Raw genomic sequence first — 144,179 nt, 5'->3', positions numbered from 1 at the left:
CACACCTGAGGATATCTCACGGCACACTAGTGTGCCACGACACACTGGTTGAAAAACACTGGGCTACACCACAACGTTGAATTGTGTCCAGCTTCACATTCACCTGTTACAATTAACATTGTACCAATCTCTCTTTTTTGAATGGACATCATTGGACAATGGCAACCAGTTCCTACTCTACATGGAATTATTTTTAATAGTTCGTCAAGACATCGATCAAACACTATGTACTTTTTTTCCATGACAAAATCTAAGTTGTTAGTTTCTTCAACCATTGAAAATTCATCCATAGTATCATCAGTAGTTTCTGGCAAATATGTTGGATCCTTCGAAAGTAGATCCATATCTTCGTTGTGTGACAAATCAACATTTTCAAGTATGGGTTCAATTAACGCCATGTCTACTACTTTATCAAGTGCTATTCTTGACGGTAGTGGTTGTACAATAGCTTGTTCAATAATTGGATTAATAACACTAATATTTTCAATTGTACTATGTGATGTAGGATTATCAACAGTATCGACTGTAACTGGTTCATTTAATGATGCAAGACTGCCTTGAAGAGTATTTTCAGCAGAGATGTCTCCCATAGTCCATGTATATTTATCAATAGTCTTGAAGTAATCACTTGTTGATGTTGTTTTTTTTTTTTTTTTATTAAATTACCAGTTTGTACACTTGAACTCACTGTTCCAAAGAATTAATCGAAAGAAGTGGATTGATTGTTTTTTGTATTTGCTCGGTATTTGTTGTTTTGTCATTTTTCGCTACATCTAGATTATGTCCACAAGCATGACATACATTTACACGAACTTGATTTTCCAGAATAAAAGCTGTCGAAGTTGATGGAGTTTGATCAGATATTGTTAATGGAGTTATTCTTGGATCTGGTCATGAAGTATCTGGATGAGTTTCCAAAAGTCTTATTCTTGAAGGAAAAATAGTTGGAGCGGCATCAGGCTTCAATTTTTTGTTAACTCCAATATTATTATAGCAATCGGTATGAAAATGTACTGAGCACATTCTGTATTTTTATATATAGTTTTGTTAGTTTCAAAAACCCTTTGAACCATTTGTTCAAGCTGATCTGGTGAGTATTGATTCGTTTGTTGAAGCCATATACGTATTCTATCCAGCATTTTTGGGAATTCATGGAAAGTCACATTTGGTTGAGCCCTTCCTCTACATGTAGAACTGCTACACCCAATAACGATGCAGTCCGGCATGTTTAATTTCGGTAATCTGTAATAAAATAAAATATTATAGAATTTATTTAAAATGTATTTTTTTTTTAATTAAATTAAAAATTAAAAAAATTAATATATGATTTGTAAAATAAAAAAAATACAAAGATATACTAAAATTGATTTATGTGGATACATCTTTTAAAATTAAATTTTTTTAAATTTAATATGCAAATTATATGTTAAAAACACTATTGATAAGGGAGTATTTAAGATACTATCCATCATCTACTAGATTAAATAACTAAAATTTAGAATCAATACAATATAACAAAATTAAAATTTGACATTACCAAGGTTAATAATGTTATGGACTCAGAAGAAAATAGTATCAAATAGTATATAATCAGCATACTTATGCTCTCAACGTACTTCTACATAGCTGTCAAATACCGATACGTAAAACACAAATATGTTTTTTTTCATGGCTTACTTTGCCATTTACTTTATTCAATTTCGAATTTCTAACATTAATTGTTGAGGGCCACTTAGTGAAGAATACTCATTTTATAATGCCAATTTATTTAAAAGTAAAATAACTATCTTTTGAAGTGCAGATAGTATTTTAAATTGACACTTTGTACATTTTTTAATTTTTAAAAATTTAAGGATGACACACAGATCGAGCAATAAAAAGTATGCTATCTCACTCTATTGATTTACAAAAGTTTAGAAATCATTATAATTTATTGATTCAGGTATAACATATTTCAAACTAAATAGTAAAATGTAGAATACTGTCATACAGCTTAGACCATCATAAAGATATACGTCATATTTTGAATTATATAAACACATTGGAAAGCATACACATTTATCGTTAACAAAAAAATAAGTGCAATCACTGTGACACTTGAACTTAAAAGCTTTATCAATATATAGTTTGACAGTTAATAAGAGGTTGAGATATAGATATAGAATGAGAGAGAGAATAAGAGAGAGATAAGAAGAGAGAGAGAGAGACAAATATGTTTTTATTTTTTTAAAGAAATGGATATATATATATATATATATATATATAGATAGAAAGATAGAATAAGAGAGGGAGTGAAAATAAGAAATAGAGAGAGACAGATAATAAGAGAGAGAGAGAATAAGAGAGAAGAGAGAGAGAATAAGAAAGAGAAAAATATGTTTATATTTTTTAAAAGAAATGGATATATATATATATAGATAGAGAGAGAGAATAAAAGAGAGGCAGAGAAAATAAGAAAGAGATAGACTGAGATTAAGAAAGAAAGAGAGAGAGAATAAGAGAGAAAGAGATATAGAGTATAAGATAGATATAATAAGAGAGAGAGAGATAGAAAATATTAGAGAGAGAGAGAGAAATAAAACGATAGCGAACTATATTTGTTTTATTGTTTTTAAAAATAGCAAATATATATATATGGAGAGATAGAGTGAAAAAGAAATAGAGAGAGAGAGAAAAATAGAATAAGAGAGAGAGAATAAGAGAGAGAGATAGAGAGACATATGTTTTTTTTGGAAAACGATAAGTAAATATGTATATATATTGACATAGAGAATAAGAGAGAGAGAGAGAGAATAATAGAGAAAGAGAGAGAGCAAGATCGAATAAGACAGAGAGTGAAAGAGAATTATAAAAACAGGGTGAAAAATATGTTTAAATTTTTGGAAATAAATGTAAATATCTATATAGAGAGTGATATAATAATAGAGAGCTACAGAATGCGAGAGAGAGACAAATAAAATTTAATTTTAAGAAAGAAATTGAAAAATGTATCAATATAGAGAGTGATAGAGAATAAGAGAGACAGACTAAGAGAGAGAGAGACAACTATCTTTTAATTTGTTGAAAGAAATTTAAATATTTATAAATATAGAGATTTAGAGTTATTTTTAGAGAGAGAGTGAGTGAATAATAGAGAAACAGCGAGATAGAGAATAAGAAACAGAGAGAGAGAGACAGAGATGAAAGCCAATACTTTATTTTTTTATTTTTTATAAAAAAATGGAAATATGTATATATAGACGGATAAATATAGAATATAACATAGTGAGAGAGAGAGAATAAGAGATATAAAGAGATAGAGTCAGAGAGAGAATAAGAGAGAGAGAGATAGAGAGAGAGAGAATAAGAGAGAGAGATCAAGATCGAATAAGAGACAGAGTGAAAGTGAATATAAGAGAGAGGGAGACAAATATGTTTAAATGTTTGTAGATAAATCTATATATATATATATATATATATATATATATATATATATATATATATATATATATATAGAGAGAGAGAGAGAGAGAGAGAGAGAGAGAGAGAGAGATAAAGAGAGAGCTACAGAATGCGAGAGAGAGACAAATATGATTTAACTATAAGAAAGAAATAGAAAAAATGTATCGATATAGAGAGTGAGAGAGAATAAGAGATAGAGAGAGAATAATAGAGAGAGACAAATATATTTTAATTTGATGATAGAAATAGAAATATTTAAAAATATAGAGATTGAGATTTTTTTTAGAGAGAGATTGAGTGAATAATAAATAAAGATAAAGATAGAGAATAAGAAACAGAGAGAGAGAGAGACAGAGAGAGAGATTCAATAATGCTTTTTTTCTTATAAAAAAAAATATGTATATATAAACAGAGAGATAGGGAATAAGACACATTGAGAGAGAGAGAATAAGAGAGAGAGATAGAGAGAGTAATAGAGAAAATAAGAGAGAGAGAGATAGAGAGAGAGAGAGAGAGAATAAGAGAGAGAGAGAGAAATATAGTGAGAGAGAGAATAAGAAAGAGAGTGATTGAGAGAGAAAGAGAGAGAGAGAGAAAATAATGAGAGAGAGAGAGGAAATCCTTTTATTAATTTTCATATAACAATGGAAAAACTTTTAGAACTATATATAGAGAGAGATAAAATAAGAGAGATATATATATATAGAGAGAGAAATAAAAATTATATTAATTCATTGAAATCAATGTCTATATATATATATATATATATATATATATATATATATATATATATATATATATATAGAGAGAGAGAGAGAATATCAGAGATATAATAAGAGAGAGAGAAGGAGAGAGATAATCTTATAGACATATAGAGTAGAGAGATAGAGATAAATAAAAAGATAGAGAACTACATTTTTTTATTGTTTTTAAAAATAGAATATATATATATATATATATATATATATATATATATATATATATATATATATATATATATATATATATATATATGGAGAGCTAAAGTGTATAAGAGAGAGAGAGAGAAAGAATAAGAGAGTGAGAGAAAGAATAAAAGAGAGAGAGAATAAGAGAGAAAGAAAGAGAGAGAAATATGTTTTTTTTTTTAAAACTTATGTAAATATGTATATATATGGACAGAGAGAATAAGAAAGAGAGAGAGAGAACAATAGAGAGAGAGCAAGATAGAATAAGAGCGACACTGAGAGAGAATAAGAGAGAGGGAGACAAATATGTTTAAATGTTTGGCGAAAAATCAAAATATATATATAGAGAGCGATATAATGAGAGAGAGCTACAGAATGAGAGAGAGACAAATAAGATTTAATTGTAATAAAGAAATAGAAATATTTATAAATATAGAGAGTGAGAGAAAATAAAAGAGAGAGAGAGTAATAGAGAGAGAGACAAATTCCTTTTATTCTGATGTAAGAAATTGAAATATTTATAAATATAGAGATTGAGAGTTAAAGGGACAATCAGGCTTTATTAAATGTTGATGATTCAGATAGAGCATGTAATTTTAAACAAATTTTAAATTTACTTCCATTAAAAAAAATGTGCACATTCTTTTATATTTACACTTTTTTTGAGTCAACAGCTCCTACTGATCATGTCCAAGAACTCAGACTATACGTATATGCATTTGGGATTGGCTGAATGCTATCACATGGTACAGGGGGAGTGGAAATATACATAACTTTAAAATGTGTTAGAAAATAATCTACTACTCATTTGAAATTCAGAGTAAATGTTATTGATTTGTCTCTTTATCTTGCATTTGTTGATTATGCAAATCTCCTGTGTTTACTGGTCCTTTAATAAGAGAGAGAGAGAGTGAGAGAATAATAGAGAAAGAGAGACATAGAGAATAAAAAACATAGAGATAGAAACTGAGATAGAGAGCCAAATCTTTGTTTTTTTTTAATATAAAAAAATATATATGTATATATATATAGAGAGAGATAGAGAATAAGACAGAGTGAGAGAGAGAGAATAAGAGAGAGAGAGAAAGAGTGAGAGATAGAGAATAAGAGAGAGCGAGATAGAGAGAGAATAAGAGACATAGAGAGAATAATAGAATAAGAGTGAGAGAGAATAAGAGAGAGAGATAGAGAGAGAGAATTTTTTTTTTTATTTTTGTTGGAAAGATATGTAAATATGTATATATATGGACAGAGAGAATAAGAAAGAGATAGAGAGAGAAATATAGAGAGAGAGCAAGATAGAATAAGAGCGACACTGAGAGAGAATAACAGAGAGGGAGACCAATATGTTTAAATGTTTGGAGATAATTCAAAATATATATATAGAGAGAGTGATATAATAAGAGAGAGCTACACAATGTGAGAGCGAGACAAATAAGATTTAATTTTAAAAAAAATATAGAAATATTTAAAAATATAGATAGTGAGAGAGAATAAGAGAGAGAGAGAGAGAGAATAAGAGAGAGAGAGAGAGAGAGAATATGAGAGAGTGAGACAAATCTGTTTTGATTTTTTGAAAGCAAATGAAATATTTATAAATATAGCTATTCAGAGATTGTAAGAGAGCGAGAGTGAGAGAATAATATAGAAAGAGAGAGAGATAGTGACAGAGAGAGAGAGCAAATTATGTTTTTTTTTCTTTGAAAGCAATCTAAATATGTATATATAGAGACAGAGAGATCGAAAATAAGACAGTGAGAGAGAGAGAATAAGAGAGAGAGAGAAAGAATAATAGATAGAGATAGAGAGATAGAGAGAGAGACAAAAATGATTTTATTGTTTGAAAGAAAAGGATATATATATACATAATAAGAGAGAGAGGCATAAAGATAGAGAGAGATTAAGAGAGAGAGAGAGAGAGAGAATAATAGAGAGATATATTGAGAGAGAGAGAGCGACAGAGACTAAAATGCTTTTATTTTCAAAAATATAGTTATATATATAGATAGATATATAGACAGAAAGAGAATGAGGCATAGAGAATAAGAGATATAGAGAGAAAGAAATTTTTATAGATTAATATAAATGGATATAGAGATATTCATAGATGAAAGCAGATTAAGAGTATGAGAGAGATAGAGAATTATAGAGACAGATACATACTGAGATTGGTGGCTAATTAGACTTATAATAAGATAAAGTTAATTTGATTATGAGAAAAAATATATTAAGTTTTAAAAAGATAATTTTAAAAGAGATTGAGAAATAGAAGAAAGAATGCATGAATCTCTAATAATATTTTTATTTCTTGCAAATATAATTTATTTCTTTTCAAAAAAATATAAAAAACTATGAAAATGATTAATGAAAAGAGCATAATGAAAACGAATTGAATGGTATTACACAAGTGGAGTAAGGAAATAATTGAATTTGTATTCATCTACCATTTCAATTGACAAGTTTTATGGCAGGAAGAATGAACCACTGCTTAGCAACCTTATTACTTGTTCTGGTTTGACCAGACAATGAACTGTAGATATTCTATGCAGTAAACAATAGCTGCATAAGATAGAATTTCTAAGAACTTTACATATATTATCAAAAAACTTTATTATTTGATTGAGATTTTATAATAAGGAATAACAATCAAATCAATATAACATTTTTTGATAATAAAAAAGCTTTTAAAAGAAACAGATTCAAATATTTTGAATATAAAGAAATATATTTTTTATACATTGGCAAACGAAGATTAAATCTAACAGTAACTTTACATATGAAATAAAAATTAATTATTGGTAATGATGAATAATCAATGGTCTATTTTAGATGTATCAATTAAATTTTAAACATTATTGACTTATTAACTAATCTTTTTAAACATTAATGTATTTATTAAATAAACATTATTTGTATATTAAACATCGTACTTGAAAAATATTTCTGATCATCTATTTGAGAGAATCGCATAACATTGCTTGATTTTAAATAACTCAAGAAAAACTAAACAATACCTTTGTGATGAAAATAAAGCATCTTTATACATAAGAATATATACTTACTATGGCCTAGATTTGGAGTTTGGCGGTAGATGGGCTGTTAACGCTACGCAGGCTTTTTTCTGGCCGCACCATAAAATTAACTCTGGTATCGAGAGTCCCAAAAAATGCTGCGTTAGGCTCCAAAAAAGGAGCGTAGAGCATTTTTACCGCAAATGCAACTCTCGATACCAGAGTTGCTTACGGACGCGGCCAGCCTCAAAAACGTGCTCGTGCACGATTCTCCCATAGGAAACAATGGGGCTGTTTGAGCTGAAAAAAAACCTAACACCTGCAAAAAAGCAGCGTTCAGCTCCTAACGCAGCCCCATTGTTTCCTATGGGGAAACACTTCCTACGTCTGCACCTAACACCCTAACATGTACCCCGAGTCTAAACACCCCTAGCCTTACACTTATTAACCCCTAATCTGCCGCCCCCGCTATCGCTGACCCCTGCATTATATTATTAACCCCTAATCTTCCGCTCCGTAAACCGCCGCAACTTACATTATCCCTATGTACCCCTAATCTGCTGCCCCTAACACCGCCGACCCCTGTATTATATTTATTAACCCCTAACCTGCCCCCCACAACGTCGCCGCCAGCTACCTACAATAATTAACCCCTAATCTGCCGACCGCAAAGCGCCGCCACCTACGTTATCCTTATGTACCCCTAATCTGCTGCCCCTAACACCGCCGACCCCTGTATTATATTTATTAACCCCTAATCTGCCCCCCTCAACATCGCCTCCACCTGCCTACACTTATTAACCCCTAATCTGCCGAGCGGACCTGAGCGCTACTATAATAAAGTTATTAACCCCTAATCCGCCTCACTAACCCTATCATAAATAGTATTAACCCCTAATCTGCCCTCCCTAACATCGCCGACACCTAACTTCAAATATTAACCCCTAATCTGCCGACCGGAGCTCACCACTACTATAATAAATGGATTAACCCCTAAAGCTAAGTCTAACCCTAACACTAACACCCCCCTAAATTAAATATAATTTAAATCTAACGAAATAAATTAACTCTTATTAAATAAATTATTCCTATTTAAAGATAAATACTTACCTGTAAAATACATCCTAATATAGCTACAATATAAATTATAATTACATTGTAGCTATTTTAGGATTAATATTTATTTTACAGGCAACTTTGTAATTATTTTAACCAGGTACAATAGCTATTAAATAGTTAAGAACTATTTAATAGTTACCTAGTTAAAATAATAACAAAATTACCTGTAAAATAAGTCCTAACCTAAGTTATAATTAAACCTAACACTACCCTATCAATAAATTAATTAAATAAAATACCTACAATTACCTACAATAAAACCTAACACTACACTATCAATAAATAAATTAAATACAATTTCTACAAATAACTACAATTACATAAACTAACTAAAGTACAAAAAATAAAAAAGAACTAAGTTACAAAAAATAAAAAAATATTTACAAACATAAGAAAAATATTACAACAATTTTAAACTAATTACACCTACTCTAATCCCCCTAATAAAATAACAAAGACCCCCAAAATAAAAAAATGCCCTACCCTATTCTAAATTAATAAATTTAAAAGCTCTTTTACCTTACCAGCCCTGAACAGGGCCCTTTGCGGGGCATGCCCCAAGAAAATCAGCTCTTTTGCCTGTAAAAAAAAACATACAATACCCCCCCCCAACATTACAACCCACCACCCACATACCCCTAATCTAACCCAAACCCCCCTTAAATAAACCTAACACTAAGCCCCTGAAGATCTTCCTACCTTGTCTTCACCTCACCGGGTATCACCGATCGGTCCTGGCTCCGATATCTTCATCCAACCCAAGCGGGGGCTAGACATCCACTGAAGAAGTCCAGAAGAGGGTCCAAAGTCTTCCTCCTATCCGGCAAGAAGAGGACATCCGGACCGGCAAACATCTTCATCCAAGCGGCATCTTCGATCTTCTTCCATCCGGTGCGGAGCGGGTCCATGTTGAAGCAGCCGACGCGGATCCATCCTCTTCTTCCGGCGTCTCCCGACGAATGACGGTTCCTTTAAGGGACGTCATCCAAGATGGCGTCCCTCGAATTCCGATTGGCTGATAGGATTCTATCAGCCAATCGGAATTAAGGTAGGAATATTCTGATTGGCTGATGGAATCAGCCAATCAGAATCAAATTCAATCCGATTGGCTGATTTGATCAGCCAATCAGATTGAGCTCGCATTCTATTGGCTGTTCCGATCGGGGCTTAGTGTTAGGTTTATTTAAGGGGGGTTTGGGTTAGATTAGGGGTATGTGGGTGGTGGGTTGTAATGTTGGGGGGGGGTATTGTATGTTTTTTTTTACAGGCAAAAGAGCTGATTTTCTTGGGGCATGCCCCGCAAAGGGCCCTGTTCAGGGCTGGTAAGGTAAAAGAGCTTTTAAATTTATTAATTTAGAATAGGGTAGGGCATTTTTTTTATTTTGGGGGTCTTTGTTATTTTATTAGGGGGCTTAGAGTAGGTTTAATTAGTTTAAAATTGTTGTAATATTTTTCTTATGTTTGTAAATATTTTTTTATTTTTTGTAACTTAGTTCTTTTTTATTTTTTGTACTTTAGTTAGTTTATGTAATTGTAGTTATTTGTAGAAATTGTATTTAATTTATTTATTGATAGTGTAGTGTTAGGTTTTATTGTAGGTAATTGTAGGTATTTTATTTAATTAATTTATTGATAGGGTAGTGTTAGGTTTAATTATAACTTAGGTTAGGACTTATTTTACAGGTAATTTTGTTATTATTTTAACTAGGTAACTATTAAATAGTTCTTAACTATTTAATAGCTATTGTACCTAGTTAAAATAATTACAAAGTTGCCTGTAAAATAAATATTAATCCTAAAATAGCTACAATGTAATTATAATTTATATTGTAGCTATATTAGGATTTTTTTTACAGGTAAGTATTTATCTTTAAATAGGAATAATTTATTTAATAAGAGTTAATTAATTTTGTTAGATTTAAATTATATTTAACTTAGGGGGGTGTTAGTGTTAGGGTTAGACTTAGCTTTAGGGGTTAATACATTTATTAGAATAGCGGTGAGCTCCGGTCGGCAGATTAGGGGTTAATAATTGAAGTTAGGTGTCGGCGATGTTAGGGAGGGCAGATTAGGGGTTAATACTATTTATGATAGGGTTAGTGAGGCGGATTAGGGGTTAATAACTTTATTATAGTAGCGCTCAGGTCTGCTCGGCAGATTAGGGGTTAATAAGTGTAGGCAGGTGTCGGCGACGTTGAGGGGGGCAGATTTGGGGTTAATAAATATAATATAGGGGTCGGCGGTGTTAGGGGCAGCAGATTAGGGGTACATAAGGATAACGTAGGTGGCGGTCGGCAGATTAGGGGTTAAAAAAATTTAATCGAGTTGCGGCGATGTGGGGGGACCTCAGTTTAGGGGTACATAGGTAGTTTATGGGTGTTAGTGTACTTTAGGGTACAGTAGTTAAGAGCTTTATGAACCGGCGTTAGCCCAGAAAGCTCTTAACTCCTGCTTTTTTTCGGCAGCTGGAGTTTTGTCGTTAGAGCTCTAACGCTCACTTCAGAAACGACTCTAAATACCGGCGTTAGGAAGATCCCATTGAAAAGATAGAATACGCAATTGACGTAAGGGGATCTGCGGTATGGAAAAGTCGCGGCTGAAAAGTGAGCGTTAGACCCTTTAATCACTGACTCCAAATACCGGCGGTAGCCTAAAACCAGCGTTAGGAGCCTCTAACGCTGGTTTTCACGGCTAACGCCAAACTCCAAATCTAGGCCTATGTGTTTAATGTCCTCAAATATATGCAATATTGCCAACAAATTGCGATATCTGCGCTGTGCTTTTTTCAATCACTAAACACTTATACTCCTTGCTCGCAAAGTACTCAATGAATAGAAACATTCATTGAATACTTTGTTTATATTATCAGAACGGAGGTTAAACGCATGCGCAATGCGAGCTGAGGAGCTGTTGTTTTCTGTAGTATTGGTCGCTATACGCATGCGCGATTTCTCCGCAATTGTTTAATCGCATGCGCAAATGTCGGCCCTGCTCGTGAACGAGCTTTCAACAAACATCACGGAATGGGCGTAAAATATTAAAATGAGGCATCGGATGTAGGGCTCCTAACCAGGAAGAAGACGGTTGGGAGGAGTCGAGTAGTTACAACGAAGATAAGTAAAAAATGAAATAAAAGTTTATTGATTTTTTTTTTTAAGTTTATATGAATGCGGTTTACATATTTATAACATTCTGAGCAAGTATGTTTGATTTCATCAAGTAAAATTTACAATCACTTTAAATGCAGACATTTCACATATGTTTGGTTCTTGTACAAAAATCTATCAATTTTGGAACAAGGTCACCTACTGGTTTAATAAAAACTATGGGACTGATGTCTCTATTGGGCTTGAAGAGATTATATTTCTTGAGGCTCAAACAGATAATCAAAATCCCTACAGAAACATACTAAATACAGTAAACTTGTTGTCCAGGCATCTAATACTGAAAGCCTGGAAGGGTAGAACAGCTCCTAGCTTCTCACTTTTATTAGAGAAATACAGAACCAAATCATTTTTTAATCATTTCATACACAGTTATTAGGGGAACAAAAAATTAAAAAATTCTTAGTAGGATGGCTCCCCATAATTAAAACCTACCCTCACCAAATCCAAAAACGTATATTGAACCCTTTTTTGAGTTCCAATAGTTTTGCTGAATTAGTGTTATTAGATGAATTCCAACCATGCATCTTGGATCTCACTATATAGAGAAATATACTAATGGTTATAAAACTAGTAAGTCAACCTTTCACCTGAGTAGTGTTATATAATTAGGGGCCAATATCAAGGGAGACAGGGGGTGGGGATTTTATATTGTGTTTTTTTTTTTTCTCTCCTCTTTGAGCTCTGTCTTCAAGAATGTGATATCGTGAATTAGAGTTGTAACTGTTTAATCTAGGTTTATTCTGATGTTTAGAATCATACTGTATAGAGAAATGACAAAAGCTAAGATAATGGCTATCCAGTAGGGTAGATTGTTCTGTTTTTTATTTTTCTTGTTGAGGTGGATCTGCGTCTCCATGGAAGTTACAATATGATTAGGAGCTGTGTCTCCACAATCTATTATTTTTTTGTTTCTTTTTCTTTGTATTGTGGATCGATTTGTTTTGCTTTTTATGTAATCTTGAAAAAACTGATAAATAAATATATAAAAAAATAAAATAAAAGAAAGGCGGTGGCGTCTGCTCTGGGTGTGTGTATGCAAGGGGGACAGGGTAGGATGATGGGGAGCCCCTCAGGGGTGCAATCAACCGTGCAGAGTACTCCCCAAACTCTTTTGTTTTCCCAGGGTTTAAACTTGGAGCAAGTCGCTACGGATATGGCATGTTCAGCAGGCCAAGTTGCAGGGACAACGGCTGTTCAGGATGCGGTGGCACCTTCTTCCTCATCTCGTCATCAGGCCGCAGGAGCTGTGCCGCCAGTGGCCCCTAGTGGTGAGTTTCTATTACACACTTCTGCACACGTAGACATAGGTACATCTTCCAGTGGGTCAGCCTCAGAAAGTGAAGGGGATTTGGGCCTAGTGGGGAAAGGGCAGAAGGAGATATTCAAAATGATCAAGAAGTTGGTCGCGGCGCAGGTAAAGGGTAAGAGCCCGGCGGCAGTAGTTAGCCAGGTGGTTCCTGTGGTGCAGTCTATCAGCGTAGAACAGCTAGGCGTAGGGTTGTTCAGTGTATCAAGGAAGGCGGCAGCACATGGGGATACCTACCCATGCCTGGTGCATTCCTTGTACGGCCATTTGAGATCAAAGGTGGTGAAAAAGATTCAGGATGGGCGGTACATCAACATCTTTGAACTCTCACCTGAGGCGTGCATGGCCAGGGAGAGGGCGGCCGACGGCACTGGACCTAAAAAGGTCCAGCAGCCAGAGACGTACGAGGAATGGCAGAGGTGCTTTAGAGTGTTAGCCACGGGCTATGTGGACAAATGGCAGACCCAAGCACATAACTTATTCAAGTACGAGGATACAATTAATGATATCCACACTAGGTTTCGGGAGGGGGCATGGCGTGAGTACGACATGGCCTTCCGTAGGAAAATGGTGGGGAACACTCTCCTGCATTTTGGTACCCAGGATCTAAACCTGTGGTCTAAGTTAGGGCTGGAAGGGGCGGCCGTGTCTGCCCCGGTACTTTGCCAGAGGGCGGCTCGTGCTTCCCAGCGACAGAAAAAACGTGGCAGAGAGTGCTGGAAATTCCAGGACAAGCAATGCGACAGAGGGGCAAGCTGATCCTTTCGTCACATTTGCAAATTCTGCAGTGGGCCACACCCAGGAGCGGATTGTAATAAGAGAAAGGAGTTGGGCGCGGATAAGTTGACAGCTAGGGGGGCCCCTGGACACAAGTGCCCCAACCCCGCTTAACCCGGCAGCCATGGCGCCATGGCTGGCAAACTACCCAGAGACAGTGGCGGCTCAGCTGCTTGGGTCTGGGTTGGTGGAGGGGTTTAGGATTCCAGTGGGGGGCCATGTGATGGGTTCCATGGTCCACCGAAACCTTAGGTCCGCGTATGAATTCCCTGAGATAGTCAAGGATAAGCTGGGTAAGGAAGTGGCCCTGGGCAGGGTTGTGGGTCCTTTCTGGGAGCAACCTTTGCCCAATCTAATGGTATCCCCACTGGGGGTAGTGCCGAAGAAGGATTCGGGCAAATTTAGGCTCATTCACCACCTATCATTTCCAAAGGGGGTATCTGTGAACGATGCCATCGACCCGGACATGAGCTTGGTTCACTACCAGTCCTTTGACGACGCGCTGATGATCATCAGGGGCAAGGGTAAGGGGGCATTGATGGCGAAACTGGATATAGAATCCGTGTTTTGCTTGTTGCCCCTGCACCCATCCGCATTCAGGCTCATGGGCATGAAGCTAGATGGGGCATTTTACGTGGACAAATGTCTCCCCATGGGATGCTCCTTATCATGCGCACTTTTCGAAACTTTCAGCTCCTTTCTGCACTGGGTAATACAAAAGGCGTCAGGGGATGGGGCCGTGGCCCACTACCTTGATGACTTTCTGCTGGTGGGGGAGGCTGATTCAGCCGAATGTGCGCGGCTGATGCCTAATTAAGAGGTTTATTTTAATAAACGTGACCGTGACCGGTCTTTAGCCCAAAACCTGTGTTGTGTGTTTATTCATTATAATTCTAGGAGACGTAAGATGAATAGGAAGTTTATCCCTTATGGAAGTGGAGGACCCTATAGTGGGCCTGTAACAAAATTAAGGGATACCTGAGTTGAAGTCTGGAGGGTACTAGGTGCTACAGTGTTGCAAATGTGGGGGCGGGTGCTTCTGCTTACCTTTATAGGTCCTGCTGCAGTGGATCCGGCCCTCTTTTGTTCCTGGTTCCAGACTTCAAAGGAGTTTTTTCCCCGCCCTCCCGTCCCTGGATGAAGAACTGGTGGCTCATAGCGGTACAGTTAGTGTTTACCCTGGCGTTGGTAGGTTTATGTGAACTAGCCTTTTAAGCCCTGGTTTTAATTGTAGCCTTCCACCTGTCCAAGCGTGTTTTACGACTCGCATGGGGGGGTTGCCTTCATGGGCTGGTTGTTTATGCCTTAGCTGGCGGTCGGTCAGGGCCCAGAGAGCGGGCAGGGAGAGTGAAGGGTGATGCCCTGGGATGGGGGAGGCGACGCCCACTAGGTGCCGACCTAGGGGTTACTCCCCCCTACGAATCCTACGACAAACAACTCTTTTAGCTTACAGCTCTCTCTCTCTGCCGATTGGGCACGGCAATCCGTGCCGCGCTGCAAACACCATGTAGGACCCTGGCCGTCTGTCAGTAGGGGTTAGAATAGCTAGTTCATTGCCACCATCAAATTATTGTTACGAACTTTATACAGTTCTTTAAGTTATTAGGAGTAAGTTGCCTAAGTTGGCATATTTAAATATGCCTAATTAAGAGGTTTATTTTAATAAACGTGACTGTGACCGGTCTTTAGCCCAAAACCTGTGTTGTGTGTTTATTCATTATAATTCTAGGAGACGTAAGATGAATAGGAAGTTTATCCCTTATGAAATATAAGTCACCTGTCTACTAGGTAACTTCTAATGTGCTCTGGGCTTTAAAAAGGGCTCTAACACCCCCCACAACTAACTTCTCTTTCAGGTGAGGCATCACATGCAATGTGGCACAAGCAATCACCTGACATAACCATAGGAATATGGAATTAAATCAGGGGGTGTCCTCTCCACAATACAGTGACAACCCTGAGCTGCTTTATTTCTAAGCAGCAGCGATTCTCATGTTTCTAGTGATTGGATCTAGGTCCATCCAGCTGCCGGCTGATTGTCATAACCAGTGAGTGTCCTCATAGGAGACAGGTGAGGCAGTGCTGCACCTGCAAATGTAAGAGGAAAAGTTTTAAAAATAAAAAAACTCATATTTTTTTACACACCATGTTGTGCAATGGAGAGGCTGTGAGCCATACAGCTACCCTCCATCGCGCAACATGGATTTGTGTATCAGCGAGCAGAGGGTGCTAGTGCCACCCAGTGGTGCTGCTTATAACTAGCTCCTTGCGCGGCCCATTATGCTCCCAGAGATTTTTTTTCCAAGCAGCTTCGGGACTCGGGAGCCAATCAGGTCCGGAGTGTCATCACATGAAGAGAGACATGATTGGTGCACTCTGGACTGACTGGAGGCGTGTTCTACTTCCTTCTTAGTACTGCGGCTGCCAGAGCCTCAGCCTGGCGGGAAGTTATTGTGTGACACTGTGATGAAATGGCAGAAAAAACGAAGCCCGAGCTGACTGGCCTGATGCCTGACCGATGAGGAGGCTTATAGCGACCCGACTGCCTTTACCAAGGTAACCCCACGGCAGCAACACTAACATACCGCGCTGCATGCTCCCGGCTTAATAGGCTTCACCTGTGAGGCTGCGAACCTCCCGTTGTCATGCCCTGGGCTGTAAGCGTGCAAGGTGTCCCTAGCAGTATTGTATAGATGCAAAATGCACGCCCCATATGGGGTAGCTTGAGTCGTCCGCGCTCCTCTTGTGTCCAGTAGTCAGTTTAGCGTGCACAAGCGGACCCAGAGCTTAGCTCCTGTGCCAGTTACACCCCTCTCACCACTCTCTGACCAGCTTGGGCACGCTCTGGGCACTGTGCCAGTGATTACTATTTATATTTTGTCACCAGGTGTTGCTGCTTGTTTGTATAGTGTCTAATACGGTATTATTATGCAGTACATTCTGTATATACCTGACTTTAGGTATGAACTTTAGGTATGAACTAGGTGCAACACAATGAATCACAGTCCTTTCTGGTAACCAGTGGGTTAAAACTTTATTTTATTTAAGTTATAGCTGCTTTGTAAAACCCCAGTGTCTTTTTTCTAATTTTATTTTTTTATCTGCTTTGTCTTTTTATTTAACTTTATTTACAATTATACCTTTTTGTTTTAAACATCTGTTCACCTCATTCTTGAGTTAGAAGAAAATGCAATGTGGCCCCCATTAGTGGCTGTCCTAGAACTTAAAGGGCCATAATACCCAAATGTTTAAACACTTGAAAGTGATGCAGCATAGCTGTAAAAAGCTGACTAGAAAATATCTCCTGAACATCTCTAGGTAAAAAAGAAAGATATTTTACCTCAAAAGTTCCTCAGTAGCCACATCCCATTGTAAAGGTTTTCTAAGCAGCATTTTAGTGTGTCTGTCCTGGGACAGCTGAAAGGATGAGCCTTGTGAACTCTCATATTATTTCACCAATCAGGTAAAGGAAGTTTACAATGAAATCTCATGAGAGTTAAGTCAAATCTCATGAGATCACAGTAAGAGTTCATGACATCAGCACTGCTGATGCTGATTGGCTGCTGTTCATTTCTTCATTTTTTTTTTATTTTTACCTGCAGCTGGGAGCAGGTGAAGTATAACTTTTTACACAGAACTTACTCTGCTGAGCTGAGGAGATTGTGAGGTAAAATATCTTCCTTTTTTACATAGAGATGCTCAGGTGATATTTTCCTGTCAGTTTTTTACAGTTATACTGCATCAGTTTCAAGTGATTTAAAGGGACATAAACCCAATTTTTGTTTTTCATGATTTAGATAGAGAATACTATTTTAAACTACTATCCCATTCACTTATATTATTAAGTTTGCTTCATTCTCTTGGTATCCTTTGTTGAAGAAGCAACAACTATTGGAAACTAGCTGAATGCATTGGGCGAGTCAATAACACACTTCCTACATGTGCAGCCTCCAATCAGCAGCAGATTATAAGCCTACCTAGGTATCCTTTTCAACAAAGGATACTAAGAGAACAAAACAAATTAGGTAATATAATTTGGAACATTGTTTAAAATCACATGCTCTATCGGAATAATGAAAGAAAAGAAAATGAGGTTTCATGCCCCTTTAATATTTGGGGGCCTACAAATGTGGTGAAAAAATTAGCACATGATATATGGAGCCCTTCACAGCTTATCATGGGTGCTACACGTGTGCTACACCCCAACCCCATAGAACTTCCACTGGCCCCCATTAAGGAAAGCTGAAGACCCATGATCTAGGCAGAAGAAGTTACTGGTCAGAAGCCCTATATTGACGCATGCACACATCTGGACATTTTCACTAGTCACTGCAAGTGCAAAATGTAAGCATTTATTTCCTATATTTAATGGACTAGTAGCGTGATCTTGTTCTAGCCAGTGCCATGTGTTTTATATACAGTATATATATATATATATATAAAATGTGTCTTTCTTGGGGGTATCACAGCCTCACCAGCATCTGAGCTCACTGCACATCACTCGTCATAACAACAATTTTACCTCACAGCTTTGTATGTATTTGTGAGTTCTGGTGATTTTTATTTCCCTCTCACCATAAACATATCATTATCATTATAATGGCGAGGTTTGGTGTCCCTTTGGCTAAGGATAAGACGCAGGGTACTTGCAAGTGTCTCACTTTCCTTGGTATTGAAATTGATTCAGTGGCAATGGAATGCAGACTACCTGCAGATAAGGTGAGTAAGATGGTGGAAGTGGTTTGGACGGCTGCCCTGTCATCTTCATGCTCTCTGGGGGACCTGCAATCACTTCTGGGTCTTTTAAATTTTGCAAGTAGGATCATTCCGTGGTGCAGCATCTTTCAGAAGAAATTAAAGTTGCAGCTTGGAGGTGGTAGGACTCTGGCCTCATGGATAAGGATCAAGAGCAAGATGGTGGCTGACCTTCAGGTATGGGAACGATTCAGTTAGGATTTCAATGGCCTCTGTGTGTGGAAAAGTGATCCAGTGTCCCACCTTCTAAGAAAGCTGAATGGAGGTTTATTATAAGTGAGCATGTTCGTTTAGCAGGAGACTCAGTGCTGCTGTTTATCTCTCTGTCCAAAACAGATAAGGATGGACGGGGGGCTTGGCTTTCCCTTCCCGGGCAAAAAGGGGCAGCTTGTTACCTTTGCAGTTGGTATCCTCTTATATGGAAGTGCGACCAGGAGGGTTTTCCAGGTTTTTGGTTCACACTAATGGGGGACCCTTGATGTGGTTTCAGTTCAGGATAATCTTAGGGAGTTTGGCCCAGGGAGCGGGTCTTGATTCCTCATGCATTGCACCCAACTGTTTTAGGGTAGGGGCAGCTACTACTGCAACTGAGTTGGGTTTTTCTTTGGATCGTATTCAATCTCTGGGGCGATGGAGATACCAATGGTTTAGACCATCAGACCGTTGCAGCTACAATGCTAGTAGTATTTGGCAATAACCTAGTATTTCTGGTGGTGTGTTTGGTGGATAAGGGTCTTAAACGTGTTCTATTGTCTTCTTTTTTTATGTCAGGACCGCTATGGCCAGACACTAACTGTTTTTTCTTTTTCAGTAACACGACCAGGTCCTGTTTGGGTGTTTATCGAAGGCCATTCGTACGTGCAGTGGGCTTCCATTCATGCTTTGGCTGTGACTGATGGACAACAACTGTGATTCCCCTCGGCTACAGGCGTAATACAATGGTTCGGGTGTAGGGGCTTGTGCTGATTTGAATAGCAAATATAATTTCTGTAGCTCTCATACTTTTGGCTGATTTGAATTTCATGAATCAAATCAGCCAATAGGAATGCAAGGGACGCCATTTTGAAAAGGCTCCCTTGCATTGAAGATCCAGTGTACGGCGATGACCGTATGAAGAGGATGCTCCATGCCGGATGTCTTTAAGGATGGATCCACTCAGCGCCCCTGGGATGAGGATAGAAGACACTGGCTGGGTGAAGACTTCTCGCCGCCTGGAGGAAGACTTCTCGCTGCCTGGATGAGGATGGATTTCTGGACTTCAGAAACTGTGAATGGATCGTTGGGGGTTAGTGTTAGGTTTTTTTAAAACTTTTTTGGGGTGTTTTTTTTTTTAATTAGGGTTTGGGCTTTCTTAAAATTCACTTTTCAGGGCAATGTAAAAGAGCTGAATGCCCTTTAATGGGCAATGCCCATACAAATGCCATTTTCAGGGCACTGGGTAGCTTAGGTTTTTGTTAGAGTTAGGTTTTTTATTTTGGGGGGTTGGTTGGGTGGTGGGTTTTACTGTTGGGGGGTCTTTGTATTTTTTTCAAAGTAAAAGAGCTGATTTCTTTAGGGCAATGCCCCACAAAAGGCCCTTTTAAGGGCTATTGGTAGTTTATTGTAGGCTGGGTGTTTATTTATTTTGGGAGGCTTTTTTATTTTGATAGGGCTATTAGATTAGGTGTAATTGTTTTTATTTTTGATAATTTAGTTTATTATTTTTTGTAAGCTTAGTGTTTTTCATTTTTCGTAATGTAGAGTTTTTTTATTTTTTTAAATTTTTTTTCGTAGTGTTAGGTTTTTTTAATGTGTAATTTAGTTATTTTAATTGATAAGTTTAAACTTATTTTTTTTTATATTTCACAGGTAAGTTTTTATTTATTTTAAGATAAGGATATTGTAATTTTAATTTAAAGTTAGGGGGTGATAGGTTTAGGGGTTAATAGTTTAATTAGTGGCGTAGTGGGGAGGCTGGCGGTTTTAGGGGTTAATAGGTTTAGTTAGTGGTGGCGATGTGGGGGAGCGGTGGAATAGGGGTTAATAATTTTATTATAGTTGTGGGGATGTGGCAGATTAGTCGTTAATAAGTTTTAAATATTGTTTGCGATGCAGGAGGGTGGCGGTTTAAGGGTTAATAGGTAGCTTATGGGTGTTAGTGTACTTTGTAACGCTTTAGTTATGAGTTTTGTGAAACATTTTTTGGGCGCAAAACTTATAACTACTGCTTTCAGATTGCAGAATGGATAGTGGCGGTATAGGCTGTAACGCAAGCATTTTAGCCTCACCGCACAACCTGTAATACCAGAGCTATGGAAATCCCACGCAAAAATGTCATTTTTTTTTTAGTGCGGGATTGACGTTGCATTACAGGCAAAAATGCTTGCGGTAAAGCTATACCGACATGACTTGTAATGGCTGCGTTACTTTTTTTACGCTGAAATTGCCATTTTTTCAGCGTTAAAACCCTAACGCAAAACTCGTAATCTAGGTGTATGTTAGCTGTTAAGCTAAGTTATAGGATATAATTATTTTTGATGCATAGTCAGCTACTCAGGAGAAGTGAGGCATTTAATACCTTTTGATAGTGCAGGACAACTAATCTGGAACGAAACTAAGGGTTAAGGCCTGGTTGAGTGAGTGCTGAGTTTGTATGTTGTATTAAAATGATGCATTGTGTAGGGGAGGGATTTACTCACCCTTTATATGTGTTGTGCAGGGAATCCACTTCCTCTTTGCTGCTGTGGATTCCTGGGTTTTTCCCCACCCTTTCTTCCCTGTTTTATTGTTATGTTGCAATGGTGGCAATTGTTTAGTTGAGTCTCCTTTTGAGGCCCATTAGGTGTCTGAGGCAGGAAGAGGGTTACTTAAACTACTTCCTTAAGTCCGAAGACTGTAACTTGAGCTCCCCAGTTTTTTTACATTCTGTACGCCTAGTTGATGTTGGACCTATGGGTTTGGAGTCTCCCTTGATTGCACCCTAGTCTGGTGGGTGGTCAGGATCACGGCTGCTGGTTGTAAGGAGGTTGAGTGATGGCCATTGCAATTAGGGTGGCATCCCCAGGCTTGGGGGTGCCCTGACTGGTTTACGGCGGGTCGAGAACTCCCTAAGCTAATCAGTTGCGTTGAGCTATCCCCGCATTTTATCTGCAGCAGTGGCCCCTGTCCACTTTCTTGAAGGGGTTATAAATTAGATACTAAGGCTCTGATTGCCACCACCTGTGTATTTATTTGGTATTGCAGTTCAGAGTGCTGGGTAATAAATATGACCCATAGGTCTTTCATCCACCTCCTGTGTTGTGTGCCTTATTTATGTCAGATTATTTATTATCGCCTAGATTTAGAGTTCTGCGGCCAAAGGGGTGCGTTAGCTACGCATGCTTTTTTCTGGCCGCACCTTTTAAATACCGCTGGTATTGAGAGTTCACAGAATTGCTGCGTTAGGCTCCAAAAAAGGAGCGTAGAGCATATTTAACGCAACTTCAACTCTCGATACCAGCGGTGCTTACGGACGCGGCCAGCTTCAAAAACTTGCTCGTGCACGATTTCCCCATAGAAAACAATGGGGCTGTTTGAGCTGAAAAAAAACCTAACACCTGCAAAAAAGCCACGTTCAGCTCCTAACGCAGCCCCATTGTTTGCTATGGGGAAACACTTCCTACGTCTGCACCTAACACTCTAACATGTACCCCGAGTCTAAACACCCCTAACCTTACACTTATTAACCCCTATTCTGCCGCCCCCGCTATCGCTGACCCCTGCATATTATTATTAACCCCTAATCTGCCGCTCCGTAAACCGCCGCTACTTACATTATCCCTATGTACCCCTAATCTGCTGCCCCTAACACCGCCGACCCCTATATTATATTTATTAACCCCTAATCTGCCCCCCACAACGTCGCCTCCACCTGCCTACACTTATTAACCCCTAATCTGCCGAGCGGACCGCACCGCTATTATAATAAAGTTATTAACCCCTAATCTGCCTCACTAACCCTATAATAAATAGTATTAACCCCTAATCTGCCCTCCCTAACATCGCCGACACCTAACTTCAAACATTAACCCCTAATCTGCCGACTGGAGCTCACCGCTATTCTAATAAATGTATTAACCCCTAAAGCTAAGTCTAACCCTAACACTAACACCCCCCTAAGTTAAATATAATTTAAATCTAACGAAATGAATTAACTCTTATTAAATAAATTATTCCTAGTGAAAGCTAAATACTTATCTGTAAAATAAATCCTAATATAGCTACAATATAAATTATAATTATATTATAGCTATTTTAGGATTTATATTTATTTTACAGGCAACTTTGTATTTATTTTAACCAGGTACAATAGCTATTAAATAGTTAAGAACTATTTAATAGCTAAAATAGTTAAAATAATTACAAAATTACCTGTAAAATAAATCCTAACCTAAGTTACAATTACAATAAACTACACTATAAATAAATTAATTAAATAAAATACCTACAATTACCTACAATTAAACCTAACACTACACTATCAATAAATTAATTAAATACAATATCTACAAATAAATACAATGAAATAAACTAACTAAAGTACAAAAAATAAAAAAGAACTAAGTTACAAAAAATAAAAAAATATTTACAAACATCAGAAAAATATTACAACAATTTTAAACTAATTACACCTACTCTAAGCCCCCTAATAAAATAACAAAGCCCCCCAAAATAAAAAATGTCCTACCCTATTCTAAATTAAAAAAGTTCAAAGCTCTTTTACCTTACCAGCCCTGAACAGGGCCCTTTGCGGGGCATGCCCCAAAGAATTCAGCTCTTTTGCCCGTAAAAAAAACACATACAATACCCCCCCCCAACATTACAACCCACCACCCACATACCCCTAATCTAACCCAAACCCCCCTTAAATAAACCTAACACTAAGCCCCTGAAGATCTTCCTACCGTATCTTCACCATACCAGGTTCACCGATCGGTCCTCGGAATTCTTGATCCAAGCCTCGGAAGTGTTGATCCAAGCCCAAGCGGGGGGCTGAAGAGTGACGTCCATCCTCGGGCTGAAGTCTGGATCCAAGCGGCGACTGAAGAACTCCATCATCGGGCTGAAGTCGGAAGTCCATCATCGGGATGATGTCTTCTATCAAGCAGCATCTTCAATCTTCTTTCTTCCGGAGCCATCATCTTCCAGCCGATGCGGAACATCCTCTTCTCCCGACGCCTACTCGCCCAATGACGGTTCCTTTAAATGACGTCATCCAAGATGGCGTCCGTCGAATTCCGATTGGCTGATAGGATTCTATCAGCCAATCGGAATTAAGGTAGGAAAATTCTGATTGGCTGATGGAATCAGCCAATCAGATTGAGCTCGCATTCTATTGGCTGATCGGAACAGCCAATAGAATGCGAGCTCAATCTGATTGGCTGATCGGATCAGCCAACCGGATTGAACTTCAATCTGATTGGCTGATTCCATCAGCCAATCAGAATTTTCCTACCTTAATTCCGATTGGCTGATAGAATCCTATCAGCCAATCGGAATTCGACGGACGCCATCTTGGATGACGTCATTTAAAGGAACCGTCATTTGGCGAGTAGGCGTCGGGAGAAGAGGATGTTCCGCGCTGGCTGGAAGATGATGGCTCCGGAAGAAAGAAGATTGAAGATGCTGCTTGATAGAAGACTTCATCCCGATGATGGACTTCCGACTTCAGCCCGATGATGGATTTCTTCAGTCGCCGCTTGGATCCAGACTTCAGCCCGAGGATGGACGTCACTCTTCAGCCCCCCGCTTGGGCTTGGATCAACACTTCCGAGGCTTGGATCAAGACTTCCGAGGACCGATCGGTGAACCTGGTTTGGTGAAGATAAGGTAGGAAGATCTTCAGGGGCTTAGTGTTAGGTTTATTTAAGCAGGGTTTGGGTTAGATTAGGGGTATGTGGGTGGTGGGTTGTAATGTTGGGGGGGGTATTGTATGTGTTTTTTTTACAGGCAAAAGAGCTGAATTTTTTGGGGCATGCCCCGCAAAGGGCCCTGTTTAGGGCTGGTAAGGTAAAAGAGCTTTGAACTTTTTTAATTTAGAATAGGGTAGGGCATTTTTTTTATTTTGGGGGGCTTTGTTATTTTATTAGGGGGCTTAGAGTAGGTGTAATTAGTTTAAAATTGTTGTAATATTTTTCTAATGTTTGTAAATATTTTTTTATTTTTTGTAACTTAGTTCTTTTTTATTTTTTGTACTTTAGTTAGTTTATTTCATTGTATTTATTTGTAGGAATTGTATTTAATTAATTTATTGATAGTGTAGTGTTAGGTTTAATTGTAACTTAGGTTAGGATTTATTTTACAGGTAATTTTGTAATTATTTTAACTAGGTAACTATTAAATAGTTATTAACTATTTAATAGCTATTGTACCTGGTTAAAATAATTACAAAGTTGCCTGTAAAATAAATATTAATCCTAAAATAGCTATAATATAATTATAATTTATATTGTAGCTATATTAGGGTTTATTTTACAGGTAAGTATTTAGCTTTAAATAGGATTAATTTATTTAATAAGAGTTAATTAATTTCGTTAGATTTAAATTATATTTAACTTAGGGGGGTGTTAGTGTTAGGGTTAGACTTAGCTTTAGGGGTTAATCCATTTATTACAGTAGCGGCGAGATTCGGTCGGCAGATTAGGGGTTAATAATTGAAGTTAGGTGTCGGCGATGTTAGGGAGGGCAGATTAGGGGTTAATACTATTTATTATAGGGTTATTGAGGCGGGAGTGAGGCGGATTAGGGGTTAATAACTTTATTATAGTAGCGGTGAGATCCGCTCAGCAGATTAGGGGTTAAGTGTAGGCAGGTGGAGGCGATGTTGAGGGGGGCAGATTAGGGGTTAATAAATATAATATAGGGGTCGGCGGTGTTAGGGGCAGCAGGTTAGGGGTACATAGCTATAATGTAGGTGGCGGCACTTTGCGGTCGGCAGATTAGGGGTTAATTATTGTAGGTAGCTGGCGGCTACGTTGTGGGGGGCAGGTTAGGGGTTAATAAATATAATATAGGGGTCGGCGGTGTTAGGGGCAGCAGATTAGGGGTACATAAGTATAACGTAGGTGGCGGTTGGCAGATTAGGGGTTAAAAAAATTTAATCGAGTGGCGGCGATGTGGGGGGACCTCGGTTTAGTGGTACATAGGTAGTTTATGGGTGTTAGTGTACTTTAGAGCACAGTAGTTAAGAGCTTTATAAACCGGCGTTAGCCCAGAAAGCTCTTAACTACTGACATTTTTCTGCGGCTGGAGTTTTGTCGTTAGATTTCTAACGCTCACTTCAGCCACGACTCTAAATACCGGAGTTAGAAAGATCCCATTGAAAAGATAGGATACGCAATTGACGTAAGGGGATCTGCCGTATGGAAAAGTCGCGGCTGCAAAGTGAGCGTTAGACCCTTTCCTGACTGACTCCAAATACCGGCGGTAGCCTAAAACCAGCGTTAGGAGCCTCTAACGCTGGTTTTGACGGCTACCGCCAAACTCTAAATCTAGGCCTAAGTTAGCTGTTAAGCTAAGTTATAGGTTATTATTATTATTTATGGATGCAGCTACTCAGGAGAAGTAAGGCATTTAATTCCTTATTATCCAAAGGAGGGTGCACAGCAGAAACAGCGTAACATTCCCAATATAAAAATGGTGAAAAAGTTTATTGGGCAAAATGTAAAAGCACAAGGGGCTAGAAAGCCGAGAAACATACAAAAATAAAATAAAATCATCTGGTGTCTGTCAGAATGCTCCGCAGACGCATTTCGTGAGCAAGCTCACTTGTTCACTACATGTCGGGCATTCTGACACAACTCCATTTAACAGGAGAATTTAAAGAAACAGTACATGTACTTAACTCTATACTGTTAGATAGTCCTATAGAAAGACAGGGAACACAGCACTCTTTTAAATATCAAAACAAAACAATAATATGATAAAAGGGCCAAATTTTGTACATCCTCAATCTGGTCTTAAATTTTGGATAAAAGATTTTCTTACATGTAATGCTGATTTTGTTATATATCTCCTTAAATGTCCATGTCAACTTATTTACATTGGGGAAACAACCCGTAGAGTTAGAGACAGAATAACAGAGCATAAATCAAATATTAGAAGAAAAAATCTGAAATCCCCAGTAGTGACCCATTTTATGCAGGCATACCATGGTGTCAGTCAACTTAGATTCCAAATAATAGAACACATTTCTCCCTTTAGACGGGGGGGGGGGGTGGTAGAGAGCAATATCTTAAACAAAGGGAAGCATTAGGTAATTACCTTTCCAATGGTGGGTCTTGGGGGTCTGTAGCTGCTTAGATGCCTGAGATACAGGCTTCTAAGCAGCATGCCCCCTGCTCCTATACTTAACATTGTTAAGTATAAATAAAGTTGCGCGGTGATGTCATCACATTATTGCACGTGACGTCACTGCGCATAAAGTAAAGCCCCAGTGATGTCTGTCACTATGCAGGCCCGATCGCCGGGGTGGGAGCCCCCAGATCTCCCTCAAGGTGGGAGAGTGCTAGTGACGGCTCTGAGCCGTCATTAGCACCAAAGTGGGAAACTCTGTGATGGCTCTGAGCAGTCATTAGCACTCAAGAGGAGAAAATGGAGAATAATATACAGATATTGGAGAAATCATCATATATCAGAAAGTAGAAATTTCATAGACCAAATTACACATCCCAAAATTCTGATAGATACATCATATTCTAAGGGAGGGAAACCCTTTCTATAAAAACACTGATAAATCATAATCTTTATTCATACCTATAGGTATTCATGAATTTAAACTGAAAATCCAAAATGCTTCCCTTTTTTTAAGATATTACTCTCTATCGCCCCCTGTCTAAAAGGAGAAACATGTTCTATTATTTGCAATCTAAGTTGGCTGACACCATGGTGTGCCTGCATAAAATTGGTCGCTACTGGGGATTTTGGTCGACATGGGCATTTAAGGAGATATATAACAAAACCAGCATTTACGACCAGATTGAGGATGTACAAAATTTGGCCCTTTTATCATATTATTACAATGTGAACATCCCAAACAGGGATAGCAACCCATATTCTTTTCTGTTAAATAACTTTGCCTATTTCCTTTGGAAAATCCAATGTCAGCTTTAACAAGATTAACCCCTCTCTTATAAGCAGGCAAAAAAATACTGACAAGAATGACTTGTTATTGGCTAGTAGTGCTCATCCTCAGTCCTTGAAGGATTCCCTTCACAAGAATCAATTTATGCGGGTCCGCCACATTGTGTCAGATTACAAAAAAAAGTAAAGAAAGACTTTAGGAGATGAGTAATCTTTTCCTGGAAAGAGGATATAATGGAGAATTGATTGAGAAAGGGATTAGTAATACCTTAGATATCCCAAGAGGAACTTTGTTAAAACCACAAATAAGATCTAAGGAGAAAAAGAATGAGAGGTTAGTTTATGTTTCTAGATACAGTGAACTAAGTACACAAATTCAGAGAATTATTTGGAAACATTGGTATGTATTAAAAAACTGTAATCCAAATATACGAGAATTTCCGGACTTCCCAATGCCTGCTTATAAGAGAGGGGTTAATCTGAGAGATACTCTTGTTAAAGCTGACATTGGCTCTGCCAAAATAAATGGGCAAAGCTATTTAACAGAAAAGAATATGGGTTGCTATCCCTGTTTGGGATGTTCACATTGTAATAATATGATAAAAGGGCCAAATTTTGTACATCCTCAATCTGGTCTTAAATTTTGGATAAAAGATTTTCTTACATGTAATGCTGATTTTGTTATATATCTCCTTAAATGTCCATGTCATCTTATTTACATTGGGGAAACAACCCGTAGAGTTAGAGACAGAATAACAGAGCATAAATCAAATATTAGAAGAAAAAATCTGAAATCCCCAGTAGCAACCCATTTTATGCAGGCACACCATGGTGTCAGTCAACTTAGATTCCAATTAATAGAACACATTTCTCCCTTTAGATGGGGGGCGGTAGAGAGCAATATCTTAAACAAAGGGAAGCATTTTGGATATTCAGTTTAAATTCATTAATACCTATAGGTATGAATAAAGATTATGATTTATCAGTGTTTTTATAGAAAGGTTTTCCCTCCCTTTGAATATGATGTATCTATAAGAATTTTGGGATGTGTAATTTGGTCTATGAAATTTCTCTTATGAAATTTTCTGATATATGATGATTTCTCCAATATCTGTATATTATTCTCCTTTTTTCTTAAAAGAGGAAAAGGACACTATTATGTATGCTTTTCATTTTTAATAAAAACATGTAAATTGTTTAGGATAATTTAATATATTTATATAGAAGTTAGAATTGTTGTGGGTTGTAGAGAGTTAATTATATATAAGTGGGTATGTCCTTAGAAGGTACATAAGGTGGAGAGGAAATTATGTATATATAGCATGATTAAGGACATGTAGTCCGAAACGTCGCTGCTGTTGTGCTTATGCTGCAATAAAGAACTGGTAAATATTAATTTTCTGGAATGCTGCTGTTTTGCTTTGGATTTCTGGATATTGTTGCATGGTGTGTGTAGTGCCCTGTTACAGCTTGCACCCATACTGTACAGTGTGTGCTGGACTTTCTTTGTTGTTGGGATTACTTTCCAAAAAGCAGCCACAACCTTGCCAACCATGTAGCTCAACTCCCACCTAAACCTCTCCTGACTAACCAGGAGGTACCCTCACAACACTGCAATCAACAAGGCATGCACCCCACACATTTAAACAAGCTGCAACATAAAACAACACATCAACCAGGGAGGGAAGGAGCTTCTTTTTGGAAGCTAGTTCTTGAATGGCACCTTCACAGAGCCCGCCCTCCTCTTTTATCTCCCAACCCCACCTCCTCTACAACAAATAAACCCCTTTTCCACCTGTGCTCCACTAGAATGGGGTCAAATGCCCCTCCCTTGTATCCATGTCCATGGCTACCTTGATCCCCTTACTAGTTATTCTGCTTAAATACGACTCCTGAGAATTATGAATTATAAAGGTTGCAGCTTTATTTTAACAATAAATACAAACATCCTAATAAATACCCAATCAATTCCCACCTAAACCTGTCCTGACTAACCAGGAGGTACCCTCACAACACTGCAATTCTCAAGACAAGCACCCTGCCATAGGCAAGGCCACACATACTCATGGCCTTTATAACCCCTTCCCGAATGTAAAAATTTTACAAATGTAACCCAACTTCATTTAAATGAACCCCAGCCATAGGAAAAAAAACATTTTCCAGATTCCCCTTCAAATTTAACATGCCGAATGGCAACCCCCTTGACCCCTTTTCAAAACTGATCACCATCCTGTTTACCTTTCTACGCAAAGCTTCTAACTTGCGAGCATCCCACGCCGCCCTCCAAGTTACCATGGATTCAATCTCAGACCAGATTACTTTCAAATCAGGAAACAAAGCTAGCAACCTTTTCATATCTCATTTTATTCTATCCATCAGATCCTTTTGGGACATATAACCCAGATTGTTACCCCCAACATGGATCAGCAAAATATCTGGTGCTTGGAACAACCGAGCATACGCCACAACTTGATTCCACTTCATGCCTCTGAATCCAAACCAGCGTAGGCTGACCTCCAAAGGCGGAAACACCAGTTGCATCTCATTCATTTTCACTGCTGCTGCCTTCCTAGCCCAGTAGATATACAAGTGACCTATTAGTCAACACTGCACCGGACCTGAAACAAAAAATCAACATGACTAAACCAATGCTGGCCTAACATAAGACACACACCTATTAGAAGCCCACCTCCAAATTCTCTTGATCCCCTCCATCCCTACTTCTAAAGAGTGAGCCTCAACAGCCAGCCCAATCCTAAAAGAGTCCCAAACTTATTAGGAGATAAACCAATCTTACCCAAAGTTTTCTAAATACCTGCAAAAACTGATAACATGACAAGAAAGTGCCATTGGCATGGATCAGAATCGAGCCCACCCAATGAAGGTGCAACCTAAGGAATTCTGTCACAAATGCAACCAGGCATCAAGGACCACCCATTGCCTTCAATTGAATCTGCTTCCCCAATCCCCTTGATCTGTCTTAGATCTCCTCAACCACAACAATAACACTGCCCCACTGATGACTACATCTGAAGACTGGAGTCCCCCTGTTGCCCACTTATTGTCCCTAACCAACTCTGAAACCTGTAAGTACCAAAGAAAGCTACCACTAAAGCTACCTGAACTAACAAAGTCTCATACCTCGAAAAACAAACCTCAGCCAACTTTTCCATCAAAACTTGTGGTATGGAGAAAACAACCGGGCATCTGCTGTCCACCCCACCCCTTCCCCTGCACAAACTTCTTGCCACCAAACACACCATAAAGGTCTTAGTAATGTCTTCCCATCCCATTAGCTGAAAAAGAAAGGCCATGGCTGACAGCCACCTGCGAACCATTGACTTTGAAATTCCACTATCCTTCCACTCCTGCATCCATTCTAACAAAGCTGCTAACCTATCCACATTTGAGTTCACTTGTTCCCTCCCCCTTAACACTGTCCACCACAGAAGCCATACCTGCACATACGATCCCCATGTCCTGTGTGCTAATGTTCCCCTCAGCAACCTCAACTTGTCAGAAACACCAACTCCCACAATGCTTCCGGACAGTCCTTCTCCATCCCTTCTGCTTTTGGTGCCACAATGAAAAAAGGTCCCACTGCAAATGGGAAAGAACATCAGCCACCTCATTACATTTGTCTGGGACATGCACAGCCTTGAACAGCACCTTACAATGCAAACAGTCCAACAGACATAAATGCAACAGGTGAACCCCATGAGGGGAGGAAGCGGATAGACGGTTAATGGCCAACGCCACACCCATTTTATCTGAACAAATGTCATACAGCTGTTAGACAGAATATGGGGCCACACATGTAAAGCCACAACCAATCGGAAAAGCTCTAGATAGACCAAGTTCTTGGTCTACCCCCTATCCACCCAATATTTTGTCCATTGGTCCACACACCACTTGCCTTGTAGATAAACTCCAAACCCTATGGCCCCAGAAGCATCTGTAAACTAATGGAAGTCTGAATCCAACACCCCCACTGCATTATTACCCTCCCATTGAAATCCTCCAAAAACTTAATACACACCATCAACTCCTCCCTATGCTCTTTCAACAACCAAATTCTATGATGAGGTTCCCGCGCCCCTGCCGTTATCATGGACAACCTTCTAGTAAAACCCCTTCCCACTGGAATGATTTTGCATACAAAGTTTAGTTTGCTCAACAGGGATTGCAAATCTTTTAACTTAATCTTCCACTGACCCAGCACCCTGGCAATAGTAACCCCCAAATCTTGAATCTTGTCCACCAGAAGGCAGCACTCCATCCTAACCGAATCAACCTGAATGCTCAAAAAACTCCAACACGTAGCCTGAAACCTCAGTCTTCTCAGCTGCCACCGGGATCCCAAACTCATTGTAACTTCTAGGAATACCATCATCAGTTTACTGCAAACATCAGACCCGAATGGGCCTACGAACAAAAAGTCATCCAAATAATGGACAAGAGAAGGAAGGCCAATTTCTGCTTAACCACCCATTCAACAAAACAACTAAACTTTTCAAAATAATACCAGGAAATAGATTTACCCATAGGGAGACAAAATAAGAGCCCTCAAAATGTACCCAAGATGCACCTAAGAGCCTCAATATCCACTTTTGCCGGCATCCTCCCCCGCGGACTGCCCACACACCAATGTCCCCTGACTTACCAATCTGTTTCCCTCGCTTAAAACACTTGTAGAAGGGGTGCACTCCATGGCAACCAGAACATTCCCGCTTTTATTTGTATGATGTTCCGAACCGACACTGGTAATTGTTGAACTGGAAGCAGAGTCCTTTTCTATTGGCCACTGCTGCACTGCTTCCAGCCCCGCTCCCAAGCAGGCCCCAGCATCACAAAAGGACTGTCCAATGCAAAAAAGGCGTCATCACCTCTAGCCAGATTCCCATGTCTGGATCATCCCATCTCATATCTGGACAAACCGCAATCCGCTGCCTAAACTGTTTGTTTGTCGTACCTCCACCAGGCCATTCCCTAATATGTACTATACGCCAACGATATCTCATCGAAGTAGCAAAACAGCGCCAATCCCTGCTCAGGAAACTTCTCCGCGATCACACTGGCTAGGATACATAAAGCCTGGGACCAATTGCTAAATGTCTTCGGTAGCTTTCTATACTGCTTCTAGCACTCCTCCTCCTCCTCTTTTTTCCCTTGCTCCACCTTAGCATCTTACTTAATATATACAAACTGTTCCAATGGCAGGAGCGAAAATATCTCAAAGAGTTCCCTCTCCCACACCTTCTCCTTCACCTCCTGCGTCAAATGGATCCCCAATGGTCCGATTGAACAAAGACAAGGCCGTATGTAAGCCACCTCCACCACCTTGATGGAGCCAGCCCCTGACCCGCTACCCGCTCCAGACCCCGATGGGGCACCACTTTCTAACCCTTGTCACATCACCATACCAGCCACTCCCCAAACCCCGGCTGCTCCATCACTACTCCCAGTTGGCCTCCCACTGCTTTCCACACACTGCTTCTCCACCTGAGCCACCAAATCTTTCAAACCTTTTAACAACACTGAGTGAACATCGCCCCCTCAACCCATAGGCATAGCAAATAATGACACAGTCCTAGAAATTCCTGGATCTTCACCTGAAGCCGTGGTAAACAAAGCTGGTCCTGGTTTGGGGTCCATTGTCCTAGCCTCCATGGACACAGTCTCCCCCTTCTCTGTTCTACCCATTGTCTCCTCTCTTTTCACTTACAACCCTCCTTGCCAGTGATCTCCTGCATAATGGGGATTGCCATCTGTCTGATTCACTCCTATGCCGGGGACCTTTCAAGCCTACCCCAGGTCAGTGAAGGACAGGCTTCCTTCATTCTTCTTCCAGGCAGAGGTGACCTGGACTGCCCACCTCCATCTGTCCCTTCCAGAACTGCTGCATCTAGCATCACCACTACTGTGACCATCAGCACCTCGTGCCTGTAAAGAAGAAACACAATCCAGACTGCCCCGCCCTTCTACTGATCACAGAGACATCTGCCTGTTGCTCTAGGTCCCTACCCTGCCTAGGGCCTGTGCCACCACTTTCAGACCCCTGAAGTCCCAGAGACATCACTTGTAGCAGCTGAGCCAACACCTGTATATCACCAACATGGCTAGCCATGGCAGGTCCAGATGGCACATTGTCACCCACCAGCTCATCCTCAAATTCATTGTCAGAATCACCAAGAAATATACTATCTATGTCCATGGTGGTATCACGATTAACAGTCTCAGATGGCACCCCTGGAGGCCCACCATCACCTCCTCCATGCACTTCTGCCGGAATGACAAACAGCATGAAAGCCCCCCTGCAATTCATCCTCCCCTCTTAAGTCCCCCACCTATCTTCCTTAAACAACCTCCCACATAAAAGGCTCTGCATTATATATATCCCTCCATTAACCGCACACCCCATCCCAAACAAGCATACCAGGAAATCTTGAAGCCCTGCATGCACACCAACTAATTAGAGGAAACTAACCCTTAACCTCTGAAAGCCGAATGATAATGGGATACTAAGATACTAAAATACTGGGCTACTGGGATACTGGAGAACCTCCCCATTAGGACTATTACCTACCTATACCTAAGCAATTAAACAGGGTCCCATGCAACCCCTAATCATGCATCCCCACTATACAATAAACCCCCCAGGTCCATATGGCTGCCGTTAGCACATCTCCTTTCAGCAATCCCAATTCTTGTCCCCATCCCCCTTTCAAGCCCAGCACCTCCTCAACCCCTGGTTACCTTCGATAGCTCAACTTCCTTACCTGTTGCTGCATCCCCTCCGCCCATAATCAGCTGGTCCTCTGCTCTCCCATCTGGGCCGTTGTCCGGACGCCACTCTGTGATGTCATCAGGACCTCCCGCCTGGCATTCCATCTCACACATTGGGTTGGCTCTTACCGTGGCCATTCACTCACTGCTCCTGCTGCCGAGTGCACCCGCCAATGACCTCTTTCCACTCCTAAGTGCAGGCCGCACTGGTGATCCTTGCCTGCCGCCTCTCCTCCGGATCCCAGGTGACAGAGTATTCACTCTTGAGCCCAACTCAGGACTCTCTGAGCTGCCCCCCCACCCTCAGCAGTGATAGCGCCTTTGGAGCGTAACTGCTTCAGAAGTCAGTCAGCCCCTCGTGTCTGGGATAGCATTGATACCACCCGTAGTAGCTCCTGAAAATCCATGACAGAGAACTTGCCGTTCACCACACCAGGTAAGAGTTGAAGTGCGAGAAGAAGCAGCTTCTTCTCTCATGTTAGCTCCTGAATGGATTTTTGACGCCTTTGACACCTTCACAGAGTCCGCCCTCCTCTTTTATTTCCCTTTCCCAACCCCACATCTTCTACAACAAATCAACCCCTTTTGCACCTATGCCCCACTAGAATGGGGTCAAATGCCCCTCCCTTGTATCCAAGCCCAGGGCTGCCTTTACTGATATATACTGTTCATATATAGAGAATCCTTGTGCTTATTTGGATTAGCCCTGTTACCATTTGGATACGTTCTGATTGAGATTATCGTGGCCTTAGCACTCACGCCACTATGGATAGCGCTTCTAGGTCACTGTCTTGCTGCGGATTAGAGTGAGCATTCTTTCTCGTCGCAATACATTTTAGTGCATGCTCCACCTCTTTCTCCCACGCTCTGTCTCAGAAGCTGCAGTGCGGCTGATCATCAGATCACAAGGACATTTGCTTTGAGCTGATCCTCAGAAGGTGGTGAAATTCTCGTTACCGGAGCACTTGGGGACATATATATTAGGCAGTGAGGCTCTTATTTCACTGATGGTACGGTTAATAGGTTAAGGGGATGTTTGGTCTTTAGGTTATGGTAGATTAGGGGTTTTTAGTGTAGGTTTCACTGGGGGTGAGGGTACATGAAGGGTTAATAGTTTAGAGTAGGATTATATTTCTACATAATGTTAAGAAGTTATGTATTTTTACATAACATTATGTATAGTGCATATTATTTTAATCATTGTATAGAAATTAAACAGGTTTTTTTTTGGTGGGAAATGTCCTTTTTATGATTTAAAACATACATATTTAATTGTTTTCAATCATGAAAAGAACATACAAATAAGCAGTTTAATTTCTATACAATGAATATAATTATATGCATTATACATGACAGTGGTAAAAAATGGGTTAAACATTTGCTATCTTTACTGAGATGTTATGTTGGTTTATCTATAGCAGAGATAAATTCGTGTAGTCTGTAATGCATTAGAGCTATAGGAATTGTATCTTTACTGAGATGTTATGTTGTTTTATCTATAGCAGAGATAAATTCATGTAGTGTGTAATGCATCAGAGCTATAGGAATTGTATCTTTACTGAGATGTTATGTTGTTTTATCTATAGCAGAGATAAATTCATGTAGTGTGTAGTGCATCAGAGCTATAGGAATTGTATCTTTACTGAGATGTTATGTTGGTTTATTTATATCAGAGATAAATTCATGTAGTGTGTAGTGCATCAGAGCTATAGGAATTGTATCTTTACTGAGATGTTATGTTGTTTTATCTATAGCAGAGATAAATTCATGTAGTGTGTAGTGCATCAGAGCTATAGGAATTGTATCTTTACTGAGATGTTATGTTGGTTTATTTATATCAGAGATAAATTCATGTAGTGTGTAGTGCATCAGAGCTATAGGAATTGTATCTTTACTGAGATGTTATGTTGGTTTATCTATAGCAGAGATAAATTCATGTAGTGTGTAGTGCATCAGAGCTATAGGAATTGTATCTTTACTGAGATGTTATGTTGTTTTATCTATAGCAGAGATAAACTCATGTAGTGTGTAGTGCATCAGAGCTATAGGAATTGTATCTTTACTGAGATGTTATGTTGGTTTATCTATAGCAGAGATAAATTCATGTAGTCTGTAGTGCATCAGAGCTATAGGAATTGTATCTTTACTGAGATGTTATGTTGGTTTATCTATATCAGAGATAAATTCATGTAGTGTATAGTGCATCAGAGCTATAGGAATTGTATCTTTACTGAGATGTTATGTTGGTTTATCTATATCAGAGATAAATTCATGTAGTGTATAGTGCATCAGAGCTATAGGAATTGTATCTTTACTGTGATGTTATGTTGGTTTATCTATAGCAGAGATAAATTCATGTAGTGTGTAGTGCATCAGAGCTATAGGAATTGTATCTTTACTGAGATGTTATGTTGGTTTATCTATAGCAGAGATAAATTCATGTAGTGTGTAGTGCATCAGAGCTATAGGAATTGTATCTTTACTGAGATGTTATGTTGTTTTATCTATATCAGAGATAAATTCATGTAGTCTGTAGTGCATCAGAGCTATAGGAATTGTATCTTTACTGAGATGTTATGTTGTTTTATCTATATCAGAGATAAATTCATGTAGTCTGTAGTGCATCAGAGCTATAGGAATTGTATCTTTACTGAGATGTTATGTTGGTTTATCTATAGCAGAGATAAATTCATGTAGTGTGTAGTGCATCAGAGCTATAGGAATTGTATCTTTACTGAGATGTTATGTTGGTTTATCTATAGCAGAGATAAATTCATGTAGTGTGTAGTGCATCAGAGCTATAGGAATTGTATCTTTACTGAGATGTTATGTTGTTTTATCTATATCAGAGATAAATTCATGTAGTCTGTAGTGCATCAGAGCTATAGGAATTGTATCTTTACTGAGATGTTATGTTGTTTTATCTATAGCAGAGATAAATTCATGTAGTCTGTAGTGCATCAGAGCTATAGGAATTGTATCTTTACTGAGATGTTATGTTGTTTATCTATATCAGAGATAAATTCATGTAGTCTGTAGTGCATCAGAGCTATAGGAATTGTATCTTTACTGAGATGTTATGTTGGTTTATCTATAGCAGAGATAAATTCATGTAGTGTGTAGTGCATCAGAGCTATAGGAATTGTATCTTTACTGAGATGTTATGTTGTTTTATCTATATCAGAGATAAATTCATGTAGTGTGTAGTGCATCAGAGCTATAGGAATTGTATCTTTACTGAGATGTTATGTTGGTTTATCTATAGCAGAGATAAATTCATGTAGTCTGTAGTGCATCAGAGCTATAGGAATTGTTTCTTTACTGAGATGTTATGTTGGTTTATCTATAGCAGAGATAAATTCATGTAGTGTGTAGTGCATCAGAGCTATAGGAATTGTATCTTTACTGAGATGTTATGTTGTTTTATCTATAGCAGAGATAAATTCATGTAGTGTGTAGTGCATCAGAGCTATAGGAATTGTATCTTTACTGAGATGTTATGTTGGTTTATTTATATCAGAGATAACTTCATGTAGTGTGTAGTGCATCAGAGCTATAGGAATTGTATCTTTACTGAGATGTTATGTTGGTTTATCTATAGCAGAGATAAATTCATGTAGTGTGTAGTGCATCAGAGCTATAGGAATTGTATCTTTACTGAGATGTTATGTTGTTTTATCTATAGCAGAGATAAATTCATGTAGTCTGTAGTGCATCAGAGCTATAGGAATTGTATCTTTACTGAGATGTTATGTTGTTTTATCTATAGCAGAGATAAATTCATGTAGTCTGTAGTGCATCAGAGCTATAGGAATTGTATCTTTACTGAGATGTTATGTTGGTTTATCTATAGCAGAGATAAATTCGTGTAGTGTGTAGTGCATCAGAGCTATAGGAATTGTATCTTTACTGAGATGTTATGTTGTTTTATCTATAGCAGAGATAAATTCATGTAGTGTGTAGTGCATCAGAGCTATAGGAATTGTATCTTTACTGAGATGTTATGTTGTTTTATCTATAGCAGAGATAAATTCATGTAGTGTGTAGTGCATCAGAGCTATAGGAATTGTATCTTTACTGAGATGTTATGTTGGTTTATCTATAGCAGAGATAAATTCATGTAGTGTGTAGTGCATCAGAGCTATAGGAATTGTATCTTTACTGAGATGTTATGTTGGTTTATCTATAGCAGAGATAAATTCATGTAGTGTGTAGTGCATCAGAGCTATAGGAATTGTATCTTTACTGAGATGTTATGTTGGTTTATCTATAGCAGAGATAAATTCATGTAGTGTGTAGTGCATCAGAGCTATAGGAATTGTATCTTTACTGAGATGTTATGTTGTTTTATCTATAGCAGAGATAAATTCATGTAGTCTGTAGTGCATCAGAGCTATAGGAATTGTATCTTTACTGAGATGTTATGTTGTTTTATCTATAGCAGAGATAAATTCATGTAGTCTGTAGTGCATCAGAGCTATAGGAATTGTATCTTTACTGAGATGTTATGTTGGTTTATCTATAGCAGAGATAAATTCATGTAGTGTGTAGTGCATCAGAGCTATAGGAATTGTATCTTTACTGAGATGTTATGTTGGTTTATCTATAGCAGAGATAAATTCATGTAGTGTGTAGTGCATCAGAGCTATAGGAATTGTATCTTTACTGAGATGTTATGTTGTTTTATCTATAGCAGAGATAAATTCATGTAGTGTGTAGTGCATCAGAGCTATAGGAATTGTATCTTTACTGAGATGTTATGTTGGTTTATCTATAGCAGAGATAAATTCATGTAGTCTGTAGTGCATCAGAGCTATAGGAATTGTATCTTTACTGAGATGTTATGTTGTTTTATCTATAGCAGAGATAAATTCATGTAGTCTGTAGTGCATCAGAGCTATAGGAATTGTATCTTTACTGAGATGTTATGTTGGTTTATCTATAGCAGAGATAAATTCATGTAGTGTGTAGTGCATCAGAGCTATAGGAATTGTATCTTTACTGAGATGTTATGTTGGTTTATCTATAGCAGAGATAAATTCATGTAGTGTGTAGTGCATCAGAGCTATAGGAATTGTATCTTTACTGAGATGTTATGTTGTTTTATCTATAGCAGAGATAAATTCATGTAGTGTGTAGTGCATCAGAGCTATAGGAATTGTATCTTTACTGAGATGTTATGTTGTTTTATCTATAGCAGAGATAAATTCATGTAGTGTGTAGTGCATCAGAGCTATAGGAATTGTATCTTTACTGAGATGTTATGTTGGTTTATCTATATCAGAGATAAATTCATGTAGTCTGTAGTGCATCAGAGCTATAGGAATTGTATCTTTACTGAGATGTTATGTTGGTTTATTTATATCAGAGATAAATTCATGTAGTCTGTAGTGCATCAGAGCTATAGGAATTGTATCTTTACTGAGATGTTATGTTGTTTTATCTATATCAGAGATAAATTCATGTAGTCTGTAGTGCATCAGAGCTATAGGAATTGTATCTTTACTGAGATGTTATGTTGGTTTATCTATAGCAGAGATAAATTCATGTAGTCTGTAGTGCATCAGAGCTATAGGAATTGTATCTTTACTGAGATGTTATGTTGGTTTATCTATATCAGAGATAAATTCATGTAGTCTGTAGTGCATCAGAGCTATAGGAATTGTATCTTTACTGAGATGTTATGTTGTTTTATCTATAGCAGAGATAAATTCATGTAGTCTGTAGTGCATCAGAGCTATAGGAATTGTATCTTTACTGAGATGTTATGTTGGTTTATCTATAGCAGAGATAAATTCATGTAGTGTGTAGTGCATCAGAGCTATAGGAATTGTATCTTTACTGAGATGTTATGTTGGTTTATTTATAGCAGAGATAAATTCATGTAGTGTGTAGTGCATCAGAGCTATAGGAATTGTATCTTTACTGAGATGTTATGTTGTTTTATCTATAGCAGAGATAAATTCATGTAGTGTGTAGTGCATCAGAGCTATAGGAATTGTATCTTTACTGAGATGTTATGTTGTTTTATCTATAGCAGAGATAACTTCATGTAGTGTGTAGTGCATCAGAGCTATAGGAATTGTATCTTTACTGAGATGTTATGTTGGTTTATCTATATCAGAGATAAATTCATGTAGTGTGTAGTGCATCAGAGCTATAGGAATTGTATCTTTACTGGATGTTATGTTGGTTTATCTATAGCAGAGATAAATTCATGTAGTCTGTAGTGCATCAGAGCTATAGGAATTGTATCTTTACTGAGATGTTATGTTGGTTTATCTATAGCAGAGATAAATTCATGTAGTCTGTAGTGCATCAGAGCTATAGGAATTGTATCTTTACTGAGATGTTATGTTGTTTTATCTATAGCAGAGATAAATTCATGTAGTCTGTAGTGCATCAGAGCTATAGGAATTGTATCTTTACTGAGATGTTATGTTGTTTTATCTATAGCAGAGATAAATTCATGTAGTGTGTAGTGCATCAGAGCTATAGGAATTGTATCTTTACTGAGATGTTATGTTGGTTTATCTATAGCAGAGATAAATTCATGTAGTGTGTAGTGCATCAGAGCTATAGGAATTGTATCTTTACTGAGATGTTATGTTGGTTTATCTATAGCAGAGATAAATTCATGTAGTGTGTAGTGCATCAGAGCTATAGGAATTGTATCTTTACTGAGATGTTATGTTGTTTTATCTATAGCAGAGATAAATTCATGTAGTGTATAGTGCATCAGAGCTATAGGAATTGTATCTTTACTGAGATGTTATGTTGGTTTATCTATAGCAGAGATAAATTCATGTAGTGTGTAGTACATCAGAGCTATAGGATTTGTATCTTTACTGAGATGTTATGTTGTTTTATCTATAGCAGAGATAAATTCATGTAGTGTGTAGTGCATCAGAGCTATAGGAATGGTATCTTCACTGAGATGAGATGTTGGTTTATCTATAGCAGAGATAAATTCATGTAGTCTGTAGTGCATCAGAGCTATAGGAATTGTATCTTTACTGAGATGTTGTTTTATCTATAGCAGAGATAAATTCATGTAGTGTGTAGTGCATCAGAGCTATAGGAATTGTATCTTTACTGAGATGTTATGTTGGTTTATTTATACTGTAGCAGAGATAAATTCATGTAGTCTGTAGTGCATCAGAGCTATAGGAATTGTATCTTTACTGAGATGTTATGTTGTTTTATCTATAGCAGAGATAAATTCATGTAGTGTATAGTGCATCAGAGCTATAGGAATTGTATCTTTACTGAGATGTTATGTTGGTTTATCTATAGCAGAGATAAATTCATGTAGTGTGTAGTACATCAGAGCTATAGGATTTGTATCTTTACTGAGATGTTATGTTGTTTTATCTATAGCAGAGATAAATTCATGTAGTGTGTAGTGCATCAGAGCTATAGGAATGGTATCTTTACTGAGATGTTATGTTGTTTTATCTATAGCAGAGATAAATTCATGTAGTGTGTAGTGCATCAGAGCTATAGGAATTGTATCTTTACTGAGATGTTATGTTGGTTTATTTATACTGTAGCAGAGATAAATTCATGTAGTCTGTAGTGCATCAGAGCTATAGGAATTGTATCTTTACTGAGATGTTATGTTGTTTTATCTATAGCAGAGATAAATTCATGTAGTGTGTAGTGCATCAGAGCTATAGGAATGGTATCTTCACTGAGATGAGATGTTGGTTTATCTATAGCAGAGATAAATTCATGTAGTCTGTAGTGCATCAGAGCTATAGGAATTGTATCTTTACTGAGATGTTATGTTGTTTTATCTATAGCAGAGATAAATTCATGTAGTCTGTAGTGCATCAGAGCTATAGGAATTGTATCTTTACTGAGATGTTATGTTGTTTTATCTATAGCAGAGATAAATTCATGTAGTGTGTAGTGCATCAGAGCTATAGGAATTGTATCTTTACTGAGATGTTGTTTTATCTATAGCAGAGATAAATTCATGTAGTGTGTAGTGCATCAGAGCTATAGGAATTGTATCTTTACTGAGATGTTATGTTGTTTTATCTATAGCAGAGATAAATTCATGTAGTCTGTAGTGCATCAGAGCTATAGGAATTGTATCTTTACTGAGATGTTATGTTGGTTTTATCTATAGCAGAGATAAATTCATGTAGTCTGTAGTGCATCAGAGCTATAGGAATTGTATCTTTACTGAGATGTTATGTTGTTTTATCTATAGCAGAGATAAATTCATGTAGTGTGTAGTGCATCAGAGCTATAGGAATTGTATCATTACTGAGATGTTATGTTGGTTTATCTATAGCAGAGATAAATTCATGTAGTGTGTAGTGCATCAGAGCTATAGGAATTGTATCTTTACTGTGATGTTATGTTGGTTTATCTATATCAGAGATAAATTCATGTAGTGTGTAGTGCATCAGAGCTATAGGAATTGTATCTTTACTGAGATGTTATGTTGTTTTATCTATAGCAGAGATAAATTCATGTAGTGTGTAGTGCATCAGAGCTATAGGAATTGTATCTTTACTGAGATGTTATGTTGGTTTATCTATAGCAGAGATAAATTCATGTAGTGTGTAATGCATCAGAGCTATAGGAATTGTATCTTTACTGAGATGTTATGTTGGTTTATTTATAGCAGAGATAAATTCATGTAGTGTGTAGTGCATCAGAGCTATAGGAATTGTATCTTTACTGAGATGTTATGTTGGTTTATCTATAGCAGAGATAAATTCATGTAGTGTGTAGTGCATCAGAGCTATAGGAATTGTATCTTTACTGAGATGTTATGTTGTTTTATCTATAGCAGAGATAAATTCATGTAGTCTGTAGTGCATCAGAGCTATAGGAATTGTATCTTTACTGAGATGTTATGTTGTTTTATCTATATCAGAGATAAATTCATGTAGTGTATAGTGCATCAGAGCTATAGGAATTGTATCTTTACTGAGATGTTATGTTGGTTTATCTATATCAGAGATAAATTCATGTAGTCTGTAGTGCATCAGAGCTATAGGAATTGTATCTTTACTGAGATGTTATGTTGTTTTATCTATATCAGAGATAAATTCATGTAGTGTATAGTGCATCAGAGCTATAGGAATTGTATCTTTACTGAGATGTTATGTTGGTTTATCTATAGCAGAGATAAATTCATGTAGTCTGTAGTGCATCAGAGCTATAGGAATTGTATCTTTACTGAGATGTTATGTTGGTTTATCTATAGCAGAGATAAATTCATGTAGTCTGTAGTGCATCAGAGCTATAGGAATTGTATCTTTACTGAGATGTTATGTTGTTTTATCTATAGCAGAGATAAACTCATGTAGTCTGTAGTGCATCAGAGCTATAGGAATTGTATCTTTACTGAGATGTTATGTTGGTTTATCTATATCAGAGATAAATTCATGTAGTGTATAGTGCATCAGAGCTATAGGAATTGTATCTTTACTGAGATGTTATGTTGGTTTATCTATAGCAGAGATAAATTCATGTAGTGTGTAGTGCATCAGAGCTATAGGAATTGTATCTTTACTGAGATGTTATGTTGGTTTATCTATATCAGAGATAAATTCATGTAGTGTGTAGTGCATCAGAGCTATAGGAATTGTATCTTTACTGAGATGTTATGTTGGTTTATCTATAGCAGAGATAAATTCATGTAGTGTGTAGTGCATCAGAGCTATAGGAATTGTATCTTTACTGAGATGTTATGTTGGTTTATCTATAGCAGAGATAAATTCATGTAGTGTGTAGTGCATCAGAGCTATAGGAATTGTATCTTTACTGAGATGTTATGTTGGTTTATCTATACCAGAGATAACTTTGTGTAGTGTGTAGTGCATCAGAGCTATAGGAATTGTATCTTCACTGAGATGTTATGTTGGTTTATTTATAGCAGAGATAAATTCATGTAGTGTGTAGTGCATCAGAGCTATAGGAATTGTATCTTTATTGAGATGTTATGTTGGTTTATCTATAGCAGAGATAAATTCATGTAGTGTGTAGTGCATCAGAGCTATAGGAATTGTATCTTTACTGAGATGTTATGTTGGTTTATCTATAGCAGAGATAAATTCATGTAGTCTGTAGTGCATCAGAGCTATAGGAATTGTATCTTTACTGAGATGTTATGTTGGTTTATTTATATCAGAGATAAATTCATGTAGTGTGTAGTGCATCAGAGCTATAGGAATTGTATCTTTACTGAGATGTTATGTTGGTTTATCTATAGCAGAGATAAATTCATGTAGTGTGTAGTGCATCAGAGCTATAGGAATTGTATCTTTACTGAGATGTTATGTTGTTTTATCTATAGCAGAGATAAACTCATGTAGTCTGTAGTGCATCAGAGCTATAGGAATTGTATCTTTACTGAGATGTTATGTTGGTTTATCTATAGCAGAGATAAATTCATGTAGTGTGTAGTGCATCAGAGCTATAGGAATTGTATCTTTACTGAGATGTTATGTTGGTTTATCTATAGCAGAGATAAATTCATGTAGTGTGTAGTGCATCAGAGCTATAGGAATTGTATCTTTACTGAGATGTTATGTTGTTTTATCTATAGCAGAGATAAATTCATGTAGTGTGTAGTGCATCAGAGCTATAGGAATGGTATCTTTACTGAGATGTTATGTTGGTTTATTTATATCAGAGATAAATTCATGTAGTGTGTAGTGCATCAGAGCTATAGGAATTGTATCTTTACTGAGATGTTATGTTGTTTTATTTATATCAGAGATAAATTCATGTAGTGTGTAGTGCATCAGAGCTATAGGAATTGTATCTTTACTGAGATGTTATGTTGTTTTATCTATAGCAGAGATAAATTCATGTAGTGTGTAGTGCATCAGAGCTATAGGAATTGTATCTTTACTGAGATGTTATGTTGGTTTATCTATAGCAGAGATAAATTCATGTAGTGTGTAGTGCATCAGAGCTATAGGAATTGTATCTTTACTGAGATGTTATGTTGGTTTATTTATAGCAGAGATAAATTCATGTAGTGTGTAGTGCATCAGAGCTATAGGAATTGTATCTTTACTGAGATGTTATGTTGTTTTATCTATAGCAGAGATAAACTCATGTAGTGTGTAGTGCATCAGAGCTATAGGAATTGTATCTTTACTGAGATGTTATGTTGGTTTATCTATAGCAGAGATAAATTCATGTAGTGTGTAGTGCATCAGAGCTATAGGAATTGTATCTTTACTGAGATGTTATGTTGTTTTATCTATAGCAGAGATAAATTCATGTAGTGTGTAGTGCATCAGAACTATAGGAATTGTATCTTTACTGATATGTTATGTTGGTTTATCTATAGCAGAGATAAAGTCATGTAGTGTGTAGTGCATCAGAGCTATAGGAATTGTATCTTTACTGAGATGTTATGTTGGTTTATCTATACCAGAGATAACTTCGTGTAGTGTGTAGTGCATCAGAGCTATAGGAATTGTATCTTCACTGAGATGTTATGTTGGTTTATTTATAGCAGAGATAAATTCATGTAGTGTGTAGTGCATCAGAGCTATAGGAATTGTATCATTACTGAGATGTTATGTTGGTTTATCTATAGCAGAGATAAATTCATGTAGTGTGTAGTGCATCAGAGCTATAGGAATTGTATCTTTACTGAGATGTTATGTTGGTTTATCTATATCAGAGATAAATTCGTGTAGTGTGTAGTGCATCAGAGCTATAGGAATTGTATCTTTACTGAGATGTTATGTTGGTTTATCTATAGCAGAGATAAATTCATGTAGTGTGTAGTGCATCAGAGCTATAGGAATTGTATCTTTACTGAGATGTTATGTTGGTTTATCTATAGCAGAGATAAATTCATGTAGTCTGTAGTGCATCAGAGCTATAGGAATTGTATCTTTACTGAGATGTTATGTTGTTTTATCTATAGCAGAGATAAATTCATGTAGTGTGTAGTGCATCAGAGCTATAGGAATTGTATCTTTACTGAGATGTTATGTTGGTTTATCTATAGCAGAGATAAATTCATGTAGTGTGTAGTGCATCAGAGCTATAGGAATTGTATCTTTACTGAGATGTTATGTTGGTTTATTTATACTGTAGCAGAGATAAATTCATGTAGTCTGTAGTGCATCAGAGCTATAGGAATTGTATCTTTACTGAGATGTTATGTTGTTTTATCTATAGCAGAGATAAATTCATGTAGTGTGTAGTGCATCAGAGCTATAGGAATTGTATCTTTACTGAGATGTTATGTTGGTTTATCTATAGCAGAGATAAATTCATGTAGTCTGTAGTGCATCAGAGCTATAGGAATTGTATCTTTACTGAGATGTTATGTTGTTTTATCTATAGCAGAGATAAATTCATGTAGTGTGTAGTGCATCAGAGCTATAGGAATTGTATCTTTACTGAGATGTTATGTTGGTTTATTTATACTGTAGCAGAGATAAATTCATGTAGTCTGTAGTGCATCAGAGCTATAGGAATTGTATCTTTACTGAGATGTTATGTTGTTTTATCTATAGCAGAGATAAATTCATGTAGTGTATAGTGCATCAGAGCTATAGGAATTGTATCTTTACTGAGATGTTATGTTGGTTTATCTATAGCAGAGATAAATTCATGTAGTGCGTAGTACATCAGAGCTATAGGAATTGTATCTTTACTGAGATGTTATGTTGTTTATCTATAGCAGAGATAAATTCATGTAGTGTGTAGTGCATCAGAGCTATAGGAATTGTATCTTCACTGAGATGTTATGTTGGTTTATCTATAGCAGAGATAAATTCATGTAGTCTGTAGTGCATCAGAGCTATAGGAATTGTATCTTTACTGAGATGTTATGTTGTTTTATCTATAGCAGAGATAAATTCATGTAGTGTGTAGTGCATCAGAGCTATAGGAATTGTATCTTTACTGAGATGTTATGTTGGTTTATTTATACTGTAGCAGAGATAAATTCATGTAGTCTGTAGTGCATCAGAGCTATAGGAATTGTATCTTTACTGAGATGTTATGTTGTTTTATCTATAGCAGAGATAAATTCATGTAGTGTGTAGTGCATCAGAGCTATAGGAATTGTATCTTTACTGAGATGTTATGTTGGTTTATCTATAGCAGAGATAAATTCATGTAGTGTGTAGTGCATCAGAGCTATAGGAATTGTATCTTTACTGAGATGTTATGTTGGTTTATCTATAGCAGAGATAAATTCATGTAGTCGTGTAGTGCATCAGAGCTATAGGAATTGTATCTTTACTGAGATGTTATGTTGGTTTATCTATAGCAGAGATAAATTCATGTAGTGCTGTAGTGCATCAGAGCTATAGGAATTGTATCTTTACTGAGATGTTATGTTGTTTTATCTATAGCAGAGATAAATTCATGTAGTGCTGTAGTGCATCAGAGCTATAGGAATTGTATCTTTACTGAGATGTTATGTTGTTTTATCTATAGCAGAGATAAATTCATGTAGTGTGTAGTGCATCAGAGCTATAGGAATTGTATCTTTACTGAGATGTTATGTTGGTTTATCTATAGCAGAGATAAATTCATGTAGTGTGTAGTGCATCAGAGCTATAGGAATTGTATCTTTACTGAGATGTTATGTTGGTTTATCTATAGCAGAGATAAATTCATGTAGTGTGTAGTGCATCAGAGCTATAGGAATTGTATCTTTACTGAGATGTTATGTTGGTTTATCTATAGCAGAGATAAATTCATGTAGTCTGTAGTGCATCAGAGCTATAGGAATTGTATCTTTACTGAGATGTTATGTTGGTTTATCTATAGCAGAGATAAATCCATGTAGTGTGTAATGCATCAGAGCTATAGGAATTGTATCTTTACTGAGATGTTATGTTGGTTTATCTATAGCAGAGATAAATTCATGTAGTGTGTAGTGCATCAGAGCTATAGGAATTGTATCTTTACTGTGATGTTATGTTGGTTTATTTATAGCAGAGATAAATTAATGTAGTGTGTAGTGCATCAGAGCTATAGGAATTGTATCTTTACTGAGATGTTATGTTGTTTTATCTATATCAGAGATAAATTCATGTAGTGTGTAGTGCATCAGAGCTATAGGAATTGTATCTTTACTGAGATGTTATGTTGGTTTATCTATAGCAGAGATAAATTCATGTAGTGTGTAGTGCATCAGAGCTATAGGAATTGTATCTTTACTGAGATGTTATGTTGGTTTATCTATAGCAGAGATAAATTAATGTAGTGTGTAGTGCATCAGAGCTATAGGAATTGTATCTTTACTGAGATGTTATGTTGGTTTATCTATAGCAGAGATAAAGTCATGTAGTGTGTAGTGCATCAGAGCTATAGGAATTGTATCTTTACTGAGATGTTATGTTGGTTTATCTATAGCAGAGATAAATTCATGTAGTCTGTAGTGCATCAGAGCTATAGGAATTGTATCTTTACTGAGATGTTATGTTGGTTTATTTATATCAGAGATAAATTCATGTAGTGTGTAGTGCATCAGAGCTATAGGAATTGTATCTTTACTGAGATGTTATGTTGGTTTATCTATAGCAGAGATAAATTCATGTAGTGTGTAGTGCATCAGAGCTATAGGAATTGTATCTTTACTGAGATGTTATGTTGGTTTATCTATATCAGAGATAAATTCATGTAGTGTGTAGTGCATCAGAGCTATAGGAATTGTATCTTTACTGAGATGTTATGTTGGTTTATCTATAGCAGAGATAAATTCATGTAGTCTGTAGTGCATCAGAGCTATAGGAATTGTATCTTTACTGAGATGTTATGTTGTTTTATCTATAGCAGAGATAAACTCATGTAGTCTGTAGTGCATCAGAGCTATAGGAATTGTATCTTTACTGAGATGTTATGTTGGTTTATCTATAGCAGAGATAAATTCATGTAGTGTGTAGTGCATCAGAGCTATAGGAATTGTATCTTTACTGAGATGTTATGTTGGTTTATCTATAGCAGAGATAAATTCATGTAGTGTGTAGTGCATCAGAGCTATAGGAATTGTATCTTTACTGAGATGTTATGTTGTTTTATCTATAGCAGAGATAAATTCATGTAGTGTGTAGTGCATCAGAGCTATAGGAATTGTATCTTTACTGAGATGTTATGTTGGTTTATTTATATCAGAGATAAATTCATGTAGTGTGTAGTGCATCAGAGCTATAGGAATTGTATCTTTACTGAGATGTTATGTTGGTTTATTTATAGCAGAGATAAATTCATGTAGTGTGTAGTGCATCAGAGCTATAGGAATTGTATCTTTACTGAGATGTTATGTTGGTTTATCTATAGCAGAGATAAATTCATGTAGTGTGTAGTGCATCAGAGCTATAGGAATTGTATCTTTACTGAGATGTTATGTTGTTTTATCTATAGCAGAGATAAATTCATGTAGTGTGTAGTGCATCAGAGCTATAGGAATTGTATCTTTACTGAGATGTTATGTTGGTTTATCTATAGCAGAGATAAATTCATGTAGTGTGTAGTGCATCAGAGCTATAGGAATTGTATCTTTACTGAGATGTTATGTTGGTTTATTTATAGCAGAGATAAATTCATGTAGTGTGTAGTGCATCAGAGCTATAGGAATTGTATCTTTACTGAGATGTTATGTTGGTTTATCTATATCAGAGATAAATTCATGTAGTGTGTAGTGCATCAGAGCTATAGGAATTGTATCTTTACTGAGATGTTATGTTGTTTTATCTATAGCAGAGATAAATTCATGTAGTGTGTAGTGCATCAGAGCTATAGGAATTGTATCTTTACTGAGATGTTATGTTGGTTTATCTATAGCAGAGATAAATTCATGTAGTGTGTAGTGCATCAGAGCTATAGGAATTGTATCTTTACTGATATGTTATGTTGGTTTATCTATAGCAGAGATAAATTCATGTAGTGTGTAGTGCATCAGAGCTATAGGAATTGTATCTTTACTGAGATGTTATGTTGTTTTATCTATAGCAGAGATAAATTCATGTAGTCTGTAGTGCATCAGAGCTATAGGAATTGTATCTTTACTGAGATGTTATGTTGGTTAATCTATAGCAGAGATAAATTCATGTAGTGTGTAGTGCATCAGAGCTATAGGAATTGTATCTTTACTGAGATGTTATGTTGTTTTATCTATAGCAGAGATAAATTCATGTAGTGTGTAGTGCATCAGAGCTATAGGAATTGTATCTTTACTGAGATGTTATGTTGGTTTATCTATAGCAGAGATAAATTCATGTAGTGTGTAGTGCATCAGAGCTATAGGAATTGTATCTTTACTGAGATGTTATGTTGGTTTATCTATAGCAGAGATAAATTCATGTAGTCTGTAGTGCATCAGAGCTATAGGAATTGTATCTTTACTGAGATGTTATGTTGTTTTATCTATAGCAGAGATAAATTCATGTAGTGTGTAGTACATCAGAGCTATAGGAATTGTATCTTTACTGAGATGTTATGTTGGTTTATCTATAGCAGAGATAAATTCATGTAGTCTGTAGTGCATCAGAGCTATAGGAATTGTATCTTCACTGAGATGTTATGTTGGTTTATCTATATCAGAGATAAATTCATGTAGTGTGTAGTGCATCAGAGCTATAGGAATTGTATCTTTACTGAGATGTTATGTTGGTTTATCTATAGCAGAGATAAATTCATGTAGTGTGTAGTGTATCAGAGCTATAGGAATTGTATCTTTACTGAGATGTTATGTTGGTTTATCTATAGCAGAGATAAATTCATGTAGTGTGTAGTGCATCAGAGCTATAGGAATTGTATCTTTACTGAGATGTTATGTTGGTTTATCTATAGTAGAGATAAAGTCATGTAGTGTGTAGTGCATCAGAGCTATAGGAATTGTATCTTTACTGAGATGTTATGTTGGTTTATCTATAGCAGAGATAAAGTCATGTAGTGTGTAGTGCATCAGAGCTATAGGAATTGTATCTTTACTGAGATGTTATGTTGGTTTATCTATAGCAGAGATAAATTCATGTAGTGTGTAGTGCATCAGAGCTATAGGAATTGTATCTTTACTGAGATGTTATGTTGTTTTATCTATAGCAGATATAAAGTCATGTAGTCTGTAGTGCATCAGAGCTATAGGAATTGTATCTTTACTGAGATGTTATGTTGGTTTATCTATAGCAGAGATAAATTCATGTAGTGTGTAGTGCATCAGAGCTATAGGAATTGTATCTTTACTGAGATGTTATGTTGTTTTATCTATAGCAGATATAAATTCATGTAGTGTGTAGTGCATCAGAGCTATAGGAATTGTATCTTTACTGAGATGTTATGTTGGTTTATCTATATCAGAGATAAATTCATGTAGTGTGTAGTGCATCAGAGCTATAGGAATTGTATCTTTACTGAGATGTTATGTTGGTTTATCTATAGCAGAGATAAATTCATGTAGTGTGTAGTGCATCAGAGCTATAGGAATTGTATCTTTACTGAGATGTTATGTTGGTTTATTTATAGCAGAGATAAATTCATGTAGTGTGTAGTAGCATCAGAGCTATAGGAATTGTATCTTTACTGAGATGTTATGTTGGTTTATCTATAGCAGAGATAAATTCATGTAGTGTGTAGTGCATCAGAGCTATAGGAATTGTATCTTTACTGAGATGTTATGTTGGTTTATCTATAGCAGAGATAAATTCATGTAGTGTGTAGTGCATCAGAGCTATAGGAATTGTATCTTTACTGAGATGTTATGTTGGTTTATCTATATCAGAGATAAATTCATGTAGTCTGTAGTGCATCAGAGCTATAGGAATTGTATCTTTACTGAGATGTTATGTTGGTTTATCTATAGCAGAGATAAATTCATGTAGTGTGTAGTGCATCAGAGCTATAGGAATTGTATCTTTACTGAGATGTTATGTTGGTTTATCTATAGCAGAGATAAATTCATGTAGTGTGTAGTGCATCAGAGCTATAGGAATTGTATCTTTACTGAGATGTTATGTTGGTTTATCTATAGCAGAGATAAATTCATGTAGTGTGTAGTGCATCAGAGCTAGAGGAATTGTATCTTTACTGAGATGTTATGTTGGTTTATCTATAGCAGAGATAAATTCATGTAGTGTGTAGTGCATCAGAGCTATAGGAATTGTATCTTTACTGAGATGTTATGTTGGTTTATCTATAGCAGAGATAAATTCATGTAGTGTGTAGTGCATCAGAGCTATAGGAATTGTATCTTTACTGAGATGTTATGTTGGTTTATTTATAGCAGAGATAAATTCATGTAGTGTGTAGTGCATCAGAGCTATAGGAATTGTATCTTTACTGAGATGTTATGTTGGTTTATCTATAGCAGAGATAAATTCATGTAGTGTGTAGTACATCAGAGCTATAGGAATTGTATCTTTACTGAGATGTTATGTTGGTTTATCTATAGCAGAGATAAATTCATGTAGTGTGTAGTGCATCAGAGCTATAGGAATTGTATCTTTACTGAGATGTTATGTTGGTTTATTTATAGCAGAGATAAATTCATGTAGTGTGTAGTGCATCAGAGCTATAGGAATTGTATCTTTACTGAGATGTTATGTTGGTTTATCTATACTGTATCAGAGATAAATTCATGTAGTGTGTAGTGCATCAGAGCTATAGGAATTGTATCTTTACTGAGATGTTATGTTGTTTTATCTATAGCAGAGATAAATTCATGTAGTGTGTAGTGCATCAGAGCTATAGGAATTGTATCTTTACTGAGATGTTATGTTGGTTTATCTATAGCAGAGATAAATTCATGTAGTGTGTAGTGCATCAGAGCTATAGGAATTGTATCTTCACTGAGATGTTATGTTGTTTTATCTATAGCAGAGATAAATTCATGTAGTCTGTAGTGCATCAGAGCTATAGGAATTGTATCTTTACTGAGATGTTATGTTGGTTTATCTATAGCAGAGATAAATTCATGTAGTGTGTAGTGCATCAGAGCTATAGGAATTGTATCTTTACTGAGATGTTATGTTGGTTTATCTATAGCAGAGATAAATTCATGTAGTCTGTAGTGCATCAGAGCTATAGGAATTGTATCTTTACTGAGATGTTATGTTGGTTTATCTATATCAGAGATAAATTCATGTAGTGTGTAGTGCATCAGAGCTATAGGAATTGTATCATTACTGAGATGTTATGTTGGTTTATCTATAGCAGAGATAAATTCATGTAGTGTGTAGTGCATCAGAGCTATAGGAATTGTATCTTTACTGAGATGTTATGTTGTTTTATCTATAGCAGAGATAAATTCATGTAGTCTGTAGTGCATCAGAGCTATAGGAATTGTATCTTCACTGAGATGTTATGTTGGTTTATTTATATCAGAGATAAATTCATGTAGTGTGTAGTGCATCAGAGCTATAGGAATTGTATCTTTACTGAGATGTTATGTTGTTTTATCTATAGCAGAGATAAATTCATGTAGTGTGTAGTGCATCAGAGCTATAGGAATTGTATCTTTACTGAGATGTTATGTTGGTTAATCTATATCAGAGATAAATTCGTGTAGTCTGTAGTGCATCAGAGCTATAGGAATTGTATCTTTACTGAGATGTTATGTTGGTTTATCTATAGCAGAGATAAATTCATGTAGTGTGTAGTGCATCAGAGCTATAGGAATTGTATCTTTACTGAGATGTTATGTTGGTTTATTTATAGCAGAGATAAATTCATGTAGTGTGTAGTGCATCAGAGCTATAGGAATTGTATCTTTACTGAGATGTTATGTTGGTTTATTTATAGCAGAGATAAATTCATGTAGTGTGTAGTGCATCAGAGCTATAGGAATTGTATCTTTACTGAGATGTTATGTTGGTTTTATCTATAGCAGAGATAAATTCATGTAGTGTGTAGTGCATCAGAGCTATAGGAATTGTATCTTTACTGAGATGTTATGTTGGTTTATCTATAGCAGAGATAAATTCATGTAGTGTGTAGTGCATCAGAGCTATAGGAATTGTATCTTTACTGAGATGTTATGTTGGTTTATCTATAGCAGAGATAAATTCATGTAGTGTGTAGTGCATCAGAGCTATAGGAATTGTATCTTTACTGAGATGTTATGTTGGTTTATCTATAGCAGAGATAAATTCATGTAGTCTGTAGTGCATCAGAGCTATAGGAATTGTATCTTTACTGAGATGTTATGTTGTTTTATCTATAGCAGAGATAAATTCATGTAGTGTGTAGTAAATCAGAGCAATAGGAATTGTATCTTTACTGAGATGTTATGTTGTTTTATCTATAGCAGAGATAAATTCATGTAGTGTGTAGTGCATCAGAGCTATAGGAATTGTATCTTTACTGAGATGTTATGTTGTTTTATCTATAGCAGAGATAAATTCATGTAGTGTGTAGTGCATCAGAGCTATAGGAATTGTATCTTTACTGAGATGTTATGTTGGTTTATTTATAGCAGAGATAAATTCATGTAGTGTGTAGTGCATCAGAGCTATAGGAATTGTATCTTTACTGAGATGTTATGTTGGTTTATCTATAGCAGAGATAAATTCATGTAGTGTGTAGTGCATCAGAGCTATAGGAATTGTATCTTTACTGAGATGTTATGTTGTTTTATCTATAGCAGAGATAAATTCATGTAGTGTGTAGTGCATCAGAGCTATAGGAATTGTATCTTTACTGAGATGTTATGTTGGTTTATCTATAGCAGAGATAAATTCATGTAGTGTGTAGTGCATCAGAGCTATAGGAATTGTATCTTTACTGAGATGTTATGTTGTTTTATCTATAGCAGAGATAAATTCATGTAGACTGTAGTGCATCAGAGCTATAGGAATTGTATCTTTACTGAGATGTTATGTTGTTTTATCTATAGCAGAGATAAATTCATGTAGTCTGTAGTGCATCAGAGCTATAGGAATTGTATCTTTACTGAGATGCTATGTTGGTTTATCTATAGCAGAGATAAATTCATGTAGTGTGTAGTGCATCAGAGCTATAGGAATTGTATCTTTACTGAGATGTTATGTTGGTTTATCTATATCAGAGATAAATTCATGTAGTGTGTAGTGCATCAGAGCTATAGGAATTGTATCATTACTGAGATGTTATGTTGGTTTATCTATAGCAGAGATAAATTCATGTAGTGTGTAGTGCATCAGAGCTATAGGAATTGTATCTTTACTGAGATGTTATGTTGTTTTATCTATATCAGAGATAAATTCGTGTAGTGTGTAGTGCATCAGAGTTATAGGAATTGTATCTTTACTGAGATGTTATGTTGGTTTATCTATAGCAGAGATAAAGTCATGTAGTCTGTAGTGCATCAGAGCTATAGGAATTGTATCTTTACTGAGATGTTATGTTGGTTTATCTATAGCAGAGATAAATTCATGTAGTCTGTAGTGCATCAGAGCTATAGGAATTGTATCTTTACTGAGATGTTATGTTGTTTTATCTATAGCAGAGATAAATTCATGTAGTGTATAGTGCATCAGAGCTATAGGAATTGTATCTTTACTGAGATGTTATGTTGGTTTATTTATAGCAGAGATAAATTCATGTAGTGTGTAGTGCATCAGAGCTATAGGAATTGTATCTTTACTGAGATGTTATGTTGGTTTATCTATAGCAGAGATAAATTAATGTAGTGTGTAATGCATCAGAGCTATAGGAATTGTATCTTTACTGATATGTTATGTTGGTTTATCTATATCAGAGATAAATTCATGTAGTCTGTAGTGCATCAGAGCTATAGGAATTGTGTCTTTACTGAGATGTTATGTTGGTTTATCTATAGCAGAGATAAATTCGTGTAGTGTGTAGTGCATCAGAGCTATAGGAATTGTATCATTACTGAGATGTTATGTTGGTTTATTTATAGCAGAGATAAATTCATGTAGTGTGTAGTGCATCAGAGCTATAGGAATTGTATCTTTACTGAGATGTTATGTTGGTTTATCTATAGCAGAGATAAATTCATGTAGTGTGTAGTGCATCAGAGCTATAGGAATTGTATCTTTACTGAGATGTTATGTTGGTTTATCTATAGCAGAGATAACTTCATGTAGTGTGTAGTGCATCAGAGCTATAGGAATTGTATCTTTACTGAGATGTTATGTTGGTTTATTTATATCAGATATAAATTCATGCAGTCTGTAGTGCATCAGAGCTATAGGAATTGTATCTTTACTGAGATGTTATGTTGGTTTATCTATAGCAGAGATAAATTCATGTAGTCTGTAGTGCATCAGAGCTATAGGAATTGTATCTTTACTGAGATGTTATGTTGTTTTATCTATAGCAGAGATAAATTCATGTAGTGTGTAGTGTATCAGAGCTATAGGAATTGTATCTTTACTGAGATGTTATGTTGGTTTATCTATAGCAGAGATAAATTCATGTAGTGTGTAGTGCATCAGAGCTATAGGAATTGTATCTTTACTGAGATGTTATGTTGGTTTATCTATAGCAGAGATAAATTCGTGTAGTCTGTAGTGCATCAGAGCTATAGGAATTGTATCTTTACTGAGATGTTATGTTGGTTTATCTATATCAGAGATAAATGCATGCAGTGTGTAGTGCATCAGAGCTATAGGAATTGTATCTTTACTGAGATGTTATGTTGTTTTATCTATATCAGAGATAAATTCATGTAGTGTGTAGTGCATCAGAGCTATAGGAATTGTATCTTTACTGAGATGTTATGTTGGTTTATCTATAGCAGAGATAAATTCATGTAGTGTGTAGTGCATCAGAGCTATAGGAATTGTATCTTTACTGAGATGTTATGTTGGTTTATCTATAGCAGAGATAAATTCATGTAGTGTGTAGTGCATCAGAGCTATAGGAATTGTATCTTTACTGAGATGTTATGTTGGTTTATCTATAGCAGAGATAAATTCATGTAGTGTGTAGTGCATCAGAGCTATAGGAATTGTATCTTTACTGAGATGTTATGTTGGTTTATTTATAGCAGAGATAAATTCATGTAGTGTGTAGTGCATCAGAGCTATAGGAATTGTATCTTTACTGAGATGTTATGTTGGTTTATCTATATCAGAGATAAATTCATGTAGTGTGTAGTGCATCAGAGCTATAGGAATTGTATCTTTACTGAGATGTTATGTTGGTTTATCTATAGCAGAGATAAATTCATGTAGTGTGTAGTGCATCAGAGCTATAGGAATTGTATCTTTACTGAGATGTTATGTTGGTTTATTTATAGCAGAGATAAATTCATGTAGTCTGTAGTGCATCAGAGCTATAGGAATTGTATCTTTACTGAGATGTTATGTTGGTTTATCTATATCAGAGATAAATTCATGTAGTGTGTAGTGCATCAGAGCTATAGGAATTGTATCTTTACTGAGATGTTATGTTGTTTTATCTATAGCAGAGATAAATTCATGTAGTGTGTAGTGCATCAGAGCTATAGGAATTGTATCTTCACTGAGATGTTATGTTGGTTTATTTATATCAGAGATAAATTCATGTAGTGTGTAGTGCATCAGAGCTATAGGAATTGTATCTTTACTGAGATGTTATGTTGTTTTATCTATAGCAGAGATAAATTCATGTAGTCTGTAGTGCATCAGAGCTATAGGAATTGTATCTTTACTGAGATGTTATGTTGTTTTATCTATAGCAGAGATAAATTCATGTAGTGTGTAGTGCATCAGAGCTATAGGAATTGTATCTTTACTGAGATGTTATGTTGGTTTATCTATAGCAGAGATAAATTCATGTAGTGTGTAGTGCATCAGAGCTATAGGAATTGTATCTTTACTGAGATGTTATGTTGGTTTATCTATATCAGAGATAAATTCATGTAGTGTGTAGTGCATCAGAGCTATAGGAATTGTATCTTTACTGAGATGTTATGTTGGTTTATTTATATCAGAGATAAATTCATGTAGTGTGTAGTGCATCAGAGCTATAGGAATTGTATCTTTACTGGGATGTTATGTTGGTTTATCTATATCAGAGATAAATTCATGTAGTCTGTAGTGCATCAGAGCTATAGGAATTGTATCTTTACTGAGATGTTATGTTGGTTTATCTATAGCAGAGATAAATTCATGTAGTGTGTAGTGCATCAGAGCTATAGGAATTGTATCTTTACTGAGATGTTATGTTGGTTTATCTATAGCAGAGATAAATTCATGTAGTGTGTAGTGCATCAGAGCTATAGGAATTGTATCTTTACTGAGATGTTATGTTGGTTTATCTATAGCAGAGATAAATTCATGTAGTGTGTAGTGCATCAGAGCTATAGGAATTGTATCTTTACTGAGATGTTATGTTGGTTTATTTATAGCAGAGATAAATTCATGTAGTGTGTAGTGCATCAGAGCTATAGGAATTGTATCTTTACTGAGATGTTATGTTGGTTTATCTATATCAGAGATAAATTCATGTAGTGTGTAGTGCATCAGAGCTATAGGAATTGTATCTTTACTGAGATGTTATGTTGGTTTATCTATAGCAGAGATAAATTCATGTAGTGTGTAGTGCATCAGAGCTATAGGAATTGTATCTTTACTGAGATGTTATGTTGGTTTATTTATAGCAGAGATAAATTCATGTAGTCTGTAGTGCATCAGAGCTATAGGAATTGTATCTTTACTGAGATGTTATGTTGGTTTATCTATATCAGAGATAAATTCATGTAGTGTGTAGTGCATCAGAGCTATAGGAATTGTATCTTTACTGAGATGTTATGTTGTTTTATCTATAGCAGAGATAAATTCATGTAGTGTGTAGTGCATCAGAGCTATAGGAATTGTATCTTCACTGAGATGTTATGTTGGTTTATTTATATCAGAGATAAATTCATGTAGTGTGTAGTGCATCAGAGCTATAGGAATTGTATCTTTACTGAGATGTTATGTTGTTTTATCTATAGCAGAGATAAATTCATGTAGTCTGTAGTGCATCAGAGCTATAGGAATTGTATCTTTACTGAGATGTTATGTTGGTTTATCTATATCAGAGATAAATTCATGTAGTGTGTAGTGCATCAGAGCTATAGGAATTGTATCTTTACTGAGATGTTATGTTGGTTTATTTATATCAGAGATAAATTCATGTAGTGTGTAGTGCATCAGAGCTATAGGAATTGTATCTTTACTGGGATGTTATGTTGGTTTATCTATATCAGAGATAAATTCATGTAGTCTGTAGTGCATCAGAGCTATAGGAATTGTATCTTTACTGAGATGTTATGTTGGTTTATCTATAGCAGAGATAAATTCATGTAGTGTGTAGTGCATCAGAGCTATAGGAATTGTATCTTTACTGAGATGTTATGTTGGTTTATCTATAGCAGAGATAAATTCATGTAGTGTGTAGTGCATCAGAGCTATAGGAATTGTATCTTTACTGAGATGTTATGTTGGTTTATCTATAGCAGAGATAAATTCATGTAGTGTGTAGTGCATCAGAGCTATAGGAATTGTATCTTTACTGAGATGTTATGTTGGTTTATTTATAGCAGAGATAAATTCATGTAGTCTGTAGTAAATCAGAGCAATAGGAATTTTAACTTTACACAAACAGAATCAGTCTCTGGGCTTCTGACCAAGCCAGGGTGGACGTGTTGTACAACATCTGCCTGTGCTGCTTTATTCTTTCCAGGAAAACGAAACTGAACATTTCCTATAAACCTTATGAAAGGGCCTTGCCTCTGCAGGCAGAACTGTGTACAAGAAAAAAAGAGGACAATTTCAACCCTAGGATTGAAAATATTGTACACTTGGAAAGCACTCTAACCTAAGAATAAGAGGCTCAGGGTTGGAAAAGGGATTCTTGGGGAAGGGAGACGGTCTTAACCATAACACAATAAAATTTAAAATTGAACCTTTATTAAGACTCTCAATAAAATAATAGTCCACAAACATATATACTTGACTTAAAAACACAGATGAGGTAGGGGATATCAAGTGCAGCGTGTATAGAGCGTAGATAGTTACTGATGGGATTAATTTGTGAATTTGGGATAAACAAACCCTAATCAGGGATCTATTCCCTTAGCAAGTGAATAATATGCAGTGCTGTTGGATGTTAGTGCGAGTGTTTAGTGCGACTGCACGTGATATTAGGCTTCTTAATCTATATGGTACACCTAATGGCGTTTTATACATTTATTGTTCAAGTCTGCATAAGCACCGTTGTGGTATTAGATTAAGGCTTAGATTGTTAATACGATATTATGTTGCCATTCTTGCTATTATATATTCTCAATATAAGTTGCTATTTGTATCACTCGTGCTTCTGTTACTGAACTAGATGAAAAAAATACTCTTGTTCTCCTTCTAGGCTATAACTCATTATATAGGTAATACCCGTGTTGGGGCTACTATCAACGTTCGTACCAGATTTAATGAATATCTATTGGAGACTTATGATGATGCTCTCAATATTTACCCAAAACGGGTTATTTCCATTAATTTTAAATAAACTTGGTGTGCTTTCCTCTTGTTTATTTACCAGCAGGTCGTTTCAACGTAATATAGAGAATTTTTTTTTTCTTAATATTGATAATTATCCAGACTTAAACCGACAGTACAGTCAATAAGTTAGACTAAGGGGGTACCATTTATGGGATAAATATTGTACGGTGCTATCAGGTGTAGCTAGGAATGTTTGGTGCGACTGAGCATGCTCTTTAGCTTCTTCTTTTAATATTACACCTTGATAGTGTTTATTGGTTGCATTCAATATTTCTGTCTACTTTAGTAATTGATCCACATTTGTTGAAGAACAGGATGTTAATAAGTCACTATGTGGTTAGCAAATATAAACTTATCATACTATTCAGCTTACTGCTGTAAGTATTACACCTTAATAGTGTTTATTGTTTGCACTTAATATTCCAGTCTACTTTAGTAATTAATTCACATTTGTTGAAGAACCGGATATTAATAAGTCACTATGTGGTTTAGTAAATATATACTTATCATGTTGTCTCAAAATATATTGAAGAAGGTGTTCAACTTCTGCTAGTGAGTTATGCTCTGCTATATAAATATCACCCGTATTGGTACTAATAAGAACGTTTAGCACAGCCTATTTTCTGTGAGTACCTACAAACGACTTATACAGGTATGACTAATATTTCCCACTAATGAGTTAGTTCCTGTAAGTTTGATACACCACAGTGTGCGTATATCTAATATCAATTGTATATATCTCTCTCTCTCTCTCTGACAGGTTCGTTGTCCTGCACTATGGTATAATTCTTTCAGATCTCAGTAATTTTACTGGCTTCTATAGGCAACGCCTTTGGTAGATTATGAGTAGGGAAATACCATAAGTCTTATATTTATAGGTTAATCCGTTCCACTAGGAACAAAAAATAATTAAGTCCCCAGGTAAAACAGTTTAGATATACATAGTAGCTCTATACTTCATCGTTACTTAAATAAATTGTACCGGATAACTATTACTGTTATATGTTCAGTAATCAATAATAATTGTGACAACAACAGCTGCAAAAATGTACCCCAATCGCTTTGCTAACAAACCACTAGTAGAGTAGTCATATTGTCGGCTAACTGCCTAAAGTAGCGTTTGTTACAAGTTTTTATAGCTAGGCTATCAGGGTTTGTCAGTTCCCCAAGTCATCTGCAAGTTTAAAAAGTTTTGCTTTAAGCGTAACAACTCAGCCCTAACATGTTTCGCCACTATCGTGGCTTTCTCCCGATAGTGGCGAAACATGCTAGGGCTGAGTTGTTATGCTATATTTTCAATCCTAGGTTTGAAATTTTCCTCTTTTTTTCTTGAAACTAGAAAGTACACAGCACCTGACTCTGCTAATTATTGGTAAAAAGATACATAGGCCCCTAGTTATCAAGCCATCAACCTCAAATACGCTGGAATTCTGCAGCGTATTTGGGGCGAGGCTGATTCGCCTTAGTTATCAAGCCCTGCTGCCCGGCAAAAGTAGAATTTAGTGACGTAAGCTTCGATCTGCCGGACTCAGTCCGACACAGATCGATTCTTACGTCACTCCAGATGTTCTGAAAACATGTTCGGCACAATCTGACTACTTTTGCTAGTTATCAAAAAACTAGCAGGTACGCTCGGCACTTTTCCAGCCCATTTTAAAACAAAACGCCGCTCCCGGACCCCGACGCCACCTATATTAAACTTATTAACCCCTAATCTGCCCCCCCTACACCGTCGCCACCTATAATAAATTTATTAACCCCTATCCTGCCCCCCTATACCGCCGCAACCTATAATAAATTTATTAACCCCAATCCTGCCCCCCCTACAACGCCGCAACCTATAATAAATTTATTATCCCCTATCCTGCCCCCCCTACACCGCCGCAACCTATAATAAAATTATTAACCCCTAAACCTAAGTCTAACCCTAACCCTAACACCCACCTAACTTAAATATTAATTAAATACATCTAAATATTATAACTCTTATTAACTAAATTAATCCTATTTAAAACTAAATACTTACCTGTAAAATCAACCCTAAGATAGCTACAATGTAATTAATAATTACATTGTAGCTATTTTAGGATTTATATTTATTTTACAGGTAACTTTGTATTTATTTTAGCTAGTTAGAATAGTTATTAAATAGTTATTAACTATTTAATAACTACCTAGCTAAAAGAAATACAAAATTAAGTGTAAAATAAATCCTAACCTAAGTTTCAATTAAACCTAACACTACACTATCATTAAATAAATTAAATAAATTAAATAAATTAAATAAATTAGCTACAAATAACTACAATTAAATACAATTAAATAAACTAGCTAAAGTACAAAAAATAAAAAATAAATAAGTTACAAAAAATAAAAAAAAAGTTACAAACATTTAAAAAATATTACAACAATTTTAAGCTACTTACACCTAATCTAAGCCCCCTAATAAAATAACAAAGCCCCCCAAAATAAAAAAATGCCCTACCCTATTCTACATTAAAAAGTTAACAGCTCTATTACCGTACCAGCCCTTAAAAGGGCCTTTTGCGGGGCATGCCCCAAATAAATCAGCTCTTTTGCCTGTAAAAAAAATTACAACCCCCCCAACATTAAAACCCACCACCCACACACCCCTACTCTAACCCAAACCCCCCCTTAAATAAACCTAACACTACCCCCCTGAAGATCATCCTACCTTTAGCCGTCTTCAGCCAGCTGACCACCGATGGAACAGAAGAGGACATCCGCAGCGGCCGAAGTCATCATCCAAGGGGCGCTGAAGAAGTCTTCCATTCGATTGAAGTCATCATCCAAGGGGCGGTGAAGAGGTCTTCCATCCGATTGAAGTCTTCATCCAGGCGGCGTGGAGCCATCTTCAGACGAGCCGACGCGGAGCCATCTTCTTCCCCCGACGACTTCCCGACGAATGATGGTTCCTTTAAGTGACGTCATCCAAGATGGCGTCCCTCGAATTCTGATTGGCTGATAGGATTCTATCAGCCAATCGGAATTAAGGTAGGAAAAATCTGATTGGCTGATTGAATCAGCCAATCAGATTGAGCTCGCATTCTATTGGCTGTTCCGATCAGCCAATAGAATGCGAGCTCAATCTGATTGGCTGATTCAATCAGCCAATCGGATTGAACTTCAATCTGATCGGCTGATTCAATCAGCCAATCATATTTCTCCTACCTTAAAGGGACAGTAAACCTTAAAAATAATGTTATATAATTCTGCACATAATTTCCCCTTTGAATTTTAAAAAAACCCTGCTGTTTTACAGACCCGCTCTCTGTGATCTTCTGAGCGGGTGTGTTTTTTTCAAACAGCACATTGGGCCAGCTGTATAGTCACAGCCCGGCTCGACCGCGCCATAAGACTAAGTGCAGCTCGCTCCTGCTGTCTGACAGAGCAGGAGCGAGCTGCACTTAGTGCTATGGCATGGTCGGGCCAGGCTGTGACTATACAGCTGGCCCAATGCGCTGTTTGAAAAAAACAGACCAGCTCAGAAGATCACAGAGAGCGGGTCTGTAAAACAGCAGGGTTTTTTTAAAATTCAAAGGGGAAATTTTGTTTTAAAACGTTTGCGCTAATATAATGTTATATAATTCTGCACTATGTGCAGAATTATATAACATTATTTTTAAGGTTTACTGACACTTTAATTCCGATTGGCTGATAGAATCCTATCAGCCAATCAGAATTCGAGGGACGCCATCTTGGATGACGTCACTTAAAGGAACCGTCATTCGTCGGGAAGTCGTCGGTGGAAGAAGATGGCTCCGCGACGGCTCGTCTGAAGATGGCTCCGCTCCGGATGGATGAAGATTGAAGACGCCGCCTGGATGAAGACTTCAATCGGATGGAAGACCTCTTCAGCGCCCCTTGGATGATGACTTCAATCGGATGGAAGACTTCTTCAGTGCCCCTTGGATAATGACTTCGGCCGCTGCGGATGTCCTCTTCTGTTCCATCGGTGGAATTTTTTTATTTTGGGGGCTTTGTTATTTTATTAGGGGGCTTAGATTAGGTGTAAGTAGCTTAAAATTGTTGTAATATTTTTTAAATGTTTGTAACTTATTTTTTTTATTTTTTTTAACTTATTTATTTTTTATTTTTTGTACTTTAGTTAGTTTATTTAATTGTATTTAATTGTAGTTATTTGTAGCTAATTTATTTAATTTATTTAATGATAGTGTAGTGTTAATTTTGTATTTCTTTTAGCTAGGTAGTTATTAAATAGTTAATAACTATTTAATAACTATTCTAACTAGCTAAAATAAATACAAAGTTACCTGTAAAATAAATATAAATCCTAAAATAGCTACAATGTAATTATTTTCAGTGCATGTGTGCAGCTTGTGGGGGGACACGTGGCTCCAGTTCCAATGGCTGGAACTGTGAGTGGTACTGGGACTAGTACTCTGGGTGCTCCCATCTCTTTTTTTTATTGCCCTCACAGGTGCAGGCGATGGAGTCGCAGGGAAGTTCTGTCTCAGCCATGGGGAACCTCAGGATGGGACCGAGATTGTCGAATACCACTGGAAGTCAGCCTGGGCCTTCAGGAGCAGCGGGTGCAGGTGAGCCGGCTGTGCACGCATCTACACACACTTTAGGGCTGGATAGCAGTGACTCAGATTCAGAAGGTGAGCATGCACTAGGTCTTCACAGTAAGGGACAGTGTAGGATGTACAGGAAGCGCATGCTGACAATGCAGGCTGGGGAGCAGCAGGCTTTTGTAGGGCAGGTTAGTAGTGCAGCAGTTTCTGGGGTGCCATTGCCTTCTACCCAGGTGCATGGGGCTACTTACCCTTGTATGGTACATTCATTGCATGCTCATTTGAAACATAAGATGGTGGCCAAGATTCGGGGGGGCAGGTAGGTCAATGTGTTTGAGCTCTCCATGGAGGCTTACAGGGACAAAGAGCATAGTGAGGATGGTACTGGCCCCAAGAAAGTTAAGAGGCCTGAAACATTTGATGAGTGGCGTCGGTGCTTTAAGGTGTTGGTGTCATGCTATATTGAGAAATGGCCTAACAGAGCTTTAGATGTCCTGAAATATACAGACATAATTAAGCAAATTTACAAGAAATATCCATATGGGGCTTGGCGAACGTAAGATTCGGAGTTCTGTAAGAAGATGGCAGGGAACCCCATATTGACATTTGGGATAAAGAATGTGGACCTTTGGACTAGCCTGGGTTCAGAAAGAACCAGCACAGGGGCGTGCTATACCTAAGGAATTAGGGCAGACGGTGCTTGGTGGATTTCGTAAGAAAGATTGGGAATTCTGGCGGTTTAATGACTGACAAGTCTGCCTATACTGTGGTGGGGCCACACCCAGGACTCGAATGCCAGTGGGACGGAGGTGCTGGTAGGGGAATGGTTGCTGGAAAGGGCTCCCACACCACTGAACCTGTCCGTCCTTCAGTCATGGCTGGAGGCTTACCCAGATAGGGTAGCTGCTAGCATTCTGGTAGATGGAATCAGGGGCAGTTTTAGGATTTGGTAACTAGGGACGTGGTGGGGTCAACAGCACACAGGAATCTAAGGTCTGCTTACCAGTTTCCAGGGGTAGTCAGGGACAAGTTGGCCAAGGAGTTGGCTTTGGGGAGAATAGCGGGTCCATTCCAGGTGTCCCCAGTTCCGGATTTGGTTGTGTCCCCCCTGGGGGTGGTGCCAAAGAAAGAACCAGGGAAGTTTCACCTAATTCAACACTTGTCCTACTCTAAAGGCCGGTCAGTGAACAATGCGATTGATCCGGCAGTTAGCGCGGGCAAATATCAGTCCTTCGATGAGGCCCTGGACTTAGGAGGGCAGGTTTTGGGGCATTACTGGCAAAACTAGATATCGAGTCAGTCTTTCACCTTCTTCCTATTCAACCAGAGTCTTACAGGCTAATGGGCTTTCATTTCGATGGTGGGTTTTATGTGGACAGATGTCACCCTATGGGGTGCTCCATCTCGTGTGCCTTTTTCAAACTGTTTCTTATTGGTCGGTGGTCAGGGGACTGGGGAGTGTGCTAGGTTGATGGCGGTTATGCACTCTTTGATGAAGGATTTTGGGGTCCTGTTGGCAGAGGAAAAATCCGAGTGACCTTGTACAAAGCTAGTGTTTCTCTCTGTATTGAAATAGACACGGTTGCAAGGCTATGTCGATTGCCACACGACAAAGTGGTTTGTTTGTCTTAGGCGATTCAAAGTGCAACTTGGGGCTCCGAGTTAATGCTTACGGAGGTGCATTCATTGCTGGGCCTTCAGAAAGTTGCTTGTCTGGTCATATCAATGGGCAGGGTATTTAACAGGTGACTGGAGGGTCTCCTGAAGGGGGGTTGAGCTTGCAGAAGGAGAGTCCGGATTACGGGCACAATGCGAGAGGACCTAGAAGTTTGGGAGCAATTCTTAGAGCATTTTAATGGGGTCCTGTTGTGGAGGGAGCCTTTTGTATCTAGCCAGGCCCTTCATTTGTTTACGGACATGGCAGGAGGTCAGGTTATGGGGCCTACTTAGAGGGTGCATGGAGTGCGAAGCCATGGCCTCCATCATGGGTGGAGGCTGGGCTGGTCAGAAACTTCACTTTGCTGGAGCTTTTTCCAATAGTAGTGGCGGTAGAACTGTGGGGTCCGAAACTGCGCAATCATGCAGTACTCTTTTGGTCTGATAACCTCAGCATGGTATACGCAGTAAATCGTTTGTCACCTTCTTGCCTAGTCATGGTGTCCTATCTGAGACATCTAGTGCTGAGGTGCATGCAGCTCAATTTACAGTTTGAAGCGTGCCACCTGCTGGGGGTGAATAACGTCATAGCGGATGCCCTTCCTTGTTTTCAGTGGGAGCAGTTTAGGTGCCTAGTTCTGTTGGCTGATGCTGTTGGTTTGCCATGTCTGTTCTCTCTCTGGAAGATAGGGGTTTTTTAATGGCGGTTTTTCCTCTGGTGCGAGCATCCTTACAGTCGGTACTGGAAAGAATGGGAGGAATTTTGTCAGTCGTGTCAGAAGTCAGCATCAGAAGGTACACAGGTATTAGTGGTGGATTGGCTGCTTAGTCTGTGTGCTCAGGGAGTGTATGCTGGGGTTGTCCATGGGTGGTTAGCGGCTTTGACGTTCTTTAACAAGCTGTATGGTTTCAGTGACTTTGGGAGTTCCTTTTTGATGAGGCAAGCATTGAAAGGTTGGGGTAGGTTGAAACCCAAAGTGTCACAGGGAGCCGGTTACTGCGCAGCGCTTGGGGAGTTTAGTAGCAGTACTCGATAAGATTTGTGGTTCAGAGTTTGAAGCTAAATTGTTTCGGTGTGCCTTTGCTCTGGCGTTTTATGGGGTGTTAAGAGTAGGGGAGTTTGTGGTTATATCTCAGGCGAAGGTGGGGATGGGGTTAATGTTACAGCATGTCCGCGTGGCAGATCAGGCCTTAATGTTGTTTGTGCCTCAATCAAAAACCCATCAGGAGGCCAGGGGGGCATGGCTCTCTCTGCCCGCTTATGGGCAGTGTGTCCTTTGGGGCTGACGAAGGCTTATATGCTGGTTCATCCAGATGGGCAGGCTCAGTTTTTGGTGCTTCTAGATGGGTCATCATTGTCTAGATTTCAGTTCAAGAAGATATTGGAGAAAGCGTTGATGGCTGCAGGGTTAGACCCAGCAAAAATCGCCCCTCATTCCTTTAGAAGAGGCGTTAATAGTTAGACAAAATAAAAAATAAAAACATAAGCGCTTCCCAAATAAATGGCACACTTACTTAAAGGCATCTACACTCAGCCCCGCAAAGACTTTAGAACAGCTGACCAGCTGCAACACTAACGGATTTCATGCACACGGCTTGAGGAACAGCTGATTGACTGACAAAGATCCCAGTGTTTCCGGCAGCATTGCTCTTACCTATTCCGTGGGGGAGTTATTTATGGTGATATAATCACACACTGCATTCATTTGTTTTTATCTTGTACGTTACTTTTATTGTTTATGCGCTTTTATCTTTAAGTAAAAACTTTTACTCTTAGATTGGGCTGTGCGCTCTTGTTCCTTTTGTTGTTCACAGTTAATAGTTAGACAGCTTGGCCGTGCTGGCGGCAAAGGGGGGTGGTTTCTCTGGGGCAGTCATATAATTTTGTTTTATTTTGTTTCAGGCTTCTCGAGTCATCCCACACAAATCTGGAATTTTGGGCACTCATATGTGCATTGGGCCTTTCTTAGGGTCCTATGTCTACCGGAAGGATCACAGCTTAGTTTTTCCCCATCCTAGGTTTTGCGGCGATGGCTCGGGTGCAGGGGCATGACATGGCCGGAGGTGCCTTCAGTGTTAATAGAAGCATGCAATCGGTGGGGCAAGCCTGATGTTATACTATTGCATCTGGGGGCTAATGACATGGGGTGTCTTCCTGCTCTAGATTTGATTAACATCAAGTCGGATGTGAGGTAGTTGAATGCTTTTCTTCCAGGTCTCAGGATAGGTTGGTCTAATATAGTGGCAAGGCTTTGCTGGCATTTGTTCCCGTCCCCGAGAGTGGCCTACAGGGTCAGAAAAAAGATCAACGGAAGCTGGGGAAGGCAGTCATGGTCATAGGAGGTTTTGTGGTATGTCACGACAATTTGTTGGTGGATAAGCGTCATTTGTATCGCCCGGATGGGGTACATTTGAATGAGGGTTTAGGATTTTATCGCTAATATCAAAAATGCCTTATCTGTGTTGATAAGGCATTTTTGCTATTAGTTTAATAGAGGGTGGTCTCTTGTGACGGAAGGACGGGGCCTAAATTTTTGATGCAGATTCCTGAGGGGGCTGTGGGTCGAGCTAATGGGTGTGGCGATGTCCCTTGGTAGTGACCTAGGGGTGCCACATCCCCGTGGGCCTGCTAACCTTCGGGCCCCTAGGGTGCCTGTAGCCGTTCCACAGGGGCAGAGTCTTCGAGAGCTCCACCCTATAATCCACCCTTTGGCCACCCCCTTTCTCCATTTGGGGTTCTGTCATAGGAACTCCTTTGACCGCCACCGTTTGAAGATGACTACGAGATAAGTCTAGTCATAGTTAAATTGTTTATTAAATAAATGCGACCATGTTAGTCTTAACCAGTTCTTGTGTGGTCTCTTTTTTATTATGTGTGGGTAAGGTATGACTGTTTAGGGGTTTTAGCCCTTATGAACGTGTAGGGCTGCTTGTCAGCCTTGAGCTATTTAAGGGCCTGACCTCTACAGGCAGAACTGTGTATGTAGGGTTTGTGAAACATTGTTGCAGTTTTGGGGGTGGGAGCAGGAATTACCTATTTAAGCTGGGGTTGCCATTTTCCCTCCCTCTCTCACCTTGTTTTGTTCTTTTTGTTGCAGGTGCAGTTGGTTGCGGCCTTGGAGCATTTGGCTGCATTAGAGTTGCTTCAGTACCAGGGTGGGGATTTGATTAGTTGAACTTTTCTTGGTAAGCCCCTGGCCCTTAGTTTTTAGCTCTCCCAGTCTGGTGATTTGTATGGCTCGTCTCACTTGGGTACCTTTAAGGTTGGAGCTTTTGTACGTATCCTCCCTCGTCGGGAGGATGGGGCCTGGATTTTTGGTGCAGTCCTTAGGGGGCTGTGGGTCGAGCTAATGGGTGTGGCGATGTTCCTGGGTTGTTAAATTGTTTATTAAATAAACGCGACCATGTTGGTCTTAACCTCCAGTTCTTGTATGGTCTCTTTTTTTTTATTATGTGTGGGTAAGGTATGGCTGTTTTGGGGGTTTTAGCCCTTACAGCAATTTAACCTGGTACAGAGATCAATTTAATCAGTTTAATTAATTAATTCATCAAATTACTCATTCTACAATCAATTAGAATAAGTTGGGATTTTGTTTAAATTTTCTCCTATTAGTATAAACTCGTTTCACTGGATGTATTCCATCTAACATTATTTTTTAATAATACTTAATAGATTTGTCATAGCCACATTGTAATTTGTAATATGCTACATTATTCTTGATAATAAGAATCGTAAGGTCTAAAATATTCACAAATGTTTTCCTGTATACTGCGCTTTCGTATATAATTCAGAAAATGTTTAGTTATTATTACTATTATTATTATTTTTCTTACCAATAATATTGTGTTTATTCAGGGCATACTGTTTAATTTAACCTAGGTTTATCTTAGGTTTACAGTTATCAATGAACGTTTTTCCATGTAATTTAACTAGTGAGGCTAATATCTCATCTAATCATGTGATCCGAGTTTAACCAATGTTTTGCAGATTCTGTTCTTAAATACACCTGTGTTTGCTAACGAGTATGAGCATCTATGACTAAGGAATAAAGCCAAAACACGGAAGATGCATGTTTTATTTTTGCTCCATTGAAGGAGAATTTACACAATAAAGGTCTTAAAATTTTAGTTGGAGTGCTGGACTTTCTTTTATCATACATCTCACAGAGATCCGCTTCCTGTGTTCTATCAGAACAGCAAATTCATCAGACTAGCGAACGGATGTGACATTCCGTCAGCTGTCTGATAACAAATACATACTGCGCATGCGCTCCTCAGTGTAGTCGCATTCCAAAGTGACTATGTCACATTTGTTGTTCTGATAGAACGCCGGTGTAGGAAAAAGGAGAGTTTATTTGAAAAACACTATTAACACTATTTAAAAAGACACCAGCTCTATTTTGCTGTCTACAATGATTTTGCCCGTGAAGTTTTAGGACCCACTTTCCACTAACACTCAGGGAATAATGTGCACACATTTGATGTAAATTGGATTTAATAGCTTTTTCCGGTATAGGAAAAAAGGGAGTGACAGCTGTAACATTCACCCTACCCTCCCGTATAGGTACAGAGCAGTAGTGACATAAACACAGTCAGGGCGAGTGTGAAAACAGCAGCAAAGGGACTCAATCATTTGCTATTAATTCCGATTTACAGCAAACGTGTGCGTATAATTCCCTGAGTGTTAGGGGGAGGTGGTTCCTAAAACTTCACGGGTAAGATCATTGTAGACAGCAAAATAGAGCTGGTGTTGTTTTTTTAAATAGTGATAATAGTGGTTTTTAAATAATCACTGCTGCTATGCACCTATACGGGAGTGGAGGGTTAATGTCCCTATACCGGAATGTTTCAGTTGTCACTCTCTTTTTTCCTATACCGGTGTTCTATCAGAACAGCGAATGTGACGCTGAGGAGCTCATGCGCAGTATATATTTGTTATCAGACAGATGATGGAACGTCACTTCAGTTCGCTAGTCTGATACAATTGCTGTTCTGATAGAACACCTGCACACAATGAGCTATATCTGGTTCATATGGGTTTTGCTTTCACTTTCTTTACACAACCTGCGTGACCCCTAAATTAGGTACTATAATAAACAGACTCACAACTTATTTGGGTTATAAAGGACAGCAGCTTGTTTATTATCAATTATAGCACAACAAATAAATAGTGTTGTATATTTTAGATTCCAATATAAATTATGACTATCTCGGAACCTCCAACGTGTTAGTAAATATATATATAAGTTACAAAATAATTTACTATTGTCTCATCAGTAATCTCCCATATATTTGTATTATTTTTCAGTAGTTCTATTCAGGTTGTATCTTTTTAACTACATCAAATTATGTTTGTGGAGTAAAGAGGATTCAGTTTGGAAAAATATATACAGATTTATTAAACATTAAACAAGCTATTAACAAGCGATATTCAACTTAATTATACACAAAACAGACTCTCTAATACAATATGAAATAAAATATTCTACTTGTTTTGATCCTCCTATGGGTATAAATCTAACAGTGAAATCTATAACTAGTGATGTCGCAAACTTAAAATTTTCCGTTCGCAACCAGGCGAACCGCTATTGACTTCAATAGGCAAGCGACTTTTAAAACCCACAGGGACTCTTTCTGGCCACAATAGTGATGGAAAAGTTGTTTCAAGGGTACTAACACCTGGACTGTGGCATGCCGGAGGGGGATCCATGGCAAAACTCCCACGTAAAATTACATAGTTGATGCAGAGTCTGGTTTTAATACATAAAGGGCATAAATCACCTAACATTCCTAAATTGTTTGGAATAAGGTGCTTTAAAACATCAGGTATGATGTTGTATCGATCAGGTAGTGTAAGGATTACGCCCGCTTCACAGTGACAGACCAAACTCCCCGTTTAACGCACCGCAAATAACCGCAAACAGTCCATTTGCACAACCACAAACTACCCATTTGCACAAGGTTGGATACCAAGCTAGCCATGTCCCATTCCATGTCCTCACTAATGTCATTGAAGGTCTCTTCCTCCACCCAGCCACGTACAACACCAAGTGTCCCCGAAAAGTGACAACAAGCCCCCTGGGACGCCTGCTGTGTTTGGTCTTCCACCTCCTCAAAGCCACCTTCCTCCTGTGACTCCTCTTCTTCAGACTCCTCTCTCTACGTTGCCTCTCTCTGCGTTATTATAAGGTGTGTTAAGTAGTACTATTCTTATCAGTTTAATCCCTGTTCCGTCCCCTATCAGGGGACGTGTATATGGCATGGATTTTAGGAACCGGGAGATGGAAAAAGATGCTTGGTCGGTCCTCCTACTTCAAATTTAGGGCACTGCGCGTGCAATCGTGGCCGGACTTTTAGCCAATGGACATTTGGCCGAAACACAAGTGGCTGTCAGATAACAGTCCGGCCACAAGATAGATAGATTTTATAGATAGATAGATACATAGATTAGATAGATAGATCAATAGATGCAATAGATACATTTGATAGATACGATAGATAGATAGATTTGATAGATAAATAGATAGATTTGATAGATATATAATTTCCCAGACAGAGAATTACAAGACGTGCAGTCTGGGACCCATGGTAAGGTTCCCAGAGGCAGTTGCGGCGCCAGGGAACGTGTATATGGCATGGATTTTAGGAACCGGGAGATGGAAAAAGATGCTTGGTCGGTCCTCCTACTTCAAATTTGGGGCACTGCGCGTGCAATCTACTGTGCCATCAGATAGGAGTGGTGTGTTAAGTAGTACTATTCTGATCAGTTTAATCCCTGTTACGTCCCCTATCAGGGGACGTGTATATGGCATGGATTTTATGAACCGGGAGATGGAAAAAGATGCTTGGTCGGTCCTCCTACTTCAAATTTGGGGCACTGCGCGTGCAATCTACTGTGCCACCAGATAAGAGTGGTGTGTTAAGTACCGTAGTACTATTCTGATCAGTTTAATACCTGTTACGCCCCCTATCAGGGGACGTGTATATGGCATTGACTTTAGGAACCGGGAGATGGAAAAAGATGCTTGGTCGGTCCTCCTACTTCAAATTTGGGGCACTGCGCGTGCAATCGTGGCCGGACTTTTAGCCGACGGACATTTGGCAGACGGACATTTGGCCGAAACACAAGTGGCTGTCACAAAACAGTCCGGCCACGAGATAGATAGATTTGATAGATAGATAGATAGATAGAGAGATACATAGATTAAATAGATAGATCAATAGATGCAAAATACATTTGATAGATACGATAGATAGATAGATAATTTCCCAGACAGAGAATTACAAGACGTGCGGTCTGTGACCCATGGTAAGGTTCCCAGAGGCAGTTGCGGCGCCAGGGGACGTCTATATGGCATGGATTTTAGGAACCGGGAGATGGAAAAAGATGCTTGGTCGGTCCGCCTACTTCAAATTTGGGGCACTGCGCGTGCAATCTACTGTGCCACCAGATAAGAGTGGTGTGTTAAGTAGTACTATTCTGATCAGTTTAATACCTGTTACGCCCCCTATCAGGGGACGTGTATATGGCATGGATTTTAGGAACCTGGAGATGGAAAAAGATGCTTGGTCGGTCATCCTATTTCAAATTTGGGGCACTGCGTGTTCAATCGTTGCCGGGCTTTTAGCCGACGGACATTTGGCAGACGGACATTTGGCTGACGGACATTTGGCCGAAACACAAGTGGCTGTCACAAAACAGTCCGGCCACGAGATAGATGGATTTGATAGATAGATAGATAGATAGATAGATACATAGATTAGATAGATAGATCAATAGATGCAATATACATTTGATAGATACGATAGATAGATAGATAGATTTGATAGATAAATAGATAGATTTGATAGATAGATAATTTCCCAGACAGAGAATTACAAAACCTGCGGGCTGCGACCCATGGTAAGGTTCCCAGAGGCAGTAGTTGCGCCAGGGGATGTGTATATGGCATGGATTTTAGGAACCGGGAGATGGAAAAAGATGCTTGGTCGGTCCTCTTACTTCAAATTTGGGGCACTGCGCGTGCAATCTACTGTGCAACCAGATAGGAGTGGTGTGTTAAGTAGTACTATTCTGATCAGTTTAATCCCTGTTACGTCCCCTATCAGGGGACGTGTATATGGCATGGATTTTAGGAACCGGGAGATGGAAAAAGATGCTTGGTCGGTCCTCCTACTTCAAATTTGGGGCACTGCGCGTGCAATCTAATGTGCCACCAGATAGGAGTGGTGTGTTTAGTAGTACTATTCCGATCAGTTTAATCCCTGTTAAGTGCCTTTTTTTTTGTTTGGTTTTTGAAGCCACAGTGCAGCACCAGAGGCCAGAAAAATTTGGCATGTACACATGCCTGAAAAATTAGGTATTGTTGCAGCCGCTGCTGTAGCAGCGGCCAGAAAAATTGATGTTTGTTTCCCAGACAGAAAGTGCCGTAAAACATTGCAGCTTGAACCCTAGGTGGTGGCGGATAAGTCACGCAAGTCATCCGGCTTTCGAAGATAAAATACAGCAGCGTGTGGACCATTTTTAGCCCAAGGCAGCTCATCTCATCAGGCCTTTTTTACTCGAATGTATCACCCAAAGTCAGTCCGTTCGGGATCCGTCCCTCATTCATCTTAATAAAGGTGAGTTAATCTATACTTTTTTGACCTAGGCGACTTCTCTTCTCAGTGACAATACCTCCTGCGGCACTGAAGGTCCTTACTGACAGGATACTTGAAGCGGGCAGGCCAGAAGTTCTATGGCAAATTGGGATAGCTCAGGCCACAGGTCAAGCCTGCACACCCAGTAGTCAAGGGGTTCATCGCTCATCAGAGTGTCGAGATCTGCAGTTAAGGCAAGGTAGTCTGCTACCTGTCGGTCAAGTCGTTCTCTGAGGGTGGACCCCGAAGGGCTGTGGCGATGCATAGGAGTTAAAAAGCTCCGCATGTCCTCCATCAACAACATGTCTGTAAAGCGTCCTGTCCTTGCCGGCGTGGTCGTGGGAGGAGGAGGATTACTTTCACCTCTTCCCCTGTTAGATTCCCATTGTGCTGTGACATCACCCCTATACGCTGTGTAAAGCATACTTTTTAATTTATTTTGGTACTGCTGCATCCTTTACGACTTGTGGAAATTCGGTAACATTTCAGGAACTTTATGCTTATACCGGGGGTCTAGTTGCGTGGACACCCAGAACAGGTAGTTCTCCTTCAGCTTTTTTATACGAGGGTCCCTCAACAGGCACGACAGCATGAAAGACCCCATTTGCACAAGGTTGGATGCCGAGCTACTCGTGTCCCATTCCTCATCCTCAGTGATCTCACTGAAGGTATCTTCTTCCCCCCAGCCACGTACAACACCACGGGTACCAGATAGGTGACAACGAGCATCCTGGGATGCCTGTTGTGGTTGGTCTTCCTCCTCCTCGTCAAAGCCACATTCCTCCTCTGACTCCTCTTCCTCACAATCCTCTTCCAGCGTTGCCGCTGGTCCAGCAAGCGATGCTGTTAAGGCTGTTTCTGGTGGTGATGTTGACCACAACTCTTCCTCTTCACGCTCATCTACGGCCTGATCCAGCACTCTTCGCAGGGCATGCTCCAGGATTAAATGCGTGGGTTAATTTAAGATAAGCGCCACGTTATTATCCTTAAGCTCCCTCACAGGTAATCTTTCCTATGATTACCACTTTTTAGTATAAACCAAACAAGAGTCAATTATTGAAGTTTGGGAGCGCTAAAAAAAGCTTTAAGGACAATATGGAGATTATAATTTGCACATATATTTATTGCTGGTAGACAATCTAAAAACATATATAAATCAAAGATACATAAAAACAATAATGTAAGCAAGATAATCAGTCTAGGGTTGGATGACAGAATAGTCTGAATAAAGTTGTGCTAATATACTATAGTTTGGGACGTCTCCCTTTTAAACTTTATAATGGTTTGATTTCTCTGTATCTTAACCTTTATGTCTTAAATATTACAACATGCTAATTTATTAACGATAGCTATGTATACCACCTTAATCCACCTTATATATACATCTAAAAATGTAGTATCTTTAAAAAGATATTTTCTTGACTAATTGTCAGAATAAAATGTTCATAAAAAATGCTTTGATGTTTAAAAGTCTTTTTCTAACTTTTGTAGCAGTATGCAGAGTTCCAGTATAAAAATATTTTGTAATCCAATAAACTTCCGTTATTTCTTAGAGGGGTAACCTTGTAACACTTCAGTCTTTTTTATGCAATTTGTAACAAGTGTTTCTAATGAGCTTACCGGGTCTTCTGACACCTGCTGTGTCTGGCGGTTTGTTTGTTTATCTTACCAGGAAGATGTTTATGCCTTTTCTCTCTCCAATCTTGTACGATACAAGACTAGCCTGTAAGCTTGGTTCTTTGGAGCCTGTTTTGGTCTGTGTGGCTCTGATGGTGCAGTACCTTCTGTTCGGGATATCTTTGGCTGTCAGTTTTTGGCAGCAGGCTTTCGAGTAAATATTTGCGCTACACGCTCCGGCGTGTTTGGCGGCTCCTTCGATGCTCAGTGTACAAACGGCCGTTTGTTTTAAGCTTCTTTTCTTCTTCCCCTGTACTCAAATGATGATTGAGATCCTGCAGGGGATATATGAGCTGTATAGGTTACGTCTACGCGTTTCGCCGGTTGGCTTTATCAAGACGGATGGTTTGTGTTCTGAAGCCCGGTATTTTTAAAGAACCCTCTTCTCTTTCTGATTGGTTGATGTTTTTTTCCCCCTTTCTATTGGTGATTTATTCAGATGGCTTTTACTAAGGATTTAAGGTGGACTATCGGGTTGCATCTATCTTTTGCAGATAGTATAGATACATTTGTTCAATTTATAAGGTGGATTCTTCAGTTGTATCTATCTTTTTCAAATGGTATATATAAATTTTAGTTATTTTATTCGATTTATAAGGTGGATTATTGAAATCTTCTAATATATACATCGATGTTTCTAGTCAACTTATAAAATATATTAATATACTATTTATAGATTTGTAATGGATTTTCTATATATCCAGACCTGAAAGTGGATTATTTGATTGTAGGTGATATAAATGGATGTGTGTTATTTCATACAATTATCACATTTTTATGGTATATTTCTCCATTCTTTTATTAGAATATATAACCATCAATTTTTAGTCATCATATTAATTAGTGTGTTGTATATATAGTTTTCATTATTCTATATAATTCCAACTTTTATTCTTCCGGTTTACATAGTTCTTTTACTAGATTTGTCCTTATATATTTGATATAATGTTATTAAATTATAAACAATTTTTAGTGACTTATTACTGAATTTTTTATTTAGAATATATCGATTTAATTATAGATTTTGGGGTAGTGAGATAGATAATAAATTGTAAATAAAGATTTTTATAAAGAGTAATTCAATTCCTATATTTTCTAGAAGGTTTTTATGGTCATGTTGAAATATTAAATTTTACTAATTTTATTTGTTTTCATCTTTATGAGGTAAGGAATGGGGAAAGGTCCAGTTCAGAATTTAGTCCTGATGGATATAAAGTCTGCATGTTGTAAATTAATTCTGCTTCTTTTCTTAATAGTTTTTCTTCAAAATTTCCCCCTCTCCACTCTTGCTTTAGTTTCTTTATACCCCAAAATTTAAAGTCTTTTAAGTTATTTTTGTGTATTTCTCTGAAATGAGTGTATAGATGAGTTTCTAGATTTCCCTTATCTATACAGGACAGATGTTCTCGTATTCGTTCCCGTAGGGTCCTTGTAGTTTCTCTTATGTATTGTAGCTGGCAAGTGCATTGTATAATGTAAATGACCCCTTTGTCCTGACATCTTATTGTTTCTTTTATATGATGTATTAACCCATTAGTGTTGGATATAACTTTCTTACATTTACTGCTAAACTTGCAGGATCTACACCCAAAACAGGAAAAAAAACCTTCTAATTTGTTTCCTGTTAGATCTTTTTGTGTCATGTGTGTTTTTTGTATCTGTTTAAATTCGCTAGGGGCGAGTATCTGTTTGAAATTTTTGGCTTTCCTATATATGATTGTTGGATTATCTTTCATTTTTTCTCCTATCAGAGGATCTGTTTGAACCAGATGCCAGTGTTTTTTGACAATTCTTTGCAAAATATGATGATCACTATTATAGTCTGTGATTAATGCAACATTAATTTTATCTTCTTTCTCTTCTCTATAATTTTTTGGATTTAAGTCTTTATTTTTATATGTAAGTAGATTTTTCCTTTCTTTTTGGTCTACTTGTTCCTTAGCTTTCTTTATTATGTGAGGGTCATATCCTCTATCATGGAATTTTTTCTCTAATATTTCTATTTGTTCTAGATAGTCGGAGGTTCTTGTACAATTTCGTTTAATCCTAAGGCATTGGCCTTTAGGAATATTCTCCTTCCATTTATTTAAATGACAGCTATTAAAGTGTATTAGATTGTTGGCATCTACTTTTTTGAAGTGTGTCTTAGTTATTATTTCTTTTTCTACAATTTCTATATCCAGATCAAGGAATGTGATTTTTTCTTTACTGATATGATATGTAAATTGAATTCCTATGTCATTTTGGTTCATGTCTGCTATGAATTTTTCTAATTCTTTAGATGTCCCCTTCCATATAAGAATGATGTCATCGATATATCTTTTATAGAGCACGAGATTTGCGCCGAGCTCATGCGTGGATATGAACTCTTCTTCCCATTTTCCTAAGAAGAGATTTGCATAGCTCGGCGCAAATCTCGTGCCCATAGCAGTATCTCTTGTCTGGAGATAGAATTTTCCATTGAAGGGAAAATAATTTTGATTTAAGATATAATCAATACCTAGAATTATAAAGTCTTTTTGTTTTTGATTGAGTGTATCATCTCTCGTCATATACATTTCTGCCGCTTTAATGCCCAATTGATGTTTGATACTTGTGTATAACGATGATACATCACATGTACTGATGATATAGTTATCTTCCCATTTTAATTTGTTTAGATTTTGTAATATATCAGTTGTATCTTTGAGGTATGAAGGTAGTGTTTTTACGTATTTTTGCAAAAAACTGTCAATATATTTTGATAAATTTGCAGTTAGTGAACCTATTCCCGATATTATGGGTCTACCGGGTGGATTGATGGGATTTTTATGTAATTTTGGTAAGTAATAGAATATCGGTATTTTAGGGTATTTGGGACAGAGGAAATCGAACTCTTTTTTATGGATTATGCCTTTAGTTGAGGCCTCTTTTAGTATGTTTGTTAACTTTGATAAAAATTTTTTAGTTGGATCTAGTTTTATTTCTCTGTATGTTTCTATATCTCCTAGAAGTCTATTGGCTTCGTTGATATAACTTTTTGTATCTAGGAGGACTATGCCTCCTCCCTTGTCCACTCCTTTGATTGTCAGTTCTTTATTGCTTTGTAAATTTTTAATTATTTCATTTTCTTTTTTAGATAGATTTCTAGGTTTAAATTTATTGTCTTTTACACTTGCAATATCTTTTTGCACTAATTTTTCAAATAGTTCGAGATTTCTACCTTTCTCAGCACTTGGATAAAATTTAGATTTTAATTTTAAGTCTGTATGTTGGATCTCTGGAGTAGTTGAAATGACATTTCTTGTTATACCATGAGATGTTATTTGTCTCTCTATCGGATTTTTTGCAAAAAATCTTTTCAAAGTTAATTTTCGCACAAATTGACTTATATGAATATGTGTATTGAATTTATTCATTTTTGTTGTTGGGGCAAAACTTAGACCTAGTTCTAATACTTTTTCTTCTTCTTTAGTTAATACTTTACTACTTAGATTGAAGATACCTGACGGTGATTTTATTTTGTTTTTTTGACATTTTTTAACTGTTCTTCCTCCTCTTGTTCCTCTCTGTTTCTTTTTCTTAGTGGTGGTGCTTTTAGTGCTAACTTGTTTTGTGATGTTTCTGGTCTTGTTGGATCCAATTCTAAAAAATGTTCCTCATTTTTTGGGGAATTTGGAACAGTGCTTAATTTTTCAAATTTATTGTTTGTTTTTATTTTCCAATTGTGATTTATATTTTCTTTTGGTGTTTTTTCAGAATTTTTATTTCTAAAATTTCCATTGTAATTATCTTTTTGTGAGTGTTCTCTATAGTGATAACTATCTTGCCTTTGGGGGCTGTTATAGTCGTTTTTATAGTGATTGTAGTGTCTTTCACCTCTTTCTGTGTATTCTCTTCTATATGTTTCTCTTTCATTAGGTCTATGCTTATCTTCATAGTGATTGTGATTTTTAAAGTGTGTATTGTATCTTCTATCGTAATTGTAGTGGTTTCTATACTCTCTTGGTTGGTAATAGTTCCAATTATTATAATTGGTTCTCCATTCTGTATATCTACCCTGTCTTTCATTTGGCCTATTTTCATATCTGTGATTACTATGATTATAGTTACCTCTATCTTCATAATAATTTTGTTTTTGTTTTACATGTATTTGTTGTTTATTAGGGATAGAAATAGTATGTTGTGAATCTATATCAGTGTTTTGTCCTGCTGTAATTTCTTCTAATTCTGTTTCCATCTCATCTGTTAATTCTTGATAATCTTCTTCATCCCTTTTGTATTTTCTCCATTTGGTCTCTAGTAGATCTTTATTCAGTTTATTTAAATTGGAGATTATTTCTTTCTGTCTAAATTTAAACTCACTGTTTTCCTTCACTTCCTCTAATTCATTTTTAATTGAGGTAATGTTCTCACTTAATTGTTTCAGTGATTCTTCTCTAGACCTTTTTAGAATGTCTAATAGGGTCTGTGTAGTTTCATTTAGTGCTGTATCCCATTCCATTTGGAATTCTTTTTTTAAATCAAATGTGCATTTTTTCTTAACTCTAAGGCCTCTGGGGGCCCATTTGTTTGCTATATATTTATTTAAGAAGTGTAATTCTATTTTTTGTTTTAATTCGCTAGTCATGTTTTTCTCTAATTTAGCCATCTTTGTGTTTATGTCTATAGGTTCTACCTCAATTATATTTAATTCATTTTCCATAATTTCTTTTAGAATCTCTTCTCTCCATGTAAATATATCTTTCTCCATTACTAGGCTGCTATTACTTAAGCTCATAAAAAATGAGCTAGGGAAGAGTAGATTTGATGCGTGGGTTAATTTAAGATAAGCGCCAAGTTATTATCCTTAAAATATCTTTTTAAAGATACTACATTTTTAGATGTATATATAAGGTGGATTAAGGTGGTATACATAGCTATCGTTAATAAATTAGCATGTTGTAATATTTAAGACATAAAGGTTAAGATACAGAGAAATCAAACCATTATAAAGTTTAAAAGGGAGACGTCCCAAACTATAGTATATTAGCACAACTTTATTCAGACCATTCTGTCATCCAACCCTAGACTGATTATCTTGCTTACATTATTGTTTTTATGTATCTTTGATTTATATATGTTTTTAGATTGTCTACCAGCAATAAATATATGTGCAAATTATAATCTCCATATTGTCCTTAAAGCTTTTTTTAGCGCTCCCAAACTTCAATAATATGCTCCAGGATTAAAACAAATGGTATGATGTCGCTGATGGTGCCTTCGGTGTGACTGACTAGGTTTGTCACCTCCTCAAAAGGACATATGAGCCTACAGGCATTGCGCATGAGCGCCCAGTAATGTGGCAAAAAAATTCCCAGCTCCGCAGAGGCTGTCCTAGCACCCCGGTCATACAAATACTCGTTAACGGCTTTTTCTTGTTGGAGCAGGCGGTCGAACATTAGGAGTGTTGAATTCCAACGTGTCGGGCTGTCGCAAATCAAGCACCTCACTGGCATGTTGTTTCGCCACTGGATATTGGAAAAGTGCGCCATGGCCGTGTAGGAACGCCTCAAATGGCCACACACCTTCCTGGCCTGCTTCAGGACGTCCTGTAAGCCTGGGTACTTATGCACAAAGCGTTGTACATGTGTCAACTTGCCCAATTTCAATGCCGCCACCAAATTACTTCCGTTGTCAGAAACCACTTTGCCGATCTCCAGTTGGTGCGGAGTCAGCCACTCATCCACCTGTGCGTTCAGCGCGGACAGGAGTGCTGGTCCGGTGTGAATCTCTGCTTTCAGGCAAGTCAACCCCAATACGGTGTGACACTGCCGTATCCGGGATGTGGAATAGTACCTGCGGAGCTGGGGGGGGTGCCGTTGATGTGGAGCAAGACGCAGCAGCAGAAGAGGACTCAGCCGAGGAGGTTATGGAAGAGGATGGAGTAGGAGGAGTAGAGGAGGTGGCAGCAGGCCTGCCTGCAAGTCGTGGCGGTGTCACCAACTCCTCCTCTGCAGAGCCACGCATTCCATGCTTGACAGCCGTCAGCAGGTTTACCCAATGCACAGTGTAGGTGATATACCTGCCCTGACCATGCTTTGCAGACCAGCTATCAGTGGTCATATTGTCCCTTGCCCCAACACTGTGTGCCAGACATACCATTACTTCCTTTCGCACTATCAAGTACAGGTTGGGGATTGCCTTTTGTGCAAAGAAATTTCGTCCGGGTACCTTCCACTGCGGTGTCCCAATAGCTACAAATTGTTTGAACGCCTCAGACTACACCAGCTTGTATGGTAAAAGCTGGCGGGCTAACAGTTCAAACAAGCCAGCTGTCAGACGCCGGGCAAGGGGGTGACTTTGTGACATTGGCTTCTTACGCTCAAACATGTCCTTGACATACACCTGACTGTGGGCAGATGAGCAGGAACTGCTCCGGAAGAGAGACGGATTGGCAGATGGTTGAGAGGGGGCAAGGAGGACAGCAGTGGTTGACGTGGCTGAAGATGCTGGACCAGGAGGAGAATGGCGGCTTTGAGTTTGTGTGCTGCTTCTACTCATGTGTTGATCCCATAGGCGTTTGTGATGTGTGATCATGTGCCTTCGCAAAGCAGTTGTACCTAGGTGGGTGTTGGACTTCCCGCGACTCAGTTTCTTTTGGCACAGGTTACAAATGGCATCGCTGTTATCAGAGGCAGACACACAAAAAAAATGCCACACTGCTGAGCTCTGCAATGACGGCCTTCTGGTGGTGGCAACAGCATGCGTTGATTGGCGTGCTGTCTGGCTGACCCCGGGTGCCGATGCATGCTGTCTGACTGTGCCACTAGCTTCTTGTGACGACCTCCCCCTGCTTCCAACTCGTCTCCTCCTCCTCCTCTCTGTCTCCCCATCTGAACATTCCCCCTGTTCTTCTTCTCTTCTAGCGGGCACCCACGTGACATCCACGGATGCATCGTCATCATCAACCGCTTCACTTGTATCTGACAAATCAACAAAGGAAGCAACAGCGGGTACAACATCATCATCATCACACCATACGTCCATGTCTGTAATGCTGCCTGACTGAGACATATCACTGTTATCTACATCCTCTGTCAATGATGGTTGCGCATCATTCATTTCTTCCAACTGATGTGTAAAAAACTCCTCTGACAGATCAAGTGAAGTGGCTGTGGTGCTAGTGTTGGTGGTGGCGGCAGGCAGGCGAGTGGTAACTTGAGAGGTGCCCGAAGATAAGCTGGAGGAGGATGGTGCGTCAAAGTTCAGAGCGGAAGCTATAGAAGATATGGTGTCCTGTGTTATAAAGTCAACTATTTCCTCAGAACTTTTCGAGTTGATGGGACGTGGCCTCTAAACACTGGGCATTATTCTAGTGCCATAGGGAATCACAGCACCACGACCACAACGGCACATGCGGGGTGGCCTGCCTCTGCCTGTCATTTTTTTTTTTAAATGTACACTTACACTACTATTAAACAAGATATGAGTGGTGCCACTGGGCAAGTTGGCCCAGTATAAGCTGTGAGCCTGACACAAAAAAGCAGACTGATGTTTCACAGTCCAAAAAGTTTTTATTTTTTTACATGTACACTTACACTACTATTAAACAAGATATGAGTGGTGGCACTGGGCAAGTGGGACCAGTATAAGCTTTGAGCCTGACACAAAAAAGCAGACTGATGTTTCACAGTCCAAATTTTTTTTTTGTTTTTAAATGTACACTTACACTACTATTAAACAAGATATGAGTAGTGGCACTGGGCAATTTGACACAAAAAAGCAGACTGATGTTTCACAGTCCAAAAAGTTTTTATTTTTTTAAATGTACACTTACACTACTATTAAACAAGACATGAGTGGTGGCACTGGGCGAGTGGGCCCAGTATAAGCTGTGAGCCTGAAACAAAAAAGCAGACTGATGTTTCACAGTCCAAAAAGTTTTTTTTTGTTTTTAAATGTACACTTACAATACTATTAAACAAGATATGAGTGGTGCCACTGGGCAAGTGGGCACAGTATACGCTGTGAGCCTGACACAAAAAAGCAGACTGATGTTTCACAGTCCAAAAAGTTTTAATTTTTTAAATGTACACTTACACTACTATTAAACAAGATATGAGTGGTGGAACTGGGCAAGTGGGCCCAGTATACGCTGTGAGCCTGACACAAAAAAGCAGACTGATGTTTCACAGTCCAAAAAGTTTTTTTGTTTTTAAATGTACACTTACACTACTATTAAACAAGATATGAGTGGTGGCACTGGGCAAGTGGGCACAGTATACGCTGTGAGCCTGACACAGAAAAGCAGACTGATGTTTCACAGTCCAAAAAGTTTTTATTTTTTTAAATGTACACTTACACTACTATTAAACAAGATATGAGTGGTGGAACTGGGCAAGTGGGCCCAGAATACGCTGTGAGCCTGACACAAAAAAGCAGACTGATGTTTCACAGTCCAAAAAGTTTTTTTTGTTTTTAAATGTACACTTACACTACTATTAAACAAGATATAAGTGGTGGCACTGGGCAAGTGGGCACAGTATACGCTGTGAGCCTGACACAGAAAAGCAGACTGATGTTTCACAGTCCAAAAAGTTTTTATTTTTTTAAATGTACACTTACACTACTATTAAACAAGATATGAGTGGTGGCACTGGGCAAGTGGGCACAGTATACGCAGTGAGCCTGACACAAAAAAGCAGACTGACGTTTCACAGTCCAAAAAGTTTTTATATTTTTAAATGTACAATTACACTACTATTAAACAAGATATGAGTGGTGGCACTGGGCAAGTGGGCACAGTATACGCTGTGAGCCTGACACAAAAAAGCAGACTGATGTTTCACAGTCCAAAAAGTTTTTATTTTTTTAAATGTACACTTACACTACTATTAAACAAGATATGAGTGGTGGCACTGGGCAAGTGGGCACAGTATACGCTGTGAGCCTGACACAAAAAAGCAGACTGATGTTTCACAGTCCAAAAAGTTTTTATTTTTTTAAATGTACACTTACACTACTATTAAACAAGATATGAGTGGTGGCACTGGGCAAGTGGGCACAGTATACGCTGTGAGCCTGACACAAAAAAGCAGACTGATGTTTCACAGTCCAAAAAGTTTTTATATTTTTAAATGTACAATTACACTACTATTAAACAAGATATGAGTGGTGGCACTGGGCAAGTGGGCACAGTATACGCTGTGAGCCTGACACAAAAAAGCAGACTGATGTTTCACAGTCCAAAAAGTTTTTATTTTTTTAAATGTACACTTACACTACTATTAAACAAGATATGAGTGGTGGCACTGGGCAAGTGGGCACAGTATACGCTGTGAGCCTGACACAAAAAAGCAGACTGATGTTTCACAGTCCAAAAAGTTTTTATTTTTTTAAATGTACACTTACACTACTATTAAACAAGATATGAGTGGTGGCACTGGGCAAGTGGGCACAGTATACGCTGTGAGCCTGACACAAAAAAGCAGACTGATGTTTCACAGTCCAAAAAGTTTTTTTTTTTTTAAATGTACACTTACACTAATATTAAACAAGATATGAGTGGTGCTACTGGGCAAGTGGGCACAGTATACGCTGTGAGCCTGACACAAAAAAGCAGACTGATGTTTCACAGTCCAAAAAGTTTTTTCTTTTTAAATTTACACTACTGTTACACCAGATATGAGTGGTGGCACTGGGCAAGTGGGCACAGTATACGCTGTGAGCCTGGCACACACGCTGGCAGGCAGGCAGGCAACTGCAATTAGATTACACAAGCAGACTGATGTTTCACAGTCAAAAAAGTTTGTTTTTTTTAAATTTACACTACTGTTACACCAGATATGAGTGGGGGCACTGGGCAAGTGGGCACAGTATACACTGTGAGCCTGGCACACATGCTGGCAGGCAGGCAACTGCAATTAGATTACTGTTACACCAGATATGACTGGGGGCACTGAGCAAGTGGGCCTGGCACAAACGCTGGCAGGCAGGCAACTGCAATTAGATTACACTAGCAGACTGATGTTTCAAAGTCAAAAAAAGTTTGTTTTTTTTAAATTTACACTACTGTTACACCAGATATGAGTGGGGGCACTGGGCAAGTGGGCACAGTATACGCTGTGAGCCTGGCACACATGCTGGCAGGCAGGCAACTGCAATTAGATTACTGTTACACCAGATATGACTGGGGGCACTGAGCAAGTGGGCCTGGCACAAACGCTGGCAGGCAGGCAACTGCAATTAGATTACACTAGCAGACTGATGTTTCAAAGTCAAAAAAAGTTTGTTTTTTTTAAATTTACACTACTGTTACACCAGATATGAGTGGTGGCACTGGGCAAGTGGGCCTGGTACACATGCTGGCAGGCAGGCAGGCAACTGCAATCAGATTACACAAGCAGACTGATGTTTCACAGTCAATTTTTTTTTTTTTATATTTACACTACTGTTACACCAGATATGAGTGGTGGCACTGGGCAAGTGCGCCTGGCACACACGCTGGCAGGCAGGCAACTGCAATTAGATTACACTAGCAGACTGATGTTTCACAGTCAAAAAAGTTTTTTTTTTTAAATTTACACTACTGTTACACCAGATATGAGTGGTGGCACTGGGCAAGTGGGCCTGGCACACACACTGGCAGGCAGGCAACTGCAATTAGATTACACTAGCAGACTGATGTTTCACAGTCCAAAATTTTTTTTTTTTTAAATTTACACTACTGTCACAACAGATATGAGTGGTGGCACTGTGGGCAAGTGGGCCTGGCACACACGCTGGCAGGCAGGCAACTGCAATTAGATTACATTAGCAGACTGATGTTTCACACTCAAAAATGTTTTTTTTTTTAAATTTACACTACTGTTACACCAGTTATGAGTGGTGGCACTGGGCAAGTGGGCCTGGCACACATGCTGGCAGGCAGGCAACTGCAATTAGATTACACAAGCAGACTGATGTTTCACATTCAAAAAAGTTTTTTTAAAAAAAATTTACACTACTGTTACACCAGATATGAGTGGTGTGGCACTGGGCAAGTGGGTTTGGTACACACGCTGGCAGGCAGGCAACTGCAATTAGATTACACGAGCAGACTGATGTTTCACAGTTAAAAAAGTTTTTTTTTTTTTTAAATTTACACTACTGTTACACCAGATATGAGTGGTGTGGCACTGGGCAAGTGGGTCTGGCACACACGCTGGCAGGCAGGCAACTGCAATTAGATTACACTAGCAGACTGATGTTTCACAGTCAAAAAAGTTTTTTTTTTTAAATTTACACTACTGTTACACCAGATATGAGTGGTGGCACTGGGCAAGTGGGCCTGGCACACACGCTGGCAGGCAGGCAACTGCAATTAGATTACACTAGCAGACTGATGTTTCACAGTCAAAAACGTTTTTTTTTTTTTAAATTTATACTACTGTTACACCAGATATGAGTGGTGTGGCACTGGGCAAGTGGGCCTGGCACACACGCTGGCAGGCAACTGCAATTAGATTACACTAGCAGACTGATGTTTCACAGTCAAAAAAGTTTTTTTTTTTAAATTTACACTACTGTTACACCAGATATGAGTGGTGGCACTGGGCAAGTGGGCATGGCACACACGCTGGCAGGCAGGCAGGCAACTGCAATTAGATTACACTAGCAGACTGATGTTTCACAGTCAAAAAAGTTTTTTTTTTTAAATTTACACTACTGTTACACCAGATATGAATGGTGGCACTGGGCAAATGGGCCTGGCACACACACTGGCAGGCAGGCAACTGCAAACAGATTACACAAGCAGATTGATGTTTCACAGTCAAAATTTTTTTTTTTTTTAAATTTACACTACTGTTACAACAGATATGAGTGGTGTGGCACTGGGCAAGTGGGTCTGGCACACACACTGGCAGGCAGGCAACTGCAATTAGATTACACTAGCAGACTGATGTTTCACAGTCAAAAAACTTTTTTTTTTAATTTACACTATGGTTACACCAGATATGAGTGGTGGCACTGGGCAAGTGGGCCTGGCACACACGCTGGCAGGCAGGCAACTGCAATCAGATTACACAAGCAGACTGATGTTTCACAGTCAAAAATTATTATTTTTTTTAATTTACACTACGGTTACACCAGATATGAGTGGTGGCACTGGGCAAGTGGGCCTGGCACACACGCTGGCAGGCAGGCAACTGCAATTAGATTACACTAGCAGACTGATGTTTCACAGTCAAAAAAGTTTTTTTTTTTTAAATTTACACTACGGTTACACCAGATATGAGTGGTGGCACTGGGCAAGTGGGCCTGGCACACACGCTGGCAGGCAGGCAACTGCAATTATATTACACAAGCAGACTGATGTTTCACAGTCAAAAAAGGTGTTTTTTTTAAATTTACACTACTGTTACACCAGATATGAGTGGTGTGGCACTGGGAAAGTGGGTCTGGCACACACGCTGGCAGGCAGGCAACTGCAATTAGATTGCACTAGCAGACTGATGTTTCACAGTCAAAAAAGTTTTTTTTTTTTAAATTGCCACTACTGTTACACCAGATATGAGTGGTGTGGAACTGGGCAAGTGGGTCTGGCACACATGCTGGCAGTCAGGCAACTGCAATTAGATTACACTAGCAGACTGATGTTTCACAGTCAAAAAAGGTTTTTTTTTTAAATTTACACTACTGTTACACCAGATATGAGTGGTGTGGCACTGGGAAAGTGGGTCTGGCACACACACTGGCAGGCAGGCAACTGCAATTAGATTGCACTAGCAGACTGATGTTTCACAGTCAAAAAAGTTTTTTTTTTTTTAAATTGACACTACTGTTACACCAGATATGAGTGGTGGCACTGGGCAAGTGGGTCTGGCACACACGCTGGCAGGCAGAAAACTGCAATTAGATTACACAAGCAGACTGATGTTTCACAGTCAAAAATGTTTTTTTTTTAAATTTACAATACTTTTACACCAGATATGAGTGGTGGCACTGGGCAAGTGGGCCTGGCACACACGCTGGCAGGCAGGCAACTGCAATTAGATTACACTAGCAGACTGATGTTTCACAGTCAAAAATTTTTTTTTTTTTAAATTTACACTACTGTTACAACAGATATGAGTGTTGTGGCACTGGGCAAGTGGGTCTGGCACACACACTGGCAGGAAGGCAACTGCAATTAGATTACACTAGCAGACTGATGTTTCACAGTCAAAAAAGTTTTTTTTTTTAAATTTACACTATGGTTACACCAGATATGAGTGGTGACACTGGGCAAGTGGGCCTGGCACACACGCTGGCACGCAGGCAACTGCAATCAGATTACACAAGCAGACTGATGTTTCACAGTCAAAAATTTTTTTTTTTTAAATTTACACTACTGTTACACCAGATATGAGTGGTGTGGAACTGGGCAAGTGGGTCTGGCACACACGCTGGCAGGCAGGCAACTGCAATTAGATTACACTAGCAGACTGATGTTTCACAGTCAAAAAAGTTTTTTTTTTTTAATTTACACTACGGTTACACCAGATATGAGTGGTGGCACTGGGCAAGTGGGCCTGGCACACATGCTGGCAGGCAGGCAACTGCAATTATATTACACAAGCAGACTGATGTTTCACAGTCAAAAAATGTTTTTTTTTTAAATTTACACTACTGTTACACCAGATATGAGTGGTGTGGCACTGGGAAAGTGGGTCTGGCACACACGCTGGCAGGCAGGCAACTGCAATTAGATTGCACTAGCAGACTGATGTTTCACAGTCAAAAAAGTTTTTTTTTTTTAAATTGACACTACTGTTACACCAGATATGAGTGGTGGCACTGGGCAAGTGGGTCTGGCACACACGCTGGCAGGCAGAAAACTGCAATTAGATTACACTAGCAGACTGATGTTTCACAGTCAAAAAAGTTTTTTTTTTTTAAATTTACACTACTGTTACACCAGATATGACTGGGGGCACTGAGCAAGTGGGCCTGGCACACACGCTGGCAGGCAGGAAACTGCAATTAGAATACACTAGCAGACTGATGTTTCAAAGTAAAAAAAAGTTGTTTTTTTTAAATTTACACTACTGTTACACCAGATATGAATAGTGGCACTGGGCAAGTGGGTCTGGCACACACGCTGGCAGGCAGGCAACTGCAATTAGATTACACTAGCAGACTGATGTTTCACAGTCAAAAAAGTTTTTTTTTTTTAATTTACACTACGGTTACACCAGATATGAGTGGTGGCACTGGGCAAGTGGGCCTGGCACACATGCTGGCAGGCAGGCAACTGCAATTATATTACACAAGCAGACTGATGTTTCACAGTCAAAAAATGTTTTTTTTTTAAATTTACACTACTGTTACACCAGATATGAGTGGTGTGGCACTGGGAAAGTGGGTCTGGCACACACGCTGGCAGGCAGGCAACTGCAATTAGATTGCACTAGCAGACTGATGTTTCACAGTCAAAAAAGTTTTTTTTTTTAAATATTTACACTACTGCTATAACAAATATGAGTGGTGGCACTAGTTGGCAAATGGGCCTGGCACACACGCTGGCAGGCAGGAAACTGAAATTAGAATACACTAGCAGACTGATGTTTCAAAGTAAAAAAAAGTTGTTTTTTTTAAATTTACACTACTGTTACACCAGATATGAATAGTGGCACTGGGCAAATGGGCCTGGCACACACACTGGCAGGCAGGCAACTTCAATCAGATTACACTAGCAGACTGATGTTTCACAGTCAAAAAAGTTTTTTTTTTTTAAATTTACACTATGGTTACACCAGATATGAGTGGTGGCACTGGGCAAGTGGGCCTGGCACACACTCTGGCAGGCAGGCAACTGCAATCAGATTACACAAGCAGACTGATGTTTCACAGTCAAAATTTTTTTTTTTTAAATTTACACTACTGTTACACCAGATATGAGTGGTGTGGAACTGGGCAAGTGGGTCTGGCACACACGCTGGCAGGCAACTGCAATTAGATTACACTAGCAGACTGATATTTCACAGTCAAAAAAGGTGTTTTTTTTAAATTTACACTACTGTTACACCAGATATGAGTGGTGTGGCACTGGGAAAGTGGGTCTGGCACACACGCTGGCAGGCAGGCAACTGCAATTAGATTGCACTAGCAGACTGATGTTTCACAGTCAAAAAAGTTTTTTTTTTTTAAATTGACACTACTGTTACACCAGGTATGAGTGGTGGCACTGGGCAAGTGGGTCTGGCACACACGCTGGCTGGCAGAAAACTGCAATTAGATTACACAAGCAGACTGATGTTTCACAGTCAAAAATGTTTTTTTTTTAAATTTACAATACTTTTACACCAGATATGAGTGGTGGCACTGGGCAAGTGGGCCTGGCACACACTCTGGCAGGCAGGCAACTGCAATTTGATTACACTAGCAGACTGATGTTTCACAGTCAAAAAAGTTTATTTTTTTAAAATTTACACTACTGTTACACCAGATATGAGTGGTGGCACTGGGCAAGTGGGCCTGGCACACACGCTGGCAGGCAGGCAACTGCAATTAGATTACACTAGCAGACTGATGTTTCACAGTCAAAAACATTTTTGTTTTTTTAAATTTATACTACTGTTACACCAGATATGAGTGGTGTGGCACTGGGCAAGTGGGCCTGGCACACACGCTGGCAGGCAACTCTAATTAGATTACACTAGCAGACTGATGTTTCACAGTCAAAATTTTTTTTTTTTTAAATTTACACTACTATTACACCAGATATGACTGGAGGCACTGAGCAAGTGGACCTGGCACACACGCTGGCAGGCAGGCAGGCAACTGCAATTAGATTACACTAGCAGACTGATGTTTCACCGTCAAAAAAGTTTTTATTTTTAAAATTTACACTACTGTTACACCAGATATGAGTGGTGGCACTGGGCAAGTGGGCCTGGCACACACGCTGGCAGGCAGGCAGGCAACTGCAATTAGATTACACTAGCAGACTGATGCTTCACAGTCAAAAACGTTTTTTTTTTAAATTTACACTACTGTTACACCAGATATGAGTGGTGTGGAACTGGGCAAGTAAGTCTGGCACACACGCTGGCAGGCAGGCAACTGCAATTCGATTACACTAGCAGACTGATGTTTCACAGTCAAAAAAGTTTTTTTTTTTAAATTTACACTACTGTTACACCAGATATGAGTGGTGGCACTGGGCAAGTGGGCATGGCACACACGCTGGCAGGCAGGCAACTGCAATTAGATTACACTAGCATACTGATGTTTCACAGTCAAAAAAGTTTTTTTTTTTTTAATTTACACTACTGTTACACCAGATATGACTGGGGGCACTGAGCAAGTGGGCCTGGCACACACGCTGGCAGGCAGGTAACTGCAATTAGAATACACTAGCAGACTGATGTTTCAAAGTCAAAAAAAGTTGTTTTTTTTAATTTACACTACTGTTACAACAGATATGAGTAGTGTGGCACTGGGCAAGTGGGTCTAGCACACACACTGGCAGGCAGGCAACTGCAATTAGATTACACTAGCAGACTGATGTTTCACAGTCAAAAAAGTTTTTTTTTTTTAAATTTACACTATGATTACACCAGATATGAGTGGTGGCACTGGGCAAGTGGGCCTGGCACACACGCTGGCAGGCAGGCAACTGCAATTAGATTACACTAGCAGACTGATGTTTCACAGTCAAAAATTGTTTGTTTTTTTAAATTTACACTACTGTTACACCAGATATGACTGGGGGCACTGAGCAAGTGGGCCTGGCACACACGCTGGCAGGCAGGTAACTGCAATTAGAATACACTAGCAGACTGATGTTTCAAAGTCAAAAAAAGTTGTTTTTTTTTAAATTTACACTACTGTTACACCAGATATGAGTGGTGTTTCACTGGGAAAGTTGGTCTGGCACACACGCTGGCAGGCAGGCAACTGCAATTAGATTGCACTAGCAGACTGATGTTTCACAGTCAAAAAAGTTTTTTTTTTTAAATTGACACTACTGTTACACCAGATATGAGTGGTGGCACTGGGCAAGTGGGTCTGGCACACACTCTGGCAGGCAGAAAACTGCAATTAGATTACACAAGCAGACTGATGTTTCACAGTCAAAAATGTTTTTTTTTTTAAATTTACAATACTTTTACACCAGATATGAGTGGTGGCACTGGGCAAGTGGGCCTGGCACACATGCTGGCAGGCAGGCAACTGCAATTAGATTACACTAGCAGACTGATGTTTCACAGTCAAAAAAGTTTTTTTTTTTTAAATTTACACTACTGTTACACCAGATATGAGTGGTGGCACTGGGCAAGTGGGCCTGGCACACACGCTGGCAGGCAGGCAACTGCAATTAGATTACACTAGCAGACTGATGTTTCACAGTCAAAAACGTTTTTTTTTTTTAAATTTATACTACTGTTACACCAGATATGTGTGGTGTGGCACTGGGCAAGTGGGCCTGGCACACACGCTGGCAGGCAACTGCAATTAGATTACACTAGCAGACTGATGTTTCACAGTCAAAACATTTTTTTTTTAAATTTACACTACTATTACACCAGATATGACTGGGGGCACTGAGCAAGTGGACCTGGCACACACGCTGGCAGGCAGGCAGGCAACTGCAATTAGATTACACTAGCAGACTGATGTTTCACCGTCAAAAAAGTTTTTATTTTTAAAATTTACACTACTGTTACACCAGATATGAGTGGTGGCACTGGGCAAGTGGGCCTGGCACACACGCTGGCAGGCAGGCAGGCAACTGCAATTAGATTACACTAGCAGACTGATGCTTCACAGTCAAAAACGTTTTTTTTTTTAATTTACACTACTGTTACACCAGATATGAGTGGTGTGGCACTGGGCAAGTGGGTCTGGCACACACGCTGGCAGGCAGGCAGGCAACTGCAATTAGATTACACTAGCATACTGATATTTCACAGTCAAAAAAGTTTTTTTTTTTTAAATTTACACTACTGTTACACCAGATATGATTGGTGGCACTGGGCAAGTGGGCATGGCACACACGCTGGCAGGCAGGCAACTGCAATTAGATTACACTAGCAGACTGATGTTTCACAGTCAAAAAAGTTTTTTTTTTTTTAAATTTACACTACTGTTACACCAGATATGACTGGGGGCACTGAGCAAGTGGGCCTGGCACACATGCTGGCAGGCAACTGCAATTAGAATACACTAGCAGACTGATGTTTCAAAGTCAAAAAAAGTTTTTTTTTTTTAAATTTACACTACTGTTACACCAGATATGAGTGGTGTGGAACTGGGCAAGTGGGTCTGGCACACACGCTGGCAGGCAGGCAACTGCAATTATATTACACAAGCAGACTGATGTTTCACAGTCAAAAAAGGTGTTTTTTTTAAATTTACACTACTGTTACACCAGATATGAGTGGTGTGGCACTGGGAAAGTGGGTCTGGCACACACGCTGGCAGGCAGGCAACTGCAATTAGATTGCACTAGCAGACTGATGTTTCACAGTCAAAAAAGTTTTTTTTTTTTAAATTGACACTACTGTTACACCAGATATGAGTGGTGGCACTGGGCAAGTGGGTCTGGCACACATGCTGGCAGGCAGAAAACTGCAATTAGATTACACAAGCAGACTGATGTTTCACAGTCAAAATTTTTTTTTTTAAATTTACAATACTGTTACACCAGATATGAGTGGTGGCACTGGGCAAGTGTGCATGGCACACATGCTGGCAGGCAGACAGGCAACTGCAATTAGATTACACAAGCAGACTGATGTTTCACAGTCAAAAAAGTTTTGTTTTTTTAATTTACACTACTGTTACACCAGATATGAGTGGTGGCACTGGGCAAGTGGGCCTGGCACACATGCTGGCAGGCAGGCAACTGCAATTAGATTACACTAGCAGACTGATGTTTCACAGTCAAAAAAGTTTTTTTTTTTAAATTTACATTACTGTTACACCAGATATGAGTGGTGTGGCACTGGGCAAGTAGGTCTGGCACACACGCTGGCAGGCAGGCAACTGCAATTAGATTACACAAGCATACTGATGTTTCACAGTCAAAAAAGTTTTTTGTTTTTTTTTAATTTACACTACTGTTACACCAGATATGAGTGGTGGCACTTGGCAAGTGGGCCTGGCAAACATGCTGGCAGGCAGGCAACTGCAATTAGATTACACTAGCAGACTGATGTTTCACAGTCAAAATTTTTTTTTTTTTTTTTAAATTTACACTACTGTTACACCAGATATGAGTGGTGGCACTGGGCAAGTGGGCCTGGCAGGCAGGCAACTGCAATTAGATTACACAGGAAAAAAAAAATGATGTTCTAGCACTAAAAAGGGATTTTTGGGGTGCTGTCCTTACAGCAGAGATCAGATGAGTCCTTCAGGACTGTAGTGGACACTGAATACACTATCCTAGCTATCAATTTCCCAATTAAATCACCATCAGCTACACTGTCCCTCCTCTCACTAACAATGCAGCTTCCGAATGAATCTAAAATGGCTGCTGTCCATGAGCTGGGAGGGTCTGGGAGGGAGGGTCTGCTGCTGATTGGCTGGAATGTGTCTGCAGACTGTGAGATACAGGGTCAAAGTTTACTCAATGATGACAAATAGGGGGCGGATCGAACATTGCATATGTTCGCACGCAGCGGCGAACGCGAACATGCTATGTTCGCCGGGAACTATTCGCCGGCGAACTATTCGCGACATCACTATCTATAACAAGGAAATATTAAATCAGCATGAACCAATTATGCAATACGTGTTACTAACAACAGTTATTTAATATAATCTTAGCCAATATTATCATTAAAATTATGTTTTGGTAACTTAATAATACAGTTCAATCAGTTAGATTCAGAATGTCTACAACCAAAGAAACACATAAAAACCTTTATAATGCCTTTGCAAGTCTCAACCTTAGGGAATATATTAAACTATTAAAATGAAATATACTTAAACATAAAACCAGGGTTTTTCTTACAATAGATTGAATTAAATGGATACTATTTATAACAAAATTTCTTGTATTTATAGGTGAATTAGATTCTTAGACTATATAAATTAGATTATAGGGATAAGTAAATATAAAAACTGGGCCTATACTCATCTAATACAAATCTTAAATAAGGTCCTTAAATGCCACAACTGTTTAAATATAATTATAGACTTTTTTTACTTCCCTGAATGTTTGCTCCTCCAAGCCCTGGGTTATTAATAGTCAAACTCTGTGTCTCCTTTGCATCCGGTCTCACAAAATATCTTAGTCCACAGGAAAGACAGGCAATCATTTCCAAAGATCTCAAAAATATAGAACGGCTACAACCAGGATTCAAAATTCTATTTCAGAGGAAAATTGTATCCGCCCTTCTTTCATGCAACCCAGAGTCCCTTGTGAGTGCTCAGTGACACAATTTATCCTGAACTACCACTCCGACCCAATCTCCAACATCCATTCACAGATGTGTGAGGATCTGTGATGCTTTCATTGGATGAATGCTAATTAGCTCCTGGGAATAATTCACTCAATGCTAAGTATAGCTGGTTGTACATTTACTAATTCACCACAAGGTGGCGATGGTGAGTTGTGCTATAAAAGTGAACTGATGTAACTTTCTTATATTTATTCTCCTTAGCACTCATTTTTTATATATAATATATATATATATATATATATATATATATATATATATATATATATATATATATATATATATTCATTTATCTAATCTGTGGGACATTATTCATCACAATTTTTTTCTTATATTTCACAATTGTGTTTCTTTTCCTAACAGACATTTGTTTTTGTTTTTTTATATTAAGGAGGGTCTGAATTGGTCACTTAGCCTAGCAGGCATTTCATTAACATATGAGTGAGGGCCCATTTGTTTGTAAGCTTCTAGACAATGGGACTCCACCTGGTTTCTCTTCTGTGTTCACAAACAGCAGGGGTTTTTCCTGGCCAAGTGGTAATCTTTGGACACATATGATCCAAGATAATTTACATTGTTATCTTATGAGTCATGGACACATGTTTAATTTCCATTAAATTGTGTCTATAAGATAAGATATATGGTCTTAACAACAATTTGTGTAGTTTGATTAAATTTTAGAGACTGGGTGTAGCAGAAGTTTTAACAATGGTGGGGGCCAAGGAGGAAGTTTTTTTTAAAATAGGTTTTACACATTGAATAGACCTTTATAGGATATTTTGCAATTTTAATATATGGTGTTTCTGTGACTATAATGAGAAGAAATGCAATATTTTTCCCTTTGCCTGTGACTCAACATATCCCCCTTTCCAATTTCTCTATATGTAGGATGCATATGGAGGGATTGGCTTGAATCCTTTGATAGGTTGTGCAGAAAAAATATAATTTTTGTTCCAACGGATGATCTTCTTTCTTTTAGATCCTTAGAAGCAAACATGCAGGCTCGGTATACTCATCATCTGGTATCTTCAGTCAGCAACCTCTCTCCATTTCCTGGCCGCCCTGCAGCATCAGGGGAGAGGAATCTCTGGCTGAGAATACTAGACAGGTTTGGTAAATTCATAGTGGAGCCGGCAGCAAGATGTAGAAGTACGTGATCAACCTGTTATCCATTCCAGAAAGAGCAACAATTTAAAAAACTCTTGTGTCAAGTCTTTATCTCATGCTTGTCAAGCTGAGGATTTCAATTCACATCTAGGCTTGATGGTGGCACTCCATTGTGCATTTGGTGCAGGAAGTGTAATCCTATGATAACCCCCTTTGAGTTTAGCAAATGTTTATGCAATTCAAAGGTACTCCCTTAATCATTGTGTCCTTTGGAAGCATGTTGACCCTCTTTTGGGGTTTATCAGAATGCCTTAAAATATTATGGCATTTGTCAATCTTCACTCCTGTGGACTCTTTAAGGGTTGGTATCCCCTTCCTCCCGGAGTTCGGCCACTGGCAGGACCTCCGCTGTTATCTGGTGGGATCCTGCTGTCATCTGGTGGAATCCTGCTGTCATCTGATGGGGTCCTGCTGTCATCTGGCTTTCTTTCTGTAGATCTATGGATTGAAGTGTAGTCCTCACTTTTGCTCACGAGGTAGTCGTTCAATCTGGGCTCACAATGTCTGTTCCTCCTCTGATGGCATCATTCTCATCATCATCAGGTCTGGATCGGATCGTGTATCTACTAGGAAGAGACAACTGAGATGAGTATTTGGAATTCCCCCTTCAAACATACCATCAAACATTTACATTCTTGACCCATTGAGCTACTTTATTTCTACCAGGTCTTCTACCCTTCACTACTGTGGTACAAATATATAATTTAATCCTTCTTCTATGATTTGTAATTGGGACCTAGGATGGCACGCTCACAACTGATTAATATGGACCCATTTATCTATAAAACTATCATTTTTTGGGATCCTAATTTTATAGGCCACTGGAGATATTTTGTCCATAATGACAAAAGGACCCTTCCATGATGGGTCCCCCAATTGGATTCGATTCGCTGGGGTAAACCAAATCTAGAAAACACGTGGTTGATGAGTAATGCTGTGCATGTTTCAGCACTATTGTTAGGTGCACTGATGCACTCTACCTTTTTAGTGAATAGGCATGTTACTGTCAACATGTATCTGTTGCCTCTTGATGACCTAATTACTGGACCAATAAAATCAATTTGTATATCTGACCATGGCATTAGCATCCCCCTTTTCTACAATGGTGCTCTATGTGTTGGTGCAGTGGGTTGGAACTGTGGACAGATTAAACAACCTTGACAGTAGGTTTGAACATCTTTCAACATATGCGGCCAAAAGGTATAATCACGCAATATTTCATACGTGTGTTTGGCACCACGATGGCCAGATGTGGGAGCATCATGGGCATGTTGAAGCATAAGACCTCTGAACTTGGTGGGTACTACCCATTCTGGGATGTCAGTTTTGGAGGTTCTAATTAACAAACCATCCTGTAACTTGAATTGTGATCTGGACAATCGTCTTTTGAGATGGGATTGTTTTCAGGGTCTTTTATATGTTTATAGAAAATACCTATAATGGGGTCTTCTCTTTGATTAGTGATCAGATCATCACTAGAAGAATCCTGACTCCATTATACCAGGTTAGGCTCATCCTGTTGTTTAGCCTGATTTCTGGTAATGACCTCTATCACCCATTAAATGGTCGATATTAAGGAGTTCTCCAGTTATGGCGTCTTGTTTGGCTAATAATTCTACAAGATCATTGCCTTCCTTATGAGGACCTTGAATTCTGGAATGACCCTTAGTCTTTTCACAGTGTATGGTTAAACCATTTGACACCACTAGCTTATCAATTTCACAGAACAATTTGCGATGTTTGACTGGTTTGTTGTTAGTTTTCTGCAAGCCATTTCCTTTCCAAGCTGGCAGGTATTCAACAAAACTGTCACGCACATAATTTGAGTCAATAATAATCTCAAATTCCTGAATACCTTGCTCAATAGCCATTTCAATGGTTTTTAGAACAGCAGTTAGTTCTGCTTCTTAACTGGATTTTGGTCCATTGTTGAACCCTGCAGAAATATTTGGGAATCCATTTGCCCAAGTTATAGAAATGCCAGCGACTAATGTGTGCTCATTTTCAATAGTGGCATGTTAAGAACAACCATTAATATATACCCAAGGTAATGTTTGATACTGGTCCTCATTATACGTTTTATATGGGGAAAGCAATTGTTCCTCCAGGAAATCATCTTTTAATAATTCTTCCCCATGATCCTTAGCAGTACAGTCATGGAGTTCAGCAAGCCCTTGTGCGACTGGATTCCTTTTGTTTTGTTTAAAGCGGATTTCTAAAGGCCAGCCTTGTAATGAGAGAGTCCAAGCTGTTATGCGGCTATTGGACAGGTTCCCATCTCTTATTCTCTCATTTGAAGATATAGCAAAGGTTGGTGGGCCGTTTCTACAATAATTTTCTCGCCCTGTATATAGCTGCGGAAATTTTGTAGAGCCCATACAGTAAATAAAAGGGCTTTTTCACAATCACTAAATTTTATTTCTACTGGGGATAGAGTTTTGCTCGCATAAGCAATGACTTTGATTAAATTATCATGCTTTTGGTATAAGACAACACTCATGCTTATATCTGTGTAACCTGTTTCTAAGTAGAAAGGTTTACCGCCTTCAAGGTACGCTAAGCAAGGTGCTTGAGTGAGTTTTTTTCTTCAGCTCTAATACATTTGCGAGAATAAATTTTCATACCCAGGAATGATCTTAATTCCTTTAAGTTAGTTGGGTTTTTAGAATTTGTTATAGCTTCCACCTTTTTCTTCTGAGAATTTAACCCTTCAGAGGTAACTTCATGTCCCAAGAAGTTCACACGGTTACGGCACCATTGGGCTTTTTGTAGGGATAACTTGAAACCTGCCCTTTTTAGTTGGCTGAGGATGTGCTTTTGATTAAAACATCATCAGCATATAATAATGTCCCCCTTTCCATAGCATCAGGCATAGCCTTATGTATGAATACAGCAAATTCATGTCCAGAATTTTGTATCGAAACAGGAGCCTTTGGAATGCATACTGGACCTTTTGGAATGAAAATGCAAGCTTATACTGGTCCTCTTCATGTACCTTTATGGTCCAATATCCTTGTGCACAATCAATGGCAGTGAATATTTTAGATCCTTGCATCTGGTCAATATATGGCACAGGCCAGCCAGACATGTACACTCTTTTGTTTAGCTGTCTTAAATCAGCAAACAAACGCCATTGTCCATTGGGTTTAAGAATACCTAGAATAGGATTGTTATAAGAGCTGTGCACCTGTCGGATAATACCCCTTTCTTCCGGGTTCCTTATGATTTCTGCAAGAGAATCATATGATGCTAAAGGAAGTCTGTATTGTTTAACAAAGACAGGTGGTGCATTGGGATCTGTTTGGATTCTTGCAATGTGCAAGTCTGTAGTCCCGCAGTCATAAGAATCCCTAGCAAAAATATCCTTGTACTCCATCAGGAGTTCTCATAGCTGTCGGTGTTCATCATCACTGAAACAGCCATTAGCTAAAGATATTTGCTCTTCGACTATTTGCTGAAATCCTGGAAAGATTTTAGGCTGTCCTATTTCATAAACTTCTTCCAACCTAGAGGTGAGGTTCCCTTGATTATAATTTACATTGCCCCCATGACTCTGGGTATTGGGGTATTCTCGCGATTTTATCGGCTGATCAAATACTAGAGAGGCTTCTTCAATTTTACAGATGCCTTTGTCTGAGCTGATGGGAAAAATATACTGAATTGTAAATAGTCCCTCTTGCATAGATGCAAAGGATTGTTCTATTAATTGTTCTTCAGTTAAATATCCTTCAGGTATTAGCCCAATTATATTATTCTGGAATCCAAAAGTGTAATAACTTGATTCTAGTGCATATCCTATGGTAGTTCCCTTGGATAAGGTTATATCCTGTGGGGTCATCTTATGCACGATAACATGTATTGGAAGAGTTCCAATATTTACCAAAGGAGTATGGGTCATTGTTATACCCAGATTTTGCACTCTATGGGAGATGCATATTAGCGTTTCAGAGGTTTTTAATTTCTGACCTCTTTTACCTGTAATGGTAAGAGAAATGTATCACTAGATTTCAGGGCTGCATTTTTATCCTGAAATACTTCAGGATCCCCCTTTAACCTGCTCCAGAGGCAAGAGTTAATCAAATCTATTTGTATGGCATATATATGTAAGAGATCATTGCCAATGTATATATGATTATGGGGAGTATTTAAAACTAAAAACAGGTGCTTTGCTGATTTATTACCTATAGATATAGATAATAAACATTTAGCTGTGATATTATAGCTTTCAGACCTGTCATTCAGGCCGTGGACACAGTGGTCTTGGGGAGAAAGATATTTAATCACTTTAGGTTCAGCTATCTGCGCTAATAAGCCTTTGCTTATAGCTAGCTTCCTGTTTTAAACACAATTTGGCATACTTAGTTTTCCCAAGGTCATGCACTTGCATAGGGATAAATAGATCCTCTTTAATTTTCAAAATTTCTGTGAGAAATTGTGAATGTCCTCCCTCCTTTAGGGGATTTAGGATCCCCCGTGTGGAGAGATATTGTTAATACATCGCCATCTAAGGAAATATTGATTATTTTTCCAGGCGGAATTATAAAAGTATGATCATTAGAGCCACTTAGGGGAGTCTGATCATCTATCTGCAGGATAGTTACTTCAGGTGCACAGTTATTGCTGAAATGAATCTCTACAGCATCTGGCCTCTTTTCCACCACGTGACAGTTATGTCTGGTGTGAGGCATGTTGGAACGCTCATAATTAATAGGTCTTTTTACTTGTGACCAAATAACATTATATATGCAATCAATTATGGTGCTTAATCGCTTCAGGAGATCAATACCAATGATTAAACTGTGTACAGTTCTGGAGACCATATCTTCAGAAAGATATATATAAACTAGAAGCTGTTCAAAGGAGGGCTACTAAAATGGTACATGGTCTAAAATATAAAACGTACAAAGACTCTGTGATCTAAATATGTATAGTTTAGAGGATAGAAGGGAAAGAGGTGACATGATAGAAACCTTCAAATATATGAAGGGACTTAATAAAATAGAAGCTGAAAGCATTTTTCACAAAAAAATAAATGCCAAAACAAGGGGTCAAAATCTAAAGTTAGAGGGTAGCAGATTCAGGAGAAATTTGAGGAAGCATTTTTTTACAGAAAGGGTGGTGGATTCATGGAATAAACTTCCGTTTGAGGGGGTAAACACAAAGACTGTAAAGGAATTTAAAAATGCCTGGGACATGCATAAGTCTATCCTAAGGAAAAAGTAACATGTAATATGGGTAGACTTGATGGGCCTTTTTGGTTCTTATCTACTGTCAAATTCTATGTTTCTATGTTTCTAAACGATCAGTTGGCAGATCCACTATGACAGGGTGTCTTATGACCCTGTTCCCTAGCTTTAGCTTTAACCCTGCTGTACCCCAAACGTTGAAGGGATCACCCCCAACACCTATTAGTGAACCATCAAATTCCCTTAGCTTAGGTTTGTGGGGCATAAGCTCATCTAGCTGTGTGTAATACCTGTGGGATAAAATAGTTGCCTGAGATCCAGTATCAATTAACCCCATGATAGGGTTAGAAACAGAATCCTGGATCTCAGTTGATACATAATATCTCCCTGCAGCTTCTACCAATTCACACATAAAGTTATCATATTTGAGCATTGGTAAACTTTGCCACGGTTTACTTAGATTCATTACTTCACCTGGCACAATCCTTATCGACCGCCTCCTCTGTAATAGGGATCACGAGTTTCCTGTATACTGCACTGAAGTTAGGGGATACTTCCCCCTGTAGGGATTGTTCTGCGCGTTCATCTGTGGGAATAAAGCTTAGGAACAAATGAAAAATGGAAGAGTCATTAATACTTCCAGACCGGGGACACCTGTCATGACATTCAGGCATTTTGTTGCTGGGCTGTAGGGAGAGAATTTGATTAGTATAATTTTTAACATTCATTATTTCATTTGATATTTCTCTCCCCTCAGACAATATATGAGTACTTATGTCTGTGCCTGTGGCCCACTGTTGACCACTGGCGGTACCCCTAAAAAAGTATTATTCGGTTGCTGAGCCGTAAACGCTTGACTCATATTAGCGAATTGTTTGCTCAATCGATTTAGCTGGGTACTAAGCTGATCTACTTGATTGTACAAGTTACCTCTACCCCTGGGCCTATCTCTTGATGCCCCATAGTAGTGATTCCTAGACCATTAGGTCCCTTCAGAATCAGGGCTGCTGTTTCTATCCTGGCGTGGTTGCCCCTGGGTTTCAGCTTGTCTCGCGTTACTTTCTTGGGGTGCACTACTTAACTGGGGCGACTGGTTACCCTGAGAATATCTGCGCCACTTATTGTATCTACCTTTACAGGGATACCTATTACCTTGTGGGTATTCTTCTCTTTGGGGATACCTATTTATCTGGGCATGCCACCCACCTTGGGTATATTCCCTCTGCGCCTCAGCCCTTGATGGGGAAGGGGCAGATTCGAAATCTTGTGGGCTAGGCCTGTTTTCTCTGGCCACTTCTGCATAAGTTTTCTTTTTGGATTCTAAATTTAGGGGACTAGGTGACACCCTAGTTTCGGCCACTACTTTAGGATTGGGCTTTCTCTCTATTTTATCCCCATGGTCATTGGTTTGCTGTATGGCATATAATGGTGTACTTTCCTTAATCAGCCAATCTAATGAACAGTTTTCATCAAAGTCTCTAACCAAATTTACTTTGATATGAGGGGGTAGGGCTTTATAAAATAAGTTGAGTCTGAGCTCTCAAATTTGGGATAATTTTCGGCCATACTGTAAGCTCCTTTCAGCGCAGAAAGGAATTCAATTGGGCTCTGGTTGATGCCACATTTCAAATTGTATATCGCTGCCTTAGCTGTGGTTGCTGTACGATATGGGCCAAATTCTCTTTTTCACCTTTGCTTTATTTCACTCCAAGATTTGATATTCATATCTTTTAGTGAAGCAAAGTATTTATGATGCTTAACCTCAAATACCCATGGCAGAAATTCAATTTTAGAATGCCCATCATTTACATTTAATACAGCTAAGGCATTTTCATAAGCCTCTAAATGATCAATTATGGAGGTGGTCCCCCTTTTGGAATATGGCTGTACTGCTTTACTTAGGAACTTGATTATCTTAGGGGTGTCATACATTTTATTAAGTACATTGCCGGATTTTATTGTGATCTTATTGTTTGGGTTATAGCGCCCTTTATCCGTCCTATCTTTAGTATGCTGAAATTTCACCTGTGCATTTTGATATAGGTTGTCTGAGAAGCTAGCCCCCCCTTCTGACTCGCTATAGTAACTGACCTCTTCCTCTGAGGTGTAATAAATATCAGATCGGAACAGCCAATAGAATGCGAGCTCAATATGATTGGCTGATTGGATCAGCCAATCGGATTGAACTTGATTCTGATTGGCTGATTCCATCAGCCAATCAGAAAATTCCTACCTTAATTCCGATTGGCTGATAGAATCCTATCAGCCAATCGGAATTCGAGGGACGCCATCTTGGATGACGTCCCTTAAAGGAACAGTCATTCGTCGTTCAGTCGTCGGGCCGGATGGATGTTCCGCGCTGGAGGTCTTCAGGATCCTGCCGCTTCGCTCCGGATGGATGCTGCTTGGATGAAGACTTCAATCGGATGGAAGATCCTCTTCTGCCCCGCTTGGATGAAGACTTTGACCGGATCATGGACCTCTTCAGCCCCCCGCTTGGGCTTGGATCAGGACATCGGAGGAGCTCTTCAGGACGGATCGGTGAACCTGGATGGTGAAGACAAGGTAGGAAGATCTTCAGGGGCTTAGTGTTAGGTTTATTTAAGGGGGGTTTGGGTTAGATTAGGGGTATGTGGGTGGTGGGTTGTAATGTTGGGGGGGGGGTATTGTATGTTTTTTTTTTACAGGCAAAAGAGCTGAAATTCTTGGGGCATGCCCCGCAAAGGGCCCTGTTCAGGGCTGGTAAGGTAAAAGAGCTTTTACCTTTTTTAATTTAGAATAGGGTAGGGAATTTTTTATTTTGGGGGGCTTTGTTATTTTATTAGGGGGCTTAGAGTAGGTGTAATTAGTTTAAAATTGTTGTAATATTTTTCTTATGTTTGTAAATATTTTTTTATTTTTTGTAACTTAGTTCTTTTTTATTTTTTGTACTTTAGCTAGTTTATTTAATTGTATTTATTTGTAGGAATTGTGTTTAATTAATTTATTGATAGTGTAGTGTTAGGTTAATTGTAGGTAATTGTAGGTAGTTTATTTAATTAATTTATTGATAGGGTAGTGTTAGGTTTAATTATATCTTAGGTTATGATTTATTTTACAGGTAAATTTGTTATTATTTTAACTAGGTAACTATTAAATAGCTATTGTACCTGGTTAAAATAATTACCAAGTTGCCTGTAAAATAAATATTAATCCTAAAATAGCTATAATATAATTATAATTTATATTGTAGCTATTTTAGGATGTATTTTACAGGTAAGTATTTAGCTTTAAATAGGAATAATTTATTTAATAAGAGTTAATTTATTTCGTTAGATGTAAATTATATTTAAGTTAGGGGGGTGTTAGTGTTAGGGTTAGACTTAGCTTTAGGGGTTAATCCATTTATTAGAATAGCGGTGAGCTCCGATCGGAAGTTTAGGGGTTAATAATTGAAGGTAGGTGTCGGCGATGTTAGGGAGGGCAGATTAGGGGTTAATACTATTTATGATAGGGTTAGTGAGGCGGATTAGGGGTTAATAACTTTATTATAGTAGCGCTCAGGTCCGCTCGGCAGATTAGGGGTTAATAAGTGTAGGCAGGTGTCGGCGACGTTGAGGGGGGGCAGATTAGGGGTTAATAAATATAATATAGGGGTCGGCGATGTTAGGGGCAGCAGATTAGGGGTACATAGGGATAACGTAGGTGGCGGCGATTTGCGGTCGGAAGATTAGGGGTTAATTATTGTAAGTAGCTGGCGGCGACGTTGTGGGGGGCAGGTTAGGGGTGAATAAATATAATACAGGGGTCGGCGGGGTTAGGGGCAGCAGATTAGGGGTACATAAATATAACGTAGGTGGCGGTCGGCAGATTAGGGGTTAAAAATTTTAATCGAGTGGCGGCGGTGTGGGGGGACCTCGGTTTAGGGGTACATAGGTAGTTTATGGGTGTTAGTGTACTTTAGGGTACAGTAGTTAAGAGCTTTATGAACCGGCGTTAGCCAGAAAGCTCTTAACTCCTGCTATTTTCAGGCGGCTGGAATTTTGTCGTTAGAGCTCTAACGCTCACTTCAGAAACGACTCTAAATACCGGCGTTAGAAAGATCCCATTGAAAAGATAGGCTACGCAAATGGCGTAGGGGGATCTGCGGTATGGAAAAGTCGCGGCTGTAAAGTGAGCGTTAGACCCTTTAATCACTGACTCCAAATACCAGCGGGCGGCCAAAACCAGCGTTAGGAGCCTCTAACGCTGGTTTTGACGGCTACCGCAGAACTCCAAATCTAGGCCTAAGAAATCACTGTTTGTACAATATAATTTTTTTATTAAAAATACAAATTTACTACACAAAATAATATCGCTGTGAAAAATATCAATGATTGTCAGCCGTGCCTCAAAGGTGTTGTATATTTTAGATTACAATATTAATTATGACTATCTCAGCAGTAACCTCCAATGTGGTAGTATATATATATATATATATATAGGTTACAAAATAATTTACTATTGTCTCATCGGTAATCTCCTATATATTTGTATTATTTTTCAGCAGTTCTAATCAGGTTATATCTTTTTAAACACAGCAAATTATGTTTGTGGAGTAAAGAGAATTCAGTTTGGAAAAATATATACAGATTTATTAAACATTAATCAAGCTATTAACAAGCGATATACAACTTAATTATACACAAAACAGACTCTCTGATACAATATGAAATAAAATATTCTACTACACTTTGTTTTGATCCTATGGGTATAAATCTAACAGTGAAGTCTATAACAAGGGAATATTAAATCAGCATGAACCAATTATGCAATACGTGTTACTAACAACAGGTATTTAATATAATCTTAGGCAATAGGCAATATTATCATTTAAATTATGTTTTGGTAACATAATAATACAATGCAATCAGTCAGATTCAGAATGTCTACAACCAAAGAAACGCATAAAAACCTTTATAATGCCTCAGCAAGTCTCAACCTTAGGGAATATAAAACGATTAAAATTAAATATACTTAAACATAAAACCAGGGTTTTTCTTACAATAGACTGAATTAAATGGATACTATTTATAGCAAAATTTCTTGTAATTATAGGTGTATTAGATACTTAGACTATATAAATTATATTATAGGGATAAGTACATATAAAAACTGGGCCTATACTCATCTAATACAAATCTTAAATAAGGGCCTTAAATGCCACAACTGTTTAAATATAAGTATAGACTTTTTATACTTCCTCAAATGTTTGCTCCTCCAAGTTCTGAGTTATCAATAATCACGCTCTGTGTCTCCTCTGCATCCAGTCTCACAAAATATCTTAGTCCACAGGAAAGACAGGCAATAATTTCCAAGGATCTCAAAAATATAGAATGGCTACAACCAAGATTCAAAATTCTATTTCAGAGGAAAATTGGACAGAGTATTCACCCTTCTTTCATGCAACCCAGAGTCCCTTGTGAGTGCTCAGTGACCCAATTTATCCTGAACTACCACTCTGCCCCAATCTCCAACAGCCATTCACAGATGTGTGAGGATCTGTGATGCTTTCCTTGGATGAATGCTAATTAGCTCCTGGGAATAATTCACTCAATGCTAAGTATAGCTGGTTGTACATTTACTAATTCACCACAAGGTGGCGATGGTGAGTTGTGCTATAAAAGTGAACTGATGTAACTTTCTTATATTTATTCTCCTTAGCACTCATTTTTTATATATTATACATATATATAATAACAGCTATAAGAAAAAAAGTAAACCTTATCCAGCACTACACATGAAATCAATAAAATTAATAACCGGAAGAAACTATGAGATTCTCAAAATTAAACACATTGTCACAGTAGTCAAAACATAAAGCAACTCAATTTATTGCTATAATATGCAGAATTAATGTGCAACAATTGAAAACAAAAATATATACAGTTCATCTATCCTAATGCAGGTATATACAGTTCATTCATTACTCCTCACACACACTAATAGAGCTCTATTGATTACTAGTTCAGTGCGTCCACTGTTAAAGCAACTAGAGTTCTTGTAGATAAATAATTTCGTTAGGGTTTGAAAATATGTCCCTCCTTTAATGTGTGAATGACTGGAATATAATTGACAGAAGTAGTCCAGCGTGGTATAGAGCGTGTTAACTATTACACTGTCAGGGCAGACTTATATATATGAGTTCCCCACCACTTACTCTCTTGTTGAGCAAGCTGAACCAATGCCAGAGGGGGCCAAGCTTATAACTCAACGGTAGTATGTTGTTCCTTGTCAGGTCTTGTACTAAGTCCCTGTGCGTTACTTGCTTTACCTGCGGCAGAAGTATATATATGATCCCTGTACCAGGTCCCCCACCACTTACTTTCTTGTTAAGCAAGCTGAACCAATGCCAGAGGGGGCCAAGTGTATAACTCAACGGTAATGTGTTGCTCCTTGTCAGGTCTTGTACTAAGTCGCTGTGCGTTACTTGTTTTACCTGATTCTGGAATGCCGGAAATTCTTCACCCCCGTGATTATAGCTAACAGCTCACCACGTTTCCATGTAGTCCCCAGAGTATATCCAAAGATCCAGTCAGAGGTAATAAAAAATTATTCAAAAGACGCTGTAATTCCAGGCAGCGTGGATATCGGCATCAAGCTGACTTCACTTGCTACACATCTTTCACCCTACGTCAGAATGGGCTTTCTCAAGCTGAATGAATCAATATCCTGTATGCAAATTCAGCTCCTTTTAAACTAAAGTTCCACAGGTGAATTAACCCAGCAAAACAGTTGCACAAAAAGAAAAAAGTTATCACTAATATTGCAATCAAATACACAAAATAAATAAACATAATATCCATAGTAGCACTTATGACTACCTTAATAGGTAAGTATTAAATAACCTAAACTTAAATATTAAAGTATAAACCTTATCTTATGTGTCAAAACCGACACATGTTAATAAGAATATGTTATCAATTCAGACGCTAACAGTAAACAGAGTGAATTTATCTGAAAAAAGTTTTTGTATATTTGTTAATGTAACCAACATTTCATAGTGGCATAAGGTAGAGCAAAACTGTGATATTAACCACTATATGTAAGCTTACGAAAAGTGTAAGATTCGAAAATTAATAATTGAAATATTTTTTAGGAATTTAAATACATTTATTCCAATACAGAAATATATCAGAGCATATCGCCTAAACCTAAAATGAAGGAAAGCGACTTTTAAAGGTATATACACCTAAATATGATGGCATCCTAAATAAAGATATCTGCCGTGTATACCTAAATCTGATGAGCTGTGGCATGTTGTGCAGATTAAAGCCTAGGTAGGGCCAAATGTGTTATAAATTCCCATTAAGAATTTAGAAAGGGAGCAAAATGTAGTTCCTCATTGAGGCCATTGGGCTGCATAGAGTGTAGATTGTATATCCATTTACACTCCGATTTTAATAACAGATTATCCCAATCTCCCCCTCTCTCAGTAACATAAATTAATTCCAGCCCCATAAATTTTAAATCTGACACATTGCTCTGATGCATTTCTAAAAATTGTCTGGCTACACCGCTATCCTTAATTTCTTTTATTCAGTATATCTCTACTATGCTCCTTTGTTCTTTCCCAGAACTCACGGTAGGTTATACCTACATAAAATTTAGGACATGAACAGATAGCAGTGTAGACTACACCCTCACTCCGGCAAGTGTGGCCCTTAATCCTATGCGAATTACATTCTATTGTCAATAATAACTTGACCTTTATTAATGTGTAGTGATGTCGCAAACTTAAAATTTTCCATTCGCGAACGGCGAACGCAAACTTCCGCAAATGTTCGCGAACGGGCGAACCAGGCAAACCACCATTGACTTCAATAGGCAGGCGAATTTTAAAACCCACAAGGACTCTTTCTGGCCACAATAGTGATGGAAAAGTTGTTTCAAGGGTACTAACACCTGGACTGTGGCATGCCGGAGGGGGATCCATGGCAAAACTCCCACGAAAAATTACATAGTTGATGCAGAGTCTGGTTTTAATCCATAAAGGTCATAAATCACCTAACATTCCTAAATTGTTTGGAATAACGTGCTTTAAAACATCAGGTATGATGTTGTATCGATCAGGTAGTGTAAGGGTTACGCCGGCTTCACAGTGACAGACCAAACTCCCCGTTTAACGCACCGCAAACAACCGCAAAGAGTCCATTTGCACAACCGCAAACTCCCCATTTGTACAAGGTTGGATACCAAGCTAGCCATATCCCGTTCCTTGTCCTCACTGATGTCATTGAAGGTCTCTTCCTCCACCCAGCCACGTACAACACCAAGGGTCCCCAAAAGGTGACAACAAGCCCCCTGGGACACCTGCTGTGTTTGGTCTTCCACCTCCTCAAAGCCACCTTCCGCCTCTGACTCCTCTTCTTCAGACTCCACTCTCTGCGTTGCCTCTCTCTGCGTTATTATAAGGTGTGTTAAGTAGTACTATTCCTATCAGTTTAATCCCTGTTCCGTCCCCTATCAGGGGACATGTATATGGCATGGATTTTAGGAACTGGGAGATGAAAAAAGATGCTTGGTCGGTCCTCCTACTTCACATTTGGGGCACTGCGCGTGCAATCGCGGCCGGACTTTTAGCCGATGGACATTTGGCAGACGGACATTTGGCCGAAGGACATTTGGCCGAAACACAAGTGGCTGTCAGATAACAGTCCGGCCACGAGATAGATAGATTTGATAGATAGATACATAGATTAGATAAATAGATCAATAGATGCAATAGATACATTTGATAGATATGATAGATAGATAGATAGATAGATTTGATAGATAAATAGATAGATTTGATAGATAGATAATTTCCCAGACAGAGAATTACAAGACGTGCGGTCTGAGACCCATGGAAAGGTTCCCAGAGGCAGTTGGGGCGCCAGTGGACGTGTATATGGCATGGATTTTAGGAAAAGGGAGATGGAAAAAGATGCTTGGTCGGTCCTCCTACTTCGAATTTGGGGCACTGCGCGTGCAATCTACTGTGCCACCAGATATGAGTGGTGTGTTAAGTAGTACTATTCTTATCAGTTTAATCCCTGTTACGTCCCCTATCAGGGGACCTGCATATGGCATGGATTTTAGGAACCGGGAGATGGAAAAAGATGCTTGGTCGGTCCTCCTACTTCAAATTTGGGGCACTGCGCATGCAATCGTGGCCGGACTTTTAGCCGATGGATATTTGGCAGACGGACATTTGGCCGACGGACATTTGGCCGAAACACAAGTGGCTGTCAGATAACAGTCCAGCCAAGTGATAGATAGATTTGATAGATAGATACATAGATTAGATAGATAGATCAATAGATGCAATAGATACATTTGATAGATACGATAGATAGATAGATAGATTTGATAGATAAATAGATAGATTTGATAGATAGATAATTTCCCAGACAGAGAATTACAAGACGCGCTGTCTGGGACCCATGGTAAGGTTCCCAGAGACAGTTGCGGTGCCAGGGGACGTGTATATGGCATGGATTTTAGGAAACGAAAGATGGAAAAAGATGCTTGGTCGGTCCTCCTACTTTGGGGCACTGCGCGTGCAATCTACTGTGCCACCAGATATGAGTGGTGTGTTAAGTAGTACTATTCTTATCAGTTTAATCCCTGTTACGTCCACTATCAGGGGACATGTATATGGCATGGATTTTAGGAACCGGGAGATGGAAAAAGATGCTTGGTCGGTCCTCCTACTTCAAATTTGGGGCACTGCGCGTGCAATCTACTGTGCCACCAGATATGAGTGGTGTGTTAAGTAGTACTATTCTTATCAGTTTAATCCCTGTTACGTCCCCTATCAGGGGACGTGTATATCGCATGGATTTTAGGAACTGGGAGATGGAAAAAGATGCTTGGTCGGTCCTCCTACTTCAAATTTGGGGCACTGCGCGTGCAATCTACTGTGTCACCAGATATGAGTGGTGTGTTACATAGTACTATTCTTATCAGTTTAATCCCTGTTACGTCCCCTTTCAGGGGACGTGTATATGGCATGGATTTTAGGAACCGGGAGATGGAAAAAGATGCTTGGTCGGTCCTCCTACTTCAAATTTGGGGCACTGCACGTGCAATCTAATGTGCCACCAGATAGGAGTGGTGTGTTAAGTAGTTCTATTCTTATCAGTTTAATAGCTGTTACGTCCCCTATAAGGGGACGTGTATATGGCATGGATTTTAGGAACCGGGAGATGGAAAAAGATGCTTGGTCGGTCCTCCTACTTCAAATTTGGGGCACTGCGCATGCAATCTACTGTGCCACCAGATATGAGTGGTGTGTTAAGTAGTACTATTCTTATCAGTTTAATCCCTGTTACGTCCCCTATAAGGGGACGTGTATATGGCATGGAGTTTATGAACCGGTAGATGGAAAAAGATGCTTGGTCGGTCCTCCTACTTCAAATTTTGGGCACTGCGCGTGCAATCTACTGTGCCACCAGATATGAGTGGTGTGTTAAAGAGTACTATTCTTATCAGTTTAATACCTGTTACGTCCCCTATCAGGGGACGTGTATATGGCATGGATTTTAGGAACCGGGAGATGGAAAAAGATGCTTGGTCGGTCCTACTACTTCAAATTTGGGGCACTGTGCGTGCAATCTAATGTGCCACCAGATAGGAGTGGTGTGTTACGTAGTAGTATTCTTATCAGTTTAAACTCTGTTACGTCCCCTATCAGGGGACGTGTATATGGCATGGATTTTAGGAACCGGGAGATGGAAAAAGATGCTTGGTCGGTCCTCCTACTTCAAATTTGGGGCACTGCGCGTGCAATCTACTGTGCCACCAGATATGAGTGGTGTGTTAAGTAGTACTATTCTTATCAGTTTAATCCCTGTTACGTCCCCTATCAGGGGATGTGTATATGGCATGGATTTTAGGAACCGGGAGATGGAAAAAGATGCTTGGTCGGTCCTCCTACTTCAAATTTGGGGCACTGCGCGTGCAATCGTGGTCAGTCTTTTAGCCGATGGACATTTGGCAGACGGACATTTGGCCGAAACACAAGTGGCTGTCAGATAACAGTCCGGCCATGAAATAGATAGATTTGATAGATAGATAGATACATAGATTAGATAGATAGATCAATAGATAGGAGTGGTGTGTTACGTAGTAGTATTCTTATCAGTTTAAACTCTGTTACGTCCCCTATCAGGGGACGTGTGTATATGGCATGGATTTTAGGAACCGGGAGATGGAAAAAGATGCTTGGTCGGTCCTCCAACTTCAAATTTGGGGCACTGCACGTGCAATCTACTGTGCCACCAGATATGAGTGGTGTGTTAAGTAGTACTATTCTTATCAGTTTAATCCCTGTTACGTCCCCTATCAGGGGATGTGTATATGGCATGGATTTTAGGAACCGGGAGATGGAAAAAGATGCTTTGTCGGTCCTCCTACTTCAAATTTTGGGCACTGCGCGTGCAATCTACTGTGCCACCAGATATGAGTGGTGTGTTACGTAGTACTATTCTTATCAGTTTAATCCCTGTTACGTCCCCTATCAGGGGACGTGTATATGGCATGGATTTTAGGAACCGGAGATGGAAAAAGATGCTTGGTCGGTCCTCCTACTTCAAATTTGTGGCACTGCGCGTGCAATCTACTGTGCCACCAGATATGAGTGGTGTGTTACGTAGTACTATTCTTATCAGTTTAATCCCTGTTACGTCCCCTATCAGGGGACGTGTATATCGCATGGATTTTAGGAACTGGGAGATGGAAAAAGATGCTTGGTCGGTCCTCCTACTTCAAATTTGGGGCACTGCGCGTGCAATCTACTGTGTCACCAGATATGAGTGGTGTGTTACATAGTACTATTCTTATCAGTTTAATCCCTGTTACGTCCCCTTTCAGGGGACGTGTATATGGCATGGATTTTAGGAACCGGGAGATGGAAAAAGATGCTTGGTCGGTCCTCCTACTTCAAATTTGGGGCACTGCACGTGCAATCTAATGTGCCACCAGATAGGAGTGGTGTGTTAAGTAGTTCTATTCTTATCAGTTTAATAGCTGTTACGTCCCCTATAAGGGGACGTGTATATGGCATGGATTTTAGGAACCGGGAGATGGAAAAAGATGCTTGGTCGGTCCTCCTACTTCAAATTTGGGGCACTGCGCATGCAATCTACTGTGCCACCAGATATAAGTGGTGTGTTAAGTAGTACTATTCTTATCAGTTTAATCCCTGTTACGACCCCTATAAGGGGACGTGTATATGGCATGGAGTTTATGAACCGGTAGATGGAAAAAGATGCTTGGTCGGTCCTCCTACTTCAAATTTGGGGCACTGCGCGTGCAATCTACTGTGCCACCAGATATGAGTGGTGTGTTAAAGAGTACTATTCTTATCAGTTTAATCCCTGTTACGTCCCCTATCAGGGGACGTGTATATGGCATGGATTTTAGGAACTGGGAGATGGAAACAGATGCTTGGTCGGTCCTACTACTTCAAATTTGGGGCACTGTGCGTGCAATCTAATGTGCCACCAGATAGGAGTGGTGTGTTACGTAGTAGTATTCTTATCAGTTTAAACTCTGTTACGTCCCCTATCAGGGGACGTGTATATGGCATGGATTTTAGGAACCGGGAGATGGAAAAAGATGCTTGGTCGGTCCTCCTACTTCAAATTTGGGGCACTGCGCGTGCAATCTACTGTGCCACCAGATATGAGTGGTGTGTTAAGTAGTACTATTCTTATCAGTTTAATCCCTGTTACGTCCCCTATCAGGGGATGTGTATATGGCATGGATTTTAGGAACCGGGAGATGGAAAAAGATGCTTGGTCGGTCCTCCTACTTCAAATTTGGGGCACTGCGCGTGCAATCGTGGTCAGTCTTTTAGCCGATGGACATTTGGCAGACGGACATTTGGCCGAAACACAAGTGGCTGTCAGATAACAGTCCAGCCATGAGATAGATAGATTTGATAGATAGATAGATAGATACATAGATTAGATAGATAGATCAATAGATAGGAGTGGTGTGTTACGTAGTAGTATTCTTATCAGTTTAAACTCTGTTACGTCCCCTATCAGGGGACGTGTATTTGGCATGGATTTTAGGAACCGGGAGATGGAAAAAGATGCTTGGTCGGTCCTCCAACTTCAAATTTGGGGCACTGCACGTGCAATCTACTGTGCCACCAGATATGAGTGGTGTGTTAAGTAGTACTATTCTTATCAGTTTAATCCCTGTTACGTCCCCTATCAGGGGATGTGTATATGGCATGGATTTTAGGAACCGGGAGATGGAAAAAGATGCTTTGTCGGTCCTCCTACTTCAAATTTTGGGCACTGCGCGTGCAATCTACTGTGCCACCAGATATGAGTGGTGTGTTACGTAGTACTATTCTTATCAGTTTAATCCCTGTTACGTCCCCTATCAGGGGACGTGTATATGGCATGGATTTTAGGAACCGGAGATGGAAAAAGATGCTTGGTCGGTCCTCCTACTTCAAATTTGTGGCACTGCGCGTGCAATCTACTGTGCCACCAGATATGAGTGGTGTGTTACGTAGTACTATTCTTATCAGTTTAATCCCTGTTACGTCCCCTATCAGGGGACGTGTATATGGCATGGATTTTAGGAACCGGGAGATGGAAAAAGATGCTTGGTCGGTCCTCCTACTTCAAATTTGGGGCACTGCGTGTGCAATCTAATGTGCCACCAGATATGAGTGGTGTGTTAAGTAGTACTATTCTTGGGACGTGTATATGGCATGGATTTTAGGAACCGGGAGATGGAAAAAGATGCTTGGTCGGTCCTCCTACTTCAAATTTGTGGCCCTGCGCATGCAATCTACTGTGCCACCAGCTATGAGTGGTGTGTTACGTAGTACTATTCTTATCAGTTTAATCCCTGTTACGTCCCCTATCAGGGAACGTGTATATGGCATGGATTTTAGGAACCGGGAGATGGAAAAAGATGCTTGATCGGTCCTCCTACTTCAAATTTTGGGCACTGCGCATGCAATCTACTGTGCCACCAGATATGAGTGTTGTGTTAAGTAGTACTATTCTTATCAGTATAATCCCTGTTACGTCCCCTATCAGGGAACGTGTATATGGCATGGATTTTAGGAACCGGGAGATGGAAAAAGATGCTTGGTCGGTCCTCCTACTTAAAATTTGGGGCACTGCGCGTGCAATCTACTGTGCCACCAGATATGAGTGGTGTGTTAAGTAGTACTATTCTTATCAGTTTAATCCCTGTTACGTCCCCTATCAGGGGACATGTATATGGCATGGATTTTAGGAACCGGGAGATGGAAAAAGATGCTTGGTCGGTCCTTCTACTTCAAATTTGTGGCACTGCGCGTGCAATCGTGGCCGGACTTTTAGCCGATGGATATTTGGCAGACAGACATTTGGCCGATGGACATTTGGCCGATGGACATTTGGCCAAAACACAAGTGGCTGTCAGATAACAGTCCAGCCACGAGATGGATAGATTTGATAGATAGATAGATAGATAGATAGATAGATAGATAGATAGATACATAGATTAGATAGATAGATCAATAGATGCAATAGATACATTTGATTGATACGATAGATAGATAGATAGATAGATAGATAGATAGATAGATTTGATAGATAAATAGATAGATTTGATAGATAGATAATTTCCCAGACAGAGAATTACAAGACGTGCGGTCTGAGACCCATGGAAAGGTTCCCAGAGGCAGTTGGGGCGCCAGTGGACCAGTGACGTGCAGTGACATCAGAGGCTGGTGAGGCAGTGGCTAGGATACGCCTTCATTCTTTAAATATCCTTTGTTGAAGAAATAGCAATGCACATGGGTGAGCCAATCACATGAGGTATCTATGTACAGCCACCAATCAGCAGCTACTGAGCATATTTAGATATGATTTTCAACAAAGGATATGAAAAGAATTAAGAAAATTAGATATTAGATGTAAATTGGAAAGTTATTTAAAATTGCATGCTCTTGGGGGAGGGAAGTTTCCGGGGGAGGAGACTGGGTGCAGGACATGCTGTGTGCACGCTCTCTCTAAACTCCTATTCTAGCCACTGGCGGCTAATTTCACGCCGAACCCCTGTCCTGGGCGGCTAATTAACCAAAGGCAACTGGACCCCGGAACCATAGCGGTGCAACTACAGCGCACCGCGTTCTAACTTGGCCGTTTTTGCCCTAACTCTTCAGACCTTAAGCACTCGGAACACAACATACTGGCGGATCCCCCCACCCCTCCCACCGGTGCTGCGTGAGGTGGTGGCTAGGGTATCGTCCGAGGCTGAGGCTATCTTAAAGGGTACCTAAACTCCGATCTAAAGCTAAAGAATTGGTTCTCTTCACAGACCATTCACCTAACCTTGGAGCAAGGACTTTAAAAAATCTTAAAACAGCCCTAAATCTTACCTATCTCTGTTGGGCGCAGGAGAGAAGGAGTCAGGCTGCTGTTCTTGGCCGTGCAGAGGAGGCGGTGCGCAGGGTCCAACAGGACGCGGGCTGGTGACGTCGGCTGGCCGGCGCCGCGCCATTCATTGACACGGTACGGGAGAGACTGCCGAGTCGCATACTCCACACACCGATGCTGCTCGTGGACACTCGGCAGCTCCCCCCTTGACAAGTGTCGTTAGCCACCTTGGGAAGGTGGTGAACACCAGACCCTTGATCAACTCGAAGGAAAAATTAACATCCACAATACTGGCTTGGGATGGAGATGAATTGCTGAATCTGCAGGGTCGGTCATAGCCAATGCACTGAGCTGTATGGCATAAGGTACTCTCCCGCTACTGGGGTGCTAGCCATTTAGTTATTGGGAAAGTGCCGTGACCGAGTACAAGCACCTGTAAAACTAAGCACGTAATTGAAAGGAAAAATAAGAAGTAGCTGGATAGACTTCCTTTAAAGTTAAAAGCAAAGGCAGCTCAAAGAGGCTACAGTACGCTCCTTGCCTGGAGGTTTTTTGCTTTATTCCATCTATATATTTACAAGAAAGTCAGTCGGACTAAGGGGGAACTGTATGTATTTTGTCAGCTGCATGAGCCACTAACTTTCTTATTTCCTTTTGTCTGCTTGGCTCACCCTCCCTCCATACATTGCATGGTTTCAAAAAAAGAGACTTGAGATATTAGGAGAATATACCCTATCTACCCCAGCATACTAACATTCTACTGCTTGCATTTTTTTTTATTTTTTTTTCCTTTTTTTTTTCCATACAAAAGGCATACTAAAAGCCAATGGCCTAAATGGAAACAGCAACTGTAGCTTAATTTTACCTTTCTCTCAGAGAGAACTAGAAATAAGTGAACTAAATATATGCATGTTATTATATGATATCATTTTTCTGCTTTATTTTTTTGCAAAAAAAATTTAATTGCTTTCTGTCTTAATTTTTATTTTTTTTATTTTTCTTGTTCCACATATAGAATTGACTTCCCTTTCCTGCAAATAAGACAGGATAGGGAGGACCAATTCAGGTTACAGTGAATCCTTGCATGGGTTGCTAAGTTTATTTGTTATATGCTGTTATTTGGTCTTTCTGATTTATTATGTAATTTCGTGTATGTATATCTGAGACATTAACTCTCTCATCTAAACTAACTTGTTCTCACTCATAGGTAAAAATCACCTTTAGGGCATTGGATAAGCTATGCTATAAAGTGTGCCTCATTAACCTATAAACTTAATTTTAGGGATACCTCCATTTTGCTTGAATTGGACAGGCAAGAACTCTAACAGCTTTTTTCAGCCCTGGGCAGAGATGCCTGAGTAACTAACAAAGTGTATATGTGACATTATATTTTCTGGAACTGATTGTTCTATGTATACTTAGTAAAAGGTCGTTATTTAATGTAGCCCTTGAATTAGAGTGCTTAAAGGGTTCTTCCATCAAGTCATTTAAAATATTAACCTCACTCATATAGTAGTTACTCTTAATTGATACAGGAGCCTCTTTAGTTTTGGCTGGAGGCTTAGCTTCAAGGAGATGGTAACTAGTCCTATAAATTAGATTAGCAGACCAGACATAGTGCAGTCGGCCCAATCAGAGAATTCCTATTCATTTTAGAGAAGAGGAAAAGAAGAACCAGGTTGGTTCGTTCTAATCCTGTCATTGCTTGTTTGAATAAGTCGCTTTAAATCACCTTAAATACTTCACGTCCCTTGTGGACCACTCTCACTCATTGAAGCTGTGGTGTCCTTTTTCACCCTATCACTAGTGTTGATCCACTTTTACACTCCCTTGCACTTATAAATAATTCAACGTTCACTTGGCTTACTTAGGCCAATATATAGGTTTTTTTTTACACCCACACAGGCACTCACCTTCTTCCCTCTTCCTTCCCTCCCTCTTTCCCTCTTATCACCTTCACAACACTTCACCTTCACAACACCACCTCACATTCCTTGACATTCACTCAATCCCGTTCCCTAAATCCTGATTTTCCAGATCAATAACATACAAACCCCCATTTATCCAATCTCCCACATCACTTCCCGCAGTGACACCTGTCCTATGGACAGATTCCTAAACACCTCTCCCAGAACTTCTTCTCCAAGCATGGCAGGTAGGTACAAAGACAAAAAATCAAAAGGAGTCCCAGAAAACGTAGAAGATATTACCACACTCACTACCAATCCTGCCACTGAGACCTTAAACGTTCAAAACCTGGTTTGCAATATCTCTGAAGCATTAACTCCCAAATTTGAATCCTTAAGATCTGAAATAAAACAAGACATAGTTCAACTTTCCCAGGAGATTAGGCAATTTTCAAATAGATTACAGGAAGCAGAACAGAGGGTCTCTGACCTAGAAGATCTTACCCTTACACATAGCTCTAGCCTTAAGGAAACTAATTCTAAGATTCAAAAATTAATGTAAAAAATGGAAGACCTTGAAAATAGATCACGAAGGAATAATATAAGGATCATAGGTATACCTGAGGGCAAAAAATATGAAGATCTCTCCCTGTTTGTTTCTGAGACCCTCGTACAATTGTTAGAAATGTCCTCTTCCCACATAATAATAGAAAGGGCTCATAGAATAGGCCCACCACCGATTGATAATAAAATAAACAATAGACCCAGACCTGTAATAGTGCGCTTCTTAAACTATCTTGACAAAATTAACATACTTCAACAATTCAAGAAGAAACAACCAATCAGTTTAGATGGCGCCAAAATTCTCTTGTTCCAAGACTTCTCAGCTGAGACAGCTTTAAGAAGGAGAGAATTGGCGCCAATATGTACAAAACTGATACAAGAAGGTTACAAGGCGATACTATTATATCCACATAAACTTAAAATAACTGTTAGGGACAAAATATACTTCTTTGATAATGCTTGTGAAGCTCAAAAATTCTTGTCTGAAACTGAACTCACACTACAAACAGCTGCAGGTAGATAGTTAAAAATAGTTAAAAATTAGGTTACTTGACCCCTGTAGAGCAGGTATGGTTTGTCAAGAAAAAGCAAACTTCAGAAGAGGACAATTACTGGGCCAATACTCAGGAGGGGAGGTTCCCCTGCCGAGTACCGAATTGAGATATTGTGGGACAGAGATTCCCATTCCCCCTCCCCCCCCTTTCCTTCCCATTTTTTTTCTCCTTGGGGTTTTTTTTTTTTTTTTTTTTTTTTCCTTGTCCCCCTCCTGTTCTCGCCCTCATTCCTGTCTTCTGCCACAATTGCCTTATATAGGTTAATTGATGACTAAAAAACCAGATAAAGTTAAACTTATATCGTGGAACATTGGTGGTATATCGACCCCCATTAAAAGGAAGGCAATTGTCTCCCACCTGAGAAAAATGCAGGCAGACCTTGCATTTGTGCAAGAAACACATCTAGATATAGATGAAACTAAAAAAATGAAAGGCTCTTGGGTTAAAGAGGTTGTTGCTTCTCCCAGTTTAGGAAGGAAAAGAGGGGTAGCCATATTAATTGGAAAAAGACCAAATATGAGTTAATTCACTCTGAAAGGGACTCTGAGGGGAGGTTTGTGATGATGAAAATTAAAATCCAATTAAAATCCAAGATCAACTGTTTACTCTCTGCAATATATATGCACCTAATATGCTGGACTATGAGTTTTGGGACATGCTGCAATCTAAAATAATAACCTATTCAGAAGGCTACGTGGTATTGGGTGGCGACTTCAATATGGCGCCGCAATCCCCCCTAGACAGACTTCGGCAGACTAACAAACAAGTAAAACAAAAAAGAGACAATCTTGAAGCAAAAATATTCAAAACTTTAACTCAGAATTTAGCTGTTAAAGACATCTGGAGGATTCAAAATCCTGATGTAAGAGAATACACCTGCCTTTCAAAGGCTCATAAAACTCTATCTCGAACTCTTCTACAAGATTTAGATTCCCATATTATTTGGTGAATGATTCTAAATTCAAGAATCACTTGATCAATAAATTTAAGGAATACCTTCATTTTAACTCCGAATTTGCTGACCGCCCGGAAATATTCTGGGGAGCTGCGAAAGCAGTCCTCAGAGGGGAAATAACGGCCGCTATGATATCCAAAAAGTTGAAAAAGAGAGAGAAAGAGGTCACTAGCTCTGTGACGAATGCCTATAACAAATACTTGTTGCAAAATACACCCTTCTACTGGGCTAAATACATAAAAGCCAAGAGCGAAAAAGATGCTATGGCATTATTAGTGGAAACACAGAAAGAACTGAGGCTTCAAGCCAAGCTTTACCGGTTTGGCAATAAATCGGGCAAATTATTAGCTAAGTTAGCTAAAGGTGACAATAAGCCTCCTATGATTGAAAAAATCCTTCATCAAGGGAATCAATTGGTAAATACAGAAGACATCTTAGAGGCTTTTACACAGTATTATAGGGATCTGTACTCTGCAAAAACCGCAGATAAAATTCAGTCTGAGCAATTTTGGGGTCAGGTAAACTGTCCCTCAATCACAGCAGAAATGAACTCTATTATTAATAGTCCAATCTCCAATGAAGAGATTAGCAAAATGATCTTTGAGTCACCAGCGAATAAAGCAGCAGGCCCAGATGGTCTCCCCAACGAGGTGTATAAGATTTTGACCTCAGATATAGTTCCGTATCTATCTAAAACATTTAATGAATTTTTTATCGAGGGCAACGTCATACCAGCTGGTTTTTCGGCCTCCTTCACAACTCTGCTTGCGAAGGGAGGCAAGGATCCTAGTCACAAGGAATCTTACCGACTGATAGCCCTCTTGAACTCGGACTATAAGATCCTTGCCTCAATCTTGGCACGTAGGCTTCAAGATAGCCTTTCACATATCATTCACAAGGACCAAGCAGGGTTTATCCATGGTCGTAACTCAACCTCTAAAATTAGGGAGGTTCTTCTGTTGACAGAATTCTTCCAAACCAGAGAGAGAGGGACAGAGGGTAAGATGGACCTCGCAATAGTCGCCATTGACGCGGCTAAGGCGTTTGACTCTGTTTATTTCAGTCATCTGTTTACCTCATTAACCAAATTTGGGTTTAGGGATAACTTTGTCAACTTTATTCATAACCTGTATACATGTCCATCTACCAGATTAATAGTTAACAATTCATTATCCTCAGATATCGCAATTGAAAGGGGAACAAGACAGGGGTGTCCCCTGTCCCCCCTTCTCTTTGATATTGCAATAGAGTCCCTTGCTATAAAGATCCGACAGAGTATTGAGGGCATCAATATGGGTGAACATATAATGAAGGCTGCGTTATACGCGGATGATATCCTTCTTTATATTTCAAATACAAAGTCGAACATACCCAAATTGCTTAGTATCATTCAACAATTTGGCTCCTTCTCTGGGTATATGGTTAATACTTCCAAATCCGAACTATTCTGGCTAAACAAAAATAGGGATTCAATTAAAGACAGCCCATTTAAAGAGGTCTCCGAATCATTTAAATATTTGGGTATTATGATACCAGTAAACTTTTCTGAGTTGTACAAAGTTAACATAACACCCATATTAACAATGATTTGTGAGAGGCTGAAATCCTGGCAAAGTTTACCTATCTCATTATCTGGGAGAATTGCCCTATACAAAATGATTCTTCTCCCGAAACTCTTATATATACTACAAAATACCCCATTAATATTATATGGAAAAGACATTAGGTTGCTTAACAGGGCAGTTGGGAAATTCCTCTGGCAGGGGAAAAAGGCGAGAATCTCTTTAACAAAATTAACCTTGGCAAAGGAATATGGGGATCTAGCCTTACCAGACATCAGGCAATATAACATGGCTTTTCTTGCAAGAACAGTGACAGATTGGATTCTTCTTAAAGATTATGTCACAAACATCTTATTAGAAGCAAATATATGTCACCCATACCTTCTTACTGGTCTAGTACATTGCGCACCTAAATTGTTACCTCCTGAAATTAAAAAGCTTAAAAGTATTTTGAACCCGATTAAAGCCTGGTGGAAAATAGGGAATATCCTTAGATTAGATTGCAGTGTGTCTCAATACCTACCAATAAAAGGAAACCCAAGATTCCAGCCTGGCATGGAAATGGCCATATTCGATAGATGGTCCCAACTAGGACTGGTAAAAGTTAAGCAAATCTTTGAAAATGATTCAAATGTTATAAAAACATTTGAACATCTGAAAAATGAATTTAACCTATCACATAAAGAATTTTTTGCATATCTGCAACTTAGACATTATGGATCAAAGATTACTAGGAACATGGATTGGTCATGGTCCCTGGGAAAACTGGAGAATTGGCTGACTTTGATAAAGGCTGGACGCATGTCGATTACTCCCTGCTATACACTTCTTAACGCCAATAAAGGAACTCCTCTATTGGAACATATAGCAAAGACATGGTCCAGGTTAATTCCCTCAGAATTGATAGAATCAAATAGTGTACAGAGGTCAATAGACCGAGTTTCCTGGGCCACGCTTTCAGCCACGTGGAGGGAAGCTCACCTTAAAATCTTACATAGAACATATTTTACTCCAGCCTTAGGTTACAAAATACATAATTTAGAATTTAGGGCTTACCCGAAATGTTCCCTTGTCGCGGCAGACTTAGTCCATATGCTATGGAATTGTCCAAAGATACGCCAATTTTGGCATAAAGTCGAATTTTGGCTTAACAAAAACTTAATGGCTGCTCCTCTGGAACTCACCCTGACACAGATTATCTTTTGTCTCCAATTGGAAGCACGGCAACAACCTCAGGAAAAATTAACCATTCTCACAATTATAGCAGCTAGATATTTGATTCTTAAGCATTGGAAAGGCTCAAAGACTCCCTCAATTCTCGAGGTAAAAAATTGTTTGAAGAAACAATGCATGATAGAGCAAAGGGACACCAATATTGATAACGAAGAGGACATAAAAAAATTCTTCCTCAAATGGTCAGCCTTTATCAAAGGTTATCCAACTGATGAAATAGAAATGATAATTTTTCCATTTAGGAACTCAGAAATGGTCTTGCTTAATCTGTGGTAGGTGACGGGGCTGGGGGTCGGAGTCGGGGGGGGGGGGCATGGACTAAATTAATTTTTTTTTTTTTTTTTTTTTTTGGGTAGGGGGAGAAGAGGGGGAGGACAATCAGAGGGGGGGGGGGAGAGGGGAGGGAAGAAAACAAAAAAGGAGGCTTCACATAAATTATATGTGCTAACAAACATAATTAATGCAACATGGCAATAAGAGTTATTACTTTCATAATATGGTATGTAAAGTTAATTTTCTTGATCTTTTTTTAAGATTGTTGCTGCCATGAATGTGACTCATTTAGCAAACACAATTAGTGCAACATGGCATTATGAATTATTACTTACATAATGTGGTACGTTAAGTTATTTCTTCTATGATGTAATAGACAGAAGTGAATTGTATCAGGAATGTTATTGCCATGTCTATGACTTATTGTTTTTCTTTTATCCTTCTTGTTTGTTTTGCCTTGCTTATGTATCATTTAATGTATTAAACCTCAATAAAAGTGTATATATAAAAAAAAAATTGCATGCTCTTTCAAAATCATGAAAGAAAACATATGGGTTTCATGTCCCTTTAAATGGTTTCTTGGAAAACTGGTCAACTTAGTAAACATCTGATTTTAGTCTAAAGGATTGTAACAGAAACACTTGCCAGATAACAAAATGCTAGTTCTGATTATGAGATCTAGAAATCCATGCCCATTAACCCTTTGGCTGCTAAGCCATTTCCCACCTGGGTGCTAATATTTTATTTATTTATTTTTATTTTTGAAACATTTTTTTTAAACTTTTTTATTTCTTTTTACAGACCCCCAAGATTTACACTGATAGGTTAGGCGATTACCTTTCCAACAATGGGTCTTGGGGGTCTGTAGCTGCTTAGATGCCCGAGATACAGGCTTCTAAGCAGCATGCCCCCTCCTCCTATACTTAACATTGTTAAGTATAAATAAAGTTGCGCGGTGACGTCATCACGTAATTGCGCGTGACATCACCGCGCATCACGTGAAGCCCCGACGATGCCTGTCACTCTACAGGCACGATCTCTGGGGTAGGATCAGTAAGGAGCCCCCAGAACTCCCTCAAGGTGGGAGAGTGCTCATGAGGGCTCTGAGCCGTCATTAGCACCAGAGTGAGAAACTCTGTGACGGCTCAGAGAGAGAGAAAGAGAGAGAGAGAGACACAGACAATCAAACACAGATGGTGAGAGAGAGAGAGACACAATCACACACAGAGGGTTAGAGAGAGAGAGAGAGAGAGAGAGAGAGAGACACAGACAATCAAACACAGAGGGTTAGAGAGACACATAAGGGATGAGAGAGTCAGAGGGGGAGGAAGAGAGACAGAGAGAGAAAGAGACCATGGGGGAGAACAACACATAAGAAGAGAGATGGATAGATGGATAGAGAGACACACACACACACAAGGGTGGGGGGGGACCATTGCATTTTTAAGTAATAAAACAGCAGAGCTACAGAGACTAAGTGAGACTATAATTTAGTGTAAAGTACAGAGGCAAGCTGTTAAGTTAGTGGGTGTAAAGTTTGAGGAAACAAAATACAAAAACGATCCTTTAACTGTTGTAAACCACATTCATTAAATTATAATTTTCACTAACAGAATCCCTTTCAGTGAAATCTAAGGTTGCAGAACTTACTAAGATGTGGCTAAAACACTGCTCATTGACTGCATCTCTCTTCCTGCTCTGCCTCTGTCTGTATTAAGGAAGTGACAGTGGCACATTCCACTGCACTTAGAGGGGAAGAACAGAACTCTCTTTTTCACTTTAGCCAAAGCTGTCAGCTTCACAGGACAGCAACAAAATAAATGAAAGTTGTTTTTTTCTGTTTTTGTTTTGTTTTATATGATTTAACATCCAGCCCCAACCCTAAGTTCCACTTACTGATGCCTCTCACTGGATTGGGTCAGCCCAAATAGGACTGCCTCAAATAAAGCACTTATGGGCCATGCAATGATCTTAACCACTTTCATCCAGTAGGTGGCGCAGCATGTTGTGTAATGGTGGGCAGACCTGCTTGTGCCTCTCCATTGCACAACATCTAGCTGTGAAAAAAAAAATGCTGGGGATAAAAAAATTGCAATTTTTTTTTTTTTTTTTTTTTAAAGCCAATAAAAAAATATATATTTTTGCCCATATGGGAGGTGAAGCACTGCCTCACCTGCCTCTTGTGACTGCACATCACTGCAGTGGACGTGTATATGGCATGGATTTTAGGAAAAGGGAGATGGAAAAAGATGCTTGGTCGGTCCTCCTACTTCAAATTTGGGGCACTGCGCGTGCAATCGTGGCCGGACTTTTAGCCGATGGATATTTGGCAGACGAACATTTGGCCGACGGACATTTGGCCGAAACACAAGTGGCTGTCAGATAACAGTCCAGCCAAGAGATAGATAGATTTGATAGATAGATAGATACATAGATTAGATAGATAGATCAATAGATGCAATAGATACATTTGATAGATACAATAGATAGATAGATAGATAGATAGATAGATTTGATAGATAAATAGATAGATTTGATAGATAGATAATTTCCCAGACAGAGAATTACAAGACGCGCTGTCTGGGACCCATGGTAAGGTTCCCAGAGACAGTTGCGGTGCCAGGGGACGTGTATATGGCATGGATTTTAGGAACCGGGAGATGGAAAAAGATGCTTGGTCGGTCCTCCTACTTTGGGGCACTGCGCGTGCAATCTACTGTGCCACCAGATATGAGTGGTGTGTTAAGTAGTACTATTCTTATCAGTTTAATCCCTGTTACGTCCACTATCAGGGGACATGTATATGGCATGGATTTTAGGAACCGGGAGATGGAAAAAGATGCTTGGTCGGTCCTCCTACTTCAAATTTGGGGCACTGCGCGTGCAATCTACTGTGCCACCAGATATGAGTGGTGTGTTAAGTAGTACTATTCTTATCAGTTTAATCCCTGTTACGTCCCCTATCAGGGGACGTGTATATCGCATGGATTTTAGGAACTGGGAGATGGAAAAAGATGCTTGGTCGGTCCTCCTACTTCAAATTTGGGGCACTGCGCGTGCAATCTACTGTGTCACCAGATATGAGTGGTGTGTTACGTAGTACTATTCTTATCAGTTTAATCCCTGTTACGTCCCCTTTCAGGGGACGTGTATATGGCATGGATTTTAGGAACCGGGAGATGGAAAAAGATGCTTGGTCGGTCCTCCTACTTCAAATTTGGGGCACTGCACGTGCAATCTAATGTGCCACCAGATAGGAGTGGTGTGTTAAGTAGTTCTATTCTTATCAGTTTAATAGCTGTTACATCCCCTATAAGGGGACGTGTATATGGCATGGATTTTAGGAACCGGGAGATGGAAAAAGATGCTTGGTCGGTCCTCCTACTTCAAATTTGGGGCACTGCGCATGCAATCTACTGTGCCACCAGATATGAGTGGTGTGTTAAGTAGTACTATTCTTATCAGTTTAATCCCTGTTACGTCCCCTATAAGGGGACGTGTATATGGCATGGAGTTTATGAACCGGTAGATGGAAAAAGATGCTTGGTCGGTCCTCCTACTTCAAATTTGGGGCACTGCGCGTGCAATCTACTGTGCCACCAGATATGAGTGGTGTGTTAAAGAGTACTATTCTTATCAGTTTAATCCCTGTTACGTCCCCTATCAGGGGACGTGTATATGGCATGGATTTTAGGAACTGGGAGATGGAAAAAGATGCTTGGTCGGTCCTACTACTTCAAATTTGGGGCACTGTGCGTGCAATCTAATGTGCCACCAGATAGGAGTGGTGTGTTACGTAGTAGTATTCTTATCAGTTTAAACTCTGTTACGTCCCCTATCAGGGGACGTGTATATGGCATGGATTTTAGGAACCGGGAGATGGAAAAAGATGCTTGGTCGGTCCTCCTACTTCAAATTTGGGGCACTGCGCGTGCAATCTACTGTGCCACCAGATATGAGTGGTGTGTTAAGTAGTACTATTCTTATCAGTTTAATCCCTGTTACGTCCCCTATCAGGGGATGTGTATATGGCATGGATTTTAGGAACCGGGAGATGGAAAAAGATGCTTGGTCGGTCCTCCTACATCAAATTTGGGGCACTGCGCGTGCAATCGTGGTCAGTCTTTTAGCCGATGGACATTTGGCAGACGGACATTTGGCCGAAACACAAGTGGCTGTCAGATAACAGTCCGGCCATGAGATAGATAGATTTGATAGATAGATAGATACATAGATTAGATAGATAGATCAATAGATAGGAGTGGTGTGTTACGTAGTAGTATTCTTATCAGTTTAAACTCTGTTACGTCCCCTATCAGGGGACGTGTATATGGCATGGATTTTAGGAACCGGGAGATTGAAAAAGATGCTTGGTCGGTCCTCCAACTTCAAATTTGGGGCACTGCACGTGCAATCTACTGTGCCACCAGATATGAGTGGTGTGTTAAGTAGTACTATTCTTATCAGTTTAATCCCTGTTACGTCCCCTATCAGGGGATGTGTATATGGCATGGATTTTAGGAACCGGGAGATGGAAAAAGATGCTTTGTCGGTCCTCCTACTTCAAATTTTGGGCACTGCGCGTGCAATCTACTGTGCCACCAGATATGAGTGGTGTGTTACGTAGTACTATTCTTATCAGTTTAATCCCTGTTACGTCCCCTATCAGGGGACGTGTATATGGCATGGATTTTAGGAACCGGGAGATGGAAAAAGATGCTTGGTCGGTCCTCCTACTTCAAATTTGGGGCACTGCGTGTGCAATCTAATGTGCCACCAGATATGAGTGGTGTGTTAAGTAGTACTATTCTTGGGACGTGTATATGGCATGGATTTTAGGAACCGGGAGATGGGAAAAGATGCTTGGTCGGTCCTCCTACTTCAAATTTGTGGCACTGCGCATGCAATCTACTGTGCCACCAGCTATGAGTGGTGTGTTACGTAGTACTATTCTTATCAGTTTAATCCCTGTTACGTCCCCTATCAGGGAACGTGTATATGGCATGGATTTTAGGAACCGGGAGATGGAAAAAGATGCTTGATCGGTCCTCCTACTTCAAATTTTGGGCACTGCGCATGCAATCTACTGTGCCACCAGATATGAGTGTTGTGTTAAGTAGTACTATTCTTATCAGTATAATCCCTGTTACATCCCCTATCAGGGAACGTGTATATGGCATGGATTTTAGGAACCGGGAGATGGAAAAAGATGCTTGGTCGGTCCTCCTACTTAAAATTTGGGGCACTGCGCGTGCAATCTACTGTGCCACCAGATATGAGTGGTGTGTTAAGTAGTACTATTCTTATCAGTTTAATCCCTGTTACGTCCCCTATCAGGGGACATGTATATGGCATGGATTTTAGGAACCGGGAGATGGAAAAAGATGCTTGGTCGGTCCTTCTACTTCAAATTTGTGGCACTGCGCGTGCAATCGTGGCCAGACTTTTAGCCGATGGATATTTGGCAGACAGACATTTGGCCGATGGACATTTGGCCGATGGACATTTGGCCAAAACACAAGTGGCTGTCAGATAACAGTCCAGCCACGAGATGGATAGATTTGATAGATAGATAGATAGATACATAGATTAGATAGATAGATCAATAGATGCAATAGATACATTTGATTGATACGATAGATAGATAGATAGATAGATAGATAGATTTGATAGATAAATAGATAGATTTGATAGATAGATAATTTCCCAGACAGAGAATTACAAGACGTGCGGTCTGAGACCCATGGAAAGGTTCCCAGAGGCAGTTGGGGCGCCAGTGGACGTGTATATGGCATGGATTTTAGGAAAAGGGAGATGGAAAAAGATGCTTGGTCGGTCCTCCTACTTCAAATTTGGGGCACTGCGCGTGCAATCTACTGTGCCACCAGATATGAGTGGTGTGTTAAGTAGTACTATTCTTATCAGTTTAATCCCTGTTACGTCCCCTATCAGGGGACCTGCATATGGCATGGATTTTAGGAACCGGGAGATGGAAAAAGATGCTTGGTCGGTCCTCCTACTTCAAATTTGGGGCACTGCGCGTGCAATCGTGGCCGGACTTTTAGCCGATGGATATTTGGCAGACGAACATTTGGCCGACGGACATTTGGCCGAAACACAAGTGGCTGTCAGATAACAGTCCAGCCAAGAGATAGATAGATTTGATAGATAGATAGATACATAGATTAGATAGATAGATCAATAGATGCAATAGATACATTTGATAGATACGATAGATAGATAGATAGATAGATAGATTTGATAGATAAATAGATAGATTTGATAGATAGATAATTTCCCAGACAGAGAATTACAAGACGCGCTGTCTGGGACCCATGGTAAGGTTCCCAGAGACAGTTGCGGTGCCAGGGGACGTGTATATGGCATGGATTTTAGGAACCGGGAGATGGAAAAAGATGCTTGGTCGGTCCTCCTACTTTGGGGCACTGCGCGTGCAATCTACTGTGCCACCAGATATGAGTGGTGTGTTAAGTAGTACTATTCTTATCAGTTTAATCCCTGTTACGTCCACTATCAGGGGACATGTATATGGCATGGATTTTAGGAACCGGGAGATGGAAAAAGATGCTTGGTCGGTCCTCCTACTTCAAATTTGGGGCACTGCGCGTGCAATCTACTGTGCCACCAGATATGAGTGGTGTGTTAAGTAGTACTATTCTTATCAGTTTAATCCCTGTTACGTCCCCTATCAGGGGACGTGTATATCGCATGGATTTTAGGAACTGGGAGATGGAAAAAGATGCTTGGTCGGTCCTCCTACTTCAAATTTGGGGCACTGCGCGTGCAATCTACTGTGTCACCAGATATGAGTGGTGTGTTACGTAGTACTATTCTTATCAGTTTAATCCCTGTTACGTCCCCTTTCAGGGGACGTGTATATGGCATGGATTTTAGGAACCGGGAGATGGAAAAAGATGCTTGGTCGGTCCTCCTACTTCAAATTTGGGGCACTGCACGTGCAATCTAATGTGCCACCAGATAGGAGTGGTGTGTTAAGTAGTTCTATTCTTATCAGTTTAATAGCTGTTACGTCCCCTATAAGGGGACGTGTATATGGCATGGATTTTAGGAACCGGGAGATGGAAAAAGATGCTTGGTCGGTCCTCCTACTTCAAATTTGGGGCACTGCGCATGCAATCTACTGTGCCACCAGATATGAGTGGTGTGTTAAATAGTACTATTCTTATCAGTTTAATCCCTGTTACGTCCCCTATAAGGGGACGTGTATATGGCATGGAGTTTATGAACCGGTAGATGGAAAAAGATGCTTGGTCGGTCCTCCTACTTCAAATTTGGGGCACTGCGCGTGCAATCTACTGTGCCACCAGATATGAGTGGTGTGTTAAAGAGTACTATTCTTATCAGTTTAATCCCTGTTACGTCCCCTATCAGGGGACGTGTATATGGCATGGATTTTAGGAACTGGGAGATGGAAAAAGATGCTTGGTCGGTCCTACTACTTCAAATTTGGGGCACTGTGCGTGCAATCTAATGTGCCACCAGATAGGAGTGGTGTGTTACGTAGTAGTATTCTTATCAGTTTAAACTCTGTTACGTCCCCTATCAGGGGACGTGTATATGGCATGGATTTTAGGAACCGGGAGATGGAAAAAGATGCTTGGTCGGTCCTCCTACTTCAAATTTGGGGCACTGCGCGTGCAATCTACTGTGCCACCAGATATGAGTGGTGTGTTAAGTAGTACTATTCTTATCAGTTTAATCCCTGTTACGTCCCCTATCAGGGGATGTGTATATGACATGGATTTTAGGAACCGGGAGATGGAAAAAGATGCTTGGTCGGTCCTCCTACTTCAAATTTGGGGCACTGCGCGTGCAATCGTGGTCAGTCTTTTAGCCGATGGACATTTGGCAGACGGACATTTGGCCGAAACACAAGTGGCTGTCAGATAACAGTCCGGCCATGAGATAGATAGATTTGATAGATAGATAGATAGATAGATAGATAGATAGATAGATAGATACATAGATTAGATAGATAGATCAATAGATAGGAGTGGTGTGTTACGTAGTAGTATTATTATCAGTTTAAACTCTGTTACGTCCCCTATCAGGGGACGTGTATATGGCATGGATTTTAGGAACCGGGAGATGGAAAAAGATGCTTGGTCGGTCCTCCAACTTCAAATTTGGGGCACTGCACGTGCAATCTACTGTGCCACCAGATATGAGTGGTGTGTTAAGTAGTACTATTCTTATCAGTTTAATCCCTGTTACGTCCCCTATCAGGGGATGTGTATATGGCATGGATTTTAGGAACCGGGAGATGGAAAAAGATGCTTTGTCGGTCCTCCTACTTCAAATTTTGGGCACTGCGCGTGCAATCTACTGTGCCACCAGATATGAGTGGTGTGTTAAGTAGTACTATTCTTATCAGTTTAATCCCTGTTACGTCCCCTATCAGGGGATGTGTATATGGCATGGATTTTAGGAACCGGGAGATGGAAAAAGATGCTTTGTCGGTCCTCCTACTTCAAATTTTGGGCACTGCGCATGCAATCTACTGTTCCACCAGATATGAGTGGTGTGTTACGTAGTACTATTCTTATCAGTTTAATCCCTGTTACGTCCCCTATCAGGGGACGTGTATATGGCATGGATTTTAGGAACCGGGAGATGGAAAAAGATGCTTGGTCGGTCCTCCTACTTCAAATTTGGGGCACTGCGTGTGCAATCTAATGTGCCACCAGATATGAGTGGTGTGTTAAGTAGTACTATTCTTGGGACGTGTATATGGCATGGATTTTAGGAACCGGGAGATGGAAAAAGATGCTTGGTCGGTCCTCCTACTTCAAATTTGTGGCACTGCGCATGCAATCTACTGTGCCACCAGCTATGAGTGGTGTGTTACGTAGTACTATTCTTATCAGTTTAATCCCTGTTACGTCCCCTATCAGGGAACGTGTATATGGCATGGATTTTAGGAACCGGGAGATGGAAAAAGATGCTTGATCGGTCCTCCTACTTCAAATTTTGAGCACTGCGCGTGCAATCTACTGTGCCACCAGATATGAGTGTTGTGTTAAGTAGTACTATTCTTATCAGTATAATCCCTGTTACGTCCCCTATCAGGGAACGTGTATATGGCATGGATTTTAGGAACCGGGAGATGGAAAAAGATGCTTGGTCGGTCCTCCTACTTAAAATTTGGGGCACTGCGCGTGCAATCTACTGTGCCATCAGATATGAGTGGTGTGTTAAGTAGTACTATTCTTATCAGTTTAATCCCTGTTACGTCCCCTATCAGGGGACATGTATATGGCATGGATTTTAGGAACCGGGAGATGGAAAAAGATGCTTGGTCGGTCCTTCTACTTCAAATTTGTTGCACTGCGCGTGCAATCGTGGCCGGACTTTTAGCCGATGGATATTTGGCAGACAGACATTTGGCCGATGGACATTTGGCCGATGGACATTTGGCCAAAACACAAGTGGCTGTCAGATAACAGTCCAGCCACGAGATGGATAGATTTGATAGATAGATATATAGATACATAGATTAGATAGATAGATCAATAGATGCAATAGATACATTTGATAGATACGATAGATAGATAGATAGATTTGATAGATAAATAGATAGATTTGATAGATAGATAATTTCCCAGACAGAGAATTACAAGACGTGCGGTCTGGGACCCATGGTAAGGTTCCCAGAGGCAGTTGCAGCGCCAGGGGACGTGTATATGGCATGGATTTTAGGACCCGGGAGATGGAAAAAGATGCTTGGACGGTCCTCCTACTTTGGGGCACAGCGCGTGCAATCTACTGTGCCACCAGATATGAGTTGTGTGTTAAGTAGTACTATTCTTATCAGTTTAATCCCTGTTACGTCCCCTATCAGGGGACGTGTATATGGCATGGATTTTAGGAACCGGGAGATGGAAAAAGATGCTTTGTCGGTCCTCCTACTTAAAATTTGGGGTACTGCGCGTGCAATCTACTGTGCCACCAGATATGAGTGGTGTGTTAAGTAGTACTATTCTTATCAGTTTAATCCCTGTTACGTCCCCTATCAGGGGACGTGTATATGGCATGGATTATAGGAACCGGGAGATGGAAAAAGATGCTTGGTCGGTCCTCCTACTTCAAATTTGGGGCACTGCGCGTGCAATCGTGGCCGGACTTTTAGCCGACGGACTTTTGGCAGACGGACATTTGGCCGATGGACATTTGGCCCGAAACACAAGTGGCTGTCAGATAACAGTCCGGCCACAAAATAGATAGATTTGATAGATAGATAGATAGATAGATACATAGATTAGATAGATAGATCAATAGATGCAATAGATACATTTGATAGATACAATAAATAGATAGATAGATAGATTTGATAGATAAATAGATAGATTTGATAGATAGATAGATAGATAATTTCCCAGACAGAGAATTACAAGATGTGCCGGCTGGGACCCATGGTAAGGTTCCCAGAGGCAGTTGCGGCACCAGTGGACATGTATATGGCATGGAATTTAGGAACCGGGAGATGGAAAAAGATGCGCGTGCAATCTACTGTGCCACCAGATATGAGTGGTGTGTTACGTAGTACTATTCTTATCAGTTTAATCCCTGTTACGTCCCCTATCAGGGGACGTGTATATGGCATGGATTTTAGGAACAGGGAGATGGAAAAAGATGCTTGGTCGGTCCTCCTACTTCAAATTTGGAGCACTGCGCATGCAATCTAATGTGCCACCAGATATGAGTGGTGTTTTAAGTAGTACTATTCTTGGGACGTGTATATGGCATGGATTTTAGGAACCGGGAGATGGAAAAAGATGCTTGGTCGGTCCTCCTACTTAAAATTTGGGGCACTGCGCGTGCAATCTACTGTGCCACCAGATATGAGTGGTGTGTTAAGTAGTACTATTCTTATCAGTTTAATCCCTGTTACGTCCCCTATCAGGGGACGTGTATATGGCATGGATTTTAGGAACCGGGAGATGGAAAAAGATGCTTGGTCGGTCCTCCTACTTAAAATTTGGGGCACTGCGCGTGCAATCTACTGTGCCACCAGATATGAGTGGTGTGTTAAGTAGTACTATTCTTGGGACGTGTATATGGCATGGATTTTAGGAACCGGGAGATGGAAAAAGATGCTTGGTCGGTCCTCCTACTTCAAATTTGTGGCACTGCGCATGCAATCTACTGTGCCACCAGATATGAGTGTTGTGTTACGTAGTACTATTCTTATCAGTTTAATCCCTGTTACGTCCCCTATCAGGGAACGTGTATATGGCATGGATTTTAGGAACCGGGAGATGGAAAAAGATGCTTGGTCGGTCCTCCTACTTAAAATTTGGGGCACTGCGCGTGCAATCTACTGTGCCACCAGATATGAGTGGTGTGTTAAGTAGTACTATTCTTATCAGTTTAATCCCTGTTACGTCCCCTATCAGGGGACGTGTATATGGCATGGATTTTAGGAACCGGGAGATGGAAAAAGATGCTTGGTCGGTCCTCCTACTTAAAATTTGGGGCACTGCGCGTGCAATCTACTGTGCCACCAGATATGAGTGGTGTGTTACGTAGTACTATTCTTATCAGTTTAATCCCTGTTACGTCCCCTATCAGGGGACGTGTATATGGCATGGATTTTAGGAACAGGGAGATGGAAAAAGATGCTTTGTCGGTCCTCCTACTTCAAGTTTGGGGCACTGCACGTACAATCTAATGTGCCACCAGATATGCGTGGTGTGTTAAGTAGTACTATTCTTGAGACGTGTATATGGCATGGATTTTAGGAACCGGGAGATGGAAAAAGATTCTTGGTCGGTCCTCCTACTTCAAATTTGTGGCACTGCGCATGCAATCTACTGTGCCACCAGATATGAGTGGTGTGTTACGTAGTACTATTCTTATCAGTTTAATCCCTGTTACGTCCCCTATCAGGGAACGTGTATATGGCATGGATTTTAGGAACCGGGAGATTGCAAAAGATGCTTTGTCGGTCCTCCTACTTCAAATTTGGGGCACTGCGCGTGCAATCTACTGTGCCAACAGATATGAGTGGTGTGTTAAGTAGTACTATTCTTATCAGTTTAATCCCTGTTACGTCCCCTATCAGGGGACGTGTATATGGCATGGATTTTAGGAACCGGGAGATGGAAAAAGATGCTTGGTCGGTCCTCCTACTTAAAATTTGGGGTACTGCGCGTGCAATCTACTGTGCCACCAGATATGAGTGGTGTGTTAAGTAGTACTATTCTTATCAGTTTAATCCCTGTTACGTCCCCTATCAGGGGACGTGTATATGGCATGGATTATAGGAACCGGGAGATGGAAAAAGATGCTTGGTCGGTCCTCCTACTTCAAATTTGGGGCACTGCGCGTGCAATCGTGGCCGGACTTTTAGCCGACGGACTTTTGGCAGACGGACATTTGGCCGATGGACATTTGGCCCGAAACACAAGTGGCTGTCAGATAACAGTCCGGCCACAAAATAGATAGATTTGATAGATAGATAGATAGATAGATAGATAGATTAGATAGATAGATCAATAGATGCAATAGATACATTTGATAGATACAATAAATAGATAGATAGATAGATTTGATAGATAAATAGATAGATTTGATAGATAGATAGATAGATAGATAGATAGATAATTTCCCAGACAGAGAATTACAAGATGTGCCGGCTGGGACCCATGGTAAGGTTCCCAGAGGCAGTTGCGGCACCAGTGGACATGTATATGGCATGGATTTTAGGAACCGGGAGATGGAAAAAGATGCTTGGTCGGTCCTCCTACTTCAAATTTGGTGCACTGCGCGTGGAATCTACTGTGCCACCAGATATGAGTGGTGTGTTACGTAGTACTATTCTTATCAGTTTAATCCCTGTTACGTCCCCTATCAGGTGACGTGTATATGGCATGGATTTTAGGAACAGGGAGATGGAAAAAGATGCTTGGTCGGTCCTCCTACTTCAAATTTGGAGCACTGCGCGTGCAATCTAATGTGCCACCAGATATGAGTGGTGTGTTAAGTAGTACTATTCTTGGGACGTGTATATGGCATGGATTTTAGGAACCGGGAGATGGAAAAAGATGCTTGGTCGGTCCTCCTACTTCAAATTTGTGGCACTGCGCATGCAATCTACTGTGCCACAAGATATGAGTGGTGTGTTACGTAGTACTATTCTTATCAGTTTAATCCCTGTTACGTCCCCTATCAGGGAACGTGTATATGGCATGGATTTTAGGAACCGGGAGATGGAAAAAGATGCTTGGTCGGTCCTCCTACTTCAAATTTTGGGCACTGCGCGTGCAATCTACTGTGCCACCAGATATGAGTGGTGTGTTAAGTAGTACTATTCTTATCAGTTTAATCCCTGTTACGTCCCCTATCAGGGGACGTGTATATGGCATGGATTTTAGGAACCGGGAGATGGAAAAAGATGCTTGGTCGGTCCTCCTACTTAAAATTTGGGGCACTGCGCGTGCAATCTACTGTGCCACCAGATATGAGTGGTGTGTTAAGTAGTACTATTCTTATCAGTTTAATCCCTGTTACGTCCCCTATCAGGGGACGTGTATATGGCATGGATTTTAGGAACCGGGAGATGGAAAAAGATGCTTGGTCGGTCCTTCTACTTCAAATTTGGGGCTCTGCGCGTGCAATCGTGGCCGGACTTTTAGCCGATGGATATTTGGCAGACAGACATTTGGCCGATGGACATTTGGCCGACGGACATTTGGCCGAATCACAAGTGGCTGTCAGATAACAGTCCAGCCACGAGATGGATAGATTTGATAGATAGATAGATAGATACATAGATTAGATAGATAGATCAATAGATGCAATAGATACATTTGATAGATACGATAGATAGATAGATAGATAGATAGATAGATTTGATAGATAAATAGATAGATTTGATAGATAGATAATTTCCCAGACAGAGAATTACAAGACGTGCGGTCTGGGACCCATAGTAAGGTTCCCAGAGGCAGTTGCGGCGCCAGTGGACGTGTATATGGCATGGATTTTAGGACCCGGGAGATGGAAAAAGATGCTTGGTCGGTCCTCCTACTTTGGGGCACTGCGCATGCAATCTACTGTGCCACCAGATATGAGTTGTGTGTTAAGTAGTACTATTCTTATCAGTTTAATCCCTGTTACGTCCCCTATCAGGGGACGTGTATATGGCATGGATTTTAGGAACCGGGAGATGGAAAAAGATGCTTGGTCGGTCCTCCTACTTCAAATTTGAGGCACTGCGTGTGCAATCTACTGTGCCACCAGATATGAGTGGTGTGTTAAGTAGTACTATTCTTACCAGTTTAAACGCTGTTACGTCCCCTATCAGGGGACGTGTATATGGCATGGATTTTAGGAACAGGGAGATGGAAAAAGATGCTTGGTCGGTCCTCCTACTTCAAGTTTGGGGCATTGCGCGTGCAATCTACTGTGCCACCAGATATGAGTGGTGTGTTACGTAGTACTATTCTTATCAGTTTAATCCCTGTTACGTCCCCTATCAGGGGACGTGTATATGGCATGATTTTAGGAACAGGGAGATGGAAAAAGATGCTTTGTCGGTCCTCCTACTTCAAGTTTGGGGCACTGCACGTACAATCTAATGTGCCACCAGATATGAGTGGTGTGTTAAGTAGTACTATTCTTGAGACGTGTATATGGCATGGATTTTAGGAACCGGGAGATTGAAAAAGATTCTTGGTCGGTCCTCCTACTTCAAATTTGTGGCACTGCGCATGCAATCTACTGTGCCACCAGATATGAGTGGTGTGTTACGTAGTACTATTCTTATCAGTTTAATCCCTGTTACGTCCCCTATCAGGGAACGTGTATATGGCATGGATTTTAGGAACCGGGAGATTGCAAAAGATGCTTTGTCGGTCCTCCTACTTCAAATTTGGGGCACTGCGCATGCAATCTACTGTGCCAACAGATATGAGTGGTGTGTTAAGTAGTACTATTCTTATCAGTTTAATCCCTGTTACGTCCCCTATCAGGGGACGTGTATATGGCATGGATTTTAGGAACCGGGAGATGGAAAAAGATGCTTGGTCGGTCCTCCTACTTAAAATTTGGGGTACTGCGCGTGCAATCTACTGTGCCACCAGATATGAGTGGTGTGTTAAGTAGTACTATTCTTATCAGTTTAATCCCTGTTACGTCCCCTATCAGGGGACGTGTATATGGCATGGATTATAGGAACCGGGAGATGGAAAAAGATGCTTGGTCGGTCCTCCTACTTCAAATTTGGGGCACTGCGCGTGCAATCGTGGCCGGACTTTTAGCCGACGGACTTTTGGCAGACGGACATTTGGCCGATGGACATTTGGCCCGAAACACAAGTGGCTGTCAGATAACAGTCCGGCCACAAAATAGATAGATTTGATAGATAGATAGATAGATAGATTAGATAGATAGATAGATCAATAGATGCAATAGATACATTTGATAGATACAATAAATAGATAGATAGATAGATTTGATAGATAAATAGATAGATTTGATAGATAGATAGATAGATAGATAGATAGATAATTTCCCAGACAGAGAATTACAAGATGTGCCGGCTGGGACCCATGGTAAGGTTCCCAGAGGCAGTTGCGGCACCAGTGGACATGTATATGGCATGGATTTTAGGAACCGGGAGATGGAAAAAGATGCTTGGTCGGTCCTCCTACTTCAAATTTGGTGCACTGCGCGTGCAATCTACTGTGCCACCAGATATGAGTGGTGTGTTACGTAGTACTATTCTTATCAGTTTAATCCCTGTTACGTCCCCTATCAGGGGACGTGTATATGGCATGGATTTTAGGAACAGGGAGATGGAAAAAGATGCTTGGTCGGTCCTCCTACTTCAAATTTGGAGCACTGCGCGTGCAATCTAATGTGCCACCAGATATGAGTGGTGTGTTAAGTAGTACTATTCTTGGGACGTGTATATGGCATGGATTTTAGGAACCGGGAGATGGAAAAAGATGCTTGGTCGGTCCTCCTACTTCAAATTTGTGGCACTGCGCATGCAATCTACTGTGCCACCAGATATGAGTGGTGTGTTACGTAGTACTATTCTTATCAGTTTAATCCCTGTTACGTCCCCTATCAGGGAACGTGTATATGGCATGGATTTTAGGAACCGGGAGATGGAAAAAGATGCTTGGTCGGTCCTCCTACTTCAAATTTTGGGCACTGCGCGTGCAATCTACTGTGCCACCAGATATGAGTGGTGTGTTAAGTAGTACTATTCTTATCAGTTTAATCCCTGTTACGTCCCCTATCAGGGGACGTGTATATGGCATGGATTTTAGGAACCGGGAGATGGAAAAAGATGCTTGGTCGGTCCTCCTACTTAAAATTTGGGGCACTGCGCGTGCAATCTACTGTGCCACCAGATATGAGTGGTGTGTTAAGTAGTACTATTCTTATCAGTTTAATCCCTGTTACGTCCCCTATCAGGGGACGTGTATATGGCATGGATTTTAGGAACCGGGAGATGGAAAAAAGATGCTTGGTCGGTCCTTCTACTTCAAATTTGGGGCTCTGCGCGTGCAATCGTGGCCGGACTTTTAGCCGATGGATATTTGGCAGACAGACATTTGGCCGATGGACATTTGGCCGACGGACATTTGGCCGAATCACAAGTGGCTGTCAGATAACAGTCCAGCCACGAGATGGATAGATTTGATAGATAGATAGATAGATACATAGATTAGATAGATAGATCAATAGATGCAATAGATACATTTGATAGATACGATAGATAGATAGATAGATAGATAGATTTGATAGATAAATAGATAGATTTGATAGATAGATAATTTCCCAGACAGAGAATTACAAGACGTGCGGTCTGGGACCCATAGTAAGGTTCCCAGAGGCAGTTGCGGCGCCAGTGGACGTGTATATGGCATGGATTTTAGGACCCGGGAGATGGAAAAAGATGCTTGGTCGGTCCTCCTACTTTGGGGCACTGCGCATGCAATCTACTGTGCCACCAGATATGAGTTGTGTGTTAAGTAGTACTATTCTTATCAGTTTAATCCCTGTTACGTCCCCTATCAGGGGACGTGTATATGGCATGGATTTTAGGAACCGGGAGATGGAAAAAGATGCTTGGTCGGTCCTCCTACTTCAAATTTGAGGCACTGCGTGTGCAATCTACTGTGCCACCAGATATGAGTGGTGTGTTAAGTAGTACTATTCTTACCAGTTTAAACGCTGTTACGTCCCCTATCAGGGGACGTGTATATGGCATGGATTTTAGGAACAGGGAGATGGAAAAAGATGCTTGGTCGGTCCTCCTACTTCAAGTTTGGGGCATTGCGCGTGCAATCTACTGTGCCACCAGATATGAGTGGTGTGTTACGTAGTACTATTCTTATCAGTTTAATCCCTGTTACGTCCCCTATCAGGGGACGTGTATATGGCATGATTTTAGGAACAGGGAGATGGAAAAAGATGCTTTGTCGGTCCTCCTACTTCAAGTTTGGGGCACTGCACGTACAATCTAATGTGCCACCAGATATGAGTGGTGTGTTAAGTAGTACTATTCTTGAGACGTGTATATGGCATGGATTTTAGGAACCGGGAGATTGAAAAAGATT

Source organism: Bombina bombina, chromosome 5, assembly GCF_027579735.1.
Source record: "Bombina bombina isolate aBomBom1 chromosome 5, aBomBom1.pri, whole genome shotgun sequence".
NCBI classification, from domain to species: domain Eukaryota; kingdom Metazoa; phylum Chordata; class Amphibia; order Anura; family Bombinatoridae; genus Bombina; species Bombina bombina.
This window is presented reverse-complemented; position numbering follows the sequence as displayed.